Source organism: Gymnoscopelus braueri, assembly GCF_963280865.1.
Source record: "Gymnoscopelus braueri genome assembly, chromosome: 19".
NCBI lineage: Eukaryota > Metazoa > Chordata > Actinopteri > Myctophiformes > Myctophidae > Gymnoscopelus > Gymnoscopelus braueri.
Window position 1 is genome coordinate 31,283,151 of NC_137621.1, and position 115,709 is coordinate 31,398,859.

General features: G+C 40.4%; 8 protein-coding genes across 11 annotated transcripts; 5 read left to right on the forward strand and 3 right to left on the reverse strand.

The window, feature by feature from the left end:
* Positions 1 to 2,683: 2,683 nt before the first annotated feature.
* Positions 2,684 to 16,635, forward strand: dpysl5a (dihydropyrimidinase like 5a; the record flags this gene model as incomplete). The annotated part of the gene is made up of 12 exons (XM_080413629.1): positions 2,684 to 2,944; positions 7,622 to 7,780; positions 8,238 to 8,417; positions 9,138 to 9,206; positions 9,509 to 9,553; positions 9,646 to 9,721; positions 10,042 to 10,198; positions 10,593 to 10,734; positions 11,706 to 11,848; positions 12,134 to 12,341; positions 12,967 to 13,135; positions 16,550 to 16,635. 12 exons carry the CDS (start codon positions 2,684 to 2,686, stop codon positions 16,633 to 16,635), a joined length of 1,695 nt encoding a protein of 564 aa, XP_080269755.1.
* A 3,211-nt stretch (positions 16,636 to 19,846) lies between these two features.
* mapre3a (microtubule-associated protein, RP/EB family, member 3a) lies at positions 19,847 to 26,350 on the forward strand. 2 transcript variants are annotated; one of them, XM_080414363.1, is made up of 7 exons: positions 19,847 to 19,941; positions 21,640 to 21,769; positions 22,464 to 22,609; positions 22,780 to 22,972; positions 23,963 to 24,099; positions 25,553 to 25,705; positions 25,962 to 26,350. In XM_080414363.1, exons 2-7 carry the CDS (start codon positions 21,649 to 21,651, stop codon positions 26,028 to 26,030), a joined length of 819 nt encoding a protein of 272 aa, XP_080270489.1. In that variant the 5' UTR covers positions 19,847 to 19,941; positions 21,640 to 21,648; the 3' UTR covers positions 26,031 to 26,350. The 2 variants fall into 2 exon arrangements, with proteins under 2 accessions (XP_080270489.1, XP_080270490.1); XM_080414364.1 differs by having other exon boundaries at positions 22,780 to 22,936.
* A 6,433-nt stretch (positions 26,351 to 32,783) lies between these two features.
* Positions 32,784 to 62,056, reverse strand: LOC308074578 (otoferlin; the record flags this gene model as incomplete). The annotated part of the gene is made up of 40 exons (XM_080414075.1): positions 61,938 to 62,056; positions 61,735 to 61,789; positions 61,503 to 61,634; positions 61,339 to 61,401; positions 61,093 to 61,177; positions 60,804 to 60,963; positions 60,307 to 60,493; positions 59,895 to 60,081; positions 59,502 to 59,725; positions 58,932 to 59,040; positions 58,480 to 58,654; positions 58,014 to 58,134; positions 57,749 to 57,849; positions 57,552 to 57,642; positions 57,346 to 57,462; positions 57,007 to 57,159; positions 56,592 to 56,781; positions 56,136 to 56,260; positions 55,126 to 55,260; positions 53,731 to 53,892; positions 53,322 to 53,441; positions 52,867 to 53,028; positions 52,472 to 52,634; positions 51,859 to 51,932; positions 51,568 to 51,594; positions 51,136 to 51,264; positions 49,826 to 49,895; positions 48,431 to 48,537; positions 47,717 to 47,854; positions 47,401 to 47,532; positions 46,727 to 46,854; positions 46,406 to 46,576; positions 45,674 to 45,834; positions 44,405 to 44,547; positions 44,218 to 44,306; positions 43,736 to 43,834; positions 42,984 to 43,225; positions 42,496 to 42,674; positions 41,856 to 41,956; positions 32,784 to 32,964 (listed from the first exon to the last, which is right to left on the reverse strand). Exons 1-40 carry the CDS (start codon positions 62,018 to 62,020, stop codon positions 32,784 to 32,786), a joined length of 5,271 nt encoding a protein of 1,756 aa, XP_080270201.1. The 5' UTR covers positions 62,021 to 62,056.
* Positions 62,057 to 67,982: 5,926 nt separating this feature from the next.
* On the forward strand, positions 67,983 to 72,688 carry LOC308075166 (pre-mRNA-splicing regulator WTAP-like). The gene is made up of 8 exons (XM_080414833.1): positions 67,983 to 68,108; positions 69,124 to 69,172; positions 69,356 to 69,411; positions 69,520 to 69,578; positions 69,689 to 69,816; positions 69,946 to 70,124; positions 71,530 to 71,684; positions 71,840 to 72,688. The coding sequence occupies exons 2-8, from the start codon at positions 69,143 to 69,145 to the stop codon at positions 72,361 to 72,363; spliced, it is 1,131 nt and encodes a 376-aa protein (XP_080270959.1). The 5' UTR covers positions 67,983 to 68,108; positions 69,124 to 69,142; the 3' UTR covers positions 72,364 to 72,688.
* A 1,155-nt stretch (positions 72,689 to 73,843) lies between these two features.
* Positions 73,844 to 83,621, forward strand: map7a (microtubule-associated protein 7a). 3 transcript variants are annotated; one of them, XM_080414059.1, is made up of 15 exons: positions 73,844 to 73,964; positions 75,319 to 75,429; positions 75,667 to 75,741; positions 75,853 to 76,016; positions 76,555 to 76,654; positions 77,094 to 77,210; positions 77,514 to 77,677; positions 78,394 to 78,491; positions 79,382 to 79,623; positions 79,858 to 80,038; positions 81,088 to 81,256; positions 81,400 to 81,504; positions 81,622 to 81,672; positions 81,807 to 82,017; positions 82,567 to 83,621. In XM_080414059.1, the coding sequence occupies exons 1-15, from the start codon at positions 73,871 to 73,873 to the stop codon at positions 82,575 to 82,577; spliced, it is 1,893 nt and encodes a 630-aa protein (XP_080270185.1). In that variant the 5' UTR covers positions 73,844 to 73,870; the 3' UTR covers positions 82,578 to 83,621. The 3 variants fall into 3 exon arrangements, with proteins under 3 accessions (XP_080270185.1, XP_080270186.1, XP_080270187.1); XM_080414060.1 differs by lacking the exon at positions 77,094 to 77,210 and having other exon boundaries at positions 77,490 to 77,677; XM_080414061.1 differs by lacking the exon at positions 77,094 to 77,210.
* A 143-nt stretch (positions 83,622 to 83,764) lies between these two features.
* LOC308074566 (uncharacterized protein) lies at positions 83,765 to 89,896 on the reverse strand. The gene is made up of 13 exons (XM_080414062.1): positions 89,635 to 89,896; positions 89,004 to 89,123; positions 88,329 to 88,448; positions 87,906 to 88,025; positions 87,187 to 87,306; positions 86,818 to 87,026; positions 86,318 to 86,363; positions 85,976 to 86,109; positions 85,594 to 85,725; positions 85,248 to 85,362; positions 84,938 to 85,072; positions 84,712 to 84,837; positions 83,765 to 84,067 (listed from the first exon to the last, which is right to left on the reverse strand). Exons 1-13 carry the CDS (start codon positions 89,834 to 89,836, stop codon positions 83,913 to 83,915), a joined length of 1,734 nt encoding a protein of 577 aa, XP_080270188.1. The 5' UTR covers positions 89,837 to 89,896; the 3' UTR covers positions 83,765 to 83,912.
* Positions 89,897 to 89,936: 40 nt separating this feature from the next.
* Positions 89,937 to 105,132, forward strand: ahi1 (Abelson helper integration site 1). Its single transcript, XM_080414606.1, has 27 exons — positions 89,937 to 89,963; positions 91,539 to 91,605; positions 92,123 to 92,247; positions 92,554 to 93,113; positions 93,769 to 93,854; positions 93,960 to 94,146; positions 94,350 to 94,542; positions 95,299 to 95,394; positions 95,489 to 95,674; positions 96,642 to 96,794; positions 97,039 to 97,171; positions 97,571 to 97,694; positions 97,991 to 98,220; positions 98,523 to 98,629; positions 98,714 to 98,832; positions 99,027 to 99,157; positions 99,855 to 99,995; positions 100,263 to 100,426; positions 100,905 to 100,950; positions 101,083 to 101,135; positions 101,417 to 101,525; positions 102,301 to 102,359; positions 102,650 to 102,715; positions 102,802 to 102,964; positions 103,260 to 103,321; positions 103,699 to 103,778; positions 104,183 to 105,132. The coding sequence occupies exons 2-27, from the start codon at positions 91,596 to 91,598 to the stop codon at positions 104,364 to 104,366; spliced, it is 3,567 nt and encodes a 1,188-aa protein (XP_080270732.1). The 5' UTR covers positions 89,937 to 89,963; positions 91,539 to 91,595; the 3' UTR covers positions 104,367 to 105,132.
* A 126-nt stretch (positions 105,133 to 105,258) lies between these two features.
* On the reverse strand, positions 105,259 to 115,496 carry slc18b1 (solute carrier family 18 member B1). Its single transcript, XM_080413353.1, has 14 exons — positions 115,242 to 115,496; positions 114,154 to 114,293; positions 111,404 to 111,499; positions 111,151 to 111,224; positions 110,573 to 110,720; positions 110,133 to 110,289; positions 109,849 to 109,985; positions 108,917 to 109,018; positions 108,602 to 108,693; positions 108,404 to 108,499; positions 108,149 to 108,223; positions 107,486 to 107,579; positions 107,067 to 107,116; positions 105,259 to 106,258 (listed from the first exon to the last, which is right to left on the reverse strand). Exons 1-14 carry the CDS (start codon positions 115,270 to 115,272, stop codon positions 106,147 to 106,149), a joined length of 1,404 nt encoding a protein of 467 aa, XP_080269479.1. The 5' UTR covers positions 115,273 to 115,496; the 3' UTR covers positions 105,259 to 106,146.
* Positions 115,497 to 115,709: the final 213 nt, after the last annotated feature.

Below are 115,709 nucleotides of genomic sequence, written 5' to 3' on the forward strand. Positions count from 1 at the left end.
GAAATTATTTTATTTACTCCACTGCGCCCTCTACAGATCTGGTCACTGGTAATTTATATTGGCCAGATCTGTAGAGGGCGCAGGTGAGTAAATAAAACAATTTCCGACTGGTGGACATATTTAATTTTCTGCCCAAAAAGTGTATTATACAGAGAAGGTGGGGTGCTGAGAGGCTTCCCACCCTGGAAAACAGACTCTCAACAACACAAAACAAACTTGGTTTTGGTGAGTAGCGAAATAGTTTTGTTTATTGTTACTAAAGACGGAGACCTCGCACGGCAGTGGAATCTTCGGTCAATGAGCAGAGCAACGCGCCTGGCAGGGCGTTAGAGAGAACTCACTAACGCTGTGGACCAGGGCTACCCATTATATCCATAGCTGCATGTCTGGGTGGCTATAGTGGCTACCCTGCCCCTTGATTGGCAGCCTACATCCTAAAAGCCTACTGTTCCTGCCATCATTTCTTGTGTATCGATCACCTCGAGTGCAATCTGGACCACTTGAGAGGGCAGGGGAGATGCAGAATTTTAACGTGTCGCTCCTTTGTGCCATTAGCAACCTGATCTATATATTAGAGGAGGGAGGGACGAGAGAGTGAGCACACTGTTTGAAACGCGGTTCCTAGGTCGGTAATGAACATTCTGCAGGATGGAGACCGGTTTCTTTGTGTCAGGGCGCATAATGTGTGAAAGTGTCATCTTAATTCCGGTTCAGTAAAATGCCCACAGCGGCCTTCATAAAGATAATATTAAATACAAATCTGCATCATCTTAAATTGCGATTTGCGATTTACGTTTTTTTATTAATTCATTTTAGGCAATAATGCTAAAGCACTGAAAGGTGTGGACATGTTACTAAAATGCAAAAAAGTAGAAAGCCATTTCATTTTAATTGCTTGGCTAGTTTGTGTTTATAGTAGGCCTGCCTAGCCTATAGTTTCTCTTGTTTATCCAATGATCCCAAACGGCAACATCATTTTAAGTGGAAGCTTGTATACTGTACATTTTTCGCCATTGGCTTATAGTCGCTTCTCAACTTTCAATGTGTAAAAATGAAATGATAACTTAGTTTTAAGGTGTATTGTGTTTTCCCTTGCTCTTCATAATTTGGGAAATGGGCATATAGACCTCCCTGTGTAACCTAGTGTTTAAATGCGTCTGTGAACAAATGAGCGGATGAGCCCCTTTCCATGATACTACTTCCAAATCTGAATCTATGGAGTCCATGCGGTAAAGTTGCCGCACCCACAATATATCCACACTGTCTGTGCGTGCTCACATCAGCATAGAATACACACATGCATACAGACAGACACTCTCTCTCACGCACACACACACACACACACACACACACACACACACACACACACACACACACACACACACACACACACACACACACACACACACACACACACACACACACACACACACACACACACACACACACACACACACACACACACACACACACACACACACACACACACACACACACACACACACACACACACACACACACACACACACACACACACAGAGAGAGAGAGAGAGAGAGAGAGAGAGAGAGAGAGAGAGAGAGAGAGAGAGAGAGAGAGAGAGAGAGAGAGAGAGAGAGAGAGAATGAGAATGATATCACATCATTATAGACAAAGGGGAGTGGGAGGGGGATTGGATTATATCTTCAAATCATTTTGTTTAAAGACTGACAGAACACATCTTTTTTTATTCTGGTAGCTGCATGGTAGTAGCATAGTTATATAGTTCGTATTAAGTAGACTATGTACCACTCCATCACTGCCCATTGTGATGTTAGGTCACAGGCAGTGACTGACACAGTCTTGTAGCTGATGTCACTTGCACAGCCTGACTGACTGGCCATGCCAAGCACAGAGCAATATCATTGACCATTCTGTCAGCTAGGCTTACAGCAGCCAGTCAAAATGAGGTACAGTAGAAGTTATTTTCTTCTTGTCCTAAATAGTTGATTTTAGGAATTCAGAATATGATGTGTTTTGATTCGTGTTTTCAGCTGAACGTGTTTTACTGTTCAGCTGTTCATTTTGGGAAGTTAATAGCAAATATAGCTGGTTTTGTCCTTGTCATAGTGTTTTGTTTATTTATTTTGTGATGTACTGTACAGTAATGGGGTTATTTGGCTATTCTCAGTGCTAGTAAGACTACAACACATACAGTACTATATAGTACTGCCAGATTTTGGCTGAAATAATAATCCCATTAATTAGCTAAATATTGTGATGACCATTATTATTGAGAATGAATAATAATGTTTGATGATTTGTGGAATATAATTGTTTTATTACACTTTTTGTAGTTTATATATCCATTTTAAACCAATACAGTATGTATCTTCAACTACAGCGTGTCTCCTGTAATTAAATGTTTTATTATGCTTACTGTAAATCGCTCTGAATTAAGAGCGTCTGCTAAATGCATTAATTATAAATTGTAATATTGCTGATTAAACAAAATATGGTGAATTCATGTTGTAAAACTAAAACCAAGAAATACAACAGATGCAACCTCACAGGATAAATTGTGTGTCCGTACTGACATTCAACAGACACATAACTAAGAAAATGTACATCAATAAAATGTTACAGTAATTAATTACTGTGTTTGTCTCTTCCAGAGCTACAGCCGTCTCTTCCAGAGCTACAGCCATGTCTTCCAGCACAGCAACGAGTCGGATTCTGATAAAGGGTGGTAAGGTGGTGAATGATGACTGCACCCTCGAGGCTGACGTTTACATCGAGAACGGAATCATCCAGCAGGTGGGGAAGGAGATGATGATCCCGGGCGGGGCCAAGGTGATTGACGCCACAGGTAAATTGGTCATGCCAGGCGGCATCGATACCAGTGTGCACCTCGAAGAGAACTTCATGAATGCGACCACAGCGGATGACTACTACAGCGGCACCAAGGTAGGGAGACCCTGGCTGGAGGTCAACTTTGAAGGGATGTAAAAAAAAAAATAGGCATGAGAAAAGGACCTGAAAATACCTGAAAGTGAACATTTTATGTCTTATGAAAACAATACTACAGCAGCACAATGATAGGAAACATGTTGGAGATTGACTAGAAGAGTTGAATGCCATAAAAGGGCCATATATCATTTTGAATATCAAACTTCAACGGCTTGGTTGAATACTCGATTCTGATTGGCTCATCAAGGCTTTCTGCACTCTATTTCTGAATGAACACACTTCTGCCTCTGTTTATGTTGCTACGGAAGTGATGTCATGGAAATTATAGTTTTAATCTACAAGTGAGTTGCCAAGCTCACAAGAAAATTCCACACAAAGGGTAGAAAATACTGTATGTTGATGCAAGTTTACTTTATTGAGAGCCATCAAGAGAACAGGCCACCGCAATCAATCACACATGTTGTCAAATCCCGTTCTAACTTCTGTTGCTCATTATAGTACTTTAAACACATATACTGTATAGGCATAACTTAAAGGGGAGTATTCTCCCCTCATTAGTCAAAAAGACGCTGGCTATTATTTGGGAACACATGCAGGCCTGGAATTTCGTCATTTTAGGGTCAAGGCCACTTGGCCTTTGGTGTTGTAATTTTTTTGAGTGCACAAAGGCCAAATGCCAGGGCAGGAAGGCAATCAAATAAAACAAGATTTTAGTCCATTGAAAGAATTGATTGAATTTAATATGTAGACTATCTTACTATAAATAAATTATGGTACTTACAATCTGATCCATGCTCAGCCATGCACCAATCAAAGTTACTGGATTGGTTTAAGGATGGGGATTCAGTAGAATTCAGAATCTCAACAAAAGACACTGGTGTCTACATGACAAGAAAGAGACACTGGTGTCTACACATTGACAAGAAAGCGACAGAGGAGAAAGTGGCACAGTCCGCTGGGGCATTAAGGCCACTGTGGCCTCAGGGCATGCCATTTCTTTGAGGGGCACAAGGCCAAACTGAGGGGCAACGACGGCCATGGCCTTCATGGCTTCCCTGAAATTCCTGTTCTACATGCAAGGTTTGCAGTTTCTGTAACAGATGTTGTTTTCCGGGGTAGGGTTGTTAGCCCCAGGCCCAACCCCCAACCTGGAGGACCAGTGCGTCCCGGTTGGGCCTTAAGCCCCAACCGGGACGAAGAGGATAAGTAAAGTAAGTACATGCAAGGTTTCACAGTCCTTCCAGTGAACCTCCTTTTATCCGTCCTCCGTTTATGTTAGATGAATATGCTGTTCAAGATACAAAGAAGCACATGTGGTTGACTTAACATTGTATACTGCATAACATAGTTAGATAGGCAATTTAACTTGCATGATGCAACATCTTCGATCTCAGCAGAATCTTGCAAGCTAATAAAATAATAGGTAAGAAGAAAGCACTGAAGCAACTCGGACAATTGGAGCCTTTTCTTTAATGGAGCAGGGTGCAAGGAAAAATACATTTAAATTAATATTTTGGGTGAAAATATTGATTTCGTAGCTGTGTAATAATGTACAGTGAGGCTCTCATTATTGGGAAATAAATATCTTCAGGGTAGGGCTGTGTATCATGATATAGGGGTTAAGATTCAGTATATTGCAATATATCACAATACTGTAAGCAAGGCCATATATTAAATCTTTTAGAAATAAAATATTAGGTATACTTTTTTACATTTTGTGCAATCTGAATTATTGGAGAACTTTCCAGATGACATGTTTCATGTTGTGTGTGAAATGTGTGGGGTGACCAGAAAGGAAGCACTAGCACTGTTACCAGGGGGACACCATCCTGGACATCACACATTCTTCTGACACATAACTCTAAACCGTAGCTGTACAGGTGTTCATCAGGCAGTCTGTGATCTACCACGCCATGCTGGTTTACATATCGTTGCTGGCGGGCAGAAACCAGCTAACAAAATGTTTCCGCTTTTGCATTTTTCCCATAAATCAGTGCTATTGTATTGAACACCCTTTACGTCTGTGTGTTGATTAAAAAAATATTTAACCAATGAAAAGTATTAAAAAGCGCTTTGGACAAAACCAGCTAACTCCATTGGATCCTCAAACTTTCTGCTTAACCAGCTAAGTCCACCAAAGGGGGTGGAGTTAGCTGGTTTTGCTGACTCCAGGCTCCACCCCCTTTTGACCTCCAACCTCATTGTGAGCTTGGAGGTCCATTTAGCTGTTCTTATCAATAATGAACAAAACCTCCTAACTCCACTTTTTGTTTTGTTTTTGTCATTTCCTGAAAAATGAACATTTTGGAGTTAGCTGGTTTCTGCCCGACAGCAGAGATATCCATGTTCCTCAGCATCTCACCAAGCAGAATTGTCTAAATAGTATTAAAGGCACTGGAGAGAGAATTTGAAGAACACAATAGTCACGGTGTGCCCGCCCCGGCGCCCCATCCAGATGGGAGTTGGCCCATTGCAGTAGATAGCCAATAGCACCATCAGCACCCTTATGAGGCTGATAAGTCATTTGCAGTGGTTCCAGAGAAGGCTTCATGAGTCACCAGAGGTGAGCCAGCTCCAGTTGCTCTTGGTTTTCTTCATGACATAGGAGGTCAGCGGTCATTCAGGTCTTTGGGCCTTTCCTTCTTTGATACTGGAGCCAGACAGGATGTTTTCCACAACGATGGTCCCCTCTCCAGTCTCAGGTTCATGTTAAAAGGTCTTACGGCCCAGTCCTGGGGTTAGTGGTGTACCCCTAAGGATTTTCCCATATGTGATTTCCCCAGATCACTCCTCCTCACCCTGTCCATAGTAGTTTTGTTTTAACTACTTTCCTCCTGTAGCAGTCCTTGTTGCAAAAATGAACAGTCCTCCTCTGGGTACTGATATATTCAGTGATGTATTATTTGAGGCCAACAATGCTCTCCTTTGTCCATTTTCTTGTCACAGTCCTAATTGCAGGGGGCTGTCTGTCTCCAGACCACAGGGAGTATAAAACAATATGTTTATCAATATCACATGCACATATTAGTTGAGTCAGATCCCTTAAACTACCCAAAAGCAAGCGGTTGGTTATTGTTGGTGGTTTAGTGGGACAAGTCCATTCTCTCTGTCTTTGAGTAGCACAATAAAATGAGCAACATAGTTAAAATGAACATAATAATAGTAGAAACCAAGAACTAAATAAACACAAAATACTAAAATAGAAATAAATGTATTTTAAAAAAAATATTGTGATGTTATGTGGTATCTAACTGCTTGTAAATTCTATTGTTTGTCAGCATGATGTTGCAATTTGCTCTCGATGCTATAGCAAGCACAAGGCAACAACACTTCCAGACACACTAGAGTCAGCATGATGACTTACAAGGGCTACCCCCATTATTCTTCAGAGCCACAATGATGAGTCATGGTTCTGTAGCTCTCAGAAATGACAGAAGCTGGGAGCATAGTATTTATGTTTCAAGAGAGACACGTCAGGAGGGCCCATTCACTGGAATGAGGGCCGGTATACACTGGTGACAACAGAGGGTTACTATTCTCTACCTCTCCCCGCCCCTCATCCCTCGCTCTACCCTGCCCCTCTCCCCCTACAATCCTTTGCTGCCGCATATTCGACCAAGTCCGGAGACAAATACGGATCGGCTTCGGTTTCCATGGCTACAGGGGGGCTGCTGCGAAGCCCTTTTCACTTAACGCAATTGTGCTAGGAAACAATAGTTCTCAGACACCCCCCCCCCACCCCCACCCTTAGACACTACTCTACTCTCTAGGTCAGCTGACAGATGCTCAGTGAAGCATGCACTTATACACAAAATAGTTTATCCTTTATCTGAGCACTGCTTGGGTTATTAAGATATACTGTAGTTGGTACTGGGAGCAGTTAAGAATGATGTGGTGTACATCACAGGGCAGATGATTGCGGCTATAAAAGTGTCTTGATTACTCACCATTATAGGAAGTAGCTCTTTAACCACCGATAGATTTACAGGTTTACTATAGCAACCTCTCTGTACACACATGACATGGGGCTGCGCTGACAATTTTGATACACCCAAGAGCTTCACATTCACAATTCAACAGAATACAGGGCCTAATAATAAAAAGGTATTTTAGCTATTTTAGAGATTTTGAAAGATTTGCCCCTGACATGGCCAAAATAGGGACATCAGGTTGAAAGTTGTTAAAAGGTGAAAATCGAAGAAAACCGTAGGAATGTTTTACTCCATAAATTCCTAAAAAGCATAGCCTAACTTGTCGAGTAATTCAGTAGTTGAGATTTATGGCTTTGGATTGAGATTTATGGCTTTGGATTTTTGCCAGGTCTTTTTCTCCTGTACACCTTCTCCACCCACTTTCTCTGATAGGGCTGAAACCTTGCTCAAATTTGGATTTATACATCCTTGATATGTTATAGATGACTGACATCCTAGATGACTGACATCACAGGCTGCACAAATGAAGTCCGAGACCCACATTGGAGCCACGCTGTTCCCACGTGGATCCAGAGATCCACGTTTTCAATTTTTCTTCCAGTTCAGTTTTGATCTTTCAGTTTAGAACACAAAAGAATAAGGCATAACAAGTGAGACATTTTCACACAAATGTGGACAATAGTAGACACACCGTAATGTGCCCAAATGTCTGAATGTTACTGTATGTGTATGTTTCCTCTAGGCTGCTCTGGCTGGTGGCACCACTATGGTAATAGGACATGTGCTACCAGAGAAGAATGAGTCTTTGCTGGAGGCGTATGACAAGTGCCGCAGCATGGCAGACCCTAAAGCCTGCTGTGACTACGCTCTGCATGTGGGAGTTACTTGGTGGGGACCCAAGGTATTGTCACACCACACATCCCCCATCAGACATATCATAGATTTCTCCCTAGAAACAAGAATCAGAACTCATACAGTGTAAATGTAACTAGTGTGAACAAATGGACACTAAAGGGTCACTCTCAGAGTTAAATTAATACCCGGGATCCTACAGTACAGATTGTTTTTGTTTTACAAAGTATATTTGCATATATAAGGAATTTGGCATACTGAAATATGTACCCACCAAATCATGTACAATTACAGTATGTAGAATTAAGTTATAGAAGTATTATACTGCAGGGCTTTTGGCGGCACACACACACACACACACACACACACACACACACACACACACACACACACACACACACACACACACACACACACACACACAAACCTGCCTTGTTCTGACAGTACAGTACACTAGATACTGAGGGAAGTGGATTGTATTACTCATTCACTTTCTCATCTTGCAGGTGCGGGCTGAGATGGAGAAGCTGGTGAGAGAGAAAGGAGTGAATTCCTTCCAGATGTTCATGGCCTATAAGGATACGTACATGCTGAGGGACAGTGAACTCTATCAGGTGCTCCAAAACTGTAAAGACATTGGAGCCATAGCCAGGGTTCATGCTGAAAATGGAGAACTGGTGGCAGAGGTAGGTAGCAATAATTTCATTTCACCCATTTTCAACCTATCTTCATACAATTGGTCCTCACTAATGCTCATGATAAAATGGCACAATTTCTTTCTCTACTCGGTCTGTGTCTCATAGGAGGGCTGTGGACTCTTCAGAAACACACCTACCAGTGAAATCATCATTAGGCAGTTGTTGTTGTTTTTTTACTCAATTTCACATTTTTAGCTTGGATTCCCAATCGATGATGTCACTGGTAGGTGGATTTCTGAACTGTCCACAGCCCTCCTCTGAGACACAGACGGGGTAGACAAAAATGGTACCATATTATTATGAGCATTAGTGAGGACCAATTATATGAAGATAGGTTGAAAATGGGTGAAGCCGTCCTTTAACATCTTTTATTCTCCGAATATGTGCCACTTTTCTTTTAATTAAGTATAAACAAAATGTATATACTGTATTGAGTAAAGAAAATTAAGACAATATACCTCATTAAGTAAATGTTTGCGGAAGCACAGTGAAACCCTCCGTGATTAGCAACCATCAGGGGATTGATCATACTGGAGATAAATATTCTGTGACTACTTGAAAAGGTAAGAAAATCTAAAGAATCGCTGGCAGTCAGGGCTTTATTTATTTATTTACTCTGGCAGTGGAAGAGTTAAACAGTATTGTATCAATTGAATTAGTGGACATTATATAGGTTTTGATTTATGACTTTCTTTTGTCTATTTCCAGGGTGCAAAGGAAGCATTGGACTTAGGAATCAGCGGTCCAGAGGGCATTGAAGTCAGTAGACCTGAAGAGGTGAGAGGCTTATTCATATTTAGATTATTTCTGATTATCAAGACTTTTACTACACTTTCTAAGTAACCAAACACAGAAGAGAAAAGAGAAAAAAACGTGGTATAGAAACACATTGTCACACCTAAACCTAACACACGTCAACATCTAACATAACCATTATTAATAGCTGGAGCTGTGTTTCTTGCATTAGTACTGTACCAAGGTCAGTCTAACGCTTGATGACTTTTATCCTTTAGATGTCAGCAAACTCAAAAGACCCGATATGCTGCATGATCACATCACAATGTTCTTTCCTTTAACAGTTGGAAGCAGAGGCAGCCCACAGGGCAATTACCATTGCCAACAGGGTGAGAACAATCTCTAGCACATTAATAGAAGCCCATAATAAAAGACAAAGCATAACATATCCTCACAACTTATATGTACTTTTTTGTTTTAGGCCCATTGTCCCATCTACCTGGTTAATGTGTCCAGTATGTCTGCTGGAGATGTTGTGGCCACAGCCAAGATGCAGGGTAAGGCTAACGTATTTAACTATTTAAATATTTCCATGCATACTTATTTCATTCTTACAGATATGAAAAAAACATCATGTTGTACAATTAAACATATTAGTCATCTTATATCAATATATAAGAATTGTCTTGGACAGTAAAACCACTTTTGAATGCGATGTTGATTAACTTAACAGGTAGTAATTTATTTGTAAAATAGATGTGATAAGTGTTAATTTAGATATTGAGTGTGTTTGCACCTTTTTGCACCATCTGATGCACTGGTCACCCACACCATGTATTTCTAGAATATTGTATCATGTGCTGTGATCTATCGACAGGTAAGGTTGTTCATGGGGAAACAACCACAGCGCATGCTGTGCTGAACGGTTTACAGTACTATCATCAGGACTGGGCCCACGCTGCTGCCTATGTGACTGTACCTCCCCTCCGTCTGGATCCAAACACACCAAATTTTCTAATGAGCTTGCTAGGAAGGTAAGCAAAGGCAGAGATTACTGAACGACAGAACATGCCATACCAGATACAATGAGTATTGGAAGTAGGGTTTAGACGTATCCAGTTCCATTGGGTGGGGGTGATATCCCCCCCACTTCTGGGACAAAGAAAAAATAAAAATAGAAAACCTCGGGTGGAAAACGGAACGCTCGTCCTAAAACACACTGACCCGGGGCGAGGGTGTTTTAGGACGACGGTTCTTGTTATCCATTTCTGAATGGAGAGGTGCGCGATGGAGAGACGTTTCCTTTTTGCCACACATCTACACTTCATGGAGTACATTTTTTTGTACCGAATTAACCGAATTAAAGTAAGAAAAACCCGAAATCAAATGCTCTCTGCGTCCCTGCTCTCACCCCTCCTCTCTCCACAGTGACACCCTAAATGTTGTGGCGTCAGACCACCGGCCCTTCACCATTAAACAGAAGTCCATGGGCAAGGACGACTTCACAAAGATCCCCCATGGGCTCCCAGGCATCCAGGACCGCATGAGCGTCATCTGGGAGAGAGGAGTGGTATGTGTAAACCTTTTGTTCTCCCTTAGATGTGAGAAAACAAACTCCTCAAAAAATGTCCAACATAGCTGAATGGTTAGGGTGCATACAACATGGGACCAAAAAGCCTTCTTCAGCATGTCCCCAGTTCCAAGGAAGAACCTCCACCCGACATTTTTTAATTCGGCCTCATGGTGGCCCTATAACAGGTCACTTCACATTTTGGCCTAGAACTCTTTAACCATAGGATGTACAATCACATTTTATTTCCCTGGATTCGGGGGCTCATGACGCAACTCCACATATAGGCTCTACCTACTTACGCCTGAGAAGATTTTCTGACATTTTGCGTTGTTCTTCAAAACATACTTTTTGCTAGTACTCACACAGATTGTGTCCAAAACTAACACAAATTGGTACACATTATCTCTGTAGTAATGTGATCAAGATTTTTCTGATTGGCTGCAATTGGCTTTCAAAGTTTGCAGGAGGGGCCCGTTTCACACAAAATGCCACCGATCACGAACACAGTGTCCCATTTGCTCCAAATCTGAATCATACATTTAGGGGCCTCTAAACAACACAGAGCAAAAAGTGCACTTACCCCCCAGAAATAAATCGCTGCACCCCATGACACAGCATTGGGTAAACTGCGCTTTTCTAGTTGTCTCTATAAGAATCCCTTGGGGATACCTAGGCCCTCAGCCAATTATCATGTGTACCGTTTAGCCACAGACCTTGGTATCATGTGTTCAAATCCAGCTCATGGTTGCTCAGTGTTGTGTGTCCCTCGATCATTCCTTCCCGTCTTGCTACTGTGCTGCATAAAAACAAAAATGTCTCAAACTAACTTTTCCATCTGTGACCACGCAGCTAGTGTAAACCACTCAATCGATCGTCCCTAAATCTTCATGCGCAAACCAAGAGCCAGTTGCAGCTTTTCACGTATTATGTGCCTGTTTTTAAGAGGTTAACCCCGTCATGTGCCCTAGGTCGGAGGCAAGATGGATGAGAACCGGTTTGTAGCAGTCACAAGCTCGAATGCAGCAAAGATCTACAACCTATACCCCAGGAAGGGCAGGATAATTGCCGGGGCAGACGCTGATGTGGTGGTCTGGGACCCCGAGGGATCTAAGTATGGAACTCTATCCATCCCTGAATCGACAATCTTGTCTCTCTGCTGTAGGATCTATCATATATCATGTTTTCTTGTGTAATACACTTCAGTGAAGAGAGTAATATATTTTTTACCAGTTGTTATAGTTTGAGATTCCTGTAATTTACATATTTTATTGCTTTTAAATTTCAAGATATAGCCCAAGACATATTTTTACTATTGGCCTATACCTAGAGTATGGTTCTAGTCTTACTTTAAATTGTTTTAATCTTTAGTTATCTAAATTAATCCTGTTCTCTACAGGACCATCTCAGTGGAAAACCAGTTCCAAGGGGGAGATGTGAACCTGTATGAAGGACTCCGTTGCCATGGTGTACCCCTAGTTACCATTAGCCGTGGCCGGCTGGTTTATGAAAATGGCATCTTCACGTGTGCAGAGGGCTCCGGAAAGTTCTACCCACTCAGAACCTTCCCAGACTACCTTTACAAGAAGATGGTCCAGAGGGAAAAGGTACAGTATCATCAGATATACATCTGCAGGCATCCTTAGTGAATACAGACACATTTACGGTATATTGTAGACATTAGGTGCAGTGTAACTTAACCCATTAAGACCTGAGGCCGATTCTAAAAATGTCTTCTAAATCCTAACAGTTTTATGAAAAGCGTATGTTGCTATATCAGTGGTGCTCAAACTTTTTCATGTGAAAGACCCCCAAAATTATACGCATTTGGCCGCCGATTTCCATCTCAAAATATTTTGTTCCAGGGACCTTGAGTTAAAAATGTTTGCTTTTTCAAAGCTTTAAAAATAAACATATATATATTTTCAGATTTGCACACATTTTCAAGATTTTTCAAAAATAGCAGATCTACAAGGTGATTGCGCTGCATGAAGTGACACGCTATGAGCTTGTATATCTGCTATTTTTGTATGGCCAACCAATCAATGTGCTATATATATAGCTAAAATCTAAGATGCTTTCCCGGATTGAATGAGTTGATAACAGTTTTTCTGAAAAAAGTAACCTATCAACGATAGCACAGTTGCTGCCTGACACTGATGTGCACGCGTGCGTGCGTGGGTGCGTGTCACTCACCTCTGTACATCTGTGTGTGTGATCCATCAGTGCCAGGTTCAGACTGTAAAAGCTGTGGAACGAGAGCCCTACACAGGTGATGTTGTTCCAGTGACCAACTCAGGAAAGAAGGACTTTGGGGCTTCAGACCTGGACACACCCACACGCCCCTGTACCAGGCATGGGGGGGTGAGAGACCTCCATGGGTCCGGCTTTAGTCTTTCTGGTAAGGCGTAATACATAACCAGAAACTCCCCATGTCCTAATATACACTGTCAACAAGCTGTTCACAATACATTTTGGAGATGTCCTTCCATTAAAATTACGGATTTTTTTTACATAAATAGCTGATCTTTTCACAACACACAGTGTCTCCGGCACCTTAACAGTGTAGGTCCGTAGGAGATGAGCAAGCCTCTTAAAAACCTGGTAGCAATCAGAACAATTGCTTGCAGGTGTTGCTTGCTGCACCTCAGCAGCAACAACCCCTGTTGTAGCTGCTGCTTACAGCTGACACCCAAATCATACACCGCTGCCACACTCATGCACCAATCTATTAGTGCAAACTATAGATGTATTATTCTATTGTCAAATAATTTAAAATCCCATTTCCTATTTGTACATGTTTCTGTGAAAGAAATAAGGAACTAAGGAGGAGTAAACATGATGAACAACCAACTTTGGAAAGCTATCCAAAGTGATGAAGTTGGGGAATTGGGGAATGTTTGAAGTTTTAACAGACGTTGAAAACAGTACTTTTACAACTTGCCTTACAACTATCTGATTTCACTGAGCTTCTACTGGGTCTCCTACTGACCGATGACCCAGTCATCAAATTATTGGCTCAGGAATGCTAAATGACTGTAATGTAATGAATGCCACAAAAACAACATGAATTCAAGGCTTCGTGGGGAGTGTAATTAATAGAAAATAAGTAATTGTTTGGGTGAACTACTCCTTTAAGCAGTAACAGCAGTGTTAATTCATCCATTTTGAACACTGAATAGTCTCGCTTAGCCAGACAATCAGAGTTCTCCACCTACGTCTTTGGACATCCAAATTCAATGAATTGGCTCAAACTGGGTGGAAACGATTAAGAAATTTGAAAAAAAAAAAAACATAATTGCTGGGGCACCGATAGCTTGCTTGTTAAGGCGAGTACCATATACGCTCTGATGCAGCCTGACAGTGAGTCCCAGGTTTGATTCCCAAGCCCGGCGGACCCTTGCTACACGTCGCTCCTCGACTCTTTGTAATTTAGGGGTGCCGTGGATAAAAACATTATGTACAGGGATGCCCTGAGCCCAGGGTGGCACCTGTCATTGGGGGTGTTGAACGGGAAGAGTAGGACAGAGGTACTGTGTCCTCCTGTTGCAGACTTCTCACTGGCAGGTGAGGCAACACAGAAATTTGTAGGGAGGGATAATCGTCATAATAACAAAATGCTGTGTGTACGTGTGCGTGTGAGCATGTGTGTATCGTGTGTGTGTATCGTATGTGTGGTGGGGGGTGTTTGATTTTACACCATTATCTTAATTTTTTTATTGCATGCTTTGGTGCCGTTGACTCTTCGGGCGCTTTCACACTCAGGTCCCGGGTGCGCATTCCAGACCGCTTGGCTAGTGTGAATGTAGCGAATCGACCCGCGAAACGGATCACCGTTCCGTTCCCGAAACCACCTCGGGAGGCAGTCTCGGATCCGAATCATGCGTTTTCGGGTACGGTAGCTGCAATGTGAAAGCAAGCGTACCGTTAGACGGAAGTGGCCCGCTATTTGGAATAGGTGACGGTATATAAACTCGACAAAAACAGCCAACAAAAACACAGCTCTTCTAGCCGGTGCTACTGAATGAATGAAAACGCCCCAGAATGCATTGCGCACTTAAAGGGCTGGTGCATATTAAAGTGGAACATAACAATTGAAATAATAATAAACTTATATGGGAGCCTTTCTAACAATTTTACTCATTCAATTCTGAACCGATTCTTAAAATTTAAAATTCTCTATTAGCTGTGAAGGGCCTTCTTTCATGTCTATCAGTCATGAAACATTGGCGGGTCTCCATCGCGCATTTCAGGTGCGCGAGCAGCGCATATAGTATATCTTGTGGGTATCTTGTGGAGTTTCAGCTACTATGCATCCCAGAAATATATAGCTTATAAGGCTTTGTAATTTGAAATTTGTAAGTAAATATGGTAACTCATTTAGATGTAGGCCTACGTAGGTTTATAGTTTCCCAAGGACTATAGCCGTTTCACTCATGATGCAATTTCTCCTGAATGCACAGTAGTTTATCCCTTCTAAATAGCTTATGTGAGCATAATAAAGAATAGCAGAATAATACATTAAATTACTATCCAAAATACATTATAATGAGCATTATGAGGACCAGTTATATGAAGATAATATATAATATAATATTATAATGAGCATAATGAAGAATAGCAGAATAATTACTCTCCAAAATAAATGAGAAGTTTCTTTTTATTAATTCTACAGTTTCACACACAAACGTGGGCTACAAAAACGAAACATCTCTGTGCTTTATTGTCATAAATTGCACTCTTCTACCATATGAATCTGTCATTCATAATTATTGATGTAATTCACATGTATGTCTGTATTTGTTTGTTTGTTGATGTGGGCAACGAGACCAAAGTTATTTTGGTCTCATTTTAGTTTGTTTAAATGTGTTTTCTTTATTGCTTGTCAGAATTAACTTACTTGTTAACTATGGTAGGCTATTCCCTTATGCTTAAAAAAAAACGTGTATCTTTTATTTGACCTTTTCTCCAATTGTAGCATAAAATAAGGTAACTCATGTTTTGAAAAGTGCTATATAAATAAAGTTATTGTTTTATTATTATGTAGCCTACTTAAACCCTCTATTCTCAGTAAAAACGGACCTACTTTTCTTGGACGCTTTTATCTGTCAACACCAAATCTCTCTGTCAAAAATAGCAGATCTACAAGCTCACAACGTGTCGCGCGTTGTGAGCTTGTAGATTGGCTATTTTTGGCTTATGTTCCCCCCATGCTGGGGTTCATGTGGTTAATACTATTCATAATAATGTAATGGTGTTTTAATTTTGTCAAGGCACCTTGAAATAAAATATTAATATTATCCAGTGATATAAAAACATTAGCTAATGTTTTCATATCACTGGATAATATTAATATTTTATATTGCACGTGCATGATGTTTTCATGATGAGTAGTGTTATTCAGTTCTCACCGCAACTCCGCCCCCTTGCTTTCAACATATTTAAACGCATATTTGTGCGAGACCAGCACAAACATTGTCGCATAGTTGATGACGTCTGTGTCCACAGGGGAAACACTATGTGCATGCCGCCACCTGTAGGATCGGGGGTGTATATGCATGTGTTCTGTGGTGCGATAGGATCTATGCCCAATGTGAATGCAGGCCACTGAGGCCAGCATTCGAATTGGGAAACGTTTTCAATGAAAACGGATCCAGTGAGAAACGGCCCTTCTAGAGATAATGCCTTGGTACGGGTGAGATGGTACCTTTTAGGAAGCAAGTAATGTAATGCCCCAACATCTGCAGTAGATTTGTATCCAAAGTTTTACTTAACCTTGGAGACTAACACAGTCCCATTACCCATTCTTTGTCAGGCTCCCAACTTGATGACAAGCTTCCAAAGAGATCCTCAGCTAGGATTCTGGCTCCTCCCGGGGGGCGGTCCAGCGGCATCTGGTAACCATGGTAACCGATGGAGGTTCCACAAAGCAGAGCACGAAGCCGGAAGGAAATGTCATACGGCCCAGCAAGAAAACCTGAGGAGGGGGGTTAAGGTCACATTTACTTTGGATTCAACACAGTTATTTAGGGCAGGGTCAGTGGAACATTATACTGTAATACTGTATGTGTTAGCCAAGAATACTGACTAAATGGATAAACATAACAAACTTCAGTTCAATGTTAACCAAATGACAGCAGCAGATAACAGGTAGTTAATTTGGCCACTGGATCAGATTAGTCGAAGTACTTTATACTGTAACTTACTAATAGTTTTAGGGATATGAGAGCGAGTTGGTTTCTGCATTATGATTGTTTTACCTCACTGTTAAATACGACTTTGCACTTGTATCATGTACTACTTAGCTGCCTTTTTTTTTTACATGATTTATTGTGTCACAAATGGAGTCTTTCTACTGCAAGCCATTGTGAAATACATGTCATAAGTCACTACAAAGGAACTGACATGACTTTAATATGGCATCACTAAATACAAAACATATGGTTATAATTGACCAGCTGTTGAAAAGCTTTTGAATACAGGCTGGAATTTCTTTTTTTATATGTCTATTTATTTATTTTACTATGTCGTATTGCTCTTCCAGAATATTGTATTTAGCAATCTTTAAATAAGTAATGATGTCTAAGTACAGTAACTTAACCGTTTCAAAATAGCATTCCAAAACATGTTTACAACATTGTGCACATTCTAGCATTATTCTTCATTACCCACACCACATGTTAATGAGTCTATGGTGTCCATGCTAATACATACTGTATAAGCACTTAGTCATACAGTAGCCTATGTTGTGGCATAGCCATAACTCACAATTTCAACACTGGAATTATGCAGCATTCCCAGGTAAAAATGCTAGTAATGGTAGTAATTTTCCACTGTAAGGAAAACTCACACCACCCACAAACTGCCTTTATCTCACCATAGTAATCATCTCACACTCCACACACATATACTGTACTGTACCACCCCATCGACCAGTCAGCATAGATCATGTTGACAACTGTCATATTGTTTAGACAGAGCATTCTTTTTTGCAATTTTTATGTTCCTCTGGTCTTGCACTGAAATAACAGGGTACAATTGTTCCCTCTGACTGTTGTGCTTACTTCCTGGCACTTTCCAATGTAACCTATACCACCACTGTGATGCATACAGAGGGCGAATTGATCCTCTTGGTCTGTTGTTTCTTTGCAACTTTTACAGTTTAGATAAATAAATGTCATGTTTTCAGGGGATCAAATGCCTTCATATGCCACGTACAGCTCAGTGCCACAACAGGAAGTAATGCTTATTAAGCATCTTCAGAGAAAAAGCACTGAATCTATGAATTATTATCATCTCCCATTTGATGATGATTTTTGTTTTGAATGAAAAGTATTTGTATTTGATTTGTATTACTTTGTCATAAATTGTTGTTCACTGGTACTGCATAATACACAAGGTACAAATAAAAGATAGTGAACTTATTTTGTATGACACCTAAACATTTGGTCTTTCACCTGGACATTGTAATAATAATTCCAATATCCATAGTAATGTCACGGTGTGTGTTTTTTTAGGCCAGAGATGGCAACTATAGTGGCTCAATAAAATACATTAAATCAACTCAAAAACACACTTGTGTATATTATCTAGTTAGATATTATCCTCTGGTACTGGTGCTGAACAAAGTGTTATCATGTTTGGTTATTATCTTTTATTTGTTCTTGCAGCTCTTTATCACATGATTGAGTCCAAATAAATAAACCACAATGAAATCTCAAATTGAATCACCTTTGACTCCATAATCTTATAGTGGCCTTGCTTGAAGTTCACTTCGAAAGTGCTTGCCGTAGCACTTACCCTAGCCTTGACGACTTGCAGGCTTATGCAAAGGCTAAAATGTAACTTAGACAGCATGTTATGTAGACAGATACCAGGTCATTTGTAGACATGGCATCCTATAGAGTGTATAGTTTCAATGTACAGATGTATAGATTTTTCGATATTATACTGCTTAGACTGATGGTTCTTTGTTTCCTAGATTATTATTTATATGCATACATGTATTACCTTGTGTATTCCTTGCTCACTGTAAATCGCTCTGGATTAAGAGCGTCTGCTAAATGCCTAAATTGTAAAGACAAAACACTAACTTAATACTGGGTGTATGGTCGCCTAACACAGTGGTTCTAAGAGTGGGCTCTGGGCACCCCGGGGTTGTTGCGGGGGTTCCAGAGGTTCCCCAGCTAAATTAGTTAATATAACATCAGTTTTAACACTTTATACCCTTTGTACAATAGCTATGTGAAAATAGACGATTTACAAGCTCACAAAGCGTTTTGAGCTTGTAGATCTGTTTACAAATTTGTATATATATTTAAAAAAAACAAATAACAACCCAAATCTTGCATGGGGGTCCCTGGCACAAAAAGTGGGGGACTGTGGCAAAATACATATTCATTTGGGGGTCCTTGACATGAAAATGTTTGAAAGAACCACTGGCCTATTAAAAAACATGACTCATGGTAGGGCCTAAAAAGCAAGCAGACACATCATGTGTCTGTGTTAGAATAGAAGAGGCCAAAGTCCTATTTATAATGACTGAGCCTCTAAACAGCATGGAGTCGGGCGCAGGCGCATTGGGGCGTTGGGTTGTGAGCGGCTGTGGTGGTGGGGGTGGCGCCGTTACCAGTGTTGCCAGATTTTGCGAGCGGAAAGCAGCCAGGTCTATGAGAACAAGCCCAAAAGACGCGACTATGCTACATGAGCCCTTTAAACCTATTTGAATATAGTCTATCTACAAGCTCACGTCACACGTTGTGAGCTTGTAGATCTACTATTTTCAAAAAAATCTCGAAGCAAAACGTGGAATATTTGTGTCACATTTTAACAACACAAAACATGGGGGTGGCATAAAATATTTTCAGATGGGGGTCTGCAGACAAATACCGGTACATATTATTAGCTAATTTGGAGGTCCTTGGCATTGGAAATGTTTGAGAACCACTGGTTTAAACAACATTACACAGCAAGCTCAAAATAAGTACACCATAGAAACAAGCCCAAAAAGCCGCAACCACCGATATTGTCAAGCAACTTTACAGGGGAAAAAAGCCCAAAGTTGCTTACAATAAGCGGACATGGCAACCCTGCCCGTTACCAACCACTGCACCGCGCAGGATCTGCCAGCGACAACAGCAACGGGCTTTGACATTATTACTGACCACTGGCAGCGTGATAACAACAGAGATATAGCCCTAGAATACAGTGAGTATTGATGCAAACAAGCTAATAAATCTTTATTTTATTTTATTAATTTCTTTGCTTTTATGCATTACATCTCTCCATGCATGCGGCTGTGTTTGCGGTGAAACCGGCCTTTTATTCACACCCAGTGAGAATCATTTGGCTTGCATTGACAGTACTGAGGGTAACCAAGAAGCCTCGCCCCAAAACACGCTCACCCCCATTTTTTTTGCGGACGAGCGGTTCATGTATTCTTGTATTTGTTTTACTGAGGATAAGGTTAGAAATACGTCTAGGGTTAGGCACATAGTTTCACTGGGGTTAAGTTTAGGAATATGGTCAGGTTTTGGCACCGTTTTACTGAGGTTACATTTAGGAAATAAGGTTAGTGTTACAGTTTACTGAGGTTACGTTTACCAGGTGAAAACCCGGGGCGACTGTGTTTTGGGGCGAACGTTTTGGTACTCGTCCTGAGGTATTCTGTAGGAGGCCTGTAGAGGGGGCAGCTTGGATGGCAACAACGTTGCGACACACAACAAATGGGACACATTTATTGTTCTCTCGGCAGTGCATTGCCTGCAATGCAATGTCAGGGCCCCGCAGGATTCCTGGCATATTTCAAAATGTTGCTTTAAACGTTTGTTGCAATGAATGATTGTACAAACACGGCCCTTTAAAGGCCCGGTCGATATAGGGCTTTTTGATTACTTACCCTTTCTGGTGCAATGGTTGTAACAATGTAGCCTATCCTATTCCTATGTGTGTATCTATAACATCAATTGTAACCTATGCGGAGGAATTTAGCCCGTGAGATTATGTTGTATTCCTCATGAACAGGTTTATTACAGGACAGATTGATAGGGTATATAATCATCTAATTGTAGGCTAGCTAAGCCTCATGGGAGAGTGCAGTTTTAAAGCGCGATCCTGGAGGTGCACTCTCAATATTTGTATCAGAATCAATCACCATACCTCTTCATAGCATATTTTGCCCAAATTACCTTTAATCGGAGTAGAATTGGAATTGTATGTTATATCAATAGGCCATTTAATGACTAAAGGCTGGATGACTGAAGTCTAATTAATTGGACCAAAAAGCTGTAATTGTGATAGGGATGGGACAAGTAATTGCACTCTCACGAAGAGGCCTACTGCGTTTGACCGGTTAAAACATTGTGTTTCCAAACCTCCAACATAACCTGTCTTCATACCTCACAGGCAATATGAGCCTGGCCTATGCTACGAATGTATGATAGAAGACCATTTTGACACCCATGGAAGGCATTATACCAAAGTCAATGCTTTGAAAGCAGGAAAGCCATGTGCAATGTGACGCCCCTCACAAGCAAGAACCAAATCTAGGATTACAACTACAACCTAACTCTATGACAACACATTATGCAGATTAAATGTTGATTGCTTCTCAGTGATTGCTCAGGGAAGTTAGCCAACTTGATTATTTGCTAAATATTAAAATATTGTATAAAAAATTTGGTTGAATGCGATTGATTTTTTGTAGTTTGAGTAGATTGGATGTAATAGAAGTTAATTTGTGAACATCAAGCATCCATGCATATGTCTATCAAAATACAGAGGTGCTGTGTCAGCAACTGCACTTGTCATAGACCCTGATAAAAAAAAAACGACATTATTCTTCCTGGTATGATGACCGCTTCACCCGGCAAAGATAACAGATTTTCAATCCTGTGTGTGTTACAGGTATAGGGGATGGCAGTGAATGTGTATGCCACGTCTGTGTCCATTGACAACCTAAGTCGACATGATATGTTGGCATGGGTCAACGACTCCTTGCAGCTCACTTACACCAAGATCGAACAGCTATGTTCAGGTGAGCTTATTAAGCAAGTTTCAGGCGAATGCACAGTATTATCCCTAAATGTACTCTCAAATGTACCATTCAATCAGGAGCAGCTTTTGATGGTGGGATGATTTGGGTGTTATTTTGGTACACATCCTAAAACACAACACCGTTTTGTTAACCATTTGAATGATAGGCGCTCGGGTGGAGCAGTGGTAAAGTCCCTGCCCACCACCACGGAGGTTGTGGGTTTGAATCCACGTGGTGCATCCGGCTTTGTCGGGCGTCTTATCGGCGTGTTCGGCGGAGGGAAGCCGGGCAGGGAGGGTGATATTGGTCATTGCACGTACTCCTACAGGCTGGGGGCGGCACCTGTCAGCGGGGAGTGTTAGGCGGGAGGAGTAAGACGAAGGCTCTACGTCCTCCCAGATACAACAGCAGTAACAACACAGAAATGTGTGTGGGGAGGAATTCATTGGCTCAACGACTAAATTGGGGAGAAAAATTGGATAAAATAAATATAAATAAATAATAAACTATTTGAATGATCTAGCTTCAAATGCAGTGAAATAAATGACCACTGACCGAGAGTATGTCAAGCTCCATACTCCATAATGCCATGGATAGTAGGAGCATAACAATAAAAAGATTGTGGCTTAGTGGTGGTGTATAGGCTTTTTTTCCCCCGTATGTTAATTATGTCTCTGAATTTCCTTGTTTCCAGGAGCAGCATATTGCCAGTTTATGGACATGCTGTTTCCAGGTTGTGTTCTTCTGAAGAAGGTCAAATTTCAAGCCAAATTGGAACACGAGTCCATACATAACTTCAAAGTTCTTCAGGCAACCTTCAAAAGGATGAGTGTTGACAAAGTCAGATTCCTGTTCTTGTCTCATATAACATAAATATATAATTCATTTGATACCTTGTTAATTATTTTTTTTAATACATTTTAATTCATTTGTGTATTCCACTTATCTTTCTTCCAAGACCTATAGTACAGCAGCATATGATTTATTCCTATCACATTAATATTTTTCAGATTATCCCTGTAGAAAAACTCGTAAAAGGAAAGTTCCAGGACAACTTTGAATTTGTGCAGTGGTTCAAGAAGTTCTTTGATGCAAACTATGATGGCAAGGAGTATGACCCCCTACTACACAGACAGGGGCAGGATGTGGCCCCTGCCCCCAATCCAGGTGATCACTTTATCCACAGACCAAAGAGAAACCCAGGTAACCGAATGGTTTGACCTTTGCTGCACGGTCTTGCTGAGCTTTGGATGGCTCGAAAGCGCCCCCCTGCAAGCAAGTGGTGTGCGCACGATTCACAGAATGATTGCTATCTAGATCCATCTCACTGCCCAGCACTGACAAGCAACATGTTATTGTGTAGGTATCCCTAAGTCACTGTTGGGATTGCACTAATCACCTCAATGACTAATGGGATGCAGCATTAATAGATTTTTATGAAAATTCATGAAGCAACACTATTGTTTTACCTGCTCAATTGACTGTGATCTGCCATGTCTCAAAAACCACACACAATTAAATCAAATAACTATTTGATTTAACCAATTGTTTTTTGGCTTACTATTATTGAACTTCTATCCCTGTGAGTGTTGGACTGATAAATGATTCAGTTGTTTCATTTTACTAGCAACAGTGAAGTCTCACTCTTAAGCTGAAGCTTCACTGTCTGTGTGAGAGCTTTTCTTTTTGCTTCGCCTTTGGCATTAAGGTTGCAATAGTGAATTATTTGATTTGACAATAGTGTCTCCTCAGCCTGCTGTGTGACATTGTTTATGCCAAGGAGTCTGGTTAAAAAGACAGAATGACAACATTTTTCAAAATAATGATAATGTGTGTTGGCATGGTTTTTGAAACACTATTGAAGCATTGATGATTCCCCCCCCCCCCCCCCCCCCCCAGATACTAACTAATGCAATTCTGTTGAAATCAAATGATCTGATTAGTCTTTGACAATGGATTGTCCAGAGTTGTGCCTTTTATATAGGCTTTGATGCAGAACAATCTGAAATGTCCAACTTTGGAAAAAAACAAATCGCCATATCAAAGACACAACACTTTTTGCTATGCTTTCAACATTAGCTGGCAGTAAAATGCTGCAGTCATTGCCATGACTATTACAAAGTCAATGTAATTCCATTAAGTCTCTATTCACTGGGATGCTAAACAATCACTGACCATATCTGACCACCTCAGGACCACAGAGGACATCTCCCACAGTTCCCAAAAACATGCCAGCACCACAGAGGGTCCAACACACCACAGTGAGGAAGAACCCAACTTTATCTAGAAATGGGGGCAGTGATGCTGAGATCATGGAGCTAAATCAACAGGTAAAGTATTGGGACTCCACACCAAAAAGCTCAACTCATTACACAAAAAAATACAGTGCTCTATATTGCTCTTCTCTATTGTTCATAATAATTCTAGGGACAATATTACTCCAGAGATTATTTGCACCAATTTGTGTGAGTTTTGGACAAAATCTGAAGGCCTAGTGGCCTGGCAAAGGCAGCAATTTAAGTTTGTGTTTGTTTCATGAGTGGTGCTACTAATTTTGTTGGCCATATGGCCCTCCCTCTAGCACCACCATTGGGTAAAAAAAAATTGTACTTGCTCATTTACTCTCAAAAACCATCTCTGAAACCACAGACTGGATAACCATGGAATTCACAGTGCACCTTCATGTTTGGTGACCCCGGCCCATGGCCCTTCCTGTAGCAAAAAAATCACTTAAAAATATTTCAATCTTCTGTGCAGATTGCCATGAAACTCGCTGAGGAAGAGCCGTACTTCTTCTGGTCAACCCATGGCCTTGCCTCTTATGCCACCATTAGGCCAAAACCTCCAATTAGCACACAGTACAGCTCAAAATGTACAATTTACAATTAAGACATTGATATGAGTGACTTACAAAGTGTAAGATCAAAGTAAATGAGCTGAACCATAGTCAGCCAACAAGTACAACAAGTAAATAGAGTGCCAAGAAAACAATTAAGCGCTACAAAGTTCGTTTTGTTGACTAAGACTAAGCCTAAAGGACTAAGATTTTGATATTTAGTCGACTAAGACTAAACAATTTCAGATGACTAAAATAGGGCTAAAACTAAATGGTGTGTTATTCAAAAGACTAAGACTAAATCAGAATTTGCTGTCAAAATTAACACTGCTACAAAGTATCTAGATTAGCAGGTAAACATCATTCTAGCATCTGCCTAAGCAGACCATCTAAATAACATTGCTGAGAGTTGCGGATGAACCCTAACCATTTGAGGGACCCTGTGATATCATACTGGCCTCTAACACCACCTTCAGACAAAAAGGTCAACATTGTGCATAAAATATCTCAATCTAAGGAGCAGATTGCAGGATGAACCCTACCTTTCCTCTAACACACTGTTTTTCAACGCCCGGTCCGGGAACCATCAGGGGGTCCAAATGGACCTTTACAGGTCTGTAACTGAGTTAAATGAACACTGAGAATTTTACAGTGTAGATTGGGGTCCCAAAGATTTTTTAAAAATGGTTCATTTGTACACTCCCCTGGTGGGCCCCGGACCAGACGTTGAGAAAAGTGCTCCAACACCTAGTTCAGTGAATTTACTATATATATATATATATATATATATATATATATATACACACACACACACACACACACACACACACACACACACACACACCCCATTCTCCCACTTTTATTATCGTTTTTCATTTTATTTAGTTTGTCAACTGGTTGATACCAACTCTTCCTTTTACACTTTGTCTTTGCATGTTTCTGTTAAGTTGATGGAGTTGAAGTTGACAGTGGATGGACTAGAAAAGGAGAGAGACTTCTACTTCAGCAAACTACGGGACATTGAGCTCATCTGCCAGGAACACGAGAGTGAAAGCAACACCGTCCTCAGCAAGATCATTGACATTCTCTACGCAACAGAGGTGTGTACCTGACCCTTAAAGGTACACTGTGTAATGAATTGTCAAAGAAACCATTCACATACTAAGAAGTTTTCTGTGACTAGACTGGATGAGGTGTTAAAATGTTGAGGGAAAATAAGAGATAATATCTTACTAGTAAATATAGAAACGAGATGTCACATGGCTGCCCATGGATGATTTCACTGAGAATTCAATTGAACTGAACAGAGTTGAAAATAAAAGTTGGACTAAATCTCCCCTTATGTCTTTACCTCAGGATGGGTTTGCACCCCCGGAAGAGGACGAGCTTGATGAGCAGGCCCATCTGGACCAAGATGAATACTGAAACCCTTCCCATCCTTCTCCCTTACATCTTTATCCATACTGTACCTCCACCCATCATTCCCCTTTTGTCCTCATTTGTTTAACATTCTCTCTGCACGCTGTCTAAAAATATACCTCTCCGTTGTTCTTGCTCTCTTTTCCTCTCCTTCTGTCATACATATATATCTGTTTGTCCCCTCTCTCCCCCTCTAGCTGTCTATGTAAAATACCCTACAACAAACAATATCATTTGCTGCTCCTCCGACCCCCAACACTGACTCTGTAGCAACGACAATAAAATAATGTTGATAATCCAAAGTTATTTCAGCATGAGTAACAGAAAATCGAGCCAAACCGAGACAATGGTATGGAGGTTATTATATGGTATATGATGAATTTAAACCTGTATATATTGCGAACATTTTTGTTTCTAATAGAACAAAGTTTTCACTCATCGTGCATTTCTTTATCTGCCTTTCTTCTGTTATGTTTTACGTCTATTGAAGAGCACAGACAGGCCATGTTTAAATCAAGATATTCCAGTCTTTTAAGCAAGACAGCATTTCACATTTTAAAGTATAATTTCTTATTTATGTAATTTAATTCATTTAATTTAGATTAGTAACTCTTGGTAGCAAATGTTGGTGCAAAATCTACTGTACATAAATGAAACACTGATGGCCCTCATTTACTTTTTGGTTTGTGCTTGAGTCAGGATTTTCTTATAAAGGGTTTGATGTCATGTTGAAATTACTGAAGGAATTGCGGTGATGTAATTACTCAATGCATAATGATCAATGCTATTTGACTATTCATTATTGATCAGCAACATATCTGAGCATGAGAATGTTACACATTGACTGTGAATGAGTGACATATTTTGTCAAAATGCATTTTATGTGGGGATTTTGACTTTTTGTCTGACAATTCTGGTTATCTGCCATTGGGTTTATTAGGCCATTATACACTTATGTGAGGTTAGAACCTCACATAAGGTCAAGCCACTGACAATGGCCTTTAGATTGTAATGTTAGTTATTAAAATTGTTTATCCTAACACACATATTCTCACACTGACTGAATTAACATGCCAAACAGGCCAAATTGTTTCTTGGCAGTTGTTTGTTTTGCCACTTATCACGTTAACACTTTTATTTGCTCTAAAGGGTTGCCCAGTTGAGGGGTATATGAGTAGACGCTAACAGAGTAGGGAAGTCAGAATGAAGGGGTCTGTGACCAGTTCAGAATGATGCTGGTCGTCATTAGCATCCAATTAATCTACAGGAGTGTCTATCCCCTGCCGTTTTACTTTGCAAAGACTGACCGTCATCTGCACTCGCCTTCATTGAACGTGTGTAAATGTTTGCAGAACACTCATCTTTTGAGTTTTGAGTAAATAAACAGTTGTGAAATAAATGTTTTTGTGGTTTATTCATTGTAAAATATAATATGCCACTATAGGCCTAATTTAATTTCCAGCTACACAAGTAACCTGGGGTCAGATAAAATGAATGATGGTGCTGATTCTGGAACACATTTTAAAATGTTGCTTAGAGATGACAGAATTGAATTCATATTTAACATTTTTATACACTGGAATTGGAACTTCGTTCAAGAGCTTTGGTTATACTGTTTTGCTACAGCAGGGGGCAACATAACATCAGCTCTGTGCTGTGGGAGAACGCGCGCGCGTACACACACACACACACACACACACACACACACACACACACACACACACACACACACACACACACACACACACACACACACACACACACACACACACACACACACACACACACACACACACACACACACACACACACACACACACACACACACACACACACACACACACACACACACACACACACACACACACACACACACACACACACACACACACACACACACACACACACACACACACACACACACACACACACACACACACACACACACACACAGAGCGTGGCCCATGTGGCATGGCCCAGTTTTTCTGTCAGAAAGCCTTGAGGTGAGACCATTAACATCTACTTAGGCTTTTGTATGCAGCCCAGACAGATTGCTTGATTGCAAGTCACTTGATTCAATATTTAGATGGCAATACACAGCCCAACTCCTATATAAACCCATTGAACTTCAAACTTTTAATCATGTTAGACTATTTGAAAACACAATTACTTAATTTATTTTTAATGAAATAATACATATGCACAAATAAAACATTAGTCATCACAACCAGGGACGTGTGTAACTAGAGTTAGGAGGGGGGGCATGTCTGATTAAATGAATGCCAAATGAAAGCCTGAGTAAACGTTAAAATGCCCCCAGAAGTATTTTAAAGTGTATAGGATACCCCTTTCGCATAGGCTACTTTACCATAGTTGTTAAAATAATGTTTTATTCCTTAAAATAAGTTAGATACACAAAGGCAAGGCTAACTCTTACTGATAGAGTATACTGTTTTTGACTAGGCTACACAGATGACAGAGCGTTCAAAAAGGTTGGTTGTTATTGACAGTTTATTCAGAATTTTCAAGTCATACATACTGCACACTTTTTCACTGTGAAATATAAATGAATGCTTGTTTTACCAACAAACAGTAGCCTACATAGTAGCTAGGCCTAGTCACACACTTCCAAAAACCATTAAGGCAAGGTGCTGGACCAAAAGAAGACAATAGTAAAACATAAGACTGTAACTGTAGTTCCCTTAAGGAGCACTTCACCCATTTTCAAGTAACCCATCTTCATATAAATGGTCCTCACTAATGCTTATTACAAGATGGCACCATTTCTGTCTACTCACTCCGTGTCTCAGGTGGACTGTGGACAGTTCAGAAACCTTCCCCCTATTACATCTTTCATGGGGATTCCAAGCTATGGGAAACTACAGCCTCTCTTCCTGGAAATTAAGCACACTGAAATAGGAGCCATGATGTCATTGGAGGAAGGTTTCTGAACTGTCCACAGTCTACCTGAGGCGCAGAGCAAGTAGACAGAAATGATTATAAGATGGTAATGATATAGTGAAGACCAATACGTATATGTTGGACAGCAATACAAAACAAAATGTGCTGTGGAATGACACTTTTGCACCACCACATTACATAATAATAGTATAATATACTAGTTTAACTGATTATATACTGTAGATATGATGTTGTCATACTGTAATATCCTTTCATTATAATGAATTAAAAGGTTCCCTATTTTCTTGCCTTTCCAATAATATATGATTAACAGAATATGTTTGTTAAATGGCAAAAATGTTTTAAAGAAATGACAGGATAAAAAAGATGTTACTAATGAAACAACGTCTTTACAGTATGCCAGTGTGTCTCTCGTTAACCAAAAGTCCCTGTGATGGTCAGGTATAGGTGAATTCCAAAATGACAACAAAAACACCAGGAAAACAAGAATGAAGAAAAACATTTCCCAGAATACCTCAAACCCCCATCATTTTCTTCACCATGTATCCAGGCATGCTGTACATGAACAATCCCAACATGGCCAACACCAGGAGAGCACAGACGATCTTGATGGTCAGCCACCTGTACTGGTTGCAGAGCAGGTTTTTTGCTGCTTTGAATGGAATGAGGAACCACAGCATGGCAATATCTGGACGGCTGGTAGAGACAACAAATCAAAAAAGCAGTAATTAGTTAGTTCTCCACAAATCCTAGCACAGTTTTAACAAAGCATAGTGCAATACAGCATAGCATAGTAGTGTGTAGGGTATAGTGTAGTGTAGGGCAGTGTAGTGTAGTCACAGACATGAATTGATTAATACAGCGCATCAAACAGCAGCTGCTTACTGGAGGAGAAAATACAGAGTGTTATTTGTTAGTTCCCTCAGTTTATATAGGGTTCCCCTAATTACCCCCAGGTGAGGCTCAGTGGCTGACGACCTTCCCCACTCTGCCAATCACTTCCCCCACTTGGAAAGTGCCTGCCCCAGACAGGCAGAGTGGGGAGGTCAACTTTATATACTTTATCCTATATTAAGTTTGGCTAATGGGACGGCCGGCGGGCAGACCACGTCCACGTCACTATGACTCACACATAACCATAAACAAACCTGTTATGCCCATACAGTATATAGGCATATACATGTGTATGGAGATCTGGTTGTCCAGAGCCACAGATCCGACCACTAAGCCCATATATGGTCATGCATATATATGGGACCGACCGACTTCAAACTTAGTGCGAGCATCGGCAAGGACTCGAGGGAGTGTGCTGCCCGCCGTCGAGACGTTCGGATATGCGGTTGTCCAGAACTGCCGATCCGACCGATATGTCCATATATAAGCATGTATGGATATCCAGTTGTCCAGAATTGCCGATCCAACCGAAATGCCCAAATATGGGCATGCCAATATATGGGCATATACTGATGACATCATGGAGCTCCATATATGGGCATAAAAGGGACAAGGACTGACAGATACAGATATTTTGGATGGGCATAAAAGGGACACAGGTAGACAGACAGAAACAGACATCTCCAAATAGGTAAAGAGAAGTCCTGCGCGTTTCAGCCAGCAGAGGGTAGAAGGGCTCGTTGGTGCTCAACAGGGATTTTCTCTGAGACATCTCCATATATGGGCACAAAAGAGACAGACAGATGGGTACAACAGGTACTCTGACAAAGCCCCCCGACACTATGACTCAGACATATTGGTCGGATCGGCAGTGTCACTCTAGATGTGTGAGGGCCATCCGGACCTCTAGTTGAAAAAAACACCAGACCTCTAAAACCTAGGATTTTGCAGCATAGATTAGATCCAATATACTGTACATAATCCTGATATCAAAAGCCCTGTGGCAAAGGGTGTAATTGGGACTTTGCAATTGCGACCGTTCCTGTAGCTGCCCTGAGCATTTGTTATGCTGGGTCAGTTTTCTTATTCTTATTTTCATTCATTTCATTTCCATTACATGGTGGTTGAATACACTGTACAGCCTATGCATCCTGGCAGTGAAAACACATTGTAAATTCACTGCCATGTCCAGTTTATGGGTCATAACCTTTAAACCTCTTGTATTTCTTTGGCTGTGGTACGACTTATAATCTATTCATTACTATTAGCAACTGTTTAGACTAGCAGAGGTGCCTCTTAATAGGATAGGACAGGTAATACAAGAAGCAAAACACTAAGGAAGATTTAACCTGCCTGACATTTATGACGGTGTAGTATACCTGATGCTCCTGTCATGACTTGAGTATCTCTCTGTACCGTTACAGAGAGATACTCATATCTCATATACATTTTGTATATAACTGTTTTGAGTTCTATTTAAGGAATTGACTATTTTAAATGGTCTTTTATCTGTGCTGAAAACCACACTATTGTTTGTAACTTTTAATGTTGGTTTCATGATGAGCATTGTGTTGCACTAATTAAATTGCCTGATTGAGTGATGGGTACATTGTTGCCAGCTGGGTCACTTGTCAGTTGACCTAGTTTGTGCAGGTGTGTCTTTGTTCAAGTCTGAGGAAGAGCTACCTGCTAGTTGCAGGGTGTTAAAGGGCAAGACCACTTTGGTAGAGGTCTGGGTTGTGTAGTTACCTTGTCATGATGTAACTCCAAAGGTGGACACGAAATCAAAAATAGTTGTTCCATTGATTAGAAATTGAGAATTCAAAATATGCTTCTCTTTGACTTACACTGTGCGGTGAAACAGCTCTCAAAGTCACTCTTTTAGCACATAAACGAACACAAACAAAGTTGATTCAGACAATACAGAACATCACAAAACCCAGTACTGTAGATTTATTTTATTTTTAATGTTAACTTCCTGTTGATTTTGATATTTTTATTAGGAAGAAAACCCGGAATGGATCCGCAGATCCGGATCTTCAAATAGTAAAATCAACAGGAAGTTGACATTAAGAAAATAAACAGTACTGGGTTTGGTGATGTTCTATATTGTCTGAATCAGCTTAGTTTGTGTTCGTTTACGTGCTAAAAGTGTGACTTTGAAAGCTGTTTCACTGTACAATGTAAGTCAATGAGGAGCATATTTTGAATAATCAATTTCTAATCAATGAAGAAATTATTTCAGATTTCTTGTCCACCTTTGGAGTTACATTATGCCAAGGTAACTTCACAACCCAAACCTCTACCAAAGTGGTCTTTCCCTTTAAGCATATCTTTGTGATACAAAAAGTGGGCTACCTTTTAGTGATGGTATCATGTTTCTGACATACACAGGTGACAGAGGGTTCAATAAGTTGGTTGTTATTGTCAGTTTATTCAGAAATTCCAAGTCATACATACTTTATTTTGCACACTGTTCACTGAAAAATATAAACGAATGCTTGTGTAACAACAAACAGTACATAGTAGTGGACCAAATGAAGCCAATAATTAAACGTAAAACGATGTCCTTTAAGTGCAATTTATTAGCACATCCACCAGTAGTACGTGCTTATGTAAACAGCCACAATAAATAAGCACAAACTGTCATTTTCCTGACAAAAAGAAAAAAGACGAAAGGTTACACTTACAGCCAGAAAAATAAAGATTCCCTATTGTTTTGCCTTTCCAATAATATTTTCAATATCAGGATGTGTTTGTTCAATGGCAAAAATGTTTTCAAGAAATGAAGATGTCACTAATGAAACACTCTTTTACAGTATGCTGTAGGTCTGCTGTCATTAACCTAAGCCCATGTTATTGTCAGGTATAGTGCTAAATTCCAACATGACAAAGCAAAATACCAGGAAAATATGTATGAAGAAACACATTTACCAGAATACATCAAGCCCCCAGCATTTTCTTCACCATGTATCCAGGCATGTTGTAGACGAACAATCCCAAGATAGCCAACAGCAGGAGAGCACAGACGATCTTGATGGTCAGCCACCTGTACTGGTTGCAGAGCAGGTTTTTTGCTGCCTTGAAGGGAATGAGGAACCACAGCATGGCAATATCTGGACGACTGGTGTAGACAACACATTTAAAAAGCAGTCATTAGTTATTCAATAATCCAAAATAGTGCAGTGTGACAAAGCATAGCATAGCATAGCATAGCATAGCATCGCCTAGCATATAGTATAATATTAATATGGTGTACTGGTGTAGGCTATAGTTAGGGTGACCATATTCTGAATCCCCAAAAAGAGGACACTCTATCCGGCGCGAATATATATATATATATATATATATATATATATATATATATATATATATATATATATATATATATATATATATATATATATACACACACACACAAAATAAATCAGTCACATAGTTTACTCAAATATACTCTATAATAGTTGTGTGTATTTATTAAAAGTATGCCTCTTGACTTCTGTATGAATATACAGCTTTGTAACAAAATAAAATAACATCTCTGTCTCTTAAGTCTTAGGCTTATCTTAGAAAAAGAGAGGTAGCCCATTGTTCAAACCACCATATCTTCTGCTTTGCAGTGGTGTAAAGTACATTTACTCAAGTACTGTACTTAAGTACAATTGTGAGGTATTTTAACTTTACTGGAGTATTTCAGTACTTTTACTTTTACTCCACTACGTCTCAGAGGCAAATATTATACTTTTACTCCACTACAATTATTTGAAAACTTTAGTTGCTAGTTACTTTGTAGATTTTGATTGTTATTACAACACATAAATTACCCACTTCAGCCCTACACTATATACATTTCGGCCTTTTGAAAATAGCTGATCTAGAAGCTCAGAGCTTGTAGATGTGCTATTTTCAAAAGATTTGTATACATTTTATACATTTGAAAACTTGTGAAATGAGACCTTCTGCATAATGAGTACTTTCTACTTTTGGTACTTTAAGTACATTTTGATACCAATTATTTTGTACTTTTACTCTTGTAACTTTTTTACTTGTAACAGAGTACTTCTACATTGCAGTATTAATACTTTTACTTAAGTAAAACATTTGAATACTTTTTCCACCACTGCTGCTGTACAAAATATTTTGTCAATTTAATCTGCAGAAGAGCTCTCGCCTCGTATAGCTGCCTTGTGCTTTGCAGTGTTATATGGGCTTGCAGGTCTAAAGAACCTTTATTTGTGACGGACACATAAGTGACCAGTGACCTCCTGGAAAATGTGGACCACTCCACATATCTAGGCAGCCTCCTGTCCTCCAAAGCTGTCATCGATGATGAAATACACTGACAAAACTGAGATAAAGGGTCTTCGAGAACCATGACCTCCTGGCCAGGACCAAAATCCTGGTTTACAACGCATTAGTCCTGCCCAGTGCCCACCCTACTGTACAGATCAGAAACCTGCACCACGTATAGCAGGTACTGGAAGGCACTGGAGGCACATCATCAGAGGGGCCTCTGAAAAATCCTCAAGATCAGCTGGGAAGATAGACGCACCAACACCAGCACCCTGGAGGAAGGTGATATCTCCATCATCACTGCCACCATCGCCCGAAACACCAGCTCAGATGGACTGGCCATGTCATCGATATATCTGACTCTCACCTTCCAAAACAAGTCCTATATTCCTAGACCTTAACACCTGGGAAGACACAGTAACCAAAAGGGCGACTTGGAGAAAACTTGTCTGGCGATGTTCTGTATGACATTGACCTCCGCATGCTGCAGAAGACAAGCGCAGACTCAGGAAGTAAAGGGCTTCAACCGTACAGGACCAAACTAAACCACCACCACCGATCACCAACATTTATCCTTATATGGGTTGTTTAAGACTAAATGGAACTAATTGTGGATTCTACTCTCTTCCCTAGGCACCATAGGGCACTTTGTGGACTAAAAAGCTCTTATTGAAATACCCCAATCTGGAAGGAATTTATATTGTTGTTTTCCCCTACCTACCTTTGTTAAGTTTCCCCTCAATAAAAGACTGCTATATTTATGCAATTCAACTATTCAAGTGACTCTGTGGTTGGTTTTGGTCATTACTCCTCACAAAATGGTGGAGAATACGGGTAAGTGCTGATCATCACCGACCCGGGGGGAAACATGGAACATGCTGTTGCGCTCACGGCCCTGTTAAAGAGCCAATCGGATCTACAGACGGCAGTACAAGAACTGTGCAAGAAGTTTGAGAGAGATGTCAATGCCTCAAGAGCACCCAGTGAGGTGCTTACCAAACTCACGCCTGAGGATGACGTGGAGGCCTATCTAGAGTTGTTCGCACGCACTACCAGAGAGAAATGGCCACCAGCCGGCTGGGCCGGGAACATGGCTCCGTTTTTGAGCAGAAAAGCTCAACGGGCCTCCCGAGACCTCGCCCTGGCAGACGCGAGAGACTACACCAAGTTGAAGACAGCCATCTTCTCCCGCCAGGGTTACAGTCTGCCAGCCCGGGCCCAGAGGTATCACAGCTGATGGTACAACTCATCTCTCCCTCCACGCCTTCAGGTCCTGTCCCGATAAGGACGTCACGATGGCGTCCGCTGTCAGTTCTGAAGCGCCCCGGCCCAGCCTGTTCGTGACATCCTGCTGGGCTCATGAGGAGGTCCAAAAGGCAACACTGCCAGTGAAGGTGGAGGGCCAAGACACCTGTGCCCTGTTGGATTCAGGCAGCGCCATCACTCTGGTCCGGGCAGACCTGGTGGACAAAGTAGATGCCACAACAGTGCCGGTGACCTGTGTTCATGGGGATGTGCGCTTGGATCCAACCACACACCTCCACATACAGACTCCGAAGTGAGATGCCACTATCCAAGCTGGTGTGATTCCCCAGCTGCCGGTGCCCCTGCTCATCGGCACCGACTGTGTCTTGTTCAAACGGTACTGGACGGCAGGGAGGCGTCGAGAGACCCGACGGCCCAGACATGGACGAATCCGCCGAACGAGACGACGTCCTCTACCTGCCTACCCAGCGTTCCCAGGTGACGCAGAGGGTCCACTGAGTGAGAGCTCCGGGGGTGACGGCACCGGCAGTGAGGGAGGGAGGAACGGCGCTGACGTCGACAGGGCGAGAACGCAAGGCCATGCCGAAGCGACGGACTAGTCCTCAGGGCCGTTCTCTGAGTTTCCCTAGTTGGAGAACCCTGAGTCCAGGACACCGGGGAAGTTTGGCAGTGCCCAGTGGTCCGACCCCAACCTGGAACAGAGTGTGTCAGCGGTAGATGGACAGCTGTGCGAGGGGGTGAGTGTACTTCACTCACCACATTTCATGGTTAAAAATAGCCTATTGTACCGTGGGGTAAGAACTGAGGGGGGGGAGGACAATGTCGAACAGTTGTTGGTGCCTAAAGTGTAAATTTACAGAGTGTTGCCGTCCCCTCATTGCAGCATCATCGACCACGTGGAGCAGATGCAGGGCTGGATGAGGAGGGTGTGGCCCATGGTTCGGGAACACAATACATGCAAAAGGCCCAGGCAGACCAGGCTCGAACCTACAATAGAGGCGCCCGGATCCGAGAGTTTAAGGTGGGGGAGCAGGTACTGGTATTGGTACCAAGCCATGAGTGCAAGTTTCTGGCTAAATGGCAAGGGCCCTACGAAGTTGAGGAGAAAGTTGGACCTATAAACTACAAGGTAAGGCAGCTGGGCCGGCGGAAGGACCATCAAATATATCACGTAAATATACTGAAGAAGTGGCTGGCCGCAGAGGCCCCTCCTTGTCCGGCCCTGTTAACATCTGTCTCTCCTCAGGAACCAGCCCCCGTTGTTATAGGGAAAGAGCTCTCCCCGTCCCAGCAGCAGGATCTTCGGGAGCTCCAGGACCAGAGTCGAGATGTGTTCTCAGAGTTACCAGGCCGAACGACAGTCATGGAACATGACATCCAGACTCCTCCAGGGACTGTGGTGAGACAGCGACCGTACCGTATCCCGGAAGCTCGCCGTGAAGCTGTGAGTGACTGGGACCCGCCCGGTTTGTCAGCACCCTCGACCTCACAAAAGGCTACAGGCAGGTGCCCGTAACCGTACGGGCGAAACCAAATAAAGCCTTTTCCACACCTGAGGGTCTGTATCAATACACCGTCCTTCCATTCGGGGTCCACGGCGCCCTGGCTACGTTCCAGCGGATGATGGACCGGATCCTTCGGCCACACCACCTGTATGCCACTGCCTACCTGGATGACATAGTCATTCACAGCCCCACCTGGACAGACCATCTGAGGTATCTAGAAGCCGTGTTGGGGGCTCTCCGCCAGGCCAAGGCAAAGAAGTGTTGAATGGTCCTGGGAGAGACTGATTACCTGGGTTACACCATAGGCCGGGGGTGTGTGAAGCCGCAGGCCCGAAAGGTGGAAAGGATTCAAAACTGGCCCAGACCAGCGACTAAGAAACAGGTAAAATCGTTCCTAGGTCTGGTTTCATATTATCCAATTATGCCACTATTGCAGTGCCTTCACACGATTTGACCCACAACCGTCCAGTGGACTGAGGTAACAGATGCCGCTTTCCAGAAGCTGTGACAGGCCCTATGTGAGGGACCGGTCCTGGCAGCCCCTGATTTCAAGAAGCCCTTCGTCCTGCAAACGGACACGTCCAGAACCGGGGTGGGAGCTGTGCTGTCTCAGGTGATCAATGGAGGAGAACACCCGATAACGTACATTAGCCGCAAGCTCCTAAAACATGAACGTAACTACTCCACTGTGGAGAAAGAATGTTTAGCCATGAAGTGGGCCGTTCATCACCTGAGGTATTACCTGTGGGGACGGGAATTTACCCTAGTGACTGATCATGCGCCTCTAAAGTAGATGGCAACCAGTAAAGACCGGAATGCAAGAGTAACCCGCTGGTTTAGATTTGCAGGACTATAGGTTCAAGGTGGAGCACAGACCAGGCAGGGCCATCAAGAATTCATACAACCTTTATTTAAGATTCTCTGAGAGATCAATTGAGGGAGACCCTCATTTACAATGATGCCGAGATTACACACATATAAATAACATAAGAGTAACAAGAGAATGCGGACGCTCTATCCCGCTTATATGAAGACCAAGAAACAGAAGCTCCCGACCCAGGCGGCGAGCTTAGGGGGGTGATATGTGGAGTGTCGCTTGGGGCCTGAGCTAATTGGCGTCTCCACCAAGGCAAGCAGAGGGCTCGCCTTGTGTGACAGCCCTAGTCTGATCAGCCCAGCCCTAAAAATGTTTGCTGAACCTCTCCTCAGATGAAACTCACTCCCTTGGTGAATGGACGCAGGCTTGGGCGGTAAGCAAAACACACTCCAACATTCCTTATATGGGTTGTTTAAGACTGAATAGAACTAATTCTGATTTCTACTCTCTTTCCTAGGCACCATAGGGCACTTCGTGGACTAAAAAGCTCTTATTGAAATACTCCAATCCGGGAAGAATTTATGTTGTTGTTTTCCCCTTCCTACCTTTGTTAAGTTTCCCCCCAATAATGCAATTCAAGTGACTCTGTGGTTGGATTTGGTCAGCACTCCTCACAGTGCAATTCTTTTTTTTTAAATGACAGTCAAAATTTATACTAACTTGGGCAAGCTAAACAATAAACACTGCAGTATTAAATAACATATGCAACTCCTTTGAACACTGTTTCAGAGACATAGCGAATTTCATTGTTATTAATGAATAATGTTTCAACTTTAAAATCTGTAGTTAATTTCTTTGGCCACCAGATGGTGTCCTAGTCCTTTTTAGTGTTGTTTAAAGCCACGCCCCCTTCCCTTAAAGCCACGCCCCTTTCACCTGTGGGGTATATATAGAAATTTAAGGGCACACCCCCATTTTTAAGGAAACGCCCACATTCCTTAGGGTCTTACTTGACCAGCTCTAGCGAGCTGGTAAAAATTCTGTCCAAATGTAGATGTTACATCACAAACTTGTTCATCACAAACTTAATATGCCCATATATGGAGACCACCTGAAACTGGATTCCTTTGGAATTGGTATCTATGTTAAGGCCACGCAGCCAAACATGTGGTTGAGTAAAATAACCGTGAAGAAAAATGTATTCCATGCTTAGTTGGGGGCCCTTGCTGTCTGAAGGGTCCTTGCTGCTTATGCCTGATTGTAAGACAAATCCAGTGCCCTTCCAACTTCTTGTTAGTCATTCCAAGACAGAAAACATGAGGGCAGACACTTAAGGGTATTAGAGAAGTTCGAGGTTCATAATGTTTATTCACAAATTTAAAAACAATGTGGTTTCTCTCTCTTCTCGACTCGCACATAAAGACTACAGATTTCCCCCTTCTGTCAATCACTTACAACGTGGTGGTATGGAAAGACGTTTTTTGTTATTCAAACAAATCCATGTCATATTATGCAAGACCAGTGAGCAAGTTGATACAAATTAGAATTTCTGTATACAGGCAAAATAAATGACTTCAAATGGTATATGGTTAAAGAAAAACATAGCAATTCAAAACCAGAGAATCCACACCACCAAATCACTGTATTTTATTGAATAGTCAGTGGTGTTCGTTGGGTGCAGTGTGACCAGATGGGGGCTGTTCCTTTGAGATGTTCTGCCAAGCCACTGGTGTAGATATTTGACCTCAGTTTCTTTGTGAAAAACATGATAAATAAGGTTTAATAAGTAGACTGACTTCTTCTTTTTTATGATCCCCATGTTTATGTTTGTATGTTGTGGGCCGTTGTACATATCCATCCGATGAGTTGGCTGACCATTACCTCAATATTGGTAAACACAATATCTGCATAGTGCTCTTCAGTATATGCTCTCCTCATTCGACTGTTGCTTATCTCGGTTTCAGGTGCACCCAGGTACAAGTATGCCATGTTCCCACCACTATTATTAAGAGCGGAGGATCTTGCGCCGCCATCCCCTTCTTCCTCCACAGTTTAGCATTTCCATCACTTTTCTCATCTTCTCGTCTTCCAGAACGTATTCGTTTTTTTTTTTTTTTTTTTTTTTTTAATCTTTGACCGTTGTTCCATGCTGATGAGAGATAACCATCTAGATGTATTTCCTCTTAAATTCCAAACTCCTCCTGCCCACTATATCTTGTTGTGCATGCACCTCTACTCATTATACTATAGATCTTGCGTCCTCTCTGGAATGGATATTTTCTTGGAGTTTTCTTTGCAGCCATGATGGATTCCCCTTGGTTTCCTTTGCCTTTCTGAAGTGATTTTGAGTTGCTCTTCCAATGGTTTCTTCTTCCTTCTTCAGAACAAACTCCATATTGTTGATTTTGGAATATACAAAGGGATCTTCAGTGTCACTGTTTTCATCCTCATAATTATACTTTTCAATTGCGGATATTTCTTTCATCTTCAGCTCAAACACCTGCACAATTAAAAATACCTGATGGATATTTGTCACACGTTACTCTACTCCAGCATCATAGGCTAGTCAAATGATTAAAAATTGAATTTTGACGAACACACCACAAAAACAAATTAATAACTGAGACTGACTTGTATCATGGTGTACCAAAATCCACAAGTTGTCTCTCTCTTTTAGGTTTAAAAATGTGAATGGTAGCAACAGACTATTCATGGGTTGGATAGGTAAGATCTAGTTTGAAGCCATCTAGTTGCAGATAGTCCTGGAACGTTCTAAGGAGGTACTGTATCTTTAAGTAACACCTCAAGCTCCCAGCATTTTCTTGACCATGTAACCAGGCATGCTGTAGAGGAAAACAGCCAAAATTGCCAGAAACAGGAGTGCGGTCAATATCTTGATGGTCAGCCATTTGTACTGAGTGCAGATCAAATTTTTTATGGCCTTGTATGGAGCGAGGAACCACAGAAGACTGGTGTCTGGGCGGCTGGTGGAACAGGAACACAGAGATTAACAATACTGATTTTATTCTGATTACATATACAGTATAAACTATATACATACAGTATTGCTTTGGAAATGTTGGCTATGCAAATGTAATCTTGTTACAGTAAGTAGAAAGCAAGAAAGACAAACAATAAATTCTGGAAAATTCAAAAGATACTTTGCATTAGTAGCCTAAGTAAAAGACACAGAGAAACAGCAACTTACCATGTAAAGTAAGAAGATCGTAGGTAAAAGTCCAGAAGTTGTTGTAGGTTGTAAGAAATTCTTATTGAAGTCTTTCAGATTTATTTCATTTAGTTTTCTTTAATGCCGTTTAGAAAAACCTGTTTAAGTTTATTTCTTTTTAATACCTTTGGTAGAGACTTTACGATATTTGTTATGTTTATAATTAATTAAGTTTATTTAATGAATTATGTTATTTTAGGGGCGTATATTGTATTTGGAGTTGAATTCCTTGATAACAAACACTCTGCAACTGGACTTGATGAAAAAGCATGTGCGTACTAGGGCTTTCACGACTAGAGATTTTTACAGGTCGACCAATTTGACCCAGTGGTAGTCTGGAAATTTACATTAATTCTTTATTTTTTTTAGGGGGGGCATTGTTTTAATGCCATCCTACTACTATATTACTATTATAATTATCCTCCTGCCCTTATTTTTATGGCGTTTTAAGGGAAGCGCTTCTGGCACAGCAGCACAGCACCACAGCACCGTCTCCAAGGATCCCCATTGCCCAATAATAGGCTTTTATTGGGCATACTTTTGACCCCCTTTTGATAAAAAATAAAGTCAGGAGGATAATAATAATAGTAAGATGGGCCATTACTATGGCATTAAAATTTGTTTTTTCAACTATTCGGCTAGTACCAACAAGGTCGACTAGTGGTTAGACTAGTTGGTGAAAGCCCTAGTGCGTACAAGCATACAGTATATAGATATGTGTGCATATGCACTGGGGTGTTTGTCCATGTCCATGTGTATGCATTATGTATAACTTTGGAGCGGAGTTTAAAAGGAAGAATTAATTAGTGCAAATAATGTCTTTTGAAAACTGATAGTCGGAAAGAATGAATATTGTAAAAGGTGTAGACGGTGAGGAGAATGTAATGGGAGAACATCCTGCATACTTAGGTTTCTCTAGCTGGTCTGGCTCGTTGCGTCCGTCACCGGCTGGACTCTTTTCGGCTTCCTCCCCTGTCAACAGGTGCAGCTCTGCTTCCACCTTTCCCTGTAAAAGCGATTGCTTAATTCAATGCAGTACAGAGTGCACTCAACAAGTGCTAACAGGGAGTAACGTCTCTCAATAGTCCAACATGTTAGGTTAGGGTTAAGGTTAAGGTTAATGTTAGGTTTATAATGGACCATTGACAATTGGGCACAGTGGACTGTCAGGATCGTTTGCCAACAAGCCAGATGGTGTAATTGTGAGATATGGAGTATAAATAGAGAATAAAAAGTTCTGAATTGTGGGATATAAAGTAGCAATTGTGAGGGAAAAAACCCTGATAATTCTGAAATCTAAGTCAGTTACAAGAAAAAACCCTCACAATTCAGGACATTTTATTTTCATTTAGTGACGGAAGTGGGAGTTCAATCAGCAGCAATAGGCCTACTGAAAACCGGTATGGTTGCAGAATACATCCTGTCATCCATGATCCACTATCAAGGATTTGTGAAACTGTTACAAACTCTTTTCACAGGTGGATGGCTCAATTTGGTAAAACCATGACCAGGAGTTTGGTGGAATGTTATTGAGAGAGAATTTACCGTCATCTCAAATTCATCATTTTCATCTCTGGCCACAAAAGGCCACCAGCCTTTGATCCTCTTCTGTTTGAAGATGGAGACCATGGGCATCTCTGATTCATTGGTCACCATGTCCAGGCTGCACTGCTTCGGAGTCTTAGCACCACGGGGGAACCGGTTCAGGTCCAGTTCAATCGCACCTACAAAAAACACTCATTTAATTATTCTATGGAAACTTCATAGGAGATAAATATAACATAAATAGCACAGTGACTATGAACTATTTTTTTTAACAGAAAACAACAAGCTCTTTTCCAAAACACAATATATATATATTTGAATTATTAACTGAAATTCCCCTCACAAAATCATTCAATAAAATGTTCCAGCGAGTAAAGGTGTGATTTTGTAAACCAAGGGTTCATACCTAAACTGGTAGAAAATACCACTGCTAATACATTCATTTTGTGCTGTTAATAGTGAATACAGTAACCAATGGACCACAGCACCTAAGAAGTCATCAGCAGAGAAATGGTCAGCGTCCCACACTTGTAGATTGAGACGGGCTGGGATCTTGTACTCGGTCTCATCCCACGCGAACATGGACTCCTTTTTGGAGATGACGATCTTCTCCTCAGCCATGAGGTAGTCGAAGGGGTAGACGAAGCGCCAGTTGAAGTTACCCTCTCCTGTGATGGAGTGGTAGTGGACATCTGTATCCTGTTTGTCCTCCTGCTGTCCTTTCAACCAACTGTTGAAGTTCGTGGGGTGTAGAAAGATGTTTTAGGTGTAGATGATTAGTGCGTCAAAATCAGAGAGAATTTGCCTATGCTACACAATCAGACACAAATCTCCATGGCTACTGTTCCAGATGTTATGATTTGCCATATATCTCCCTCAGCCGATAACTAGCCAGCACAGTGTTTTCTTATAAATCTATGCAGGCACAAACGACTCCACAGTAATGTGAATTCCTGATGTCACAATATTCCGCTGACAATGTGCAAGTTTGACTAATGCATCAGTGTCCATGACAGTCATGTCTAATTGGCGAAAAAATATTTGTTTGGTGCAGCAGCATTACACTGTATTTGGGGAAATAATATTGTGGTGGGTTGTCATCGCTTTCTATTAGGGCCTAGTGATTAGGCCCACATCTTTAGTCATTTAACGTTAGATGTACCTATTCCACTGCTGTGTGTCAAACTCATGAACCCATCAATTATGCTGTATTCCAGATCATAGAATAGAGACTATTTACCCTCGCACAAAGATATCACTTGACTTTTCGCCTGTGAAGATGTCATCATCCTCAAGAACAACCTCATCTGTGTTCCAGATGATCACTCTCAGTTCAAACCTGGAAACAGGGGAAAAGGAATAGTCATGCAAACAACATAGGACAGGTTATTAGTTAATGATATGAGTGGTCGTGAAACAGATAACGAAAACAAAAACTGTGGAGACACAAACAGTATTCTTGGCATGATATGTGCAAACAACCCTCAGCCTTGATCTTAGCCTGCTTGAAATACTAGATGGATGGGGTTTACCACATCAGTACATTTCAGTTAAGTTTCGAATCCCAGTATAGTATGGAACGGTACCATTCAAATACTGTGTCTTAACTTTGTGGCACTCATACACTGTATATCATTGCTCTAAGTGACCTCACCTTAAACAAGCATCAAAGCAGAACAAAAGTAATCTATAGCTTCACACAAGTCTGAATAGAGAACACACTTCTTTGGTTTCCTTGGAGCAATATCAAGTGCTGGTCCAGGAGCAGTAATATCTTTAGGGAACATGTCCACCCACATCTCAATTCTCCCCTACAAACAACAAGAAAAACACTTGTTAAACATGCAAGCACATTTATTTAGTCAAACATGAATACATTATTGGGGTGTCGTTAGCATGAATGACATACTTGTTCAAGCCCAGGTTTATCTGGATGGAGGAGTGGTCTAGTCTCCACGTGTTCTGGGATCAGTTTGCATCCCACTCGTGGGATGTGCTCCCAGTGCTTCAACGCGGTGAGGGCCAGGTGCTCGTCTGTCTGCTTCTTCAGACCTGATCAAAATCACCAGATGTTGAGCACAGACTTAAATTGGAGTATTTTAGAGATATTTAAAAGTCAAAGTTGTCACCTCTCATAATTTTTTTTGGGGGAAGGACTTTGCTTGAACTTCTTAAATCCAATGTCAGCCACACTTAACGGCTGTTTACAGACCTACTTAATGTAAACAAGAAACCTCGTACTTCATGTGGGCAGTCTGTGACGTCAGTCATCTATGACATATGTCTGACATACGACTCCATACAGTAATTAGGCAAGGTGGCGAATTAAAGCATTGACTGCAATCATAAGATTAAAGTCATACTGTGGCATTTTCAAACAAAAATGTATATAATCATTCACTGGTAGATTTTTCACAATAACCATTACACATGAATCTGTTTTTTGACTTCTCTAAAGACAATTTTAGTCGCAAGTGTCTGCCCCTGCCAGGGGCGGACTGGCCATATTGCATACCATGCATATGCCCGGTGGGCCACTGGGCCACTGGGCCACAAAAAAAAAATATATATATATATATATATATATAATTTTTTAAAATATTTTTGCTCCTGTTCATTTCCGGGTTGCACGGCCCAATTATTAGTTACGGTAATGTCCCTGACAATTGGGAAGGCTAGGAGATCTGGCTTGAGGCTGGAGGGGTCGGCCGCGTGTAAAGCGCGTGTGTGCGGAAAATTGCGGTAGAGTGTCTGCTGGGCCGGTCTGGGCCAAAATGCCAGGGCCGAATTTTGGTCCCAGTCCGGCCCTGGCCCCTGCCACTTGGTCAATGTATAAATCGCAGTTCCAACTACCAGAGATGTCGCCAAAAAAGGCCACTAAAATGAATGGTACACAATGGGACTTTAAAGAATAAAAAATATACTACATATAAAACATTATGTGAACTTCATTGGCAAACTGGCAGTGTGCACAAGAAATTAGGCGCTGATCGCAGTCCAGCAGCAGTTTGTGAGATTATACCCGGACATACACTGACAGACAGACTCACAGACAGTCCCATTTCTAGACGGCTCGCCTCTTACATAGCCACACCATAAAAACTGACTTTTAGCTTTGCATGTATTCTGTGTCATTGAATGGAAGATACAAACCGGTGCCAATGAATGCAATGCATACCGTTTTCATCCTCTATCTCAGTGGGAGCCATGAAGACCCGGTTGGCCACCTTCACCCTTCCTCCTGGGCCATAGTGAGGCCCGTCCACCTTGCCATCCTTACATAGCTTAGCCAGGATCTGTGTGGGCTTCAGAGGGTCCCGCCAAACATTGTAACCATGACTGTAGACATAAACAGAAGCAGTGAGAGTCAACCACTTAAGCCCTAGTTTACACTTCGTTGTATGATGGTGTCACACACAAAAAAAAGCAAGAATAGGCGATCAACAAGCCTATAATCTGTCACATCGCAGCACGTTGTAGATCTGCTAATTTTTTTTTATAATTGTGAAAACTTTTGAAAATATATTTTTGTTTTCCATAGTTTTGAAAATTTCCCCCATAATGACATACCCAAAACAGGGACATCAGCTTGAAAGTGGTTAATAGAATAACTTACAAGTAATTTCATCCAGACAAAACCTATACAGTGTATGGATCTCACGGAGAAGGGTATATACCAGATCTAGGCCAAATCGTATTGGCAAATACTTTCTATGGTTTGTTTAATCATAGTCGGGTTAAGAGGAATGACTGACTTCTGACTTACAGTGACTGACACATCTCAATTATACTGACCCAGCAAAGAGCACCCATCCATTATTCACACAAACCCTAAGAATGATTTGCAACTGTACTAATTGATCCCTGTCTCGCATACGCTGCCACAGTGAAATCCTTATGTGATTCTTACATGGAGTAGTTCTGTGAAAGACCACACACGGGCCTGTACTTGCTGTAGTAGCGGTTCTCAAGGTCAAGTTTCGTTTCTCCAATGAGATCGTCTGTCCCCACCAGGTCCCAGTCATAAATTGACACCGTTAGTGTGGAATCCATCGGGAATGTGGCCTCAATGTCAAATGATCTGATGGGAGGGGGGGAAAAGGGGTCAACTTATGTTGCTCTATCACTGTAAGATCCTCAGAGTTCATTTAACTCTCAAAGTGTACACGTGCAACCAAATGGACCCGCACACCATGAGGCACTGTCAGAAATGCAGATTTTCCCTACTTACTTGCCAAACAATGGGTTCAGTTGCTTCGAGAGGTAGTTCTCTTTGTCTTTGATCTCTGTCTTTCCCAGTTTGATTGCAATGTATGGGTCAGCTTTCCCATTTATGTCTGCTGGATGCAGATCAGTGGCCTGTCAAAAGGAAATAACATGTGAATTGACACATTCGGAGCTTGGCCCAAGCTTTGATTATTGTTATGCACCAGGTAAAACTCTGATACTATTCTTCTATTGCCAGGTATGTTTGCACATACAAGGAATTTGTCTCTGTGAGGTTGGCGCATTACACTTAACCCATTTAGACCTGAGGCCTATTTTAAAAACGCCTTCTAAATCCTGACCTAAGTTTTCTGAAAAACGTCAAATATTTATTAAAAAATTACAAACAAAATCTGTTGCTATATACTGTCACATAGCAACAAGAACCCCAAAAGGGGTTCCCGGCTTGAAAGGTATACAGTAAGTTCTCGAAAATAAATACAAAACATAAACATAAAGATAGAAAGTACCTATAACTATAGTATGTATCACTAGATTGATCATTTGAAATTGATCTGTGTGTCCTTCAGTGTGTTATAATCTGAGAAACCGGCATTCACAATGTACTATAGTAACTATCATACTTACATTTGCAAAGATTAGAATTCGGTACAGTGTAGACTAGAGCATAACACCTACCCTGATGACATAGACGCGGACGAGGACATTGACTGCGTCATTGTTAGGGATGTTCTGGAACATACCCATGCTGCTCTCATATCCCATCTCTCTGGACATATCATCTGACACTTTGTACATGCACAGTGAGCCCTGAGACATAGAACCAAAGCCATACAAACATCTCATTTTGGAAAAGGTCTTCAAATGTAACTTCAATCTAATTCAACATATACTGACTTACTGTATTGTATATGATGCAATATATTGTAGCAAGTTATATGTACAAACAACTTGTGTACTGCAGTGCATATAATCCCACTCTGTCCATTCTTACTTTAAACTTTCCGATAATCCTGTCCTCATCGGTCATGTTATGATCCTCATCCTCCCCTCCCTTTCCCCTGAACAGGAGGAAAGTGTGGAGCCAGTCCTCAAAGTTATCATATTCACTCTCCAGTTCCTTAGGATACACCTTTCACACACAAAAAAGAAAAAGAAAGCAGAAAAGACAGTTTCATCTGGTCTATCACCTTCTGGCTTTTACAAAATGCTTTCAAGTCAGTCAGCTAATAGAGAGGAAAAAGACATTTCAAAGTGTGGAAAAGCGTGATCGATCGCACTTGGACTTGAACCCAGACCGAGGAATAGACAAGAGTAATTGGTCAGAGGATCTGACAGGCCTGGACATGTAGGGAGGGGGTATTATAATGTGGTGGTGCCAAACCATGTAATGCATTGTTTTAAAAATAAATAATTAAACTTTAAACTAATTTCTATATTTAATGGGTAGCAAGTGAGTAGAGGCCAGTATAGGGGAGATGCAGTCCCTCTTCGTAGTGTCAGTCAGGAGCCTAATAGCTGCACATTGGAATAACTGCAGTCAGGATGGAGATGACTGCTTGTGACTGACATGACATAATAGTAATCAATGCAGGAGGAAAGGAAGGCATGTAAAACAACCTCCATATACTTATCCAAATCCAGCTGGTACTGACAAATATTTGAGAAACAAAATTCAGAGATGTGCCAAGTACATCCCGTGTCATACCTTCATCTCATCGATCTTTGGCTTCTTCTTCTCTGACAGTTCCGCTGCCTTCTTCTTTTTCCCCTTTTTCTTGGAGCCTTTTACACGAGATTCATCAGGATTGATCTCTGAGTACAGGTTAGCATTGAGGGCAGAGGGAAGGGAGGAGGAGGATGACGACGACGACGACGACGACAACGACGAGGAGGAGGAGGAAGAAGAAGAGGAGGAGGCGATGGGGTGGGGAACAAAGGAAGGGAGCAGAGCACTCAGGACATGAATTCCACATGAAAGTTGCCAAACCAACTGTCTACCGTACAATATACTATAGTAGTATAGGTCAGTAGGAGCACTAGGATGTGTACTTGCCATGGAGACTGGGTCTAGCCTTGGTAAAGAGTAAAGACCTCTACAGTAGGTCTGGTTCTTGTCATTACAATTCACAGGGAAACATTCAGTCTATCTATCTATCTATCTATCTATCTATCTATCTATCTATCTATCTATCTATCTATCTATCTATCTGTATCACGCTGAGTGCTCCACTGATTTGACTTACAAATTAACATGCATCATATATTTATACATTTATAAATAGATGATTCCATGCTACCGAAATGTAACAGGTGTGTGTGTGTGTGTGTGTGTGTGTGTGTGTGTGTGTGTGTGTGTGTGTGTGTGTGTGTGTGTGTGTGTGTGTGTGTGTGTGTGTGTGTGTGTGTGTGTGTGTGTGTGTGTATATATATAGAAAGCCGTGTGTGTGTATGTATTATATATATATATATATATATATATATATATATATATATATATATATATATATAATACATACACATGGTATATCCCTTTATTCATGATATTGGCTTTATCATAAAATCCAAATGACAACTTTCATGGCAGGCATGTGGCTTATATGCGTCTGAGACAGAGAATGGGAGCTGCCCAATTGGGGAAATCAGGATTCATGTCATTGTACACAGACACAGTCTTGGCACCATGACTTGCGATGGACCGGGGGTACACATGGTTACTATAGGATTTGCAAGCTAACACGTGCACCAGTTTGATCGGAAGGGGCTGGGACAGTGCATACCTGAGTAAACAGCAGTTGCAAATACTTGTGTTTTGTTTATCTAACAATGGTGTGCTGTGTTTAGCACGTCACGTGTGCTGCGTTTTAGCACATGGGATAATACAAAGATTGTGAACTTTTAGGCAATCAATCATGTAGTATAATACAGGAATGACAGGAATCAAATGAATTGTCCTCATGAAATGAATCGCTTATTAACTTCTAAGATCTCTTTGCAGCTGTTATCTTACCCAGGCCTTACAAATGCACATGAAAGTACGTGAAGAATGATTTTGAAGTTGAAATTTGACTCTAGTCTGATAGATGGCCTCATCTGGTTTTACCTCCATCTGCGATGTCCATGTCCTCCTTCTCCTCTGTGTCCGACATAGTTGCCTCTTGTGCTTTGAGCACCTGTAGAACCAGACAGTCAGTCTTAACTGAACTTACATTATTAAGAAGAACTCTTCTTGCAAACTCACAGGTCTACCAAGGTGTTTGGGAACAGGCATGATGTTTGAAGGAATACAAGAACGCTCGGCCCAAAACACGCTCACCCCGGGTCAAATGCGGTGACCTCGGAACAGTCGCCACCAGGTATTCCTAAACGTAACCTCTGTAAAACTATGCCTAAACCTAACCTTATTCCTAAACGTAACCTCAGTAGAACTATGCCTAACCCTAAACGTATTCCTAACCTTAACCTCAGTAAAACAAATACAAGAATACAAGGACTGTTGGGGGTGAGCGGTCCACAGAAAAAAATGGCAAAAAAAGTTTTTTTAAAAAATGTATTAAAAAAAAAATACATGGTGGACCCCCTGGGGGTCCGCGGACCCCCTGGGAGTCTTGGGACCCCCGCGAAACATTGCGGACCCCCGTGAAACATTGCAGACCCCTTCGGCTGTTTTTTTTTTTTTCATGAAGGTGGTTGCTTGTTTCTGGCGCACATCTGGCAACACTGACCTGTCTGCTTGTCGGCCCCCAACGTTTTAACCCAGACTGCCGAGCGGCTGCGTTGAGACACTGGCGTGTTTTAATGTTTTGTGTGGGATGTGCATGACATATTAGCGTGAGTGTGGTGTGATGGAAAGACATGAGCAAAGTGAAAGCAACGGCGGGGGTTGAAGCGAAGTGGTCGCGTCGCGTGTGTTGTTGTTGTGGGGAGATTTCAATAGCGACTGCGTGGTGTTGCTTTCGGTTTCGCTCGGCGGTGGTCGGTGGCGGTGCTCACGCTAAAGGGAACAAAATGGTGTATCCGTAATGTTGTCCGGCTCGCGGTGTTTCGGTTGCGCTCGGCGGTGGTCGGTCAACATGGTGGACCCGTAATGTTGTGAGTTTGTGCTGGCCGCAATTAATTATGCTCCGAGGAGGCAAATGTGTGGTGAGCAATGAAAAGTAGCCTACGCCACCCGTAAATGAATTGCGCGCGTTGTGGCTTGTGTTGTTAGTGACATGTGATATGTTGTTGTTGTGTTTAGTGCGAAACAATGACATGGGAAAATTATGGATTTTCATCTCTCCAATGTAATATAGGATACGCTTAGCCATCATTTGTACATTTTTTAAGAACTTCAAAGATTTGGGTTCATACAGCTGTTGTTTAAATTCAATGGTAACAAATGGTGCTACTGTACATCAAACCACCTCTCACCTCTGTTAGAGTTTCAATGGAGGCAAAGTATTTGGACCACCAGTCCAACGTGCTCTCATCAACTTCATCTTCCTCCATCTCCTCAACACCCTTCTTTCTCTTCTTCTTTTTCCCCCCCTTTTCATCATCCTTTAATACAGACAATGTGTAAGAGCTTGTGAAGAAGTACAATTGTAAAGAAACTAATTGAAAACGAATACTAATAAATCATGAGGATGTATACATTAAGTTAAGTGTTAATAAAAATGAACACTTAGGATTTTACAGCGTAACAACTATTCATTTCTATGGCTTCTCTACATGTTAGCAGCATAGCAAGGCAAACTCTAGCTTACTTCCCTTGCAAGACGTTCATGTTTTTGAAATTTCTTAAATTGTTCAATTATGATTTATTCTTTCACTCAAGATAATCAGAGGCACTTTAACTCTTACCTCCACTTTGACCACAGCATCTGCACACTGAAAAAAAACCCCACATGATTGTGTAATGTATTATTTGATAGTATTTTTGCAATTCTGAAGAGCTTATATGCACATAAAAATACTTGAAAAAGGTAACATAATTAAGATAGACCACAACTACAAGTATAGCAACTGGGGTCAAAACATTGCTGTAATAGCAACTAAAGCAGCATAAATCCAGTGTATATGTCTCTTCTTTTGTTGTTGTTCATTCATTCATTCATTCAGTCAGTCAACTTGGCTGACTTGGTTGTAACGTACACCGTCTAGCCTGACCACAGTTTCCATCTTCTTAACTTTGTCCTCTTGTTCCATGCTGACAACCACAATTTCATCTAAAGTAGGAAAGAGAATAATGGCTCTTGTTAAATCACATCTGTAACTATAACAATACCTATATCTATGGTCACAATGTTGTAATTAAGTGCCCAGTTGAGACATCAGATACTAAACAAATGAACACATCACAGAAATATGAGACTGTTCCAAAATATATTTTACATTCACAAGGCTACAGTACTGTTCATGGGATAGACTGCTCTCAACATTTTCACAATCAAGTGCTCAGATCAAGTCTCACTTAACCTTTTTTTCCACACGCATGTTTGGGTTTCACTTCACCATTGGCCTGATGCTATCCGTTCATATTGACTAAATAGTCAATACTGATGTACATAAGCACACTATATATAACCACTATAACCATCTTCACATCAAACAAACGCCACTCCCCTGGAATTACAGGGAAGTAAAGGTCAGCGTGAGACATCCTACGCTCCCATGGATTGAATACTTTGTCTTCGTTGCTATGATTGGAAATATCCATTCTATAGATTTATTTCTATGGTAGTATAGCATGACTGGAGTTGGTTACCTGTGGTGTTCCAGTTGTTGGTCTGCTTGTCTGGTGATTTGTAGATGAACTTGCGCAGGTTGGTGACAGCAGTGGAGCCAACCAGGGTGTAGCGCCCAAAGGCCCTGCAGTCCACCACTCGGACGTTCAGTGGTGGATGAAGCAACTCATTCTCAGGCAAGTCCTGACAAGGAAAATGACCCAGAGGTAAGGATTTTTATTTGATCCGAACGGCAATGTTTTTTGTTTAACAAAAGTAATCTAAGGCCTGGCTGTGAAAGCTAGAACCAGCATGAATAACAATAAACAAAACTGATTTGTTTAGCATTATGTTTATTATCTATCCCTCTTTAAAAAAGACCTCGTAAAATATGAGTCATGAATTATTATTTTTTATCATTTGCATAATACGTTACCACTTCAAACGACTTGACAAGTGTGCTGAAGTTGGGATTTTTCTTGTAGTCGTTGATGAGTGCAGACTGGATGCCCTTCCCAGCACATTCAATGTCCACACGAGGCCGGTCCACCTGAGCCAAGTTGACTCTCTTAAGGTCCCTCAGGCCCCAGAACAACACCTGCAGAAGGGGAGCGTTCAGAATGATTAAAAGTCACTAATATTTTGTTGTTGTTCATGGAAAACAATGGGCTATTGAAACATCAACTCACTGTGTAATTCCCAAAATACACATGCATTAATGAGAAAATTTGCAACCATTGTATTCATTTAAAGGAAAACAAATGACCAGTTTTTGCTTGACAACAGAGTTTCATTCTAGTAACTTGCTAAATCTTCTCAAACTGATGTATTACATATAAGTGAAAATCTGTGTTTCATGTGAGAGCAAAGTGGAAGTCAATTAGTCAGTACCTCAATTCTGTACTTGCTAAGCACTGGCCTGATGCCCAATGGTACCGGGAGGATTGGGCCGCGGTCCATGTCTGTAGGACCGTCTATGGGCGGAAGGTCAGCTTTCCCATTGGGACCAATCTGAAGAAAAAAGTAAAATTTGCATCACAAACAATGGAATATGTGTTTTGATAATTTTCGACACAACGTCAACCTGAACATGATACAATATAATATACAATGTATTGTAACATTACAATATATTGTGGGTTGACTGAAGTGTGTTTCATGATGTACAATTTCCGAAAGGATCGTTAAATCGCCAATAAATACTCGTTTCCGAAATCATCCAACAATAAGAATGGTTGTCATGGCAGAGGATAAACAGTGATTCACATGCACTGCATTGTGTTGTGTGTGGGAGGCCAACCTGAAGCAGCTCAAAGGCAGCCAGCATTTCTCCAGCCGTGCAGTTCCCGCGGTAGATCTGGTAGTACTCCAGTTGGGGGGGGAAGCGCGGTGGCCCATAGTGCTCATCGGCCATCTTAACAACAGGCTTGGCAAAGCTTCTGCCCATGAACTCCGCTTTTCCCTGGAATTGCAGAGGAGCGGAAGTCAGCATGAGATGCACAATATGGATAAATATTGGGCTAACACAAACACAATTTCTGGGAGGGGTCCGCCTACCATCTCCAATCCAGGAAGAGTCATCCATGTTCCATGTTACAGTTACAATGGTTTTGTAAGAAAAATAAATCCTAAATTGCTCATATTGTTACAACACTGTTCAGTTGACATACTGTACCCATTGTGGAAAACATGGCTTGCAATGCCCATGTTTTTAGGCAGTATAGACAAAAGAGCAATGAAGACAAAGAGCAAAATGAATAAATAAAGCAAGAAACCCAAAATGACCAGTAAACTGCAAAAAAAGGGCTATTCTTATAAAAGTAATAGCAATGTCTGTCTTGCAGTTAGTGGTTAAGTCAAGTGATTAAGCCAAAGTCCTCTGTCGACAACATTCAGTAAACACAGATTCCGCTTAAGGAATGCAAGAGGTATAAGTTAAATGGAGAGAGACATTATTTGTCCCCATGGACCCCTGTAATCAATACAAAGTCCAGTGAATGTCTTATTCCACTTGCATGCCTTTTGGGCATCAAATATGTTCTAGTCTGCACACAATACAGTGCTTCTACGGTACATCAAACAACAAGAATCCACACTCTACTTATCCAAGGCGTCATCCAATACAATGGTGTTTATGATAGGAGCAGTAAATAGAATTCCCAGTCAGCAAAAGCATTCTTCAAATATAATTCATATCAACTAGTTAATGAATAAAAACTGATGAATCATAAATGATATCGGTATTATAAATTAATCTAAACAAATTCAATGCAAAAAGTTTTTTTTTAATAACACTAGGTCTATTGCTACTATAACAACTACTACCACTATTACTACTATGCTAATAACGCTATTACTACTACCATACTAAAAGTAATATAGGATGTTATACTGTACTGTATGTCACATCATTGAAATATAATCAGTAGTTTGAGATACTGTATGTCCATACTACAGTTAATTATACACACTACTAAATGCCATTCAAATGCAAAATCGCATTGTACAGTATACTGTAGCAATGACATTTTCAGCCTTACATTTCAAGTGGTAGAGAGACTCGTTTACATTATTAAGATGACATGAAATGGATGGTTAGACTGTTCCTATCTGTAAATTCAAGCTGTTAGGTTACAAGATTTTAACACATTTAAGATTAAAACAGGGAACCTTTTACAACCAAATCCAGGCTTACCACTGTGTCCTGATCATAGATTTCAAGGACAATGATTGGAGGATCATCTCGCAGTTCAGTGGCCTCTCCAAACAGCTCCACGTTCTCAAAAACCAGCAACTGATCCCAGGTAGGGCAGAGGGTCTCAGGCAGGATCTGGGAAGAGATACAGTATATGGGAAATTCTATTTAGTTTATAAGTATTACTGCTTTATAACTGGAACTTGAGTTGTCTAATAGAGTATCGGACGCACAGGCTAAATTTGGCCTCAAATGGTCCGTACAAGGATTTTGGACCCTCCAAAAGGAATCAAATATAATACACTCTAGTCTAGTTGGTTTATTTTGACAGGGTTTGACTGGTCTGTCCCCCCAAAAGTAGACCAATCACAGCTCACAGCTCTGTGGCTTCCGGTCATAAATAAGCACAGCATGAACAGTCTGCACAACCAGAAAATGCCTGGCGAACTGAAAGTGAAATTCATGAAGAGAGTGAGTCTCTTACACAAACATGAAAACGACTATACTTTTAGGCAGCTTTATAAATATTTAAGATCGTGACTACCATTTGGCCAAAGGAAACACTAATGTCAAACCACACTAGTTGATATGCCCAAAAGCAACCAGTTTGTCACTGAAGGTCCCATTGTGACCAAAACCCTCATTTATTTTGATTGCCTAGCAACATACCCAAAACACCCCCTCGACTTCCCTGACTTCCCTTGACTTTCGGTGGTCAAAGGTCAAGATAGGTGACGGGCTACATGGCTCAACTATGCACCCCTCTAGGTTGCCCTTGTCTAATAATGATTTTGGTTGGCTGGCTGCCCACCTCCCATGTTACAAATTGTCCCTTGATCCTCATGGTCAAATCTTCTTTATTTGTTCTGATTAGTTAACTAGGTCAATAGTAAATGGTATAGTAAAGGAGGAGCATCTAAACATACAAGATCACGACCGATACCATTCAATGGGTCATGAATCCTTGAACATTTCCTGGCGTCCACTGACTCCCCATATAGCATCCTCACCTCAGTGACCTGACTTTGTGTGGAGAAGAAGACCCTGGTAAAGGGGTCCGACAAGCCTGTGCTGTCTGCTGCATACAAGCTACGAGCCTGGTACATATGGACCCTCAGCTGAAATATCTGTTTCACTGTGGAGTAACAGAGAGGCAAATATCCAATTAGTTATTCAGTTTAGCTGAGCATCATATAGAGTACCATCATATGCATTCCATATCTACTGATACTGTACCTATGTACTCTTACAAAATGACAGCACAAAAAGGGTATACTTTGTTATTTGTAAAGCGTAACAGTAAATCCTAGATTTTAAAAAAAAAGTTTTAAAGACAGAATGGTAATTTTATGGTAATATTTCTATTCAGTACACGCATAAAACATTTGGGGAATGACCGTGATTAATTAATGGCGAAGAAGATAAGGGGGTAATCAACCGTGTTATGAATTACTGGGAAAACCTACTCATGTATGTGAGGCTGATGGGAGGAGAGACTGGCATGCCAGGTCCTTTTGACAACTTGTTCTCCTCAAAACCATTGGGCAGGCCGATTAGGTAGTCCTTGCGCTGTCTGTTCAGACCCAGCCACAGGTAAATCTCTACCTTCGCCTGCACAGTCCAGCCAGCAGGTCCAAAGCCTTTCTTACCAGGGATCTTCAGTCAGCGACAAAAGAAATTGTGGAACACAACATTAGTTTATTGCCATTTTAAGCAGAAGGCTCATAAACAACTTCACGAGCATTTATCACTATAGGAGTTTATTCATAGTGAGCCGCCATAATTGGCTGTTCTGCTGACCAATAGTCAACACACATTTTTCATTTTCCACCAAAGTAAAATACTTCATGCATTTGTAATACAGTATAGGTGAAAACGCACCCTCAGAAAAAGTGTTTTGACTTTTCCACAGTCCTTTCCCATCTCTTCCTCCACACCAGAAAAGAGTATGTCTTTGGAGGGGACCCGGGAGTAAGCAATGCGCTTGCCGTTGCTTATCATCCAAATGAAGACATCAGGGACACTGTGTTGTGGCTGATGGAACAAACACAGAATGTTCATACAATTATGTACAAATGAGGTGTGTTATTTCACTTTACCCTATCATTCAAAAATAAAACTGAGACAACTAACATAGACATACACACACATACCGTATTTCATATACTGTATAAAAACATAATCAGCATATGATGTGCATGCATGAGAAATGTATCTTACCTCATCTGCCATGAAGCGTAGCTTATGAAGGAAGGCCTGTGCCAACTTCACTTTGTCTCTCACAGTACTTTTCTTCACCTGTGTTCTCATGATCTTAGCTTGCTGGCCAATGCTCTCCTACAAGCAGTAACATCCGGACACTTAGCATGATAGCACCAGAATGAATAAAGTAGAAAAAATATATGAATATTTTATGTTTGCCATACCACTTCTGCCATGCACAGCTTCACTCTCTCCCGGTCAAGTCTGGTTCTCCCACTCTGGCTCTGGTCCTTGTTTGCCAGTGATAGGAACTGACTGAAAGAAATACGACTCAGTCAATTTGAAAGTCTATGAAATCAATGGATTATGAAACAAGTGCCGCTCTTCTTATAATACAATATAAAAGAGTGCCATTAAGGACCTGCATCCATGGCTGAGTTCCTCCAGGACGCCCCTCAGCCTACGCTCAGGGAAGGCCTTCTCAGTCTTAAAGATCTCCTGCACATCGTTGAGCCCATCTTCCTGTTAGAGCAGTGGAGGATGTTGATGTAAAATCTAATACTCTAGTGTAGATGTAGCCTGGTAACCCCCCCTCCGGAAATCTCAATTGTATCTGAAATCATCTCTGTATATTTGTACTCTACATACATACAGTATCTCCTGCTATGATAAAGTTCATGACTTGCCAGTTTATCGGCAAGGTTGTCAATGATGTTTGCATTGTACAGTCTCCTTCTCTGATCCTGCCAATAGCTCTTGATATAGATGCATGGCTTCCTCTCAAAATACGGCAGGTGGAAGTAATTCCTGTAGATACAGCACATGAATGGAATCAGCTCAACAATCAGAAGAGAGTAAAAAAAACTTAGTGTACGTTTGCTCCGATGAATATAGAATGCAATTAAATACAAAGAGTCATACCAAAACAATATATCCTATATCTAATTAGTTATTCTTATGCAACGATTACCACGATTAAAACAAGCGATGGTACTAGTATGCACTATATTTTAAACATCAACTCTCCATATATATATATATATATATATATATATATATATATATATATATATATATATATATATATATATATTAAAAAAAAGATATATGTGAATTTGTTTCTCCTTTGTACTGGTATGTAATGATTCTGACCGGTCAGTAATGACAGGTTTCATGGGCGGAGTGCAGGACACTGAGGCCATGTCTCCATCATACTCCATCTCTTCGTCGCTGGAGTGCTGGATGAGCTCAGAATCCTCCCCATCGCCTCTCCTCCCTCCCTTTGCTTTTGGTTGGATGACCGTATCAGCCTCGTTTCCATAGTAACCTACATTGAAACCAATAATTATGTTGTTGCAATGGCCACACGGACCGCTGAATGTGCTGTATTGATATCTCACATTGATGGACAGGTTAAAGCCAAGGTTTATATATGTTACAATTATTATGAATAATATAGTTATGCATTTAACTATTCACCTTTATTAACTTTTTCACCCAAATTAAGATTTTCATAGAAAATGTAACAAATGCATATTTTGATTTTGGGGCCTTATGATTAGGACGTATGGAGCAGCACCATAAAGAATAGACCTGGTCATTACCTATGGTGACCTCGAAGTTGATGGGCTTATCACCATTGTTCCTATCAATCATAGTGGCCTCAAGGAATGTTCCAAAGAGGAAGAACTCCTCTACTTTCCCAGTGGAACTCTGTGAAGATGGACAAACAATAGCACGTGAATCGGCCTGTAATACAGTAGCAACACCCTGAGGCTGATTTGAAACATTTGTGGCATTCCTTCCTCTGCCTTGTGAGAATGTGCGTGCAAAATTTCACGGAAATCGCACGCTGCGTTCATTATTTGAGGTATTTTGTTTAAAACGGAGCACTCCTGCAAACTTTGGAAGCCAATCTTAGCCATGCCTGGCGGAGACAATGAAATGGATGACTCCCACAGAGCACACTGACTTATATTGTCCGTCAACAAAAAAGGAAGCCAAATTTGTGCAAATAGCAAGTTAATAATGCACCAGGCAGGCTAAATAAAGATAGGCCTAATCAATAATTCACCCAAAATTGCACCTCAATGACCTGTCACCACCATGCATACACAATGCCACAATGGGCTCCTCTGCTTGTCTGCCCTTCCAGAGGACCTACAGTACAGTACCTCTGAGATGGTGGGCACTCCTTCCACCTGTACTTCAGTGGAGCAGGCACATTCAGGGGAGCCGGTGTCCAGGATCTCCATGCCCAGACTGATGAGCAGGCGGGCCCTGAAGGACACCCCCTCACCCAGCCCGTCGTTCAGCTCCTGGTACTCATCCATCAGGGAGAAGTTCCGGGTGGAGCCGTACATGTTCACCCAGGCAGGGCCCAGTGTGGGAAGAAAGCCTGAGTAAAGTAAAAGAAAAGGCATAACCTGAGAAAAGTGTAATTTGCGAAGATACAGTAAATAAACAATACATACAGTACATATCCAAGAAAAATAATGTCATCATATATAGGCTCAAATCAATGGCTAAAGCATACAGTAAATACAAGCAGACCAAACTGTAATCACCTTCTTCTCCATCATTTGAGATCATACTCAGGTCAATGAAGTGTGTTCCTATAGCCACATCGTTCACTTTGTCTGAATCTCTGAGCTGGAGCTTAATTCGTTTGCACAGTGGTGGAAACATCTCAGTGAAAGCGATTTGCTCGTTCCAGATGGGCTCATAGTTGCTCTTTTGGATCGAAGTTTTCCCCTGTAAACACACATGCAATTATGCTACCAAGGCACCATTTCCTACAGTGTTTTTTTTTTTTAAACAGTATCATTTTTTGACAATAAAGAAATTCTCATCCCATCTTGTATTCTACTATTACTACTAATTTCCATGTTGGCCTGATTGTTGTTTAATTCTAATGGTGTCACAAAAGGAGAGGCAATCACATTTTACTCCCCATCAGTCAACATTCTAATCATTTACCTTCTGCCCAGCAAACTGTACAAGGACATACGGATCAACCAGGTCCTTGTTCTCTCCTATGAAGGCCTTCTTCATATTTGTCATGAGACTGGCGTTCATTCTGGGAAGTCCCTCTGCTTTGTAAATCTTCAAGTAGTACCGAGCCCACTGGCGCTCTGCTGGAACCCCCTCTGGTAACAGAAGATTCCTGACACAGGGACAGTTTTTGCAAAAATTATGGTTTAAACAGTTAAAACACTATTATTTACACATTCAAGTTAACAGTTAATTAACATGTTTATGTGTTTGGCGATGCTGGGAAAAGCACAGTGAATGATAAAGATAAAAAAGTTTCTATGAACAATTTTGATGATACTGATAATACCGTGTCCATATATTGTATCTATTATTACACCTTCATGCATTATCTTTACTTTACTATTTATTTTAAGTAATTTAATTCATTAAATAATCTTTGCACAAACAACTTTTAATTAAAAATGTATCAGCTAAATTACCCTTCTATGTCATCTTCTTCAGACTCGTTAGCCTTGTGTGGAGTCTTTATGCTGTCTCCTTTAGCAACGACTGCAACGTCACATTTAATGTAGCCCTTACACCCAGCAGTGATGTCTTCAGGATCGGACAAAAGGGCCCATTTGTGGTAGAACTGATGTTCTGTAAAATGTCAGAGAAAGGAAGTCATATAGCAACAGTATACATACATTATTTATACAGAATATATAATCTATAATTATTATACAGTACAGTACATCCAAAATAATCAGATTTGAATGAAACCCCTACCTGGCTGGGAGTAGATTGTGCCCACGTCTAGTTTAAAAGACCCAACCAGTGTTCCGCTACGTAGGAGATTTTTGGAGTGGATCACCTATGGGTTGGTCAAAGGAATAAAGAAAAGCATTTGGGGAAATTAACTCTTTACATGTTAATGTCTTCTCCCTCGGACTGGCATTCTATGACGCCGTTTATGATGTCTTAAGAAATGTACAACAAGATGAGGCAGAGGAAAAAACTGTTAGAACCACTTACAGACAACTTTAGGATTTTGTCAAACATGACGTCAGGAGGAATATGGAAGTCAAACACGAAATACTGTAACAATAAAAGAGCATTGGGTTAGCATTGTGGGTTTTGTTGTTGGCAACGATAAATGTAGATTTACACGAAGGTGTTACTATTTATTACTATGTCACCTCATTGTAGTATGGGCAGTTGGTTGATTCCTTCATTGATGTGTACTTTTTATCTTCTCCAATCTCCACACAGACGACTGGATCCATGTTCAATCCGATAAGCTGCCTGGCCTCTATTACTGTCACACTGACCTGGAAGTGATGCATGCATTGAGTGTTAAGTATGTGTACTGTAACTGTACTGACTGATGTTCGAGAACTGGCCAAAGACATAACACTGTGTTGTTCTTACTTGGTAATCCATTGGTCTCCCAGAACTGGGTTCCATCCTTATGTCTGGTTTGGATCTATAGAATGACAGAAAATATGATTTAGTGTCAGATTGTTGATCCTTCATTTGTGTTACCGGGTCAGTTATCACATAGCCATGTATCACTATTTGTTAGTAAGCACAATCTGGACATAAGTTCCAATAAAAGAGAGAATGATGCTTGCCTCTTATTGGACACATTGGTGCAGACCGCCGTGACCGAGGCCAGTGAGATGGTGTCAGGGTCGGGTCCTCCACCCATGAACATGCCCTGTTCCAGGTCTTCTGTCTCCAGAATTGCTGCATCATCTGGAGATCACAGGAAAAACAAACTTACTCTAGGAACAACCTCTTTATGTAATAGTTTTATCATATAGAAATGAGTGAGTTTGCTGATATCTAAAGGTAACAAATTGCCAGGCTGTGCTTGGTGCGTTGTGATGTTGTGTGATGATGATACAAAAGTAGCATGGTATGCCACACTGCATAATTGCAGTATGGCGCCCCCTGTTGAAGCCCTGTTGCAGTGTTTCAAGGCAAGACTTGTTGAATAGAATGCCATTACTCATTGTGAAATTTTTATGTCTGTAAAAAAATTGAGTGAATTACGCAACAATATTTAACAAATATAAAAAACTAAAGTTATTTGAAAACAGTGAAAATAACCAAAATATACAGGATAGTCCATCCTCAAAACCAGGCACCAAAGTCATCCATGATTAGGGTATGCTTGAGTATTGTGTTGATATGTTCTAGTGAGGTTAAATGTATAATCAGATTGTTGGAGCTCAAAGAAGTGGCATTAATATAAGAAAACCTGACAAATATCTAACCTAGTATGAGACTATCAAACAACAACTTTGTAACTCCATGTGACTTATTGGACAGTGACACATCAATGCTACAGATACCTGCATTCTTGTCCTCCTTGTTGCCACGATGCTTGCGTGGCATGGTTCAAAACAGTCCTTTCCTTGCTCTGTAAAGAAGTTGATGGTTGATGATTAGGCCTTGATAGACTGCATTGAAACAGAAACTATTGTATGGTACAGACTTTGTTGATTTAATGATTTAGTAATCAAGATAGCAAACTCAGATAGATTAAAACCAAACCATCTGACACCACTAATTTTCTATGCACTGCCAAGCATGTCTCAAACATGATTAATCACCTTCTTTCAAATGGCTCTCCCACCACTGATTAAAACAACAATATCACTACTTGTCCACATTAAACATAAGCATAACACAACTTCAAGTATTGTACACATGCCAGTACATTGACAGAGGGGTGATTCCACTCTACCACACCCTCATTTAGCCTCCAATAGAAGCTTTTAATTATTCAACTCAGCTGACCTTAATGCAACAATTAGAAGAGGATACATTTCACATGCATTGTGAAAAAGAATACACTTAAAATAATTGATTGGTATGATGCATTTTCCATTTTTCGTATGTTAGAAATATATATACAGTATACTGTATATAGGTAAAAACACTGGTGTTGCTGTTTAACACCCCAAGAAATCCACCCACACTCTCTGAATATTGATACACTGACACACTTTTTAACATAAAAATATAAAACAACACACAATATCTTAACTAAACTCTGCATAGGCCAGTTTATTTAGCATACATGGGGCATGTGAGTATAATACAATCTTAATCGAAGCCACCTCATCAGACAAATGATCGAACACATTCTAGAAGTGTATTGCATGCAGGGAAAACCAATAATAACACTGTATGCCAAAGAAATACCCAAATTGCAAAAGTAGCAACTGACCAGATAAAAAGTAAAAACATTGGCCATACAATTCTGAATACTTTTACAGCCTCCCAATAATAACCTCAATTTACCAGCACAAACAAGAACACATTTTAAGTAACAATTTAAAGAAATGAGAGCAATGGTCCCATTTAGAAAGAGCAACATTTAAAATCCTTTAAAGAAAATACAGAATTTCTAATTATGTCTGTATTGAACGTATTCTGCAAACACATGACAAAAGCATATTCTCCACAATATGGATAGCTTAGCAAGATAATAATAACAAAATTAACTGAATCACTTCATACATGATTATGATAACAAATTAACAGAATCGCTTCATACATACCAACAAGAAAGTAGCACCTCCAACCAGGTTCCAAAAAAAAAATATCCTGAACTTTTCTTTCTCTTCTCCAAAACTCAATACAATACTACATAACCATTTTGAGCACTTACATAGAAATAGGAATAAGGCCGTTTTCTGTGCAAAGTGAGGTTGCACAGAAAAGAATTAGGTTCGTCCAAGACTGAAGTTGGGTTGGAGTGATGTGATATGCCAATGAATAGTGTATGAACTGTCGAACCCGAGCCTGGTAACTATAACTAGGGACTGCTGACAGACGTCATCATGAGCTGAATCTGCCAATCCTGTTAGACTGTGGATACAATAAGATGTATTGCAAATACATTACTTATATGCCTACTTAAATGTTTACTGTATCTTTAAAGAATAATTATTTAAAGAATAATTGCCTTTGTCTGAATAATGTGGATAATGTTCACTGAAAATGCTATCCATCTAGCATCCACAAAAGAGATCCCCAATAATCATTATACAAGACATCATGCAAACATTTTAGCACAAATTGTATAACAAAGGTATTAGGATAACAAGTCAAGTTTAAAAAAAATCATCCCAGAATGCACAGTATTCTTCACTGGGTTGTATTTGATGTTGCCTTTTAGAAACACCTAAAAAACTAAACTGTGAGGTGCACTGTAGGTGCACAGACACAACATGGGAATACACAGAACAGTGGACTAATTTGAAAGGTAATGCATAAAAACTATGCATGCAGTACTGCTCTAGAAGACCTCAGCATGAGACAAATGGAAGCTAATGAATAAATTGCCATGTCACATCTGATAGAATTTCATGCAAGTAAACAAGTCGATCATGCCAAACTGGAAGAATGCGTCCCGTTTAATCATTAATAAGGTACTGTTCCAAAATGGGCCTTGGTACAAAGACAGGCCTATATCACGGTATCGCCAAATGGTGTCAAGCCCTATTTATATAGCCTTTGTGTTACTAGTCACTGTTGTTTAAATCCTATCTAAAATGAAATATCAAAATACTACATAGATCCTGTAGCAATCTATTTTGAGTGTAGTCAAGATTAAGTCATAAAGATGTGACAGGTAAAGTCTCCCTCATACAAAAAGAGAAAGGGGCATTAAATGTAAACATTGATTACTATTTTACTGAATTAAGGCATGCTTTGTCAACTCCTATTCAATAAAACTTCCATTGAACATCGAGCACAACTCATCAATTACACATACGGCCAGCCTGTAAGCCATACGTCAACGTCTTAAGTTGCTAGTATCCGATGAAACAAGGCTTTCAATTATTTAAGCACTGCAGTCAATGTTTTATGTGTCACACTCATTATGTTAGGGTATCACTGCTCACTAAAAAATAATAGATTCATGTTTTGTTTAAAATGAGTTCCTGCAAAACATGAAGAAGTAGAATTATAAAGTTTGGTAAAAATGTTCAACTCATAAATAAGTAGTGACGCAGTGCAGTTGTGCACAGTGCCTAATAAAAGCCTGTTAATTTATCAATTTGTAACTAAACTAACTAAAGAGTGCACAAATTAACAGGCATAGTTCTCTGGTCTAATCGTTTGACTTAATGTTCAACTGTCAAACCACAAACTATATGTCCAACTGCTTTCTCATTGGTTTTACCACTGTGCAATATATAACGGTTATATTCCCTACAGCTCAACAGGTTGTATGGCACCACTGTGCAACATGTAACGGATGTGTTATACCTTCGGTTCCTTACAGCTCTGCAGCATGTTGAATGGCAACACTGTGCAATATGTGACGGATGTGTTATGTTCCTTACAGTTCAGCATGCAGATTGTATGGCACAGGAATCCGGTGTAGATGTGTGCTACACATAGTGACACCAATTTGACCTCCCTGTTGAGAGATTCCGCTGTTAATTACATGTATCAATACAGGCTAAGAGGGGTTGAGGAGACCTACAGTAGTACTCTCCCTCTCTCTCAAGCACCCCCAGTAACCATGTCACCATTGGTGCACAGTTACCAGTTACCACTGTCATCTGCTGTACTAACCTCATTTCTCTAACTGGGATTTCCCAAGAGCACAGGAAACTCCCACCTGAACAGATCTACAAGCTTGGCTTTATTCGCTATTCATTGTATGATGATGTATTTAGGGCTCAGATGGTTAAAGGGATATTTCACTTTCAAACACTTAGAGATTTTTAAGTCTAGTCTGGCTTTTGTGTGCACCCCAGGCAGTTTTTATGTTTGATTTTGTATTTAGATATTAGATATTTATTTTATCAGACACGCCCCGTTTCTATATAAACCCATTGAAACTTCAAACTCCATTTTATGTTAGATTCATTGGAAAACACACGTCCTTGGTTCTGGTGACTGATATCGTCCTTCTAATGTGTAAGAGGGCCGTGATTTAGTGTTTCTCACAAAAATTATATTCAAGTAATATCATGTGTTTTAAATGAGTCTAACATGGTTTAAAAGGAGTTACAATGGGTTAATATAGGAAGTGTGTGATAAAATGAATATCAAATGTCTAAATATTGAATAAAGCAACTTAAAAACTGTCTGGGGTGTTCACAAAAGCCTGAGTAGGTCTATGTTAAAATGACCCCAGAAGTGTTTTAAAGTGAAATACCCCTATAACACTCTTTTCCAAGATAAAATAACATTGCTTTTGAATGTAAATTAACCATACTAAAAAGACCTTATGCAATGAAGAAATCAGAGGTCATTAGAAGATGTTGACATTCATTAGACGCTGACACTCATTAGACTCATCTGCCAGGGGTAACACGTCACCTTTAAATCATAAATGATTAATAATCACTCGTTTTTTTGTTTTACTATATTCCAACTACACATAGAATATCATTATTGGTACCTTTGATGAATAATATCTAGGTTGCAATAATTAACATGCATGAGCAGCATGCAACTGAGCCCTAAAGTGACACCTTTCCCAATGTCGTCTAGGGTAAACCACACAAGGACCTGATACCAACCATGCAATCTTATCCCGTTTGGGCGTGCAGTGTCCCAAACCCTCGGTTGGCTGGGTTGCCTGTGAGTTATTGTCATCTGGTTTGTGCTCCAGTGGCTCAGTGGGTGCATCACCTGACCACGGTGTAGTGTATCATTATACTGGGGGGGGGGGGGGGGGTTCTGGCTGGTTTCGTCTGTGAAAAAAAGACATGGCCCTTTGTTATTGTCCTTATTGGTGTTCATGTTAAACCCTGGCCTAAGTCAGGGCCTTCCTGGGCGGAAATTGCACATACATTTGACCTCAAGTGACGATGGCCTTAAACAAGGACAATCGGCCAACGTGTCCGTTATAGAGCCTACAAACTAACTACAACATCTCAAATTGCTTTATCCCAACAGGGGCCCTATATACTAATGAGATTGGGCTATTTGTGCCATAGAGACAGATTCCTTTGTCCAAGTCTGCCACCCATACAATACCACGATCTAACTCTATCCTTCAACAGGATATATTCCATATGGTCAGCTTCAGCAATCATTGCGGATGTCATGTCAAATTACATTGCGTACATCCATTGAGCTATATGGGTACATCTTACCCAGATACAGTATCTTGTCCCAATAATGCAGTGGTTCTCAACCTTTTCAGGCCGTGGCCAAAATAATCATATTTGAACTGGGGACTCCCCACCCTGACAAGCACTTGGAATTGTAGGAGTTGAGGCATTACATTTAGTTTGACTTGGTTCCACAGATAAATATTGTGAAAATAACCGATCTACAAGCTCAAAACGCCTCGCAAGCTTGTAGATCGGCTATTTTCACAATATTTGCCCCTTTCTTATATTATTTGACAATTTGGCCAATGTTTGACCAGTTTTTATAGTATAGTTTGTTGATTACTTTTGATGCAGTAATGGTCTTTTTTTATTTCTTTTTTCCTATGAGGTATTAAAAAGGTCTTAAAGGTCCTTAAAGTGTCACTTCACTGACATGAGTCTCATTTGGGGACCCCCCCCAAAAAAATCATGTGGGGACCCCCCTGGGGGTCCCAACCCCCAGATTGAGAACCACTGAAATAATGAATGGAAGCGCCACCTAGTGGTGACAAAACAGAATGGTCCTTCGACTGTTGTACCGTTAACTGCTTGGCTTGTTGTTGCAGACAGAGGGACTGGCTGCAGTCATCACCATAGTCATTGAACTGTTAGTTCAACAGTCATTCAGGGCCTATTGGAACGAATATTCTATTACACTGCGTTCGGGTAAGAAGTTAACATCATTTAGCTAACGTTTGTTAGTTTGGTCGACTGTATTGTTCACAAAAAGCAACATAACATTAGCCAACAGCTTGCTAATGCAGCTAGCTAGCCTCCATGCTAAACTTGGTCGGCTATCATTAAGTTGGGTGCATTTCTCCTTTCCGACATGTCGCCTTTCCGACGTTGACGAACCCTATACCTAACCCTAACCCTAACCATAACCGCACGCGGAAGCCACTAGTCGGAGTGGTGAGATGTCGGAATGGAAGGAGCACCCCCATTAAGTTGAAAGTGAAGGTTAAAGAAGGGCTAGAATTGTACTTTTCCTTACAAGCTCACCGAGTGGTTATTATCGCTGTAATTGGTTTTGCGCTAAATCAGCGTCGTTAACTTAAATAGTCAGCTTTGCTGCTCAACCATAGATAGATAAACAGCCGTGGAGACTTAACTAGCTAACATCATTTTCGTGTGCTAAAGCTAGTGAACTGAAAGCAGTGGTGGGGAAAGTAAGTACTCACATTTCTTACTTAAGTAAAAGCATCAATACTGCTGGCCCTGAAACATGAGCATCATGTGAACCATGGCTACAATAATGCATTGTAGAAATACTCTGTTACAAGTAAAAGTCCGGAATTCAAAATTGACTTGAGTAAAAGTTCAAAAGTAGTTGGAATCAAAATGTACTTAAAGTACCAAAAGTAGAAAGTACTCATTATGCAGAATGTCCCATTTCATAAGTTATCATATGTTTAAAATGTATTCAAATCTTTTGAAAATAGCCAAAGTTTAAATAGGGCTGATGTGTTTAATGTATGTTTGGTAATAATCAAAATCTACAAATAATTGTAGTGTAGTAAAAGTACAATATTTGTCTCTGAGATGTAGTGGAGTAGAAGTATAAAGGATTGAAAATTGGACATACTTTAACAAAGTAGAAATACCAAAAATGTTACTTATAAATGTACTTCGTTACTTTCCACCACTGGTGTCAACTGATGAAAAACATTTTGTTTCACAGCCAACCCAGCGCCCGCAGGATGACTGACGACGAACCTTTGCCCAAAAAGGTGAGTGAATAAACTGTTGCCATTAGCAGCAATGCTAGATTATCTTCTCTAAATGAATAGTTTACCTTCATTGCGACCGTTTTCTACTTTTAGGCTTGATCAACCCCATGATGCCATAGTGGTCCAAACTCGCAATGTTCTTCCAATTCATGATACTCTTATTTATTTATTCCACTTTTGCAGGTCCGTCTCAATGAATCTGATTTGAACAGCTTGAGCCGGGAGGAACTCTGGGAAAGGTATGACAAACTTACAGTTGGACTGAGTCCAACACGTACATGCCACAGGCACCCACTGACCCAAATGAGCAGCGCTGTGTTTGAACGATGCTGCTGTTCTTTTTTCAGGTGGAAGCAGGACGAAGCATACGTCGAAGTTCTGGAAAGAAAATATTCAGCGATAAATTGTAAGCTCTCTCATCTTCACCACTAACTATTATGAAACGGCTTTTTCTGGCTTGTCCCCCGGGCACTGATAATTTACTAGTGGTTATCATCACTATTTTCTGTCTCGCAGCAAATGATGTTACGAACTTGAGGGAGTCCGAGGAAAAACTGAAGCAGCAGCAACAGGAGGCTGCGCGGCGGGAGAACATCCTTGTCATGAGGCTTGCCACGAAAGAGCAGGAAATGCAGGAATGCTCGGTGAGAATCACTGTGAATCTGTTCAACCATATAATCATCAGCCTTGGCAGACATGTTTGAAGGTTGAAGTCTGCAGTGATGGGTAGCTGCATGGGCTGAATGTGACACTTGTCCTCTGCTCTTATCCAGACGCAGATTCAGTACCTCAAGCAAGCTCAACAACCCAGTCTGGCCCAGCTGAGATCGTCCATGCTAGACCCGTCCGTCAACCTGTTTTTCATCAAAATGAGGACTGAACTGAATGAGACTAAAGACAGATTGGAGCAGGCCCAAAATGAACTGAGTGCTTGGAAGTTTACACCTGATAGGTAAACCAAACCACAATCCTCCTGCTGAGACATTGACCAGAGAACTCACATCCTGCAAGAATGCAAAGTGTGGGGAAAGGCAGAAAATGCTATGTGTTCGAAACATGACTGACATTTAAAGAAAAGGAAAAAAAAGAGAGAGAGGTTGAGAGACCAGGGAGATACGTTACCTGATCCATGGCGCCCCCACTCCTGCACTTGTCGTTCATGATAGACTTTGTCAAAGACTGTCAGGTGAACACTGATAACCGCTCAAAGGAGCATGAAGGAAGCAGGACTGCTCAGAAGAGATGGTCGCTTTCAACCTCCGAATGAGCCCCTGTTAGGAACAACATTATACTCTTTGTGGATGGATAATAGGATTGGTACATTTTATAATGTTTACTGAGGTTTAACACCTGTGCACAGCTACTTTGTATGGGAGGCCTAATGACTTATAACATTTTGTTATATAGCTGTAATATATCCTCTACTACAGGCACTTGGTTTTCAATAATTAATTATTAATCCGTAATGCTCAGCCAAAACCATACATTTCCACAAAAAAAGTATAGATGTTGAGAATTGATATGGAGGAACTGCTCATGAGGCACCAGAAACTGTATAAATACTAAAGACTGTTGTTGGTCTCTGGAGTGATGTTGGGCTTGCTACAAGTTGAGCTGACACAGGAGGCACCTTGAACATCAGTTTGTCATTAATATGAGCCAGAGCCATGTCCAGGTATGACAGTTTGATTTTATTAATCTGAATTTAAATTAATGTTATGAATTCTCTTAAATTCATATGGTCACCACTGTTCCTCTTCTTTCACTCTGGTTTACTTTTGAAAATGAACTGTATTTAAAATGCCTAATCAGTAACCCAAATGTGAAATAAGGAAAGGTAGTAGTAGGCAGTTGGAGTGGTTTTCCTCCATTTTCAAATTGACAAAATCTTCCTTTTTTATGTCACAAAGTTATTTAACTTTGTAATATATCTGAAACATGTTTTATGGGTTATCGTCAACTATAGGTTTTCTGTGTTTATGGTTTTATTTGAACAAAATCTGTGTACATGCACTGCAGTTAAATTTATTATAAATTTGACAGTATGCCAGTTGATCATATAAGTGGGTTCAGTAGCATTGAGCCTAATTGTTCTGCAACAGAAGTAATTGTATTGTTGTAAAACATTGAGTGTACTCTGACAATACATTTCTAGATTGTTGATGGGACTAAATTATGGTAAATCAACAAAAATGGGATCTACATTCAGTGCTGAATTGCTTTAAAATGCTAATAGGGGGAGAAACCATCTTGAAGAGCCAGAATGAAAGCTAGTAGGTTTATTAGCTTTAGAAAAAAGAATTGTTTTATTGCTTTCTCACCAGCCTCTTGTTTAAGGTATGAACTCTCCGTTGCAGCCAGACGGGGAAGAAGCTGATGGCTAAGTGTCGGATGCTGATCCAGGAGAACCAGGAACTGGGTAGACAGCTTTCCCAGGGACGAACCGCCCAGCTGGAAGCTGAACTGGCCCTTCAGAAGAAATACAGTTGTGAGCTCAAGAACAGCCAGGATGGTGAGAAGATGCCTTTTCTGATATTAGTTCACATTATCACGTATCATGCACCAGGGACATTGCTGTTTACATCTAGATCTAGATTTTGTATTATTGTTCCATCACTCATATTTTCATTTCTATCTTTTTTTATTTTGGTGTCTGTTACACTACAGAGCTTAATGACTTCATCATCCAGCTGGACGAGGAGGTGGAGGGCATGCAGAGCACCATTCTGGTCCTTCAGGAGCAGCTGAAGGAGGCTCGGCAGCAGATGGCCCTGCAGGCCCAGTGCCCTGAAGGAAGTCATGCCACCCCGGGCCACCTAGACCCTGCCCACAACAAGGACTCCCAGGAAGGGATCACCAACAGTCCAGGCAACGCAAGCCCCATTCATAGGATGGCAACAGAGCCCGCCAGGGAAACGGGCAACAGTGACACCGAGCAGTGTTCAATACCATCCCCCTCCACTGACACAGATAGGAAACTGTCCAACTCTAACCACAGTGGTGCTGTGAGCCAGCTTAGCGAAGCCTATGAGACAGTTGACTCCCCCACTGGTAGTGAGACCTCCTTCACACAACATTCCCTTGGTGCAGACTCGAGCCAAGACTCACAGGAGGACAGGACACCCGCAGGGAAGGGTAGCAGGACTGCAGAGTCACACTATGTCCTGAACGGCTTGGATGCTTCAATTTAGGTTCCTTTGAGACATTATTAGAATAGAAAATCATGATTCTCCCCCTGCCCCCCTTAGGTTATTATATGTGCATGCACTTCCCAGGAATGGATGAGACGGAGACTGTACTTTCAGCGATGGTGGACAACTTTTCCATGAAACTGTAAAGCATTGTCTTAACATGTTAGGCTTTAAACTAGGAATGTCATTATTTAAAGTCATGTGGAACTTTGTCAAGTGCTGCTATTTTCTTTTATCAATATGATTGTGATTTTCTGTTTATTGTAAAGAAAACCTTTTTTTGTTTTTGAAGAGGGGTAGATCTACTTACAATAAATTTTTATGTCCATAACATCTAGAATCTACTTTTTTGCTTTACAAATATTCATCGTTCATATAAGTTGGACTTTATAAATCTATATTTGTGCTCATTATCCAAGCTCTTTTGTTAGATAAACTAATATATGATTGATCTCTGGAATTGGGGAGTTACCCATGAACATCACATTTTCATTATCCTATGACACAGATATGATGGGCTTTTCATGTTAAGTCTGCAATACAAAAGGTCAGAATACAGATTAATTTTAGACCCTGCACAGAGCCAGCAATAACACATGAATGCCATTATTAAGTTATAAGTGAGCTTGATCTTGGAAAGGAAAGCCCTCCATCTAGTGGTAGCATCTTTTCATTTACCAGCAGTGGAGCATTATGGGTAAAATGGGTGAAAAGGAATCCTCTCAGTGGCTCTCTTCTATTGAGGACAGTGAGTGCATCAGAGCGGTGAAATGCCCTATCAGTACATGTCAGTGCATATGCAAGTGCATGAACCACTGTTGTCCTGGTAACCATTCACTATTATAGGCATCCAGCTTTTCCTCCCTCATTCTGCCATCAAACCTCTATACACCTCTGGCTGCTTACATCTCTAGAAACTTGACATCCCTCTGGCTGCTTGCATTAGAAACTACATCCCTGAAGCTCCTTGCATCTAGAAACTACATCCCTCTGGCTGCTTGCATCTAGGAACTCTGGCTGTTTGCATCTAGAAACTCTACATCCCTCTGGCTGCTTGCATCTAGAGAAGAGGAGTACAGTGGGCAGAGTTAAAGTAACACAGCTTTGCAACATGCAATTAAAGCAGAGCAGCACACTAGGGTGAGATCTTTAAACGGAATTGACCATTTTAGCCTCAACCTAGGGAGGATATGAGTCTTCAGAGTTGTGTAGCGTTATCACAAATAGGAGAGGAAGGTTATTTTTCTTTAGATTTCCCTGAGGATTACATAGCTGCAATTGCTCCCCACTATTTTGTTCTTCTTTTCTCTCAATTGGTTTGCAGTGCACAGCAAGCAGCTGATGCAGGAGGCAAGCTCGGCTGAACGGGCTGCACGCGCTCACTGGAGGAGGGGACCCAGAGGCATCTGGAAATAGAAATTGACAGGAGGGAGGAGGAGGACGAGAAAGCTGAAGGCAGAGTGTTGAGTACCAAGTTGTGGTATGTCGTCGGGGCTCAGTGCCTAGCATGGCTGTGCAGAAGAAATACAGTGGCACCCCTCCATCACAGGGACCGCTTTCTAACAGAACCTACGAGAAGAAGGGAGCCAAGAGGCTGGAAGGTTAGTAGCTACCATATAATGCTTATTTTTATTTAATCTTTGAAGAAAAGCCTCTTTACAGTATCAGCACTCACAATAAGCCTGTACTTTGAATCCTAGCAGGGGCTTATTGCAATATATGGTGGTCTATATACTGGATCTTTTGAGCATGTTGGCGACAAATGAAACATGAATGGAACATAATGATTTAAATTCTTCTGTTGGTAAATATTGAATTGCCGTTTTGGGGACTAGCATCCCCACCTACTCTCTAAATATGGGAGGTTTTGAGAGCCCATGTTCAGAGGAAGACGGTGGCAGTGATTACATAATACACCCAAAGAAAAATAACAGTGCGCCTGACATTGTTTATGTTTTTTAGCAGTGGGAGAAATATACCCACTATGTTATCATTATAATATACCCACTATGTCATCGTGTTATTGTGTTTCTATATACAGTATACAGTATTCTGATGACTGCCCCGGGTTCATTTTGTTCTGATCCTTGATAATAATCTCATGTTTGTTTGTTTTAGTCATCGCCATGAGGACTGGTCAGGTGCTGGCCTGTTCTCTATGCCTCTTATCAAGCAGCTCACAGCTCACAATGGCTCTTTCATTTACCGATAACCTTAGGGCCATCATAGTCCATAATGGCAACCATCAGGGGCTAAATTCAGGTAGTTGTGTGCATCTTACAGTGCTAATTAATAGATGGTAGGATAAATATCCCCATTGATACACTTATGTCCATACTGTTCTATAATATTCACCATTTGAATGGCTTTGGAATCTTACAGTACATATTGCGTATTGAATATATACTGATTATCCATAATAGTGTATGTATTTGTATAATAGACAAACTATTAGAGAGTGAGACTGTTTTTGCAAGTGTGAACAGGGTTTATAATGTCTTGCTAGCAAGATAATTCATTTTCAACTTTGATCATCTGCTGTAACTGGCTCCAACGTTTTAGTTTTTCAATTCTATGTAGCATCTTAATTTGCCTTTGGACCATATTGTGCTTTGTTGGTATATGGGTTTATATTATGTGAAAATAGTCATCTTTGTGAAAATCTGTTTGTATACTGTACCTTCATGTAAACCGAACACCATGTGAAGTTCCTAGAACACGGGAGTGTACATTGCAAATAAACTCAATGGTGATTCTAGTTCTGAGATACGTTTAGGGATCATACGTCCTGTGTTTAGTTTTCCCCTATGTACGCTTATAGAGACGACCAAGGAATGCTGTTCATGTCTGGTAATACAGACCTGGAATGAAACCCCAGGTGGGAGCTGATGCTATTTTTGTCCCTCAGTATCATACCATGCTGAAGGACGTTGGTCTTTTTCTTCCTCGTTTTAGGAAAAGCCACAAACATCAAGCCAAATACACAGACAAAGAAAACTGCTTGTACTTCCTCTGGCAACAAATCTGCCCAGATCAGTAACACAGCCACTCCACGCAACAGTGCAGGTTTGATAAAGCTTTATGTTTTCCTGGTGGTTGTGCATTTATTGAGCAGACTTAGACTCCTTTTGGAATTCATATGTTATTAGAACCCTGGATTAATAGTATGATCTACTTTTACTGACTGCTTTGATTTGACATCTCTTCTCAGACTTATAATTTGAATTATTTCATGGAAATAATTGCATTATTCAAGTGGCTGCAATATATTTGTTTTATACCTGGTAATTCCTGGTTTTCTAGGGGCAAATGGACTAAATGTTGCTGAGAGATTGCGGCTGGTACGAGAGAGGAGAGAGGAGCAAGAGAAGTTCCTCGGTATGTCAACATCTGTTATGCAAGCACAATCTTTTAATCATGAGTACCCAAAAGTGATATACAGTATGACTGCGTTAATGGGTATTATTGTTGCTTTGCGGATGTTCACAGCCTCTCGGGAGCTGAGCTGGCTGGAGAGAGAGCAACGAGCCAGGCAGTATCATGAGAAACAACTGGAGGAGCGAAAGAAGAAACTCCTGGAGCAGAGAATGAAGGAAGAGAGGAGGCGCGCTGCCGTTGAGGAGAAGCGCAAGCAGAGACTGAAGGAGGAGAAAGTGAGTTTTTGAAGTTGAGTCTGGCATATAATTCACTATTTTATTGTTCCAAAAGGGGGGAGTTAGTTTCCCAAAACACATGATATGCTTGGCTCTGTGCATAATTGTAGTCCCAGTTCTCAGAAGGTGCCATTATTTGGCATACCTGTTTCCTGTTCCAATTCATTTTTCCATAGCTTCGTTTGATTGGCTGAGCAGCAGATTTCAACTGGAAATAGGCTCATGTCTGAGCCAATCAAGCCACTTTAGTTTTTTTACGTCGTATTTTTATGGCCCTTTGTCATAGATGCTTACTCGTGATTTCAATTGATAGAAGACATGATGATTGATTTATTGATTGATTGGCTGACATCTTTGTGGAAAAACTGCACATGTATTAACATAATTGTACATACCTGACAAAAGGATAAAACACAAAGCTAGAGAGCTTTCTTCCATCCATACTGTCTATGTAGAATGTAGTCAATGATTTTACACCATAGTGGTCACTGTGGTGAGATCAAGTAGTATCATTAAAGCTATTTTTTCCTGAATGAAGGAGCGATATGAATCTGCAGTGCGCAGAACCCTGGAGAAGAGCCGACGGGCCAAGCAGAACCAGCAGAACTGCCGTGGAAGACAGCTCAGCAAGAACAATGGTAGGGTATACTGTATAAGGATAGATGGGTTTCCATCTTACTAAAATGTTTGGTAACACTTTAGTCTACAGGACATTATTCCAGTGTACTGACCTGGGTACAGTTCTAACCTATGGAAAAAGCATACAATAAAACAATGTGTTCATATCAGGCTTAATAGAATGAATATTATTTGTATTTATGTTGTGTTGTTAGTTACTGTACACCCAAATAGTCCCTTAAGTATTCTTTTCATAGGCCTACTACATATCTTTCCATAGGCTGGTTGATTGATGCACTGAAATTATGCCATTGTAAACTGTTACTAAATCTTTAGCTTTCTAAACACATAACACCAAGCATACTTATATGTGCTCTTTGTAACATTGTCAGTCTTGCCCTGCTTTTTCCTCAGTTGTTATAGCAGAATCTAATTCTGTATACTAATTGCTAATGCTAGTTCCACGCCGCTTGCCTCTGACTACATGGGAGAAGAACTTGGTCAGTCGCCTCCTAACTCCCACATGCTCCTATCTGGCCAGGAGCAAGAGTGCTGGTTGTCACTCAGGAGAAGAAGGTACTCTTGCCAAGAATATATAGCATTATTTATGATTTAAACATTACAGCTGTGCTGTTATCAATATTAATTCCCACAATAATTAAATGATGGCTACAGCAACTAACTTCCAGAGTCTTCATAACAAATTTGGATGACTAACTGTTCTAATGTTTTTCTCCTTTGTATCTTTTCAAAAACACTGCTTGAGATGCTTTTTATGCTCTTCGCACATTTCCTCAATTTTGCATACATTTCCCCTTCATTGTTTCCCAACAACGGCACTAAAACATGGTTCAGTTGTCCATGTTTGTCGCCGTTCAGTCTCATACCACTCCACGAATAACACCACCATGAACAACCCCATAACCACCATGACCACCCTCATCACCACCGGCAATCAAAAACCAGGGCACCACTTCAGTCCGGCTCAACAGAGAGCGTCTGCCTCGCCCAGCCATAGCAACAGAAGCATCAATCCAGCACAGGTAATCCCAGTGGTCTCCTTTGACTTTCAACATTATACTTCTTTTGATAACATGCTGGGTGGTCTGTCTGAAGAGACTGTCTCTCCTCTCTCCATCACCCACCCACCCACAATAAATGGAGTTGTGCTGCTTTAACTCGCTTGCATCATAGTTAATTAAGTTTCACCTTTCTCAAGTTATGTCAACATTGCTCTGAAGCATTTTGGTCATTGAACAGTTTTTGCCACGGGTACAGGCAGGGCACAGGCCGCCTTGCTGTCACTCGCACTCTCTCTCGCTATTAAAGCATTGCTCGTTCGACCCATCTCTCTCTCTCTCTCTCTCTCTCTCTCTCTCTCTCTCTCTCTCTCTCTCTCTCTCTCTCTCTCTCTCTCTCTCTCTCTCTCTCTCTCTCTCTCTCTCTCTCTCTCTCTCTCTCTCTCTCTCTCTCTCTCTCTCTCTCTCTCTCTCTCAGCACCGTCATGGTGGCATAGAACGCTCTGCATTCACACTTTAAGTGGCTGGATAAGAAAGAATGCAGGCATTCTTACTATGAAGCATGCTGCCATTTTGCCAACAGAAGATTAACACCTTTCTAGATTCAGTGCACATGATACCAAAATCTAATATACCACCACATTTCTGTGTTTTTTTCTGTATCAAAAGAGGCGTGAGAGGGAGCATGTAAAGAATGTGTTCTGAGAAAGTTTGTTTTTATTTGTTCCTTTCTTAATCAGATCAAACCAGGAAGCCCACAAGAGCTCAAGAAGAAGATTTTAACCAGCAAACCACCCACTGCCAACAGCACATTGAAGCCAATCACAAAACCAGAGCGGTAAGCAAACCATTCTTCTTTTATTTTAGTGTTTGTGTGTTGTAGGATACTGGTTCTCAACCTGTGGGCCGGGGCCCAAGGGTATTGCGAGTGGGCCTCCAAATAATTGCCAAAACACAAAAAGATTTATGACAATATAACTATTAATATTAAAAATTAAAAAAACAATAAATAAGAACTTAAAACTACTACTACTACTACTTTAGTTCCATTGATCTGGATTGATCGATCATTCAAATAAACATGCTCTGAAAATGCATGCTGCCCACCGATCATCTGACCATTTAACATGGCAGCCTATCAGCTGCCGTGTTAAATGGTCAGATGATGGCTGGGCCGCAAATGCTTTCAAGATTTTCAAGTACAACTACAAAATCATATTAACCAACCAGGCCAGCCAACCGGAAGTATCCAAGTTTTGGTTTGTCTCCTAGCAACATGAACATATTTGGCTTAAACTGTCTATATGCGGTATACATAACCTCAGTAATGTGGACAAATCATTGTTGGCTAGACGCCTTATCCTTTTTAAGTGGAAGGATGTAACACCTCCATCACATAGTCAGTGGATTATAGATGGGATTGCAGAAAAACAAAGAAAAGTTTTTGTGGCCCCACAGAGGGATTCCACAAAACCTGGGACCCATTTATAATATTTGTGAATAACCTTTCCTGGGCTGGAACTATAATACCAAAACTGTACCACTACCTATGGTTTGTCCTATTATTTTTAAGCACATTGTGCTATTACTGTCATCCATGTATTTTGTTTGTATTTGTAGTTTTGTGATTTGTGCGTCCTGTTTGTAATGTGTTTGGTATAAAAAAAAAAGTAATGTGGACAAATAATAAAGCCTAAAAACGGTCCACCTGGACACTTGATCTTGAAGGACTCGCAGAAGATCAAGCAGCAGACTGTCCACACCTCTACAGCTGGAGCTTCCATCAGTCCCAGAAGAAGAGCTTCCTATGTGTATCTCCGCCCTGTCTCCTAGCAACATGAGGCCTATTAGAACGCCAGCTGAAAGTCTGAAAGAGGAGATAGGGGATGTGAGTCCCCCAGAGACTCCACGTTCAAACTCGCCAGCAGCTCCAACACAAGCCGTGACCAGTACAAAAGAAGAAGAGAGATGTAAGCATCCAAAACGATACACTTTTAACACAAAATAAGATGCAAAACAATGCTTGTAACACTAGAGCTGTTGCACACATCATGTGTGCAACAGTTAGTCATGAAATTGTTATCCCTCTCGCCTCGAGTGGTCCTGCTGTTAAAGGTTTGATACGTATGAACAACCCAAACAACTACTGATTGTAAGCATGCAAGGTGGCTTTGGGTAACGTGACCACCAGTTGTTATGTCCAGGTTCCTTCCAGATGACACCCCCTTCGGTTCCACTGCCTCCCCTGCCTGAACCCATGAGCAGGCCTTTGGCCGGCACCACAGACCCAGAAGAGGCTTCACGTGTCCTGGCTCAGAAACGGAGGGAGGCCCGTCTCCGGAAGGAGAGAGAGGAGCAGAATCGGCTGCAGGAAGAGGCAGACAGGTGGGAAGTAGTCATGGTTGTTATTGTCACATGCACTTACATATTACACTTATGTGTTTTATGCAGTTACTCTGTGAAGCATGATTATTGTCTCCGCCAGGCCGAAAGGCATGGCGAGAGAGTATGTTTTCGCCCCTGTCCGTCCGTTTGTGTGTCCGTCCGTCCGTCCATCTGTCTGTGAACAGCTAATCTCAGGCACCGTTGGCCCGGTCGCAGTGAAACTGTGCACACACACTCCCTGGATGCCAATTCAGAACCTCTGCCCCAAATGTTTCACATGGGCCTGTTATAGCGCCACCAGGAGGCCGATTTGTGCAACACCCATTTACTCCTACAGATTTTATCCAAACGTCATGCAAATCGGTACACAGTATCTCTATAGTCATGTGATCAACACGGATCTGTCCGATTTTCCATATTCCATCCATTGGCTAAGGTTGGCTTCCAAAATTTGCAGGATTGGTCCGTTTTGAACAAAATGCCTCAAATCATGAACGCAGCTTGCGCTTTCCGTGCAATTTCACACGCACATTGCACTAGGCCGAGGAACAAATGCCACCCTTTTCAAATTGGCTTGTTATAGCGCCACCAGCAGGTATAATTTAGCAAAACAAATTTTTGGAACAAAATGCCTCAAATCATGAATGCAAGGTCCGATTGCCGTGAAAGGCCCAAGAAGAGATGGCACCCTTTTCACATTGGCCTATTATAGCGCCACCAGGAGGCCACAATAACCTACCTAACCTGGCGGAGACCTGTGCTCCGAGGAGCACTTTTTCTAGTTGCTTATGCACTGTAGTCAACTACAGGACAGCACTAAAGTTCATATAGTTTACATCAGTTCAAGAAATAACTTCATTGGGGCTTCATTGTAGTTCAGCTTTATAGACACTTAGAATATTACTATGTCTGAAATAGTATTCTGCCCATAAAGATACTGTACATATCATATGGTGTCAATAATGGTTTTACTTTATTACTAGCAATTTTTGGGGGAGAGTAGTTGTCATGAGTCATAAAATGGACATCTTGTCATATTTTGTTTCTAGGAGGCATAGAGAAGAACTGGAGGTCAAGAGGGTAGAGGAGAAAGCACGTCTACAGGCAGAGGCTCAGCGTCTGGTGGAGGAGAAGAGGAGGAGGGAGGAAGAGGAGCAGAGGAAAGCTGAGGAGGAACGAGCCTTGGCTATGAAGGAAGCCACGCTTCTCCTGAAGCAGGTGAGCAGTTCAAATACACTCCATATACAGTATAGGGATTGATGTCTGCAGGTATAAATATTATGTTCTGCCCAACTACTGGTCTTTTAATAATTTTCAAGTTTTTTTTGTTTTTGACACATATACTTATGTCGCTTACTCAGAGAGAGGAAGAACAAGAAAGAGAGAGAGAAAAGGCTGCCCAAGTGAAGAGAGAGCGAGAAATACTTGCTCACAAAGAAGAAGAAGCACGACAAGCAAGGAAAAAGGTGATGGGAGTTTAAAAATGTAATGTGAAGAGATATAAGCTTGGCTGTGATAAACACCAGTTTCGGAGATAATCCAACCATGGTAACCTTTTTAACCATGTGGTTGTCTTTTTCCAGAGACTTGAAGAGATCATGCGGCGAACACGGAAGACAGAGCCTGCAGATACGGTAAGATGTATGACTGTTTAAAACCACACATTAGCCGTAGGGATCTCTGACGCATGACCGACATCAACCAAAACCCCAGTTTGAGAGGCAAGAGCCTACCCCTTGACTAAACTGGGTTAATGTTTGTTTCCTAGAAATCCATTCCAGAAAGGATACTGCCTAATGAAGTGCAACCAAAGGAAAATACAGAGCCTGTGCATAATGGCACAATAGCTGAAGTTGCCAAGCCTCCGCAGCAAGTGCTGAATACTATGGAGGATATGGTCCCTGTTGTGGCCTTTAAAGAACGCAGGTCACTCCGAACCTTGACAAGCCTGGAGGAGATTCAGACACATCAACGTGCAGGTGAGAAGTCATTGACGTAACACTACAATACAGGTTGGGACATTAAAGGCGCCGATATGTTCTTGCTAAAATAAGTGTCAAATAGCTCTGTTTGTTCAGTAATGGGTCTCCCCGTCTCTCCAGCTCTTTAGTAAACAGAAAATACATTTTCAGGTGGCACACCAATTTAATCCAGTCAGGAGAGAGAACTCATTTATTTGTCTGTATATTTTTTGTCTCATCACTCCAAATTCACTTGTTTGTCCTGTATCCTATACGAGTTCTCTCTCCTGATGTTCAGTAACAGAACAGGGGTCTCCCCGTCACCAAACAAACACTCTAGCAATGAATAACAAATAACGTTTTGTTTTAACCAATATATATATATATCACTTACTGCACCTTTAAGACAAGCCACAAAATAAATTGTACATTTCGGCCACATGTACACATGTAAAAACTTCAAGTAAAACCCTTGAATCTACTGATCTGTGAATCATCATCTTTTGAATTGGTTTGAACTACATTGTGTTATTGTACTGTATTCTCTATTTGTTCTCTCCGTTTTAGAAGTCATCTGACCTTGGAGGTTGGCAACCCTAAAAAGCAGTGCTGTGGTCTCTTTGCGAAACAGGAATGACTACAACAAGACCATGTTTCTGCCCTTCACTCCTAAAGAGCATGTCAACATCACTACCACCTAAAACCTGACCTAACAAGGATGATGTCTGTGTTTCTTTCACTTTTACCTGATTTAGCAGTGGCACAAGCATGGGTTATCTACAGCAATTTGCAGAGATTTATTCCAACCACTCTTCGCAGTAATAATGGCAAAGATGTACAGTAGATTTAGACACCCGAGTGGTTACTAGCAGGTATAGTGTATCAGTTGTGGCAAGAGTTGTCTCTGTAAACACAACTATTTACATCAGCCATATGCTTGAGCTTGTTCCTGATATCTCGACAATGCTGCTATTCAAGCACTTTTCCTTCCTCAGTTATGTCACTGTGGAATTATGGGTAGTAGTAACTGTTTGCACTAGTATTACATTTTGAACAATGTGTTATGGTTGCTAGTGATAGTTCACTTCCTGTCTGAAGCCTTATTTATACTTTGTCGTACAATCATGCTGCTCGCGAAAAATAAAGAATTTAACTGAAAATCTGGTTACATTTGGTGACGGACAGTGTCATACGACAAGGTATGAATTTGCCATTACCCCCCTTGATTTCTGTATAGAAATTGTGATTTTTCAAAGCTGCTATGGAATTTGTTCCCCAAAGACTGTTTCCATTTTCTGTGCATCATTATAGAGAAAATAATTGCACTATAGCTTTTAATGTCTTGACTGTTCCTTTCTTTTAAATTGTGCTTTCGTTTTAAAGCAATGCAAGGCTTGAACAATAGGGCTTAAATGAATTTATTGAAATATAAAAAACAATATTGTTTGCAATTCATTAAAAAGGTATGTGTGATATATATTAACTGTTGCTTATAGGTTTATCCTTACTCTCTACACTGGTCCATGGATTAAATATAAAACCTGTACAAGTATAAAACTTCTTAACCTGTTTTAAAACTTAAAGTATATTCCATATTTAATTAAACTTGGTATTATGCAGCATGCCTGTCTCCTTTGGCAGTTAATGTGTCAATGTAACAATATGAGGTAAATGAAACGCAGAAAAACACAAACTAAACATTAGACTACAAACCATCTAAAGAACTACTGCTATATCTTCTACATAAACTTAGCACCTTCAATCAGTTTGGCTAGTGCATCCTTTCTCATATGACTGACTAGCACAGCTTACCTTTGAATCATAGTCGAGTTAGCTACTCATGTACAATACAGTACATAAAAACAAAACAAAAAAGGATTAGTACCCAACACAATTCATAGTAAACGCATCTCTCAATATTTGCACTCAGTAGAAGAAAGGTCAGAAGATGTAGAAGAAGGGAGCTGAATCATCTGGAGTAAACGTCTTGTCTCCTCTGTCTGTGCATGCACCCTCAAAAGCTGTGTCTGCAGCCCACTGCCAGCCAGTACAACCGAAAAATCACCATCTGCAGAGTCACAAGGCATGTCAATCCTCAGGCTGATCATTCCTGATTAGATATTAATGACTAAAGCTTAATTTATACTCCATTGCGATGCTCTTGCGTGCCCGCTTGAAAATCAGATATTGTCAGCAAGCAACATCTTCCTACTATGGAGTTTAAATTAGGCTTTATTCAGGTTTGGCTTAGGTACAATTACAGGGATCAGACAAGTATGACAATGTGAACAAATCTATATAAATGATAAAATAAACTATATTCGGTCACCATGCCATTTCAAAATGCCACAGGTTTGCACGTCCCAGTGACTCATCTAGTCTAGTAGACCGCATACCATTAAGGCTCAGTACTTGCACAGCCGGCCTGGGTTCGAATTCGACCCAAGTCTGTTTGCTGCATGTCCTTACCCATCTCTCTCCTGCCATTTCCTGTCTCTCTCCACTGTCACTATCAAATAAGGGCTTGAAAGTGCCCCCCAAATATAAATCCACAAGTTTTATATCTGCACCAGCCAGTATCTGTCCATTAGTCATGTATACCATCAAAATTACCATGAGTAAAACCTCGCGCCCTTTCTGTCATCTTATGTCTCTCAACACCATAACATGTACAGTATGTACTGTGTGTGCAGTTACAAAACAAATACATACCCTTGTTGAGGTTGTATATAGTTGCTATGCCAAGTTGCTGGAATCTCACTTCCTCATTTTTCAGGAACATCGATAGGTATTCTGAGGCAGCAGTGTAGTGAGGTCTCAGCAACTGGATGACTTCCCCTAAATAAAGTGTTCCAGTTTAAACACGATGAAAGATGAATATTTATAATGTAAAATCTAAATACTTTTGGAGTCTGAGTTCTATTTGCAATCACATTACCATCCATTTCTAGTTTGCTTATGATGGCAGCAGAAGTGTATGACAACCGGGGATTTCCCATTTGTCCCGACAACTTCACCAGTGCTGAAACTTGTTCCGACGTTATTGTTTTTGATAAATGAGACTGAAGTGTATCTGAAATTGTGAAATGAAACTCGGGTCACGTAATTCAGTAAATTAGAGAACAAGGCAGCATATTATCAATTTCAACTTGTCTAAAGGCTACAGTGGAACACAGGACGAATAAAGTTCCAGAACCAACATTCATAAGACAGTGAGACAGCCAAATTCACACACCCAGAACACTCACCCCAGGACATCAGATGATGTAGGCATGATGCCACACACAGCAAAGTCTCCTCTGAGGGAACAGGAGACACAAGAACCTGAAGTAGTCCTGATAAACACTGCGTTTCCGTCACAGCCTGAATATCAATGACAAAGACGTTATTTTTTCCTCAAATGTCTGATTTAAGTTTAATGTCCAAAGATGCAACTCTGTGGCTGACCCTTAGCTCTGACCTATGTGATGAAAGAGCTCAACAGCCACAAGAAATATGTACAAAATTGCACACAATTCAATCACATAACACTTGGCAGCAAGAAAAGTCAAGAGTTATAAAACCAATGAGATTGGATAGCAGCACTAGCCTGACCTGTTGGCCGGTGCTGGTCCTACACAAGTTGGTGATTGTGGTAGAGCTGTTAGTGATGATAACTGAGCTGACTCTATGATGATGGAGCAACCGGCCGACCACATTCAAAATGCCCTCACTCAACAGGGCCTCCTGAAATTGAAAACGGTATACAATAATGACTCCTTGTGCTCCAATGTAACTTTGCCACACTTTTTCCATATGTGGTATCACGTGTTATAATTCTGTGGTGTACCATGTTTTGTGCCGTATTTATTATTATTTGATGACTGCAGCCAAACTAATGAATCCTCATCAACATAACTAATGAAAACATTTTTTATTTTTCTATATTTAACACACACTTTAACTTATCATGATGATCTATCATATGAAGTCTTACATTGTTTTGTGGGTTTGCAGACAGTGAAGACAGCAGTGTTATTGCTGACTCTGCCCATGCAGGACTAGAAGAACACAGCACAGCCTTGAGTGGCAGCACACAGTCCAGCTCCATCAGCTGTCCTTGAATCAGAACTAAAAATAAAACAAACAGCATGGGGCTCTGTAAATTACATCAAATCTGTATCCACTAGTGGTGGTCTCTTATGCTTTCTAGCTATTCTTTCTTACTGTCTGTGTCAATAAAGAAAAACAAAAAAAAGCAATTATTGGTCTACTCTTTTTAACACTCCCACAAAACCCCACCCCCAGGTCAAATGAATATAATTGCCATTATGATTACCATTCTCAGAAAGGATTTGAAGGCATCTGCATGCTTGGGATGAATTCTGTAAATGGAATAAAAAGGTTTATGATCACTGGTCAAGCAAATGTTTACTCAGTTTCTGTCAGGATTAACTATTGTCACAATCGGGTCATTTGATAGAATCTCTGGACACAGCACAGTGCAAACACATTCTTTAATTATAAGATTCAATATTAAAGACAACCTGACTATGGAGAGCTCCTCACATGGCCTGTGTGACGTCAGATCCAACAGAAACCACTGACCTAACAATGCCGATTTGCACATGTCCGTATTTGGGCTGTACTGTAACTGCGCCCATTGATCTGCACACCCGCCAGATCATATTATGGCCACAGACAAACAACACACTCCCACCCGCTGCCGGCACCTGCCCCAACTTGAACTTATATATTGAGAGAGAATGTCTGTGCATTGTCTCTACAGACAGTGCTGTGAAGCCATCTCTTGACTAATGTTGGTAAGTTGAGTATTACCTTTTGCACAGAGGAAGACATAAGAGTCAACAGGGACTTCAAGAGGAAATGATCCCCAATGCCCAGTAACTTCGAATGATGCTCCTGGACCACAGCGATGTTGCATAAAGCAGAGCAGCTGTAAAACTGAACTTCCCAATCTGAGGACTGCAATAGAAGCACCAAGACAGGAATAGCCCCTGCTTGACATAAGACCCTCATAGACCAGACTGGAAAAAGAGAGGACACGTCACTGGGTAACAATTCAATTTCTATGTATTTGAATATTGTACACAGAAAAAACTGCAACAATGTCAACCAGAACATAGATGGCATGACACATGCTTTGCGTATAGTGTTCAACACACATTAAATCAGGTCAGTACCCACCTGATTGAGTGAGATTTAACAGGGCCCAAACGGCATTTTGTTGTACTCGAGAGTCATAGGACTTTGCTAAAACTAGCAATGATATCACTCCATCAGACACAATGGCCTCTCTGTTTGATTCTGTACAAAGAAACACATAAACGCACATTACACATGTGCTCAACGGTCTGAAATACAGGTACTGTCTACCTGCCTACCAGTGACATAATCGATGGGGATTCCAGGCTAAAATAAACAGACTTTGTCTTCCTGGAAAGTTAGCATGTTGAAATAGAAGCCATTGTTCTAGCATTGGTAAAAACAAAAAGAGGTTTAAAATGACCAAACCTGCCTACTGATGATGTTACTGGTAGGGAGGTTTCTGAATGGGCCATAGCCCTCCTCTGAGACACAGAGCGAGTAAACATCTTATGATGAGCATTAATGAGGACTAATTATATGAAGATAAGTTGCAAATGACTGAAGTGAAACTGGGGTGTGGGCAGAAATAATTTTACCCCTTTTGATATTGTTTTACTTTTTAAATCCAGTTTGTCGGTTAGCAACCTTTACATAAATCAGCTGCATGGAATGACAAACATTCAAGAACGGTGGACAGTGGTCTCATGTCATTATAATCAAGTCATGAAAATGTATGAAAAGGTTATGGATTGTTTTGGGCATTATGTTTTACTAAAATAAAATAAAAAACTGTTTTCAAATCTCCCATCCATACAAACCTGACGACGCCAGCATAGCAATACATGCACATGCGTGACACTGAACAGTGGGGTCTGCAGACTGGAACATCTCTAGCAGAGGCACCAGCATCCCCATCTCTATCACTAACTCTTTACAGACTGGAAAAAAACAACAACAAAGAAAACGCATAAGGTTGTTCAACTCAACAGCAGAAATGGGTATACCCACAATGACCCCCAGCCTCTGATATAAATCCTAAAACTACAATAATGTATATTTAATGAGTGTGTATATGAACAATCTTGGTTGGATAAATGCTGAAACAACCCTAAAGGACACTGTCTGCAGGCTTACTTTAACCACTTTAACACTGGCATCACTATTTTGGCATCAGTCATTATAGGCAAAAGGTTTTACAATTGGTTTGTCTTGTCTTTGTCTTTGTCTTTGTCTTGACTTACCATTATTCTTTGCAAACACATTGACCAAGGATAAAGAGGTGGTCTTTTGCACATCCAGATCACTTGACAGAAGCAAAACCATCAATGGCTCTAGGAAGGCAACTGGCAGAGGAGACTCCACTGTAACAAATAAGGAAATAAGTTGAGTATTGGGGGTTGAAATCGACTCTGGCGAATTTGGCTGGTGCCATGGTTCATTTAAATCCCCATGTTTGGTTCATTAGACTCGCCCAGCGCAAATCTGCAAGAGAAGCCACTAACCCACACCCCTTTGAAAGGTACGACTGCATGTGGTGGTGTGGATACATTTTGCGTAAGAATAGATGCAATCTTTTTTCTTTTTTTTTTGTACAGTACAACTCATTTTAATTGAAATGTTATGATAATAATGCATATTGTAAGGTTTCACTAAAGTAAATCTGTTAGGCAAATTTTCCTCTCGTGTTTACATCATCCCAACACAACCTAAGAATCTTCTACCTTTTATGAGAAACACTTAGTTGTACATTTGCATAATACTGGTCATAACCATCATCAAGAGAATGTCACTACTACAACAATGGTGACATGATGCTGAAGAAACCTCAGGTGCAAACAATGAGTTGCATTTGACATACAACTGCTCAGCACATGCAGAATGTGAGAATTCACATACAAATCCATTTGTCTACTCACATTGTTGACTAACTTGTAAATAATACAAGGCGGCAGCCCGTTGTAGTTCACAGTCATCTGAGGATGAAAGTCTTTTCAGTGCTTGCAGACATTCTTCACTTACTGCTGGGTTTTCTTGATCTGTGAAGAGATAGAATTGTGAATAATGACTATAATGTCAACAAATTGTTGTCATGCCAAGAACGGTCTGTCCTACTCAAATGAGCTGAGAAAAGCTTACCTTTTACATCAAGATGATTGGCTTATGTAAAACTACACTATTATTTTTGATACTTTGTACACGTTTAGCAGTAATAAAAAAGGTGTGTAAACTACAGCTAGTTTAGTCATCAAGGCTAACCCAATAAAGTAGCCTATACATAATAAACAACTAAAACAAAAAACTAAAGAACAAGCAATAATCTAACCTCAAAAGAGAATTCATTGTTTTGTTTTAACTTTCAGATGAATAATTTTCGTGATATTTCAATTAGTAATACTACAGCCTAATAAACACTAGAGACATTTTAGATAATAGTCATAGATCTCATCAATAAAGAAAAAGAAACGAGAAAAAAAACAAGTAGGCCTAGACATAAAACAAAACAGAAACACCCACAATATATGTTCTAGTAAAATCCTTCTCGTATACCAATATCCAGGCGATGCAACAACGTCAGCTCATCCGTGGTTTTCTGTTCTTTGAGAGAAGTGTGTCTCTCCAGACAGGTGCATCGGGACAGTTCTCTGACCAGCTCCCTTATCCTTTGTTCAAAGTCTGTACAAAACCTCTTGAAATGAGCAGTAAAGGCTCGGAGCAACTGTGCACACTTTCCACAAAGCCCAGAGGCCATGACAGTTGACTACAATGAATGTATGTTCGATGAGTGTGTGGAACAGTTGGCAAGGATACACTCAGCACCTGCACAAAGACAGACACGCCTTTATGCTATCACGTGACTACCAGCAGTGGTGGAAAAAGTACTCACATGTTTTACTTAAGTAAAAGTATCAATACAGCAAGTAAAAGTCCGGAATTCAATATTTACTTGAGTAAAAGTACAAAAGTATTGTAATCAATAAAATGTACTTTAAGTACCGAAAGTAAAAGTACTCATTATGCAGAATGACCCATTTACATTTTTCAAAATGTATAAAAACTCTTTTGAAAATAGCAGATCTACAAGCTAGCAGAAGATAAGGTAGCAGAAGTACATATATAGCTTAAGTGGCGCATGTATATGTTTTAAATAATAATAATCAAAATCTACAAAGTAACTAGTAACTAAAGTTTTCAAATACTTTGTGGTGGAGTATACAATATTTTCCTCAGAGATGCAGAGGTGTAGAAGTAAAAGTATTGAAAACTGGAAATACTCCACTATCCACATTGGTGAATCCACGTTCAAGTCAGTGACGTCACGATAAACTCATAGGGTCCCATAGTCAGGGGGGACAAGCCCGCTGTGATCATGAAATTAATTGTCAGTCAATTCACTCCGATTAACAGCAACCAGCAGATGACACATATGATGTCAGAAGTTGTTAAGACAATATTGTCTTAAACTTCAATTACTGTGTGGTGTGTGTAAAGTCACTAATAATACATTTGCCTAGCAGCCGACAAGCTATGCCGACAAGCCAATCACAAGCGTGGCTGTCCCCCCGAGCAATGTTCCGTTGAATTCTGGCGTCACCGGGGTCTTGTTCAGTGTTGCCAGGTCTGCTTATTATAAGCGACTTTGGGCTTGTTTTCTGTAAAGTTGCTTGTAAATATTGGTAGTTGCTGCCTGCCTGGTTACGTTTTTTTGGGTATTGTTTCTCAAATGTAGCTGCGTATTTGGGCTTGTTTCTAAAGTGTAGTTGCTTATTTGGGCTTGGCTTTCTAAATGTTGTTTAAGCCAGTGGTTCTCAATCTTCTTCATCATTTAGCCTACTTAACTAACTTGGCTATTTGTGTATTTAAAATGTTTCAAAAACATTCCTTTTTAAGATTTCTCTTTGAAAATAGCAGATCCACAAGTAGAGCTGCTATTTTCAAATAGCTGATGTTCAAAACGTGTTCATGTGGCCTGCTTCTTTTGGGCTTGTTTTCATAGACCTGCTGACCTGGTTGCTTATTTCTCTCGCAAAATCTGGCAACACTGACTTTGTTGTTGACTTGGCAACCATAGCGGCGTCGTCGGTGAGGAGAGAGCAATCACTGCAGGCTAGGAACTTACTTACTGTAGGGTTTCCTAGGTTTTCAAAGTATTGTGCTGGTGTTTGTGATTTGTTTTGCTATTCTAGCTCTTTCCATAAAAGTGTACGCCACTTAGCTAAATATAAATACTTATGTTAGCCTGCCTTGCCACCCTATAATCGGCAAAGTTAGCTAGCAAGCTAAGTAGTAAACGTTAGCTAAGCTAATCTCAACTAAGGTTATTTGCCATAGGCAATCAAACTACATGCTGTCATTATGCTTGGCTTTTAGAGTGGCGTAGCATCTTATATACTAAATATATCAACATTAGGTACGAGTTGGGGGTAATGTTTTTCTGCCTGTTATAACGGAAGAGTCCCTTTTGGCTGAGTGTACCTTCTACAGAATGAGATTAATTTCGGTGCCTGAGAATGCCTGCAGGTGAGTTCTTAGCTTTACCAACAAACACGCATATGCAAACACAACTGCAGAATAATGTACAAAATCAGTGATGGAAGAAGTACTCTCATGTTTTACTTAAGTAAAAGTATCAATACTGCATAGAAATACTAATAAGTAAGTTATTCAGTTTTCAAATGTATTAAAATCTTTTGAAAATAGCAGATCTATGCATTGTGAGCTATTATAGGCCATTTTCAAATGGCCAAAATGACAATGTATATATACTGTAGGGCTGAAGTGGGTAATGTATGTTTTGTAATAATAATCAAAATGTACTAAGTAACCAGTAACTAAGTTTTCAAATAATGGAATAAAAAGTACAATATTTGCCTCTGAGATGTAGTGGAGTAGAAGTAAAAGTCTTGAAAATTTGAGGTAAAAGTACCTCAAAATGTTTCTTAAGTACAGTACTTGAGTACATGTACTTAGTTCCTTTCCACCACTGTACAAAACCCATGTCAGCTCATGGCGTTGACTGAAGACTTTCTTTCTGCAGGTGTGAGTGAAGCCCGTGCAAAGACCAGGGATACATTCAATGAGGTCCTCAAGAAGTACACCAACCCTCCATCAGAGAAGAAAAAGTCGAAAAAGAAAGGTTCAGAACACCAGGAGAGCATTGTGGTATGATCAAAAAGACCTGATATGAAGTGTTAGCAGATTGGAACAATGTTTTTCACGTTTGGATATCAACAGGGCCTTTGCCACTCTGCCTGCGGCATCATTCCCGGCAGGACTCACTCACATGCTAGATCTCCCCAAATGTTTATTGCATGGTGTAATTTAACTTAATGTGGGACGGACTACTTGTGTCTCAAATTGTAGTACAAAGTAGTAGCAAAGTATAGTTCTTTTCTATGCAACACGAGAAACGTTACATCTTAACGCAGATATTCGTACTCGTCTTTTTTTGACTACTCCATTTCTCAGCTTCAGACTCTGAAACACAGCCTCGACGTTGAGAAAGACACAGAGGAGGATGAGACTATCGTTCAAAACACGTACGAGCAGGGCAGCCCTCGTCTCACCAACAACACACGCAGAGGGAGAGAGATAGCGGAGAAGGTTAAGGACGTCAGCGGGAACGAGGAAGACACTCAGCCATCTAAGGGCAAGAAGAAGAGCAGGAGGGCACTTCCTTCCGCCCCTGTCCAGGAGGACACGCCAGGTTACGTTGAGAATGACGGCACGGAGGACGCTAACGCTTCCAGGTCAGAGGTCACCGTGGTGCCAGACGATGCAGCCGGAGCGGCATCGAAGAGAAAGAGTAGAAAAGGGAAGAACAAAGGCGAAGCGGAGAGACAGGTGGCGGTGGATGCTGAGGACGAGCTGCTGCGTGAATACCAGCTGCAGATATGTCAGGTGGAGGAGGAACGGACCACGAAAAAAGGAGACGGGAACACCGCCTCCCAAGACATGGTTTTGAATAATGATGTGGGGAAGAAGAAAAAGAAGAAGACGAAAGCAGTCAACGCAGAGTCAGAAATGAGGTGTGTAATAATGGTAAATTCATCAAGATTTTGTCTCGGTGGGTTGGAGGGACTTTCTTAGCCTGAAAATACAAATGCGAAAGATATCTTAACCCATTAAAACCGTGAAAGCATCTGTGTCATTTTAGATTTTTGCGTTGCCTATTAAAAAATAGCTGCAGGCTTGTACATCTGCTATTTTTGAACATTTTTGAAAAATCTTGAAAGTGTGAGAACTACTGATTTTAGATGGCATTTGTAGAATCGGCCACAGGGTGAAAGCTCTTTTAAAAATGTTTCTGTGTGGCCCGGACCGCTGGCCTAGCGGTCTGGGCACTTAGGTTCAATGTAGCCTGACAGCGTGTCGCAGGTTCGAGTCCCGAGCCCGACGGCCTTTGCTGTGTGTCATTCCCTGTCTCTCTCTCCCCGTTTCCTGTCTCTCTTCACTAATACTATCCAAAAATATATTTAAAAAAAAGAGGGGCTGGGGGGGGTCTCTGTGTGTGTAAAACCAGATTATTTGTTGGCAGGGAAATTACTGGATTATAGCCTAACCAAACTCATGCCTTTTGATTCTTTTTTTAGTCTCTGTCACAGTAGGTTACTGTAGTATCTGATTTTCTGCAGAATGTAGAGGTAACTATAAAAAGGGACTGAACTCTCTTTTGCTCATCAGGGAGGACGAGGAACTTGTAGAGCAGGATGCTGATTTAGAGAACACAGCTGAATCCAAAGGAAAGAAGAAAACGAAAAGAAAACGAGGTAATGTTCAACTGATTATCATCATAGTATTTGGCATTGTAGGTGACAATTATATAAACACAATACGAGGTGGATGATTTTCATCACTTACTCTCTCATTCTCAGTCATCAAGGATGACAGTGAAACGGAGGCAGATGTGCCAAAGAAACCAACATTTGATGATGACCTGGTGCTGGCAGTGTACATCCATAGGACAGACCGCCTTAAGACTGACCTACTGATATCACATCCCATGGTCAAGGTCCATGTCATCGATGAGACCACTGGACAGTATGTGAAGAAAGAGGACTGGTGAGAATCGACATGCTGCTTTGTTGTGATTTAGTGGTTTCCTCTTTAATTTTATGCAGCAGTGGCGGTAACGTTGCTGTGGTAGTGCACCCTTGCTGGATGAATATGGAGGAGACACTGGCATGACGTTTGCTGCCCAGTGCCCAATACCTGCCCATTACATTATGCCTTCATTACTTGAAATGCTTTGTCCTTCTTTCCAGCCATCGGCCAGTCATCTCCTATTATGAGCAGGAAAATGTTGAGCATATTCTTCCCATCATGACCCAACCCTTTGACTTCAAAAAGAACAAATCAACCGTTCCTGAGTGGGAGGAGCAGATCATCTTTAATGAGCGCTTTGGTTACTTCCTCCAAGACGATGACACTAGCCCCAGGGTTCTACTCTTTTTTGAGGTAAGCTTTAGCATGGTCTTCAACCTTTACTTACCCAGGTAAGATTGGCTGTGCATGGCTGCATACACACTTATTTTTCAGCAGTATTGACACCTGAGAGCTGCACAGCAAGACCGCAGTGTCCTCCTCAACTTTCAACTTTTCAACATCAGGTTTATTGTCACAAGTCACACATTTACAGTGGTGAACCAAGCTCACAACATTTTGCCCAAGCCCTAACTAACGATCCACATGGCAAATTGTATGTATTTGACAAATTAAAGGTAATGTATTTGGGAAATGTATTGATTAATTAATGGACTTGTTTATATGTGCAAATATGCCATGGTAAATACATTCTGGGAAAATAACCCCTATATTTCCATTTTCATCTGGTTATTTCCCAATAATTCCCATGGAAAATTTACACCTTGAATATTCCTGGAATTTAGCAACCCTAATTGATGGTCCTATATTACTTACTTTACTTGGTCCTATATAAAGTAGTGATAATGCCGGGCGTATGTAGGCAAGACTGACATAGCGACAAGGCTCAGCACTTGTTCAACAGTCTGATGGTTGACAGGTGGAAACTGTTCCATAGTCTGGTTGAATTGCTTTTGATGTTCGCTTACTTCAATGGAAGTATATTATTTGTTCAGTTTACCTCTCCAAACCTTTCCAACCTGATTCTAGGAATTCAAACTGGCCATAATTCAGGAACAAGTATGTGTCTTTTGCCTGTAAGCTACTATTTCTTTTTTAAATCTTTTACAGGTGATTGATTTCATGACTATGGAGGAAGCAAGAGCGAATATTGATGTTGACAAACATGAACGAGGATTCAGAAAAATTGCGTGGGCATTTCTGAAGGTAAAACATGTAGACCGGTCATTGAATTTCCACTTAGTTTTTCATTGTCTTTTTTAGTGCTTATGTCACTGTGATCTTCACCTCTATCTTTCAGCTTGTAGGCACTAATGGAGTGTTCAACATTGACAGTAAAGTTCGTCTCCAGCTATTCTGTCCCCCAGCCCGGGCAAAAAAACAAACAAAATCTATTGAAGTCGTAGACTGGTGGAGAAAATACCCCCGGAGCAGATATGCATCCACACTTTACATTACTGTGAAGGGCATCAAACTTCCAGAGCATGTAAGTTCGTTTTTTGTTAAAACTACAACTTTATTTAACTCATCCTTTTTAACTCATTCACTGCCACTGATGTAATAAACGTAATTATTCCCGTTTACCAATGCTGCCACTGACGTAAAAAACGTATTTTCTTTCCCCAAATTTGACCCAAAGACCAAGGAGATATGATTTTTCGAAGATCTAGACTCCCATGCACTTCCTTGTTAACTTAAAACTTAAAAATTCTGTATCTCGGCTCCTGAGTACTTTTTTTTTTTCGATAAAATCTCTGGCAGTGGGCAAACGCGGCCAGCAATAATTGTGGCAGTGAATGATTTAAGAGCATACCATAAAACACACAATACTTTTTTTTTGTTCAAGGTTTTTTTATTTTATATTTTCACATACAGGTCTATAATAATGAGCATACAAAAAACAGTGAATGTATGTTAACCCTCCCACCCCCCCAAAGTTCCCGCTCCGAAAGAGCCACAACCCTGGTTTCTCCTTGTACCATTAAAACAAAAGACAATACAGAAAAATAAGACACAATTGCAATGAAAAATGAAAACAAGTCAAAAAATAAATAAAATAAAAATAAAGTGTACACAGTAGAATATATATATTATTAAAGAAGGATTTTAAATGAAGTAAAAAAAGAAATATATATATATACACAAAAAATATAATACAAAAACAAATTCAGTGGGGTCAATTTATGGGTCATTAATGTCAAACACACAATACTTTTAACTGTTCCATAAATTGTGGCAAACATAAACACCATCTAATAACGACAACATGCAACACTATGGCTCTGTTTCTTTGATAGTCTACTGTACATGGCCACTGCAGCACTGCAGTTACAATGTAACATGTAACATACAATAGTAACATCCTTTTCAGACATTGTGGTATAAAATTCCGATGTCAAACAATTAGTGAGCTAAGTATTGTGTAGAAGCTGATTTTAATATTTGTTTTCCAGGTGGATCCCAGTATGCGCTCCATGATGGCGCTGCAGGAGGAGAGAGGCAGCACCTCTTATAGTGAGCTCCAGTGTGAGGTCACCAGGAGAAGCTTGATACAGCCTCTTGAGAGCAAAGCATCTGTCCTGAAATGGAGCAGGATGCCTGGACAGGTTGGTGGAGCTCAAATTACTAACTGGAAGGAGCTCTTCAGACTCTTTTATTTCTGCTGTGGTAGTTGTTCATTTAACAGTGTTTTTAAATTAATTTATGTAAACACCCCTAGCGAAAAGCTAAACAAAAAAGCAGAGGGCAGGTGCACAACAACTGTACCATTGCAAACTAATAATGAATTTGATAATTTAGTGATATTCGTAAATGTCTTGTTTTGTCTTGTCTTGTTTTTTTATGTTAAAGATCTGTCGAATTCCCAACAAGCCTGTGTTGTCGTTCCGCGGTGGTCGGATGGGATGCTTCACAATGCGTTTTTCTCATGATGGGACGACACTGGCTGCAGCCTGCGCTGACAGAGATGCTTTCCCTGTCATAGGTAAGCAGAACCTCATGTCATGCTCTGATGCTCCCTCTTAGTCCTCACAGGGTTTCAGCTGATCACTCAGCTAAATGAAGCCTGATGTGTTCTGTGGCTAAAATGGCAGATAGTATTGTAGAACCAAGGCACAGATTTTAGGGCGGTCCTTCATATTTTTATGGTATCAGGATTAATTTTCAAAGACGTGGGTGTAGGTTTGTTTGGTTTTCTCCACCGTTGCAGGCAAAAAAAGTAAATTCTACCAACAATATGTTGTTGTTTATATTATGTATCTATGCTTATGTAGAAGGAAAGTGAGTGATTAGAAAAGCATACGGATAATGATTATAAAAACAATGCTTTTAATCATTAATATATTCCCAGTAAAGATGCTTATTAAGCCTGTTGTTTTTTCAGTGTATGAGATTCCCTCTGGCAAGGTTTTGGCTGCCTTCAATGGACATCTCAGCATTGTATATGATCTCTGCTGGTCTAGAGATGACCGGAGCCTCCTGTCTGCTTCGTCTGATGGCACTGTCAGGTACTATCAGCTAAATGGATAAGTAATATTGACACACTGGAACATAAGACACTTGTACTGTGTAAGTGGTCACAAATGATGTCTTGAACTCTCACTTTTATATTGGCTGACTTTCATAGTGCCTCTAGAGGGAGCTCTTGTCCTTGTTGTAGCGATCATCATCTTCTTGCAGTGCCTTTAGATGTAGATATCTCCCTCTGCTGATTGTTTGTCTCAAGCTGTGTCTCTATTAATCATTTTCCATGAAATATAAATGTATTTATGGGTAATGTTTTACTGCCTTCTTTCCTGTATAGAATATGGAATGTGGAGGAGCTCCTTGGTATAGCTCAGAAGGTGCTCCCCCACCCGAAGTTTGTGTATTGCGCTCAGTTCCACCCCATGGCCAAGAACCTGGTAGTGACGGGGGGTTACGACTGTCTGGTGCGGGTCTGGAGGCTGGATGTTCATGACGTCAACGGCCAGCTGCTCCAGGAGTTCGAGGGTCACAGCAGTTTCATCAACACGGCTTGCTTCGACTGTGAAGGTGCGCTTTTGCAGAATATAAAAAGTTGACACCATACATATGCATTTATGCTTATTTTATACATGAATTAAAGTGTTACAGTATGTTGAAATAAGTTGCATCTATAGACTAAATTTACTGCATTTTAGAATGTAAGATTACATAATCTTCTGGAAACAAACTCTTAGCGTCTACTGTTTTGTTTTGATTGTCATGTTTTATGATGAGATTGAAGAGTAAGCTGTTATTTTTTGGAATGACGTGGCATGGGTGTATGTTCTGAGAAGTAAAAATATTTTAAATTTATTTCAAATTTCATTCAGGGCGGAGAATGTTCACGGCAGACAACAGCGGTCTAATCATTGTGTGGAAAACCTCATTAAGTGAGAGCAAGCAGCGGCAGCCATGCCGTCACTGGTGCATAGAGAAGGTAATAGAAAACAGCAAACGGGTGTTTTCTTGATTCCTTTACTTATAAAGCAAAGTTGAATATTCTCCTGTCATCTCCTCTCAGAAAATTGATGAGAGAGACCTGAGCGGCATTCCCATCAACATGTTGGAGGTACATCCAAATGGACGACGTCTTCTCATCCATGCCAAAGACAGTGTCCTTAGGGTGATGGATCTGAGAATGTAAATACTGTATACTTTTGATCTTGTGTTGTGTGTGTGTGTGTACTGTGTATATATGTATATAGTTACTTATGTATTAATGCTTCAACTACCTATAATCTATGTATATATGCTCATTTATTACAACACATGTATGTAAAGTGGGGATATCCATTTTATGTGGTCTTCTTTATTTATTTTGTCTGTTTTTACAGCTTGGCGATAAAGAAGTATACTGGTGCCACAAACTACAGAGAGCGTATCTACAGTACCTTCACTCCTTGTGGGAGCTTCATCTTCTCCGGCAGCGAGGACGGGATGGCCTATGTTTGGAACGCTGAAACTGGTGAGGATGTCATGTGCTTCTCCTGTAATAAAGCACCTTCTCTTGCTGAAGAGGTCTGACATTATTCTACACACAGCGTGTGTTGTGTGTGTGTGTCGGGAGGGGGGGGGGGTGTTATACGATACGATACGATAATACTTTATTGTCAGTTTGCACTGAAATTTGTCTTGCGACCCAACAGCCATGTATGCAACATATAACAGTACACACATTTGACATGACACAGGAAAACAACAAAATACATACATAAAGACATGCAAAGACAAGAGCAGTGTCCACCACTCAGCCTACCCCTGGCCTATAACTCCTGATTAAGCCTCAATGTCGTCTGATGGACAAAGGACCTCTTCAGTTTGACCTTATTGTATGTTGGAACACCGTATCTCCTTCCTGAAGGCAGCAACCTATATTCTCCATACAAAGCATGGCTAGTGTTTGAAGTGATATTCCTTGCCAACCTTATCATACTGTTATTATAAGTAGATGTATAGAGCCTCTGAAGTGGTTGTCCAACAATCTTTGAACAAATGTTCACTTGGTGCAGCAGTTGTGACTTTAAAGCTACAGACAGACATCCATACCAGGTGGTACTACAGTACTGCAGAACACTCATAATAACAGAAGTGAAAAACAAAATAAGTATCTGTCTACTAGCACCAAAAGAACAGCCTGCTGGATGTCTTGTCTGGTTTTCCAGGTGACCAGTTGGCGGTGTACTCTGAGCTGTGTTACCCCACAGCACTCCGCTGCGTGGCCTTCCACCCTCACGAGAACATGGTGGCCTTCTGTGCCTTCGGTCAGAGCCAGCCCGTCCACATCTACCTGTACGACCACAAAGGTTGGCATCTTTTTATTGATGATTGATTTAGTTTTTGATTCTGTCTGTTATTTTGAATTCTCTTCTTTTTCTTTTAGTGTTCTTTTGTCAGAACACTAATTTAAGGTGACCCAAATGCTAATTGTTTTCCATGTACCACCCATGAGCTCTGATTTAATATCTTTGTCTTTTCATTGCTCCTTTGGGTTTTTATATGATATTTTTATGACTGTAATTCTCTGAGCTTCTTTACTATCTCTCTTAATCATTCTTTCCTATGCTGTGCAGTCTCCCAGCTGGAGGTTCAGAATATGAAAGTGCTGAACGGGACCAGCTCCGAGGCCATGGTGTTCCAGGACACCTCTGCCTCTTCCTCCATAGATCAGTACACCCAAGCGGCAAGGATGTCATTGAAGATGCAGCGTGTGAAAGACAAGCTGGACTCAATGCTTGTAAGTAGTTACCTTGCTTCTTCTGAACATTTGTTTAAATTGCCTGATAAATTGGTGATGTGAAACCCCACTGTCAGGATATGGGGGTATCATGTAAGAGCAAAATGGCTGCCATGTGAATATGGTCAATAGACCAGGCAGTAATTCTTAACCTTTTTTAATTTCATTAGGCCACAGACCCCATTTGACACAATTTGTTATATTTATCTTGGGGACCTCAATATACACTGTAAAATCCTCAGTATTAATCAAATGAAACACTTTTGGAGTTACATAGCAGTAAGGTCCATTTGGATCCTAACTATCTATCATTTAGCTTGGGACCCTCACTTTTGATGCTCCAAACTTTATTCACAGCAGCAAACAATAACCCCACATTGAGAACCAATGCAATAGACCATAGAGTAGTTCCAAATTCTTATTTCACTCAGGAACATTGTATTCTGTTAATCTTGGAACCCTTTCAAACCCTTTCTAGGAGCCACGTCAACGTTCTCAGACTCCTGAATACTTTTATGAACAAGGTATGTATTTGAGGCAGGAGTCTTCTGTTTGCTATGGAAAGGCCATGGCCACGGTATGCTGACTTATACATATCATGTGTTTGCTTTGTACTGAAGAGACAAACTCATGAGCTTTGTGTTTCTGGTTTCTAGACAAAGTTGCCATGACTCAGATAGGGAGGAGTCTGACTTTGGACACTGGCACAGTGAGTATCTATGTCATTAGATTTATACGCTCCAATACAGTGAATGCCAGGTCGAAGTGTGCAAACAAGCTGAACTTATTTCTCTTAAGTTATTACTTTAGCAGCCCTAGTGGTACTACAGTATAAAACTGTGTCTTGGGTAAATTACTTGAGTTTTATAACCGTGTAAAATGTTTCAATTTCACATTATTAACACTTCTGTTCAATTGTGTTCTTCTGAAGGAGTATTCATATCCTTAAATGCATACACAGCCATGTAACTTGATTTATCCCTTCTTCAGATGGGACCAAGCACCTTGCTACCTCTCCCGTCTCTCCTCTCTCCTCACTCCAAGATGCAGCTCTCTGGCTCTGTGGCAGAGCCACTTGTCCCCCAGGCATCCCTGAGCCGTGAGTATGCATTGTTTTCTTCTGAGGCAATACAACCAAGTCATTGTTTGCTGTGAGTCTGCATTCGAACTAGCAGCGACAAAGCAACAGGCTGCAAGTCATTTTCAATGTAAGCTAGCAACATAAAGCTACAAACTGCATGACAGGTGTGATGCGCTACAAAAAGAAACATTGAGCCGGCTTCAACTCTAATGACGCAGTAAAGTGTCAATTAAGCATGTTTTTGTCTTACTTACACCATGATGTGCATGGTAATGGTTCTACTGGCAGAACCGCCCATTCAAGGTGACAATGCCCTACATTACAGACAGTTTATACCGTTATCTCACTCTATTATACATATCTACACATATACATTTAGCACTAAATCATAATATGCAGTAGAGAGTTGGCTTTGTGCAAAAAAATTGGTTTGTTTGTGCAAATTAATATGCTGTATACGGTCAAATATTTGAAAATAAAAAAAGTCTCTTACACAAGTCGCTTACACAAATGAGCTTAGGACCACCTCATGCAGAGTTGACGGGGAATTCTGCCGACAAAGCACGACAGGGATTTAAGAACCCTGAACTCTCCTAGTATCAGTATTGTGGTTTAGCATCTCAAGAAGCATGTACACCATTGAGAGAGACAAAGATGGACCTCTTGTAATATTCACCTGTGTCCGTAGGTGATCACTGCAAATGCTGTCAAATGTTTTTGGAGTTGTCGTGTCAGCTGTCATGTTCAAAGTTTGTCTTGTTTTTTATTTTTATTGTTTCTGCTGTGTTTACAGGTGGGTTCAGTCCGGTTGGTCAGCGTCTAAAAAGAGCCACCTCTCTCAAACTACAGGCGGTAAGGCTGCTAAAGCAAATGTATTTTTAATGTAATATTACTAATATTATCATAGTGTACTTATTTCCCAGAATGCTAAACGACACCTTCAATGTGGTCCTGTATATCTTAATGGATGGAGTATGGCTATGTTATGTTAATTTATCCATTTGTAACTCTTGGAGAGTGTACAAATCGAACTAAATGGACATTTGTACACTCTCATAGGTGCTATACTATCTACTAAAAGGTGTGATTCCACCATAGGAACCACTTGGGAGGTTTAACAAGTGCTAATTTTTTCCCATCAGAATCTCCATGATCCTGCTTCCCCAGCCAACCGTCTGGGAACAGAACCGACCACGGCTCAGCAAACCGTAAGTACCATTTGCCTAATCACACACAATCTGTTTCACACTGTCCTGCTACTAAAATCCTCTTCCTCTCTCTTGTTCTTCCTCAGGTTGTCTCGCTGTATGACTACAGTGCCAACCGGTCCGACGAACTGACCGTGAACCGCGGCGATGTCATCCATGTGCTGTACAAAGACAACGACAACTGGTGGTTTGGACGTCTGGCCAACGGACAGCAGGGTTACTTCCCAGCTTCTTATGTAGCAGAGGAGGGTAAGTGAACACTCAGTTGCTTTGACAAACCGTGTGGATGCTGTATAATGTGTTTCTGCGGATGTATGTCTTTGGGTGCTGTATGTATCTATGTTTATGCAGTATGTATCTCTGTTTATGCCGTATGTCTTTGTTTATGCAGTTTGTATCTCTGATTGTGCTATACTGTATGTATCTCTGTTTATGCAATATGTATCGCTGTTTATGTTGTATGTCTCTCTGTGGATATGACAGACTGTGTATGTATCTCTATGGATGTGGCCCCAGGTGATGAGGTATGTTCTATCCATTACAGGAGATCTTGTCGATGAGGCTTCTCAGTCCGAGGGGAATGTTGAGAGATCAACGCCAACCAAGGTAAGAAATAGAATGTGATGAGTCTACTGATCCTTTGGCATAGATACTGTGGTACTGAGAACTCTTTTAGTAAATTAATTTGTGTAATAGGTTGTATGTTTTCTGTAGATATTGGTGGGTAGCATACAAATTTGTATGATGTATCAGTCTTATATATATATATATATTCCACCACATTTGTTTTGTTTTTCTGTCTAATGGTTTTGTGTGTGCAGCATTCTAAATAAATTTGCTTACCTCAACAAAATGAATAACTAGACGATAATAGTGATGGCCAACACGCTAACATGCTATCTAACGCCATCACCAGTGTTGTCACATGCATGCTACCTTTTTCTTCATGCTCTCATTCATGTTTTCCCCCTGCTGTCTCCAAGGTGTCTGCTGCCATTAGTGCATCTGGTGAACTGAAGTTTCTTTCCGAGCAAGATACTGACCCAGAGTTGAGTGATAACAAGTAAGCCCCTTAGTTGTCGCTGTCTGTAAATTCTTCCAGTTTCAATCCGTGAGTGAGGTCACTAAACAGCGCATAAGGACTACCTTCACAGCACATCTGCACTTCAATTTTCTTATCTGGCTGGTCAGAGAAAAAAAAACTACTTGGATGACCTCATTTCCAGATTAGAAAACGGCAAGATTTGCCTTTCAAATCGAGACATCTAACTTTACCCAAATAAAGTTACCTGCTTTTAAAAGTGACCAAAAGAATTATCTTTACCATTTCTAGACATTGAATAGCTTATTTTAGAAATATTGAGTTCTAAACATCATCATCAAATAGCACCGTTCAACTTCTTAATTGCCCAGGACATCCTGGCATTTTGTTGTTATTAACCTTCCTCACTTTTGGATTTCAACCAGAGGTAAAAGGAAAAAGAAGGTGAAAAGGCTTGGAGTGCCGCCATCACCTGCCTCTCAGGCCACATCTTCAGATCCAGATGCCTCAGGGACACTGAACAGCAGGAGGAGAGCTAGATCAACAGACAGACCTCTCCCAAAGAGGCCAACAGGACAGCCTAATGGAGCCTTTGAACCCGATATCTAAAACCCATGGCATTGAACCCTCACATGATTATCCACTGAGTTTCTTCGAGTTTTAGTAATAGGATACAATTACTAAATTGTCACTGTCGGGTACAAACCTTGTATGTCCAAAACTGTTAACTGCTCTAGTTAATACTTTAAAAAAATAGCAGATTTACAAGCTAACAAGTCGTATCCCGAGATTGTAGATCGGCTATTTTCGCTACTGTTGTACAATGAAGTAGGGTATTAATTTATAACATAAGAAGTTTAAATATGAAGATACAAAGTTTCTGCCTGACAGCAACTGTATAGTCCAGCCAGTATATCCTGGTTCTGTTTTTTTGCACTTTATAAAGAATATAAAACAATGTACAGTAAAAAGTAATTTTGTTGTCAGATAGTATTGTACAATCCTGGGGATTGTAATTTTGCTATGTTTTATATATTGTATTATTTATTATAGTTAACTAATATAGACTTAGTCTTTTTGTAACTTTTTACAGACAATAGATGAAAGACACATGAAAGTATGTACAGTAGGTGTATTTTCTTAACCTGTAAGAGATTAAGAATGTGTAGAAATTAATTAACATAGGTTGCCATGAGTGATTCGTTTGTTCCTTACTTTAAATCTAATTGCTGATGTGTCATCGTTGCTTACAATCTTTGCCTCTGATTTGTAATTAATTATATGGTAGCACAAAATGTGTTTTATTGACCTTAATGTTTTTAACTTGTTATCTATGCAGTTGACTGCAAACTGTATCATGTACCTTGACAATTGATTGGGCAGGAAAACAATGGCATGAGAAGGAATATGAGAACATTCATGCTGCAAAGATAAAACTTTATATTTTACATTTTGTATGAATTCAAATCAGTTTACAACATTACTGAATAAAAGTCTTCAAGTAGTTGGCTATGTGTGTAAGGCACAAGATATGTGCATATGTGAAAAAGCCATACACAGGGATGTTACCATGCTGCAGTTACAGGTAAAGTTAATTTGTTGTACCATGTGCAGTGTCCTCAAGGGAATGATACTGAACTAAATTATATCTAAAGTTAAATTTACCATCAGTCGCCGACAACTGGACAGTTTGATGAATGACCCATCGTACCACAAAGAACATTAGGGCCATATAACCGTATTGGAGTTAACAGTACCTATTGTACAATGTAGCCCAAAGTTCTGCCATAAATCAAAGTTCATTCATCCTATAACTTGTGCAAAGCACAAATAACATTAACAAAATTGGAAGGTGGTCAGCTTATTTTCTGCAGCCATGAAGAAAATGGCCATGAATCCAGTCACCAGCTCTATGGCATGTGCAGCTTAAGGGGTAATCCAAGTCATGTGAAAAGCTACAGGGCATTAATCTAGTAGCAACCGTTGCATGATAATAGGGATATATTTACATGGTAATCTGGAATGTGAATGCCCTTTCAGTTTAAAGTTTTGACTGAATTAATTGAGAATGAATGAATTCATTGAGACTGAAAACAGTATTTGTTGAAAACTACTACATCACAGCCAGGGTATAAATGGGTCTTTGATGTATTCGTTTTAAGCCAAATAGCACCTGTACTTATTTGCTCTACAGCTATTCTGTTGATGCATGCAAGAAAAAAATGTTGAGCATATCATTATGCTTACTCAGAATTACATTCAGAATATGAATACATGAAAAGTAATAAATAACAAACCCTGCTATGCAAGGCAATTCAAAATAATTGCAAACCATACGCATACAATTACATGAGGAACAGTTACATTCATAAAAGGCATTATGCTACTCTTATTGTGAACGGGGAGTTTCACCGGCTGGTTGCCCTCCATCATGCTGGTTGTCTCCATCCAGAAGTGGAGTCGTTTCATCTACATGCGTAATCCCATTGTCCTGAATGGCTCTTGAATTCCAACAACAAAAGATATGTTAGTCACTTCAGGAATTCTGTTAATGTTTAAAGGAGTAGTTCACCCAAAAAATGACTTATTTTCTATCAATTGCACACCCCATGAAGCCTTGAATTCATGGATTTGTTTTTGTTTTTGTTGCATTCCTAAGCTAATAATTTGATTCCCGTCTCCTACCGACTAATGTATCCGGTAGGAGACACAAAGTAGATTATTTGTGTCTCCTACCGGAAATACACACGGTCATCAAATTGTTGGCTTAGGAATGCGACAAAAACAAAAATAAATCCATGAATTCAAGGCTTCATGGGGCGTGCAATTGATATAAAATAAGTCATTTTTTGGGTGAACTCCTCCTTTAACATCCAGCCTATTCAAGGGAGGATGGTATCAGACAATGAACAAAATATCCATCAAACGTGTGGGATAGGAAAATAATCATTACAAACATTATTTGTAAAAGCACCTCATTTGTTGTTGTACTTTAGAGAAAAAAATACATAACGTAAAGCATTAAAACATGAGCATGTTTAAAGGTACTATCTGTACATTTTCTGTCTGTTTTCTCCCTCTCCCAATAGAGAGAGGTAATTGCAACAATGTCCTAAATACAAAAAATCTGGTGTCCAATCCGGTGCACCATCTGCTTCAAATAACCATGTGTGTGTCGTAACCACCAGGGTCGAAATGTCTCAAATGTAGAGTAGGGAGACCACCTCCAGATTGGTTCAAATAAAAATGTATTCTTTGAAATAAGTCCTAGATTGTAGCTTTAATTGTTAATTTGCAGAAAAGTATTACCTTCGTTGCTGGGGTCTTACGCAGAAATAGTACACGCCGCAAAGATGGGCCTGTTGAGTGGACAAGATAATGAGTCATGCATTTCTCCAACTTTCACCTCTGATTAACACAGTATCTCGATGAGAAATATGCTACTTTCTTAAAGTGGCGATTCTGGCCAATGCCTGAATGATCACCAGGCTTTCCAATCAGTTACAATGGGAAGATTACACAGGGCTGAAGATAAGAGTCATCACTTGCTCTTGATGGCAGATGAGAGTTTCATACTGTACCTTTGGGTGATATGTTTCAGACAGTATATGAAGTGGTTGAAGATGTACTGTTCTAACATGGGTTTCCGAATCCTACAGATAACACGTGGCTATTCACAATGAAATTACATTTAGTACTACAACTAGAACAATGCCATTGATACTTACAGCGAAGCAGCACAAGCCTCCTTGCATAGTAGCTGCCCATTCAAAGCTGAGCTGTTGTGTGATGGCACCACCCACTATTGGGCCGTAGAACATCCTAACAAATACAGATGCATTTCCAGGTTCATTAAACAGGTCATTAACCATTTATTGCAATGCTATTGCATTCAGTTTGGCGGTGTGACTCTGCTCCTGTGATACTACAGGTTATCTGCGCAAGCATGACACAGAATCTGAGATCACAAACCCCCCAGAAGGGTTATGGTTAGGGTTAGGCATAGTGTTTGTGAAGTTAAAGGTTAGAGTTCAGGCGCAACCTGGGCGACACACCAATGAAAGAGGGAGTGCCGTTTGAAAACAGACAGCTGCAGGAACAGAGCTGTGACCAATCATGAACATGAATAGTGAACAGTGTTCAGCTTCAAAAGACAGCCTAAATTAACCAGATTGAGGCTGTATGCGTTAGCTTGTTAGCGAATGGGAATGAAGGGAGCTGAGTGAGGTTGAATGTGGAGAGACCATCTGACTGTAGTGGGTAGTGTAGGGGGAGAAATGTGAGTGTGTACACAGCCTGCCTTTCGTGCCTACCTGAATTATCAGCTGGATTACTTCAAGGAAAGCATATCCTGGCTAGTTGTGAGTCAAAAGGCGTTAAATAGGACTTACCCCAGAGACCACACGGCGCCGAACAATCCCGACACCATTCCAAGAGTGCTTAGTCCCTCATCAAATCCTTCTTCACTACCATTTCAGAGGGAAACGTGTGCATTTTGATTCTTTTCACAAAGATGTTTCAAAGGCATTTATGCTTGGTTAGGGTACAATCGCTAGAGACAGGAAAATTAGGGGACTTGCAAAATATTATTTATATTATTATTAATACTAGAAAATACAGAAAATACAGGTAATACATTCACTCACTATGCACAAGTGAGGATCTCCGGAAACGTGGGCATTGCACTCATGGCGAGCGAAAACCCAATGACACCAAGCATGCAGATCATCAACCACAACTGACTAGAGATATGGAAACACAACAAAGATTCAAAGATAAAAGTAATTAACGTGGAAATTAATTCTGTGAATTTGAAATCCTCAAGTGAAAGAACACATGTTCACCTTGGGATGTTGAGAACAGGCATGGGACCAAGCAGGCAGAAGCCAACCGCAGTGGTGATGCCTCCAAGAACAATAAACCAACTCCTCGTGGCCTGATGAACAACCACACAAACACACACACGGCTACAAGTTGTTAAAAATGTGACATGTAAAGACACTCAAGGTTTAAAAATACAGTTACAGTAACTCCTAACTCCTAAGAGAACACAAATGGAACCTTATGGGTCCATTTGGTTCCATTTGCACTATCTTTGGATTTAATTTAACATCGAGTATTTTTGTGTGCATATGTCATCATAAATACTTCATACTTACAGGAAATTTGTCAGTGAGATATCCAAGAATCGGTGATGCCAGACAATAAGGTAGCGACAAACCAAGTAAGATGAGTCCCACATAGCCGGGTGATAGATTAAACTGAAACCAAATAGAACAAATTAATAACAGTATAGGCTACCCTAATCTGTGTCTACAACTAATTGACTTCAAGAATTCTGAGAAGCTGGAGATATTTAGTGCTAAATGTATTGTTGATATTTTATAATGCATGTAACCATGTTCAATAGTTTAGCTAGGCTTCAATCATAGCTTGGTCAATTATGGGAAACTATGGACTCTATACACCCAACTGGAGATTGGCCAAAGTGTAGTGATAGAGGAAAAGCCATGGGGTCAGATCTTCACTACTGAAAAGCTATTTGATTCATAAAACAGTGAAGCTACCCTCATAATATTCAGAAATGTAGTTAAACTATTAACGCAGCAACTTGTAGCAACACTGGCAAGAATGGCAAGACTGCCCAACACTGGCAAGTGGCCAGTGTTGGGAAGTGGGGCGGTTGAACACCATATTCGCTAGATTCATCCCTCCCCCACAGAAGACCAACAATAATATTGTCAGTCCTTTGTGCCGGTAGTCCTGAGGCTATTCATATTCGTTTCAACTCCTAGTATCTCCCTTTTCTGTATCTGTCCTGTTTCTTTATTGCTTTACTGGCATTGACAACCAGATTTCTCCCAAGGGATCAATAAAGGTCAAACTCAGTAGAACTTTTGGGCTAATGGTGGGTCTAGAGGAAAGGCCATGGGGTCATCCTCAGACAATTCCATGGAAATCCAGCCAAAATAGTGAACAGACGAACCAATCAATCAATCAATCAACATTCTTACAGCCCAACTGCTAGGACTAAATCCTTTCCCATGACATCTTCAATGGAGTCTGGTATTTCCATTGAAAGGGTAGTTACCTTTTCAATGGCAAATATGGACAAGGTCGCATCCAGGAATCCAAGCCCTGCGCTAAGAGTGAATATCACAAAGCAGATCAGCACTATTTTCCCACGTGTAAGTAGTCGGATGAAAGAATCTTTTGATGGCTCGGCATCTGCGTAAAGAAAACAAGCACACATGACAGCCAATACATTCAATTTTTCATTTGTCATATAGTAAGAAGCCTACAGAACGAGTGAAATATTTGAATCAAAGGAATGAACATTCAGAGAGGTTTCTGCTGAAATCTCCAATTTCCTACCAAAAGATGGTAATATGTAGATGTTGAAAGGAACCATAATTAACAGGAAACATCCAAGGGCTATAAAAGGGACTTCATATCCAAATGACTGGTAAAGCCATCCTCCGATTGGTGGTCCCAGAATAAGTCCCAGCCCTGTGAAAATCTCCAAACTACCCTAAAGGAGAAAACACAATAATATACAAAGTATATTGTTTTGCTTTGCTAAATAAATAATATACATGCTGCTATACAGGCCCATGGGCAATGTGTGTATTTCCATAAATCCAAGAATTTCTGTCAGCACTATAAACAAATTGTGTCAGTACACAGCTATTTAATACTTTCCACAGTTGTAGGGATTATGGTTGTTGCAAAACAACTCAAACCATAATGCTTTTTTTGTTTTCTCATAATTCTAATGCCTAAACAACATTCCAGTCAGACAAGGAGTCACTCACCAGAACAGTCGCTATATTGTTTGGGAATACTTTTGCTGATACTGCAAAAGAGGAAGTCATCGCACCAGCAAAACCCAAAGCGTCGATGGACCGTATTACAAAGCAGAGGATAATAAAATCTCGCCCTGAAGAAATTCTATCAAGCAATCTGTAAAAAAAATAGTAAAATAGAAATACATAATTTTGAATGGATCACAGGTCGTTTGTGGCTTATAATTACTACTTAATAATGTATGATAATGTAATGATTAATCATAAATGTTTAGGTTTATCATTATATTATCCTACTACATTGTTATACTAGATATATGGTAATCAAGAAGGTGGGAGAAAATAGTTTAAATCTAAAACATTTTATGGTCATTGAGTGAAGAAAACAAGGCTGTAGCCAGATACGTCTTGCTCCGCAGTGCCACCAAGGGGCGGGACAAAAAACACAAAATGTTACCAGCCATCATACACAGACAGGCAGACAAACAGACAGGCAGAGAGAAAAAGTAATCCCTAAATCTAAATCTAAAGCCTAGGGGAAAGACAAAATGTCTCATACAGAACAAAGGACACTGACCTTGACTTACCCGAAAAGCATGGTGCAGACAGAAGAGACAAATAATCCTGCAACCAGCATGAACTTCGCCCCGATCTGGACAATCTGAGGCAGAGACGAGGAAGGTGTCAGTGATGTCTTTTGGAAGTTATCCCTGTCATAACCAGCTAGCCTCTTGTAGAGCCACACCATAAACAGGGTTTTCAACTATATGAACAGTACCTTGGGAAGTGTGATATCAAACCCAAATATTAAAAACGAAACTATCAGTGGTACACACTTACATATCTTCCCATTATCAGTGAACCGAATAAGTTGCACACAGCATAGCAACCGAATATGAGGCCGATGACTGTCTGGCTGGCCCCTTTCTTCACTGCCTGTTTGAATAATGATAATAATGAACGTTAAGGTCATTTTAGAAATGATAATGAATCCATACCATAACTAAAAACATGTTAGTTTTAGTATCAAGACATCAACTTGCATGAAACTCAAGAGCTATTCATTTATTCATTCACAAACATCATGTTATTGCTTCTAAAATTAAGCTATTGCATAAAAACTGCAGTACATTTTGTAATACAATACACATGCAGTTTCTGTTTAAACTGTGCCTTCACAACTTAGGCTTGTGCTCTATAGAATTTGAAACCTGGCTTTGGTGCATTAACCAGCAATACATTTTACAATGCACCAAATCTTTGGCTGGTACATTATCTGACCAATGTTGCTTATTATCTCCACCAGGCCAAAAGCCCAGGAGGCGGAGATTATGTAGTCATGTGTTTCGAAGGATTATTAATAATAACTTATTATCGTGCAGTTTAAGTAACTTAACATGTCAACAAGAAGGGGCGGTAGTAGCTCAGTCCTTAGGGACTTGGCTTGGGAATCAGAGGGTGTCTGGTTCAAGTCCCGCACTGCCACTGGTAGCTAGCCTGGAGAGTCACCTCCAGCTGCCAGTCCACCTCCTGGGCACTACCTAGGTGCCTTTGAGCAATGCACAGCAGTTAGTGGTAATGCACCCCTAACTGTCTGTAGTTTGGTACCTCCCCCTGGAGCTTGAAGATAAAAGGTCATCTTCTAGAACGGTGGTTCCCAACTTTTTCTGGATCAGGGCCTAAATCTTGACAGCGTTCGCAGCCCAGCCATCTGACCAACTTAACATGGCAGCCGAGGGCCACTGCATTCTCAGAGCATATTTATTTTGAACACAATCGATTGACCAATCAATCGATTGTGTTCTGGCTTGGATTAACGGAACTAAACATAGTATACTTATGTTCCTATTTATCTGTATCACAATGAATTAAACTCATTTTTCAAAGTTTTAAAGAAAAATATATTTGTTTTACATTCAGTTTTTAATATTAATGTTATATTATAATCAAAATCTCAGTGTGTGTCAATTACTTGGCTGCCCACTTGGAATGCCCTCACAGCTGTTCTAAAATATTATTAAGACATGTCGCAACACCAGAGACCCAGAGTAGTATTTGTGTCAGCTGACCATACCAGCAGCTTTGTGTCTGGTGTTTAGTAAGGCCAGTCATTCATAAACCTTCAGGGGGTCTCGCTGATGTCAAACACATGATCCTGCTGTCCAACAGTGTTGCCATGTCTGCTTATTATAAGCTACTTTGGGCTTGTTTTTCTGTAAAGTTGTTTGTAAATATTGGTAGTTGCCGATTGCCGTTTTTTGGGCTTGCTTCCTAATTCTCAAACATTTTCAAATCAAGGACCCCCAAATGAATATGTATTTGTACGGACCCCCCCATCTGCAAATATTTTTGCGCCAGGGACCCCCGGCCGTACTAGATTTGTGTTGTTAAAATGTTTCAAATAATATTCAAAATATTTGTGTTTATTTTTTTAATAGCAGATTTACAAGCATCGCGATCGGCTATTTTTAAAGGTAACAGGAAGAGTGGGCACTAAGGAAGACTGGGCACCTCTGTGTTTAATTGGCAATTTTTCCCAAAATGTAAAAAAAATAAAATATTTGGAAAATGTTTTTATGTAAAGTATACATGATTAGAACATGCTTAAACATTCGACAATTATAATTATAAATATTTCTAAAATTGCTACAAATTGCTACAAAACCTATATATCCAGTCATTTTGGGGCATAAACAAGAAGTTGAAGGGTACATTTTAAGTCTGATAATGATGTATCGTCCATGTTCACACATCATGTATAGGCTACTTTACATTACTGAAATATATATATTTTTTACATTTTGGATAAAATAGACAATTTTACATTGAGGTGCCCAGTCTCTCTTCCTTGCTCATGTCACGTGGCCTATAGTTGCTTCTTTTGGGCTTGTTTTCATAGACCTGGTTGCTTATTTCTCTCGCAAAACCTGGTAACACTGCTGTCCAACCTTCCACAACCAAACTCCAGTCTGATTTTTCCTTTTTCCCACACAGAATTTGTGATAGACTTATATAGGCTATGGCTATGCCATGACAGACAGCAAGATATCCTTTTTTTTTACTAGTACTGCACTTAAGTAAAATGTTTAGGTATTTTTACTCTACCGGAGTATTTCTAGTACTTTTACTTATACTCCACTACATCTCAGAGGCAAATATTGTACTTGTACTCCACTACAATTATTTGAAAACTTTAGTTACTAGTTACTTTGTAGATTTTGATTATTATTACAAAACATGCATTAACCACTTCAGGCCTATATACATTTCGGCCATTTGAAAATAGCTCACAATATGCAACGCATTGTGAGCTTGTGGATCTGCTATTTTCAAAATATTTCTATACATTGATACATTTGAAAACTTGTGAAATGGGACATTCTGCATAATGAGTACTTTCTACTCTGGTACATTTGATACAAATACTTTGGTACTTTTACTCAAGTAAATTTTTACTTACATAACAGAGTATTTTTACATTGCAGTATTGATACTTTTACTTATAAAATGTGAGTACTTTTTCCACCCCTACCAACAATGTAAATAAATAGTACATGATGAGGAGGAGCACTTTTCCTATAATCGCTTACCTCGGTAGGGAAGAAGGGACCTAAAATGGAATAGCAAATCATTGAACTGAAGTTGACAGATGCCATTGATATCAACGTCAGGATCTCATGCCTTGACATCCTTGGGGGTGTAGGTGCAGGTTCATCTGCAGAGCCATTGTCTACCATTTGTGAATGGAAATACACATTCAAAAATGAGTTCAACAACTGAAACTATTAACAAAACATTATTTACATCAGTGGTGTAAAGTAACTAAGTGCATTACTCAAGTAATGTACTTAAGTACAATTTTGAGGATTTTTTTAAACTTATACTGGAGTATTTCCAAATTTCCAAAAAGTATTTTGTTAAAAGGTTAAAGCACTATACTCTGATAGTAATCATTGATATAGAGTGTTTGTTCAGTAACAGGAGTCTCCCCGTCTCTCCAGCTCTTTAATAAACAGAAAATACATTTTCTGGTAGGTGTCAAAATCTCAGCCAATCAGGAGAAAGTACACATTTTTAAGCTTCATTTTTATAGTGTTCCAGTTCCAATTTTGCCTGCTTATTTCTTAGTGTCATCACTTCCAATTTCACTTGTTTAATCTATATCCTGATTGAGTTCTCTATCCTGATTGGATAAAATTGGAAATGAAACTGAAACTGAAACAAAAGTGCATTTTCTGTTTTATAAAGAGCTGGAGAGACAAGGAGACTCCTTTTACTGAACAAACACTCTATAGCAATGAGTACTATCACAATATAGAGCTATTTAACACTTATTTTAACCAAAGAAAATCACTTTAATACCCTACCTTTAATCTGGGTTTATTGCCTGGTCACAATGTAGTTTTTTTTTTTTTTTTTTTAATAGCCAAAGAAAACTAAAATGACACAGATACTTTCCCAGATTGAATGTGTTTAAGCTATAACTAGGCTAAGTTTGAACTTAGTGTGAGGTGGTGCAACTGGCCCCTGTTGAGCAGTAAGTAAACGTCAACAGATTAGAAAAGAGTAGAGAAGTGAATTGAATCACACGCAGAATGGACTCATCAGCGCTAAATGAATCAACTTTTAAGACACATTCATCAGAGTAGATTTAATTATAGCGCTGGATCGCACCAACCTGGTTGCTGGAGATCAACTTGCGTGTCCATTTGTACGGTTCAATCAATGCCAATTATCTTTGCTTCCAAATTGGCATCCCTCCCTATAGGGGCGAGCAAGGAAAAATGTTTCCCCCCGAACTCACAATAAAAGGTACCAAAGTGATTCCTGACAGCTCATCTTGGTGAAAGTCTGGATAATAATGTCAGAGCTCTACAGCCTCGCATTCCGTAGCTCCTCCGTGCAACAGAACACGGCCTTCTGTGTGTGCTGTGTACACACTTCTTTCAGCCTTGACTTGACTTGTGCTCACTAAGTGACGCCCATATGGACTGTCTGGAGCAGGGGTCTTCAACAGGGGGTCCGGGGCCCCTAGGGGGTCCTCAGAGTTACTACAGGGGGTCCGCCAAATCTTTGTGATAGGATTTTTTTTTTACCTTAACCACTTGAACCCTAGCATCATCCCTTTTCTGAGGAGAACTTTAGC

Bases quoted from the DNA above. Each gene is read 5' to 3' on its own strand.
- LOC308075166 (XM_080414833.1), top strand. From the start codon at position 69,143: ATGACTGACGACGAACCTTTGCCCAAAAAG. The intron at 69,412-69,519 runs GTATGACAAACT...TTCTTTTTTCAG, and splicing joins CGGGAGGAACTCTGGGAAAG to GTGGAAGCAGGACGAAGCAT. The intron at 70,125-71,529 runs GTAAACCAAACC...TCTCCGTTGCAG, and splicing joins TGGAAGTTTACACCTGATAG to CCAGACGGGGAAGAAGCTGA.
- LOC308074566 (XM_080414062.1), bottom strand. From the start codon at position 89,836: ATGGCCTCTGGGCTTTGTGGAAAGTGTGCACAGTTGCTCCGAGCCTTT. The intron at 88,449-89,003 runs GTGAGTAGACAA...TATTTGTTACAG, and splicing joins TTTACAAGTTAGTCAACAAT to TGGAGTCTCCTCTGCCAGTT. The intron at 85,073-85,247 runs GTGAGTGTTCTG...TCACAATTTCAG, and splicing joins ACATCATCTGATGTCCTGGG to ATACACTTCAGTCTCATTTA.
- mapre3a (XM_080414363.1), top strand. From the start codon at position 21,649: ATGGCAGTGAATGTGTATGCCACGTCTGTGTCCATTGACAACCTAAGT. The intron at 22,610-22,779 runs GTCAGATTCCTG...AATATTTTTCAG, and splicing joins AAAGGATGAGTGTTGACAAA to ATTATCCCTGTAGAAAAACT. The intron at 25,706-25,961 runs GTGTGTACCTGA...TCTTTACCTCAG, and splicing joins ACATTCTCTACGCAACAGAG to GATGGGTTTGCACCCCCGGA.
- ahi1 (XM_080414606.1), top strand. The intron at 102,360-102,649 runs GTAAGGCTGCTA...TTTTCCCATCAG, and splicing joins CCTCTCTCAAACTACAGGCG to AATCTCCATGATCCTGCTTC. The intron at 103,779-104,182 runs GTAAGCCCCTTA...GATTTCAACCAG, and splicing joins CCAGAGTTGAGTGATAACAA to AGGTAAAAGGAAAAAGAAGG.
- map7a (XM_080414059.1), top strand. From the start codon at position 73,871: ATGGCTGTGCAGAAGAAATACAGTGGCACCCCTCCATCACAGGGACCG. The intron at 75,742-75,852 runs GTATGTCAACAT...GGATGTTCACAG, and splicing joins GGAGCAAGAGAAGTTCCTCG to CCTCTCGGGAGCTGAGCTGG. The intron at 77,678-78,393 runs GTAATCCCAGTG...TTTCTTAATCAG, and splicing joins GAAGCATCAATCCAGCACAG to ATCAAACCAGGAAGCCCACA.
- slc18b1 (XM_080413353.1), bottom strand. From the start codon at position 115,272: ATGGACACGCAAGTTGATCTCCAGCAACCAG. The intron at 110,290-110,572 runs GTGAGTGACTCC...TTTCTCCTTTAG, and splicing joins ACAATATAGCGACTGTTCTG to GGTAGTTTGGAGATTTTCAC. The intron at 109,986-110,132 runs GTAGGAAATTGG...TTCTTTACGCAG, and splicing joins CTACATATTACCATCTTTTG to ATGCCGAGCCATCAAAAGAT.